The sequence below is a fragment of the Amblyomma maculatum genome, unplaced genomic scaffold (assembly GCF_055883805.1).
Source record: "Amblyomma maculatum isolate TAMU_Amacu unplaced genomic scaffold, ASM5588380v1 scaffold_13, whole genome shotgun sequence".
NCBI classification, from domain to species: domain Eukaryota; kingdom Metazoa; phylum Arthropoda; class Arachnida; order Ixodida; family Ixodidae; genus Amblyomma; species Amblyomma maculatum.
Window position 1 is genome coordinate 10,531,827 of NW_028146738.1, and position 144,179 is coordinate 10,676,005.

The 144,179-nt window shown below is 46.5% G+C and overlaps 1 pseudogene; it reads left to right on the forward strand.

The window, feature by feature from the left end:
* The first annotated feature begins 21,198 nt into the window (after positions 1-21,198).
* LOC146172190 (uncharacterized) lies at positions 21,199-92,562 on the forward strand (annotated as a pseudogene).
* Positions 92,563-144,179: the final 51,617 nt, after the last annotated feature.

Below are 144,179 nucleotides of genomic sequence, written 5' to 3' on the forward strand. Positions count from 1 at the left end.
TGCACTGTGGTTCATAAAAATTGTATGGACATAAAATTATGGCAGATTAAACATCTGCAAAAGCATACAAAAACAATAACGTCCACAGGAGTTAGCAACTGAAATTGGATAAAAAATGACTAAATTCCTTTATCAAAGATATGTAACATTTTAAAAAACATGCTTAAAATGACAGATTAAAAACAACAATCACGTGCTGTTCTACAGTCAAGTAAAAGTTCTAACATATTAAATAAAGGGCAGGTGGCTCTTGTATCATGCTCAAGTTATTAGCCCCGAAAATGTGCAGAAGCATATCCTTCATAAGACAGAATTTTTTTCTCATGAAATATCTTCCTAGTTGTACTTAGCGGCCTACAGAGAACAAGATATATATCATATAACCAGAAAAATTTCAAACTCAGAAGCTGGTGCAAAAAAAAAAAAATTAGGAACTCTCTTGCCACTCATCCTAAACTAGCAGTGCCATGCTTCCTAACTTCAAACCAAACCAGTCCAAAAATATTGAATGAGATATCATGTTACGTATATGTTATGGTCCAAATCATTTAGGCACACTAAATTAGACATCCGTATAATAAAGGCACACACATTCAGGGCGTGTGCCTTGTCGCAACTGGTATTTATTGTGTAGAGTGCACACTAGGGGAGCCTAAGAAAATATGACAACTCCACTTCCACTTCAATTGTTAAAACACTTTGCTGGTGCAAGGATCAGCAGGGCAAGATGAAACTAAGGTTGACGAACCATGCAGGACAACAGAAAGCACGGTCTTATGGTTTACTTTCCTGTCTACATTTTACCAATTTTCTTAGCTCCTTTTTATTTGTTTAACCCTCTAACTGGGTTGGTGGTACTTTGTCGAAAGATAGACACTAGCTAGATGGGTCAAGCAGCGCGTGAATAAGACACAATAAGTTATCTGTACTACAAGCTTCTCGGTCACAGACTGCCTGCGGGAGTGAAAATTCTCGAGGACCTCCTAGAGATCGCGTTTATGGTATCCAACAGTGTAGACACAGATTTAAAGACATGCCAGAGAGGCGACACCGCACGCAGGCTTTACGAAGGCATCACTTATCATGCTCGCACTCGCCAGAAAATCAAATGCGTACATGCACAACGCAGACAGTTGGCGTAGCGACAAAACACGTAAATGAAAGACACCTGCATGCTGAAATTGACACCGAGCAATGCAAGCGGCACCACCAATCACGAAAGAATTGTTGCACACGTTCTGCGAAATGTGCTGTTATTTAAACACACTATCGTGCACAATGCAAATCCAAAAAAACAATTATTAATAATCGTGATTACACTTCTCGCCAAAAATAGCTTCATATTATCCTCAAAAATAAAAAAAAATACTGTTGACGTAAATAAAGAAAATGTTTTACAGCTGATCGCTATCAAACATTAGCAACAAGCGCGATGACTGGAGAATTTCACGATCAGCGTGCCGGCTTACCATTCACGCTGAATAATGGTGAAATTGTAGAAGTCCTTACGTGTAGCAATATGTGAACACGCTGCACTGCCAGTCTGCTTCCGTCTATCAGAAGCATCGGCGACAAACAAGTCGCTTTGCTCCACAGTAGATTATGCAAACACGTTCGTCGGTTGGTCACGATTTCTTGAGGACCATTAGAGAAGATGGCGCCTCTGCTTCGGTCTGATATTCCCTGGTGCACCTGAGGCATGTCAGAACGAAGCGTGAACCATCAAAAACGTTATCAATTTTCACAACACACGACAAATTTCATCACAAACAAGGAACAGCAATACATTTTCAAGGGACGAGTATACCATGCGAATCTCAGTTTGCCGCCATCGTGCCTAGTGTGGCCAGAATCCGCAGCCCCTCCAGCACCAAGGCGGTTTTTCGGCACGACTAAATACAAAAAGCAAGCCATCATTTCAGCACTACTTGCGATAAGTTTTTAATGTTAAATCTTGTGGCTATATAAAATGATGGTGAATATCTGCTTAAATTGCAACACCTGTAATGAATACGAAACCAAATTTTTTTCGCCAGTTTCCAGTAAAACATTTCTGCTTTCACATTTGTCAGGTGAACATATTGGACATTTTCTTTTATTCTTGCAGTAAAACACCCCATTTTAATGCAAAAATTGTTTCCAGTTTAAAGCTCTGAAAGAGTTATTGTCTGGTTGGTGGTTGAAAATTTGCAGTTCCTGAGTTGCAAACTGTTCACACAGCTTAACATAACAAGGTTGATAGATTTACATACTTTGTAAGTTTTATTTTTTTTTTGTTTATATTAGAGCCTGCCTTATATTCTGACACAATACAAAGCACTGCCTGATAGTCACTGTTGTTCTAGTTTTGTTGTCAGACATCCATATTCCCGTTCTAGAATTAAATTTCTGCTTTCATTGTTGCCAGATGATCATATTGGACAGTTTATTTTATTTTTGCAGTAAAACATCCCTTTTTAATGCGAAAAACGTTTCCAGTTTAAAGCTCTGAATGAGTTATTGTCAGGTTGGTGGATGAAAATTTGCAGTTACATTGTTGCCAACTGTTCACACAGCTTAGCATAACAAGGTTGATAGATTTACATAATTTGCATACTCTAAATTTTTTGTTTGATCTTTATTTTATATTAGATCCTGCCTTATATTCTGATACAATAAAAAGCACAGCCTGATTTAGTCACTGTTGTTCTAGTTATGTTGCCAGACATTTATATTTCCGTTCTAGATTTGAATTTCTGCTTTATAGTTGCCAGATGATCATATTGGATATTTTATTTTTGCTGTAAAACGACCCTTTCATAGCAAAAAAATGTTTCCAGTTTAAAGCTCTGAATGAGTTATTATTTGTTTGGTATTTGAAAATTTGCTGTTCCATTGTTGCCGATGTTCATGCAGCTTAACATAAACGCAGTGGCTAGTTTCACGCACGGAGAAAGTAACGTCATAGCCGGATGTGACGTCATAAACAAGAAGTGACGTTTACATTAGAAAGACATTGTTGGTTTAATGGCGGTTTGCTGAAAATTTTTGTGCTCTGTCACTCTGTCTGTGCTCCGTTGTGCTGTGCTGCTTGGTTGGGCGCGTGCTGATGAGACCGTCGATCCGATCGTGTTGCATCTTCTCTGTCTAGGCGTGTTGGCGTCTTTTGAGCACATTTTATGGTTTTTAGCATTGTTTATAGTCACTGCAGCACTTTATTTCAATCCCACATGGTGGGTTTATGATAGTGCTCTTCGTATTTATGTTGCCGTGGTGGGGCGCATGTCATCTGTGTTTGTTGTAAGTGTAGTGAACTATAGTAATGAGCATTGTGAAATATGTACTTCTGTAGGGAACGACTCTTTGGATTTGTTTTGTTACGCTCCCTAGTCATGATCCCGGCCCTCGTTCGCGGGCCCACGCCTTTGCGGCCTCGCTGGGCTTTTGTTGCGGCAGTTCCTGCGACCGGTTTCGGTGGGGTGCGCACGAGGCCAGCAAAAAGCTGCTCTTTGACGCCACGCATGAGGTAGCGCAGCTTTTTGTCCTCGGACATCGTAGGATCCGCGCGCTTGAAGAGGGGCGTCATGTCTCCGATATCCGCCGCGACGGTTTCGTTAGACATTTGTGCCCGAGACTGGAGAGCGCGTTCGGCTCGTTCGCGGCGATCTGAGCTATCGTAAGTTGCCGCAAGATGATACTTGAACTCACTCCAAGACAGCTGCTCTTCACGGTTCTTGAGTCACGTCCGAGCGCCATCCTCAAGGCTGAAGTAGACATTTCGAAGCCGGGTGGCGTCATCCCAGAGGTTGAATGTAGCTACCCTTTCGTAGTGCTTCAACCAGTCGTCGATGTCTTCGTTGGTGTCCCCGTGAAAGGTCTTGGGGACGCGGGGGTTCTGAAACGTCACGTAGGTGGGGGTCAAGCCAGGCATTTCGACAACGTCGTGGGTGCCGGTAGTCAAGCCTGATGGGAAAAACTCAGGTAGTAGGCCTCGTTGCCTGCGGCTGGTGCGGTGAACAGGCGTTTCTTCGAATATATGACTAGCCCTCCTGCTTAGCGAAGGGTATACGGGACATCAGACCTCTACTCCACCAGATTTGTCACGGTGTTGCCGACGCGACCTAGCTTAATAGAGGCGGTGCAGGTGGAATGACACGGTCCAAGTTTTTTGTACGTCCTGCCAGTGTGGAACCCATTCACTTCATCGTTTTTTTGCTCGGAGCACCCCCCGGCAATATGCGCTTGATTCCTAAAACCTGGCTGTATGGGCTGCCCTTCTTGCAGTATTTTGCATGGCTACTTTCAAAATGTAAGTACTGGTGTCTGTCCGTTAGCTTCCTAAACACTGATGTTATAAGTTGGTTATACGACACATGAAGTGTGACAGCCAGGAAACTAATTACCGAGTTGGAGTAAGTATTAAAGAAAGAAATACTGGTGTGAACATTGTAAAATTAGTGATTAACTTCATTAGCTCTTATTCACCATGACACCATATAAGAAAGATGTCGTCTCTAAATCTCCTATAGAAAAGAGGCTTGAGGAGGCAACTTTTAAGGAATTCAGTTTCCAGGATGCCAATAAATATATTGGCTTAATTAGGACAAATCTTAGTGCCCATTGACGTTCCATTTATTTCTACATAATGGTGGCCGTCGAATTCGAAGTTATTTATTTATAACGCTGAGCGCAGTAGTCTTTCAGGGGTCATCCCTATTGAAAAAACCTACATATTTAGGACCTATTCATATCGGGTTATTGGAGATGGGAGTTGTGGGAGTTGTGGGACGGTAGGAGTAGTAGGAGTCGCAGGTTATGTGCGTTGTAGAATGTGGTAGCGCCCTTCGTTGTGGGGAAAATACTGTTTCAGGTTAAAAGATATTCAGGTAAATAAAAAACTAGTAAATAAAAAAATTAAAAAAAACTTGCTGCGCCAAGAATCGAACCATGATCTCACGGATTACACCGCATACCAGCCTATAGCACGCTAGTACTACACCACAGCGACTTTTTTTTCTTTATTGCTAAATACACATGACAAAATATACAGTACAAAATATTTACAAGGTTGGCAGGCCGCTTGCTGGCCGCGAAAAGTGCAGTCGTTTCTTTCTGGAAAGATTTCTAAACATCACCTCAATTTGAGCATCACATTCTATATCTTTCAAAACATCATGTATTTTCACAATGCGCTCGGCAAAATATCCATACACGGATCTGGCAGGAGTGTCACCGTGCCGGTAATCCAGAGCACTGAGTCTCACAGAATGCAGGCCCATCAGGAATACGGTATCGTATGGTATTCTATCATCTTGAACTGGCAAAAACCTGATACCATGCGGTGTAAGAGGAAGATCTTTCTGAATGGTATGCTGCAACACATCTCAAAAGAAGATAGCGTGCTACACTCAAAGAACATATGTTCGATTGTTTCTGGTTTGTTACACAAAAAACAGTTTCTCTCCCATGGTACATATATATCTTTTTTATGTAACCAAGGTTTAACTTGTAGTGTTGTAGTGTGTAAATGGGAAAAGAAGGTGTTGGTTGCGGACATGACCCACATCTTTCTCACCCTCTTCAACACATCTTGTCCAGCTGTCGCTATGAAAATTTGTCGGTACAAGGGAACTGGAAACATCATGTCAATCAGATTTTTCGTAAGTTGTTTTCTTTTTACTGTGTGCAAATACTCTCTGGTAAAACGCATGGCAAGAAAGCGATAAGACGCCACCACCTCTCGGAGATAGCGCGACACACCATAACGGCCCCCTTCGCTTGATGAAACTATTAAATCCGGTAAGGCGTTGGACAGCATGTACTGAACATAAGTATGGAGGCAAGGATGTCGTATTCTGCGCAGAAACATGAAGCGCAGAGCAATCTGCCTTAGATATAAATGACAAAGGCTAAGGCCCCCGTCAGCTAATCTTCGAAAGAGGCTCGTTCGGGACATTCTCTCTCAATCGGGCTCCCAGATGAATGTTGCAAAAATGTGATGGAATTTCTGGAAATTTCCCCGCGAACAATACAAGCATAGCAAAATATACATAATTTTTGCAACAAGAAAAACATTGCACACCGCCACCCGCGCGAATACGGACAAGCTGCGGCCACCACATCGAGTCGTCAGCTCTTTCATCTCAACTGCCTTTCTGCTCCAGGTCGAGTCACTTTCCCGGTAGCATTCAAGCGGCACCCCGAGGTAGGTGCTCAGTGTAGTAGACCATTGAACTTTCTCAAAGACAGCTGGTGTCTTGTCCCATGAACCATGCCACAATCCAACACAGTTAAATTCAGCGTGCTGCCGCTTTTGGCACAATAGCCCTGCGTTATTTTCCGTATAGCACTGTTACTGTCTCTGTACTGTGCAAAAGAAGCAACCTCGTCCGCGTAGGCCAGTGCTCGGACTTCGCATGCCTGTAAACTGATGCCTCTGACCTCTTCACTGCAAATCTTTACGTCAAAAAGAGCGCAAAAAGTAACGGTGACAGTGGGCAACCTTGGCGAACCGAAGAGAGTACATGTACACCCTATTCCCGCATGTACACCCGCATGTACACCCTATTCCCTTCCATAATAGCATAACCCTACACGTTCCTCTAAACACATTTCCTCCTTATCACTTGTTGCTTGAATTTGTCCTCAAACATTTTTTTGTTTGTATTTTTTTAATATTATTATTTTTCATTTTTTTCTCATGTCAGTTGCGGTTCCCTGTGCGCTTATTAACCTGTGACTTTGTATTTCCTCCTTTGCAGAAAGTTTTAAGAATTGTCCCCCTTAGATATATGCCTTATCAGGGCCCTTCCCAAACCCTCCCTTTGTAAGGTGTATCTGCACCAAACCCGCCTAAGTGGTGACTAATCATCTAACCGGTACTGTGATTTCCTTTTTTTTTCCCCTGGTACTGCCGCTTTTACTTCTTTTGTAGGCCACAGGATCTCTGGTTCCAGGTTGAGATACATACTTAAGATTATTATTATTTTTCACTATGCGGTTATTATCCTGTCACTATGTACTCCCCCCTACCCCCTCCTTTTAAGAATTGTCCCCCTATATTTAGGCCTTATCAGGGCCCTTTGCATAGCCTCCCTTTGTAAGGTGTATCTGCACCAAACCTGCTTTAGTGGTGACTAATCACCTAACCGGCATTGTAGTTTTTCCTGGTACTGCCGCTTTTACTTTTTTTTGCAGGCTACAGAATCCCTGGTTCCATGGCTAATAAGTACACACTGAAGATTTTCTTTTTTGTTTTTTACCACTTCATGACCCACTTTCTTCTCACCCATCCTCTCCTCCCCACTCTTTCACACCCACTTTCCCCTCCCCAGCTTTTCTTCTTCGGAAGCAAAAGCGCATTTAAACCCCTGCCAGTGATGATCGCTATGCCCAGACGAAGACAAGTCCACTTGTCGAAACGTTGGCTCATCTGCGAACTGAGGCGTACCCCATTTACCCTTGTTCAGTTCTTTTTCATACCGTGCAAAAAATCTTCCTTTCGTTCTACCTGGAAGCTCGAGCACGTCGTGCATGAGCTGTGCCGTAAACGCGGTGTCTCGATCAGTTATGACTAGGGACGGTGCGCCATGACGCAACACGATTTGCTGCATAAAGAATTGAGCAATCTCAATTGATGTGCCCCGCTGCGCTGCCTTGGTTTCCGCATAACGTGTGAAATGGTCGCGACTATAATCCATTCGTTACCCATCGATGACAGCGGAAATGGGCCCAGTAGGTCGATGCCGACTTGGTCAAACGGCGTCCGAGGTGGAATAATAAGTTAGTGCAAACCCGCAGGCTTGAGAGAGGCACCTTTTGACGTTAACACTCGCGGCAGCCTATGACGTAGCGATGGACGGTGTCAGAAAGTTTAGGCCAATAATAGGCTTGACGAACTCGAGCGAGTGTGCGTGCAAAGCCCAAGTGGCTGGAGGTGGGCTCATCGTGGCAAGCAAAAAGGATATTGTCGCGAAGGTCGGCCGGCACGACAAGGAGGTGCGCTCGATCAACAGTGCAGGAGTTTTTCCTGAATAAAACACCATTCCGAAGACAGAATGGAGACAGATGCTTTCCAAACTGGCGGGGGACGGGAGCAGTGCGATCCTCCAGGTGGTCAATGACAGGTCGAAGGTCAGGGTCAGCTCGCTGTCGGTTCATTATGTCTAAGGCATTCACTAGTCCAAGAAAACCTCTGTCATCCGTGACATTATCGACAAATCCGACGGGTGCCCGCGAGAGCGCGTCAGCATCTTCGTGCTTCTACCAGATTTGTACACAATGGTGTAATCAAATTCTTGAAGGCGAAGGCTCCATCGTGGTAAGCGCCCCGATGGGTCATGGAGATTGGCCAGCCAGCACAAAGAATAGTGGTCAGTAACGACTTTAAACGCGCGGCCATAGAGGTAAGGCCTAAATTTCATAGTTGCCAACACAACCGCGAGGCATTCCTTTTCCGTAGTGGAATAATTTGTTTCAGCGCGGGAGAGCGTGCGGCTGGCATACGCAATGACCCTGTCCACGCCAGCTTGGTGTTGAACGAGTACAGCGCCAAGGCCGATGTTGCTGGCGTCGGTGTGGACTTCGGTGGCAGCGTCTTCATCAAAGTGCATATAAACAGGGGTAGTTTGCAGTCGTCTGCGCAGCTCCGCTAAAGCCTCCTGTTGCTCGACGGCCCACACGAAGTTTGTATCATCCCGCGTGAGGCGGGTGAGGGGTGCGGCTATCTTGGAAAAGTCGGCAATGAAGCGGGGGTATTAGGCACACAAAGCCAGGAAACGTTTTAAACTCCTCTTCGTGGTAGGAACGGGAAATTTGGCGACAACGGCAGTTTTGTTGGGGTCTGGCCTAACGCCTGCGGCACTCACAAGATGACCGAGAAACTTCAACTCTTTGTAGCCAAAGTGGCACTTCTCGGGCTTGAGCGTCAAGTCAGCTGACCGAAGGGCATCTAATACTGCGCGAAGGCGTTCGAGGTGTTCTCCAAGGGTTTCAGAGAACACGACAAAGTCGTCAAGATAAACTAAACAGATTTGCCATTTGAGGCCAGCGAGAACGGTGTCCATCATGCGCAGAAAAGTAGCCGGAGCTGAACATAGGCCGAAAGGCAGCACTTTAAACTCATACAGTCCATCTGGGGCGACAAAAGCTGTTTTTTCGCGGTCCCGCTCATCGACCTCAATCTGCCAGTACCCGCTCTTCAAGTCAATGTTGGAGAAGTACTGGGCGCGACGAACCTTGTCGAGCGAATCGTCGATACGGGGTAGCGGGTAGACGTCTTTTTTAGTGATGTCGTTCAACTTTCGATAATCAGCTCAGGAGCGAAGGGTGCCATCCTTTTTCTTCACCAGCTCAACAGGGGACGACCACGGACTGTTGAAGGGTTGGATGACACCATCACAAAGCATCTCCTGAACCTGCGTCTGAATCGCTTCACGTTCCGTCATTGAGATGCGGAACGGCTGCTGGCGTATAGGGCGGGCATCGTCGGGAGTAATTATACGGTGCTTCACAAGAGGCGTTTGTCGAATTTTCGATGACATCCCGAAACAAGCACTGTATTTTAGAAGGAGAGAACGCAGGTCGTGCTGCTGTGGTTCCGAGAGATCTGTACTAATATCCAGAGGATCAAGGGATGGGCGCACATTTTCAACTTCTCCGAACGTAAAACATTCAGAAACGTCCACTAAGGCGTCGGCGAATGCGATTGCGGTAGCGCGGAAAAGATGGTGGGGTTCGTTTGTGAAGTTAGTCACCAGGAGCTCAGATCGGCCGTTATGGATGAGACTCCGCGCCGAGGTGATGCCGTGGGTGAGCAAAAGAAACTGGTCGCCCTCAGCGACCGCCGTTCCGTCACGTAGTTCATCGCAGTTAACAGTCGCAAAAACACTGGAACGTGGCGGAATAGAAACACTCTCGGCAGAAATTCGAAGAGGGGCGCGGTTTTGGTGGTCTGCGGTGTCAGTATCATCAGCTTTCTCGGTCGAAAAGGTCACGGTACGCTTCCGGAGATCGATAAGGGCCCCATACTCCCGGAGAAAATCGACACCAAGGATGCAGTCGCGGGAGCAGTCAGGTATCACAAGGCAGCTGACAACAAACGTGGAGTTGCGAATTTGGACTCTCGCCGTGCACTGACCGCTCGGAGTTACGACATGCCCGCCAGCGATTCAAATCTGCGTGCCAGACCGTGGCGTCATCACTTTTTTAGAAGCGCCGCTAGCTTCCCACTTAAAATCGAAAAATAAGCACCAGTGTCTACCAATGCACAATTCTTATAGCCGTCGAGGACCGCGGATATATCCAGCGAGAGTCACGTGTACGAACTGTTGTCGGGGCCGTGAAGTCGCGGTGGCTCACAGGTCGCGTTGTCGGGGGTCTTTGTCGCGTCAATTTGAAGCGGCCTCTTTAGTTTTCCTGGCTCAGACTAGGCGACTGTCGCTGCGCCATCTAGGAAGAGCTGGGCTGCGAGGGTGGTCGGCGTGGAGACGGAGATCGTGACTGTCGTCTAAAAGTTGGCGCCGTGAGCTGCTGGGCTACGTAGTCCTCAATATCTCGGGGTCGTCGGCCTAAAGGAGGGCTACGCATGTCGATGGGGAAACCTTTCAGTCCCAGTTGTCGATATGGGCACTGTCGATACAGGTGTCAGGTGCTCCGCAGCGGAAGCACAGGCGCTGCCGGTTTGCGGCACGCCACAGGTCTGCCTTTCACTGGGGTGGTCGGCGGTTGTCGATGTACGGCTCGCAGTTTGCTGAATACAGCGAGCCTTGGTCGGGTGGCTGTAATTGTATGGAATCCGATGGGGGACGTCGCAAGATGTTGGCCGACAGGACTCTGTGGAAAAGGATGGCGGGTTAGCAGATGATACCGAAGGCCGAAATGCTTGCTGGAGCTCTTCTCGGACAATACTAGCGAGAGAGCCGACCGTCGGCTGGGGAGCACCGAAAAGCGTCTGGAGCTCTTCACGCAAAATGGAGCGGATGATGTCGCGAAGAAGATCCGGACTAGCCCCGAAGGCCGAATGCGGCTCCGTGAGCGAAGCGGCGAGTACCGGCCTGTCGTAAGTCGTAGACCGCTGCTGGAGCATTATTTCCATCGTGATTGCCTCCGAAAGAAACTCGGCAACTGTGCTCGGCGGATTCCGCACGAGCCCAGTGAACAGTTGTTCCTTAACGCCGTGCATGACCTTTTTCTTTTCGGGCATGGCCGGGTCAGATCGTCGGAACAGCCTAGTCATGTCCTCCATATACATGGTTATGGTCTCGTTCGGCATCTGTATGCGAGAGCGTAAAGCCCTTTCCGCTCGTTCTCGGCGATCCGGGCTGCTGTAGGTGTCCAGGATGCAGCGGCAGAACTCTCGCCACGGTGTTAGGGCGCCTTCGCGATTCTCGTACCAAGTACGAGCGCCATCTTCCAGGCTAAAGAAGACGTTCCTGAGCTTCGCGGCATCGTCCCACTGATTAAATGCGACGACCCGTTCAAACTGGGCGAGCCAGTCTTCGACGTCTTCCGTCTGACAGCCGTGGAAAGCCTTAGGCAGTCGTGGGTTCTGTAAAGCGTAATACGTTGGAGTTTGCATGACAGGTCGAGGGGCGGCTGCGGTGGTGAATTCCAACGGCCCGTGCTCAGGTGGTAGGCCTAGGTTCCTCCGTCTAGCGCGGTGAACAGGAGTGTCGATTGGCACAGGACCTGAATCCTGGGTATCCGGAGGAGTGCGGGACATATAGTGGGATCGACACCCAGCACCTCCACCAAAATATGTCACGGACAACAGGGCTAGACGTGACTAAAACGACGGGACGAAGCTGTACCAGCAGGCAAAGTTCGGCGCACAACACGCGAGTCAACTTCAGTGTCCTCTTCCAGGCGCAGCAAGAACATGGGGACACCAGGTGGCAATAGCAACCTTGAGGGATTCGCTGTCACATAGCTCTAACACGCTTCTAGCGACGTGAATATTCGTGTATGTTGTTCTGTGCTTTATCCCGATCGTCTGGTGAGGCCCGATTAAATCCTTAATTACTGATTGGAGCCTTCTCGCGAACACCTTCATGAAAACCTTGTAGTCGACATTTGTCAATGTGATGGGCCTATATCCCGTAACAGTGCGAAGTGTAACTTCTTACTTTTAGGTAATAAAACGGTGTGGGCATCGGTGAATGAGGGCGGCAATGTCTTGCGTTCGAAGGACTCTGCGAATACCATTTGTAAGGCAGCAGCCATGTCTGTTTTGAACTCCTTATAGAAAGCAGCACTCAGACCGTCCGCACCCGGTAACTTCCTGGGTTGAGATCATCAATGGCTTGTTCAACCTCCCCTATGATGATGTCTCTCTCAAGAGCTGTCGTAGCGCCCGGATCAAGTTTAGGCATGACCGACAAAAAATCTTCCTGAATCCCGAGTTTATCGGGAATTCGGTGTCCAAAAAGCTGTGTATAGTGTTCTTCGAAAGCGCGCTTGATGCCAGATTGATCGTATGAAGTTACTCCATTGCAGTCTATCTTCAAGATATCTTTACTTCGGGCATACGCCTTCTCGTCCGATAGGGCGCGTTTATTCGGGGCCTCACCGGCCAGCAAACTCTCACCCCGTGCTCGGATCATGGCTCCCCTGTACTTATCATCGTCGAGTTTCTCCGGTTTAAGTTCAATTTCTTTCATTTCTTGAACAAACCCATCAGGTATAGCGGTCTCTAATTGAACTAGTGATTGAACTTCATAAGTCTTCATTCTTCCTTCCGGGATATAACCTTCAGTTCACAACCTCTTTCTATGGCTCACATTTTCACTTTTTGTTTAAAGGTTTCCCGCCTTTCAGTTATCTTTTTCTCGGGACTCAAAAGAGCTTTAATTTCTATCTCCGTTCCTGTCATAAATGCATCATCTTTTAAAATCTTCTCATTAAATTTCCTCATGACCCATCTACTTTTCTCCTTTTCTTTTTGCCGATCGAGAACATTACTAAACTGTGATCAGTAAATGACACAGCTTCCACCTTGTAGTATTCGCTGTCAGATGCTAGTTGCGCCGAGATGCACGCTCGGTCCAATCTGTCATGGCTTGAGCCTTGAAAATGCATAAAATGTTTTACGCTTTCTCTCTTTTGCCAAATGTGCGACATCGATCAAATTAACATCATTTACTAGGTCTGTTAAGTACGCTGCACTTGCGTCTTTGTGGAAATTAGTCGGCGTTCTGTCCTCAGCTTCACAGACGCAGTTGAAGTCTCCCATAATTAGGAGAAGCCTGTCGCATTTAAACCAAGACGCGACAACCTAAAAAAACTGGAGCCCCTATCTGGGTTTTGTCGGAGCATACATGAATAAAGCGCGAAATTTGAGACCATTATACTTAAAATCACATATCACATATCTCCTGCTGAGGGAACTGATAACATTTTCTACAACAAAGCCTAGCGATTTTTCAAGAACAAAACACAGCCTCCGGAGAACCCAACTGCGTGGCTGACACACACATCGTACATTCCACAAAACGGTTCTACTATGCTGTCGGTGTTGCCCTCGTTTTGCACTTTCGTCTCCTGAACTGCAAGAATATCTAAGTCGTTTTCGATCATCAGCCTCTTGAGCTGGTAGTCTCCTCTTTCCCCCAACCCCTTCGCGTTGAGCTTGGCTAAGCGTAGGGGAGCGAGTTCAGGAACCATTGTGAAAGCAAGGACTCACCCCAGCCAAGGCGATTACTCGCCTTCTCCTCCCCAAACCGGTCCCGCGGAAGGGCCGTTGACGCTCCTCGGCAGTGAAGACGTACGGTTGGAAAGGCTATACTTTCCTTTCTTCCGCTTGTATGTAGACTTTCCACTCGTTTTCGAGCTGGCGAAGCCGTTGTTCCTCCACCACCTCCTCTCCTTTGTCGCGACGTCTCTTGGCCGATGCCGCCTCGACGTCCATGGCGGCGGCTTCCTCGCTTTCGTGGCGGTCGCGGTTTTGTTCTGAGCTGCGCCATTTTCGTTAGACGTGCGGTTCAAGTCTTCCGTTGTCGTCTTCTCCTCCGCTGTGTTGGCTGAAACTTCAGTGGCCTCTTGATCAGCGGCAGTCGCTTGGTCACTATGAGGCACTGGTAATTCTGTCACAGTATCAGCGTTGGGCACGACAAGCTCACCGGTACTCGCTAGGTTGAGGTGCGAGGAAGCTGCCTTTTCCACTTCTTCCTCGTCCACTAGCTGGCTCGTTTCCTCACCTTGCTTCGTTGCCGCAGCCACGACAGCGTACATGCGGACGCAATCAGTGCGCTCGTTCCCGAAGGCTCGACACTTGCTGCAGCACGGCATTTGACAGTCCCTGCGGATATGCCCTTTTAGCTTGCACCGCAGACAAGTCGGCGCGCGTCCGGGCACAAGGGCGGTGCCATCAATAAACTCGAAAAGGTCCGGCAGGTTATCCGGCGTGACTCCTCCCTTCAGGACGATTCGGGCAACGCGAGTCGTCGACTCCGCCAACTCAAATCATCTCGCGTTCCATTCCTCGTGACGAATGCCCACCACTTCACCAAACTCGCTCAAAACTTTGCGAAGGGCTTCGTCCTGCACGTAGAAGGGAATCCAGTGGATCTTCTCGGTCATTTCCATACGCACCGGATCAATTACAGCACAGTAGCGTCCCTTCACCTGCACACCAACGACTCGGACCAGCTTCTCCTTGTCTTCATGGGTGCGCTGCTTCAACAGCCACACCTGTCCCATCTGGTACGGGCCGATTCCTGCCACAGCCTTCAAAACTCCAATTTCATCAAGCGATGCTCGAAAATCTTCGATCCTGTATGGCCTACCTTCCACACCGCAGTGCAGGAAAACACATTCCTGCAGTCCTTCATGCGACGGCAGCGAAGGTAGCACAAACCGGTATCCCACGGGGGGGGACATTCACACGCGCACCACGGCTTTCGCCGCTGAAAGAAGAACCTCGCTCGGAGCGATCCATCTCGCGTCAGCTCCCGACAAAAACCAGAAAGGGACTGACTACACCACGGCGACAGATGGCTAGTGCGCTTATATTCGTCGTTTTCTATTGCTACTTTGCTGTTTCGCACTTCGCATCTTTTTCTCAAGTGCGGTCGTCCTTCGACGATTGCCCTGTAAACACGCTGAACCTTTTTCTTTTCTATCAGCACAGGTAGGCAAAATCATTTATCATTCAAATGTATCAATTTGTTTTGCACGTACACCTAAGAATATGCGAATATGTTACGTACGCTATTTTTTTTCGCCATGTTAGATCGCATTTTCTTTTTGCTACAGAGATATCTCGTACGGAGCCGCTTGTCATATATCACCTTTTAACTTCACATGCTGTCAGCGAAGAAGCGGCGGCAGTATTTCAACTCCCATCACTCTTTTTGCATATGCAATCCCTTAAATAAACATCGGTGTTGGTATGCAGCTATCAATGAATGGCTCGGTGGGTGGCAATGTGTGTTTTGAGTTATGCTCGAGCATACTTATATTCATGTGGAAAGGCGAATTTATTCCCTGCACTTCCGTATAGCAGACTCGTCATCAGTTACAGATATGACCGTGCGCCATAAGGTCGCAAGACGTGCAGCGATTGTTGATTGTAATTACCGCATGCGCTCACAGGAGCGCATGCAGAGATCGAAATGCAAAATAATCTTTCATGTTCATTTCATTCAAATTTGAAAAAGGCTTTCTTGTTTTAAATTCTTGATGCAATTTAGCTGGGACACCGCATGCGTATATTCAACATTGAGTTTTCAACCTTGCATAAACAAATCCTGATTATGGAGCCCATCCAACTCCTGTATCATGCTACACAGGACCTATTCACAACTCCCATAACTCCTAATATATATCCCGCATGTGATATACAGGAATTAAATAAGTCTGAAAAGGAAAACAGGACAAATGTGCATATCCTGAGAGTCCTCCTACTAGTCCTTAATGCTTCTTTATGCCCTATTTCGGCTCCTGAATAGTCCCGTATTATTTCACACAGGACCTAATAAAACCGGATATGGCTATTTTCAATTGGATTTCTGAACTTTAGATCTCTGTAAGCACTTTAGGCTGCCCTAATCCTATCCGAGTGGGATATGTTAGTATATAAAAACACAACATCGAGGGTACCAAGGATGCTATTTTCTGGAATGAATAGTTCAACTATGTCTAAAAGGAACTCAGTTGTGTCCTTGACAAACAAAGGCAAAGTGGATGGAATATTGCAGATTAAGCTGTCGGTAAAACTGGAGATTTTTTTTGGGGGGTGGTTCCTATTCCCGAAATGATAGGTCGACCGGAGTTATTCTCTTTGTGTATCTTAGGCAGAAGGTAGAACCTATCGGGGAAAGGTGATAACGGAAATAAAGACTTCGCGATTTGATCAGTTATTTTGTTCTCTTTCAAGAGGTCTTCTAATGTTGTTTGCACTGTCGTTGAAATTCAGAGTTGAGTTGGAAGCTACAGGCTTGTAGAAAGAATTGTTATTTAACTGTCGTTGCGACTCATTCTTGTAGTCACAAGCATTCATGACAATATTTGCTCCTCCTTTGCCCTCTGGCTTTCAATATCAGATGGCGTTCCAAGCAATTTTAAATCCAATTCTTTTCTGCTTGAGAGGTTTTTCCTATATTGTGACTGCCTTCTATATTCTGAAAGAATGCTATTTTGCAGAGCCCTAATGTAGAGATCTAGATATTTATCATGCTGTGGAAAAGTCCAATGGATTGCTGACGGAAGAGCTTTAGATGTGGAGCCAACTTCCCTGCTTTCCGATTGGTTGTCATAGTATTCGCGCAGCCTTAGGCAATGGGCAAAATTGTCTATGTCCATAAAGAGCTGAAATTCGTTTATGTTCCCACTGGCAGTGCAGAAGCTCAGACCTTTCGAAAAAAATATCACACTCTTCCTTAGAAAGATTCAGGTCTGAAAGATTCACTATTGTTGTTCCCGCAGGCGTTTTCATATTTTAAGAAATGTTACGACACTCAGCGATTTTCTTGGGGGATCTTTTGTTACTGAACCGTGGCTGCAGAGGTTAATGCCATCTCGGCTGAGAGGTTTCTATTATTTTTTTGGCGAATAATAAGCTACTTTTTTCTGCTTCAAAGAATTTTAAAGACCGCTTCTCGTGGTCTCTGATCAAGTTTGAGTCCAGCACCTCCTTCTCTTTTGCATGAAAACTCTGGAGACGAGCTACATCATTCTCAATTACTAATTATAAAAACTCCATCGACGCGTCTCTCAAGATATCTTTCCATCGTTTCATGTGGTCAGGTGAGTGGTCTGACAGTTAATTTCAGTCGTTCAGTCATGTCCAACTCTTTGTGACCCTATGGACCATGTCACGCCACGCTTTCCGGTCTCTCACTATCTTCTTAACATCACATAACTTCATCTGCAGTGCCTCGAGGATGCCATCTAGCCATCGCGTTCGCTGCCTACCCCTTCTCCGGCGACCCTCAACCTTTCCCAACATCAAATTTTTCTCCAGCGACTCCTCTGTTCTCATCAGATGACCAAAGTAGCTGAGCTTTAACATTAGAATTTGACCCTCCAATGAGCAGGCAGGGTTTATGGTCGACAATATCGACTGATTTGATCTTCTGGCAGTCCAAGGAACTCTCAAGAGTCTTCGCCAGCACCACAATTCAAACGCGTCCATTCCTCGGCGGTCAGCCTTTTTCACAGTCCAACTCTGACACTGCTAGTTTAACCAAAGTAGATAAAACCTTCGGTGGCCCATTCTGGCACTTATAAGAAGTTAAATTGTTTACATGAAGTTTGTATGTGAATCGTTTATAACAATTTTGCGAACTTTCAGAAACGTTCTCAGCCAATCAAAACTGAAAGGTTCACCTGGTTCACACGAGGCGTAGTCCATCCACAGGTCCTGGCTGCGGGCTACATCTCGGAGGACGATCTGGTGGAGATGGCTTGCAATTAGCACGATGCCTTCAAAACTCGGGTGGAGGCCACCGGCATCCAATACCCGGTAAGCTGGAATATACTCAAGCTCTTGGTCGAAATAAATGACGCCTCTCGTGCAGCAGCAGTACTGCCGCAGGGAACTGTTGAACATCCAGGCCTCTCAGTTGCACTGCTCGACGAGTCTATGATTGCGACCACCAGTGCGCTGGTTCGGAGCCCGGGGAAGGAGTAAAGTCGCGTAGATTTTGTGTACTGTTGGGCGCTTCTGTCGGATAATCTCAATCAGCTGGCAGTACTTCTCGAACATGATCCTTGCTCAGTTTTTTGGAATGTCGTTGGTGCGGACATGCAGGATTACTGTTCTGGTGGTACGAGCGACAAAGTCCAGTAGATGGGTGGCGTCTTCCACAGTTGATCCGATTTGGGAAATGAAACCGGGGGTCCCACTTCGCCCATGATGGAAGTTTCTGCAGATGCTTACATTGAGAGCCGCCGATCACGAACGTAGTAGTAACTGTGCTTGGAAATTTCCACGTGATGTTTTCAAGGCGTCGCGCTAATTGCAAGCCATCTCCACCGGATCGTCCTCCGAGACTCAGCCCGCAGCCAGGATCTGTGGATGGACCACGCCTCGTTGGAAGGGACCAGCAATGTAGTGCCTAGGATTCCGACCTCGGACATTCCAGCTCCACCATCAGCAGGACGACGCTACCGTTTTCGTCGCATGACTGCTTCGGATTCAGCCCGCCAAAGTACTTCGGACTGACGCCACAGTGTGCCAGGTGATCCTTCCAATTTTGATTTGCTGGTGACATTTCTGAAAGTTCGCAAAATTGTTTATAAAAGAATCAGTTATGAACATCATGTAAACACTATAACTTCTTATAACTGCCAGTAACTGCCAAAAGTAACCATGCAGCCCCGACGGCTGGTCGAGCAGGCGCAGAGCCGAGCCGTGGGGCATTGGTCGCGGTCGCTGGCCACAACCCTGCGGCAAAATGCATAGGCTAGCTGACGTAAGCTTGCTCCCTTCATCTCCTTCGTGGAATGATAAATGTTAGCCCGCAATTTCGTGCGGTATCTGATTTGGCGCCTTCGGAGTGCTGAGCTTCTTAGGAACGGCGCCCCGCATAGCATAACTCCTCAACACTCCTCTGGCTGGCGCTGCGAAGCTGCGGTCTTCATTAGAATACCTTGTGCGTTCAATATCAGCACTGTCGTGATCGGACAAGCTACGGAGACCGCCTCGCCGTATCTTAAGAACGGTGACAACGAATCGAGCTTGTTCGCAGGTGCCTCGGACCACCCAAGCAAGGGTTGAGGATAGTCCGGTTGTAAACGCCTAGCATCTGCGACGGTGAAGCGCCCATGGATGCACCACACACGGGCCAGCCGAGGGAAGTAGTTCGTCACCAGGTGGTAATTGCCATGTTTGGTCGCGTCAACATGTTGGCGACCGGAAAAAAGAGAGGAAACGACCAATTTCCACTTCCTTCAGGTGTGGAGCTCAGCTATGGCGAGCGGGCGTGCATTCTTCCCTTTCGTCCTTTGCTGGGCCAAAGGAACAGTTTTGTTCTAGGTTGCCTCTTTGAATGCCCTCCGTACACGACGAGACAGATGAGCCAGGTGTAAGCACGCTCGGCAATCATTGGCTGACGGCTGACGCCATCTATGCCGTCTGGACGACCACGTATTCTCCCTCAAGCCAGGACCGGTCGAAGGATCGTGTCAACGAGTGCGAGCAAAATGTTGGTGCGAGCGTGTGAAAGTGCGGGAGAGTGAGGTGACGGAAGGCGCTCCCTTGTACTCTGGTCCGCCCCTCATTAGGGAGCATAGGGAATGAATCCTATATAAACTTTTCGGCAAGTGTGTCTCGGGGTTTGTAAAGGAGACTGCTCCTTTAGTCAGCCTCCGACGAACTAAACGCTACCATCTTAATACTGTATATAGTTTTGCATCTCGTTTCAAGTGCGTTTCCAGCCGCTTCGCCCTTGCTCCTGCTCCAACAAATCAACCGGGCCTACAACACGCAGCCTGGGTCACGACCGCATGCGGTCCTTAGATTGAGCAAATAGTTGCTTTGTCGCTCTTTCAAACTATTGAGAAACTGCAATAAACGGATCTCCAAACGTCGATGCGCTTCATCGTGCGGTTTCAATACTTTCTTGCCCAAGACCGGCCTTGTTGTGGCACTCCGTAATAGTGTGGGGAGAAAAAATGAGGCAAGCTTTCCAGATATTCCACGTTGCCTGTTGATGAGCCGTAAGGTCGCAATGCATTTTGTGTTAGTAATCATGTGTTGACCTGTATCACGTATTTAAAAAATGCGTGAAACAGTGCCCCAACCAAGCCTCTAACTTACACCACTGAATTTCACAATACATGCGGCCGTTTCATTATGGAAACATGCTCCGAAACTAATTGCAATATGTTATCGCAATGAAAAGAAAAGCGCACAATGACTACGAACTAGGTTTGTGTAACTCGTTATTGCTGAGCCACTTGACTGATGGTGCCGTATCCGTTGATAGAGTGGTAACATCTGTAACTCGTTTAAAATAACGCTGGACGCAATCTTCATGTGCCGCACAAGATCACGTTCGGAACCTGAGATTTCTCACCCTTGCTGAAGTCCCTGGCTGCAACATGATCGAGTCCAGCAGGAGGTTCAATGCAACTAGAAAAACAATTTCTTCGCACAATCGTGGGGATCATATATGTTAGGGAACATTTACATCATGCATTCGCTATCTTGCCTAACATTTTTGAGGCAGGTACATTTCTTACTCAACTTTCCCGAATTCTGTTTGAGATGAAATCAACATATCACTCACCCACGGGCGTTAGCAAGCGGCTGAAAATGCGGCATTGGCGGATTCGATTCATTGCTTATGGATATCGATGGACGCACTTGAAACCGTGAGAAATATTGCCGTTTTTCTTTCCTCCGGCTCAGTGAACTGCCAGAACCGAGACTAGAAATTGTAAAAAGAACCACATCGAAATTTCGAGAACCATGCCCAATTTTACATTGCTAACACTCGAAATAGAAGAGCAGCATGTATTTTTCAACTCTTTGCATATTGACACAAGCTGTAGTCGACGACGAAGCAGAGACAATCAGTGGCTAGTTGGCGTAGACGATGAAGTGGTTGCTGGTTGGCGTAGACGACGAAGTTGGTTGCCTGGAACCGCGCTCAGACCGCTGCTCGGACCGCTCTCGGATTCGACAGTCTTCTAGGCTGAGGGCATTGCCTGGACGTTAGCGCAATACCCGTTACAGTCTGGTGGATGTGATGGGTGCGCTTTCCCACGTTTACACACTTCACGACGGATCTGACTCCGGTCCACCAGCGACTCAGTCGCCGCCTCCGCGGACAGTCGCCTGAGGTTGGGCCCCTTTCCACCCCTACGAGGATCACACAGCCGCAACTCTCGAGCCACCTCGACATGGCCACTGACCCCAGGCTCTCAGATCCGATCCTTTGCCACCTGCAGCGAACACCACCATCTTTTCACGGCGACGTCTTCGAAGACGCTGAGGATTGGCTGGCGATCTTCGAGCGAGTGGCTCGGTACAAAGGTTGGAGTGACGAGCGAAATCTCAATAATGTTCACTTCGCCCTAGAAGAGTCTGCGCGTACGCGGTTCGAAAACCACGAGGGCGCCCTTACCACCTGGCAAGCATTTTGCCGTGAACTTCTAACCACCTTCCCCAACGCCGACCGCCGCGAGAAAGCTTAAGCTGCACTTCAGTCCAGAAGCCAGCGGCCAAATGAAAGTGTGCGCATGTTCTGTGAAGACATGACCCGTCTTTTCCAGCGCGCAGACCCCAATATGAAAGAGGAGAAGAAGCTTCGCCACCTCATGCGTGGAGTTAAGCAGGAGCTGTTTGCGGGCCTCGTTCGCAGTCCACCGCGTACCGTGGCGGAATTCCTTGCGGAGGCAATGACCATGGAAACGACGCTCCAACAACGGGCCCGGCAGTACAACCGAGATGTCAGCAGCCTGGCCCTAGATGTTTTTTCGTCGTGCCATGGAGGCGGTGCGGACGCCTTACGTGACCTCATTCGGTCGGTTATTCGAGTGGAACTCCAACGTTTCCGTCTGCCTCAGAGTGCGCCAGTGACATCACGGACCGAAGTCGTCAGAGATGAAGTACGCCAGGCTTCTCGTGAATTCCCGGTCACCAACGTACTGCAGCGCGTCGATGAAATGCCCACGCACACATCCGTTGCTCGTCAGGCAGCTGCCTATGATCTTGTCGCTACCATGCCTCCACGGGTCGACGACAAACGAACGTACGCGTTCGTTGCACGTCAAGCAGCTGCCTGTGGTCCTATTGACCCGACACCGGTGGTGAGCCACATCAGTCCGTATGACGCATCGGCTCAAGCTGTGGTGCCTGTTCCACGCCCTCGCAAGTCGGACGTGTGGCGTACGCGGGACCGCAGGCCAATCTGCTACCACTGCGGGGAGGCCGGTCACCTTTACCGTGCATGCCCGTATCGCCGAGTGGGACTTCGCGGCTTCTTACCCGATGCGCCCTGCCCACGGAACAGTGAACGGCCGCTTGAAATTGAAGCTCATCTGTCGGCCCGTCAGCGGCCTGGGAGATACAGCCGCTATGACTCAGGATCGTCATCTCCGCTGCGGTACCATTCCCCAAGCCCTCGCAGAGACGCCAACAATACTGAGCGGCGTTCTCGCAGTGCACACCGGGAAAACTAATTCCAGCGGTCTCCGGAGGCAGGGCCGCTGCTGTCGGAAAAATTGAAGATCCTCCGCCACCGATACACCGATACGCTGATGTCTCACAGGGGCAGGGTAGCGACAGCATCCGACACGCTACTTTTGATTTGTGCGTGACACTTGACGGAACTGACCCGATCGCTTTACTTGACATCGGTGCAGACTATTCAGTGATGAGCCACGCCCTCGCCCAGGAATTGAGCAAAGTTGTGACGCCATGGTTGGGCCCTAGCATTCGCACGGCTGGAGGTCACCTCATTAGCCCAGCCGGAAGGTGCACAGCCCGAATTGGCATCCGCGGTTTCGTCTACGTCGGGGAATTCGTTGTCTTGCGCGAATGTTCAAGAGATTTGATTCTGGGGCTCGACATTCTGCAGGCAAACGGTGCTGTGATCGACCTACACGAGGCACGAGTCACATTCTCGACTAAACGGGCAGTGGCACGCTTCGACAGCCGCGATACCTGTAGCTATGCTCTGCGTATTGTGGAGGATGATGTCACGGTGCCACCACGGTGCAGTGTCGTAATGCGCGTGGAGAATGACCTATTTCATGACTTTGAGGGCATGGCGGAGGGTCATATCCCGCTGCTGCTTGAGAGGGGTCTCATAGTTGCCCGAGGTCTCGTCCACCTACGGGATGGCTGCACTACCGTTCTGCTCACCAACTTTTCGAACGAATTTCAGCACCTCGTCAAAGGCACGGTGATCTCCTTCCTCCAAGACGTCGCGAACTGTCCACATTTGTGCACCGTGGAAGAAGCCCTTCAAGACGACACTGGTCCTCGCCTCGTTCTGCCACCTTTAGAAATAAACACCGAGTTATCGCCGGCTCAGAAGGATCTGCTTTCGGCTGTCTTGGCAGATTTTGCAGACTGCTTCGCAACGTCTTCCAAAGTAGGCCGAACTCCGGTCGCCAAGCACAGTATAATAACAGACAAGACCATGCGCCCCGTATGCCAATGCCCATACCGGGTTTCTACAACGGAACGAGCAGCGATTCAGAGACAGGTCACCGAAATGCTTTCCGACGATGTCATTCAGCCGTCTACAAGCCCGTGGGCTTCGCCGGTTGTTCTCGTCAGAAAGAAGGACAACACTCTGCGGTTCTGTGTCGATTACAGAAAGCTTAATCTCGTCACTAAAAAGGACCTTTACCCACTTCCCCGCAGAGACGATGCACTCGATCGACTGCGAGATGCCCGATACTTCTCGTCGCTAGACCTAAAAAGTGGGTACTGGTAAATAGAAGTGGATGAGAGAGACCGGGAGAAGACGGCTTTCGTGACACCCGATGGCTTGTATGAGTTTAATGTGCTACCGTTCGGCCTATGTTCGGCACCGGCCACGTTCCAACGCATGATGGACACCGTTCTGTCCGGTTTGAAGTGGCAGTCGTGTTTGGTTTACCTGGACTATGTCGTCATAGTTTGACCACCTTCGACCAACACCTAGAAAGGTTAGGCCTTGTGTTAAAAGCTCTCCGAGACGCCAACCTGACAATCAAACCGGAGAAATGTCACTTCGGCTTTGAGGAACTTCACTTCCTTGGTCACGTGATCAGCGGAAAAGGTGTTCGCCCGGACCCTGAAAGACAGCTGCCGTTTCTGGTTTTCCGCACCCTACTGACAAGAAAGCTGTTCGACGGTTCTTAGATTGGTGCTCCTATTACAGACGCTTTGTAAGACACTTTTCGCACATCGCGGAACCGCTAACCACACTGACTCGAGATGACAAGCCGTTCCTGTGGGGAAGTGAACAAGAGGCCGCTTTCCTTGAGCTTCGCAGCCGCCTACAGAATCCCCCAAAAACTAGGCCATTTTGACGAAAACGCCGCAACTGACGTTGACACTGATGCCAGCAAAGTTGGGGTTGGTGCAGTACTAATTCAATGGCAAGACGGTGCAGAACGGGTCATCGCTTACGCGAGCCGAACACTTACTCGCTCCGAAACCAACTATTCAACAACTGAGAAAGAATGTCTGGCGGTAATATGGGCCCTCACCAAGTTCCGACCATACCTCTACGGCCGACCTTTCCGCGTTATAAGCGACCACCATTCATTATGCTGGCTCGCGAGCCTCAGAGACCCCTTAGGAGATGGAGCCTTAGATTACAAGAGTATGACGTAACAGTCGTATACAATTCAGGACGGAAGCATCAGGATGCTGACTGTCTGTCGCGCTCACCCATCGCCATATGTCCAGAAGAAACGGCCGATGATTTTCCATTTCTGGGGGCTGTTAGTACAACCCAAATGGCGCAGCTGCAGAGAATGGACCCAGAGTTAGCGTCACTCGTCGACTATCTGCAGGGCGTCGATGCCCGTATTCCCCGCGTTTTTCATCGTGGGCTTCAAACATTCACTCTGCGTGGTAACGTGCTCTACAAGCGAAATTTTGCTAACAGTGAAGAGACGTTTCTCCTTGTGCCCTCCGAGTTGCGCCGAGATATATTGAGTGCCTGTCATGATGAACCCACCGCCGGCCGCCTGGGGGTGAGCCGTACACTTGCACGAATCCGTCAAAAGTATTATTGGCTCAGGTTACTCCCATCTGTGCGTGACTATGTACGCTCATGTTGTGACTGCCAACGTCGGAAGTCTCCGCCATTGAAACCCGCTGGATTTCTTCAGCCTATTGCTCCGCCGAAGACCCCTTTCCATCAAATGGTCCTTTTCCGAAGTCCTCGGTCCTTTTCAGAAGTCCTCGTCTGGCAACCGTTGGGTAGTCGTCGCGACAGACTACCTAACACGGTACGCAGAGACCGCGTCCCTTGTTAAAGGTACTGCAGCCGAAGTTGCTCAGTTTTTCGTTCATAGCATAGTCCTACGTCATGGCGCCCCGCCGTGGTAATCACTGACCGTGGAACAGCTTTTACGGCTCGCCTAATCCGGTTGGTCATGACTCTGACTCACACTAGCCATCGACATGCGACGGCGTATCACCCTCAGACCAATGGGCTGGTGGAGCGCCTCAATCGCACCCTCACCGACATGATTTCTATGTATGTGGACGCAGAACATCGCACCTGGGATGCGATTTTGCCCTATATAACTTTCGCGTACAATACCGCCACTCAAGAGACGACGCCACTGACCCCGTTCCAACTTGTCTTCGGTCGCCAAGTGAGCACTCCGTTGGATGCCATGATGCCAGTTGGTCCTTCTTGCGGCTCTGACGCCGAACTTGACACCGACATCTTTGTTCAGAGTGCTGAGGAAGCGCGGCAACTAGCACGCCTCAGAATCCACCGACATCAGGCGAATGACGCTGCTCGGTATAACCTCAGCCAATTGTCATTTACGAGCCGGGCGACTTCGTCTGGGTGTGGACACCTATTCGTCATCGCGGCCTATCTGAAAAGTTACTACGCCGATACTTCGGCCCTCACGAGATTGTTCGCCGTATCAGTGACGTCACCTACGCCGTTGTTCCCGCAGCTTCAGCTCCATCCCGAAGGCCACAGCGTCCTGAAGTCGTGCACGTGGTTCGGCTGAAGCCGTATCATGATCGTGCATCACTGAACTTTTCGTCAACGCCGCTGGGTCCTTGTGACACTTTTATCCACCCTTTGGCTAACTTCGTCCTAGTAGCACCGCGTCGCATCGAGTCGATGCTACAGAGGAGGGGGGCAGTGATACAAGCTATAGTCGACGACGAAGCAGAGACAATCAGTGGCTATAGTTGGCGTAGACGATGAAGTGGTTGCTGGTTGGCGTAGACGACGAAGTTGGTTGCTGGAACCGCGCTCAGACCGCTGCTCGGACCGCTCTCGGACTTCGACAGTCTTCTAGGCTCAGGGCATTGCCTGGACGTTGGCGCAATACCCGTTACAATATACAAGAGCTGCGTACTGATAATAAACGCACAAGGTATTCTAAAGAAAAGAGTACATGCTTCACGGCACCAGTTGATGGCGCCTCCTCAAGTTTAATCGTTTAATCTCCAGCGAATAATGCTGTATTAAGTTGAAAATACTGCTTATATATCATGAGTGGCGTCATCAGCAGATGTCAGCAGTGTGGGTCGGTAGAGAGTATCACCACATGGTAGTGACGAAACCGACACCAGAACGAACAGATCAGCTTCTCTGGGCCACGCACGAGAGCACACTAATCGCCGCAAGTAATCACGCCTAGTTTGAAATTGCATCAAATCCTCGCGCTCTGTTTTCAGTCTGGCCCGGTATATAACCTATGTAAATATGCCACACACATGTGGGCGAGTACGGCCGAAATCCGCGAGCGCCGATGCATCTAGTATCGCAAAAGCAGCAGCAATTGTGCATTTTGCACTGCTGTCAATATTTCTTTTTTTTTAAACTGGCCTGCCACTCTACTATTAATGATACCATCCAAAAGTTACCATAAAATCTGATGGAACTGATGGATCGCAATAATAGAACATTACAATTGAATCACCCCGGGGCATCTGTTCCAGTGTTTGTTAATCACCGCTTTATCCTCGATTCACAGTGTGGAAATGCCGGGAACATATAAAACATAACACCAAGGATCTTTACAGAATCAAATTATTTATTTGCTCAGAATGTGAAGTGGCTCAGAGATACAATTTTCCTTCGGTAAGTGCAGCACAATGTTTGTTTTATTTGAATTGATCCAAAGATAATTTGCTTCAACCTATGCCGTAATGTCGGCAAACACTTTATTTGCACAGCGTTCAGTGTCACTTGCGCAAGTACCTGAAACGAAAACATGTAACATCAGCATAGGATACAAAATCTTCGTTGTGTATGCAGTGGATTATGTCATGCATATAAATGGTAATTAGCAGCGGTCCTAGAATGCTTCCTTGTGGTAACCCCGGCGTTAATAATAGCGTAGATCATTTGACATTGTTAAGTTTCGTATACTGTGTTCGAGATGGGAAATATGAATTGTCTAAGGCTTGCGCTTTTCCGCGGAAAACATATTTGTAAAGCTTGAAAAGAAGAATGTGATTGGCAGACTCGAGTGCCTTTGAAATGTCTATGTATATACCTATTACCAATGTCGTTTTGATAAAAGATTCCATGATCATTTCTTTTTGGGGTAGAAGAGCTGTTATAGTGGACCGAAGTCGACTGAAACCGTGCTGAAAGTGGTGCGGCAATTTATTTTGTTGTAGGTGCGATGTCATCCTTGTGTCTATTAGTATCTCAATGCATTTGAAAACATGGACAAAATTGAAATAGGGTGATAATTATGAAGGTTTTTTCTTTCGCCTTGTTTAAATATAGGTAGCATCCTAGCTTCTAGCAATTTGTTAGGAAAGGCACCTGTGGAGAGCATTAGATTGTAGACATGTGTTAATACAGGGCAATGAGGTCAAGAACATACTTCACAGGGGCCCCTTGACTTCCACTGAATCTTTCAATTTGCCATATTTAATGAAGAAAAAGACTTCAATATATTTAAACTGGTATTTGATATATATGCATCAGCATTAGGTGGCATGTTGCTAGCGGGCTGAAGACTTCCACTACCCTGCTGTATAAAAAGTTCATTAAATGCGTCCACCAATGCAGTTCCCGAAAGTTTCTCCTGCGTGCTCGATAACACTAGGGAAAGCTTTTTGCACATTAGGATACAGAGGAGTGTTCAGTTTCGTCCAGATTATATTGGATCAGCAGTTATTGTCGCTGCGGAACGCATTTATATAGTACATGACTTTGGATTTCTTTTAACATTGCTGTTATTTTATTGAGCAACGATTTAATCTCGGTGAACATTAACGGATCCTCAGTTTTATGAAATTTTCAAATAAATAATTTTTTTTGTGTGATCATTTATAATCGCCGGTATACCACCCACAATTTACGTACCCAGCATGGATTTTTCATTTTCTTGATGGAAAATTCTGAAACTGAATTCCTGAATTCTCGAGGTAATGATGATATACCGCCTCAGGTCGTTTGTTCTTCCTGAAAAAAAATCAAAAGAGAAAATTTGCATTTCCTAGTGCTTAACGAATGCTACCACTAACAATGCTAGCAACTAGCTTATCATCCTGCATTTTGTTGGAGCCTGCATTGTGCCAGTCGTGCAAAACAGGCGTAGCAGCCGCCCTTCATAAAAATAGAAACGAATAATACGTGCTATGTTCCTTGCAAAAAGTACATGGCGGATAACGGTTTTCTTCAGAGAGTAGCATCTTGTCCGCAATGTAACACTTTGCGAGGCAAAATGCACTTACTGGAAGTAACCCTGAATTTGCATATGCAACACGTACCCGTGAAACGCACGAGCGCACACAGATGAAAAAGCGAAGTCGCATGGCCATGCGTCGAGTGAAAATATTGGGCAGCGAACGATTTATACCTAAATTCCACGCAAAACGAAGTCAAGAAATGCAAAGTAGGGTTGCTACGTACCACGAATTTCCTCTATACTCGCTTTTTTCAGTAGAACTAACCATTTCTGCATTTTTTTTTCAATATTACAGCAGCATAAAGAGTAAAATACTTATTAATTACAGAAGGCATATTTTATACCCTAGAAAGTAATTGCAGACGGCATATTATATACCCTAGAAAGTCCGCCAAGCATTTGAAAACAAGCCGACAACACGGCCGTTCCTGCTAGGGTGGTCAAACCGATCCACGTTACAAGAGTGACGATGGCGCCTCCTCAAGTTTAATCTCCAGCGAATAATGCTGTATTAAAGCGAAAATACTGTTTGTATCATGAGTGGCGTCATCAGCAGATGTCAGCCGTGTGTGTCGGTAGAGTGTATCACCACATGGTAGTGACGAAACTAACACCAGAACGAGCAGATCAGCTTCCCTGGGCCACGCACGAGAGCACACTACTACCGCTGCAAGTAATCACGCCTAGTTTGAAACTGCATCAAATCCTCGCGCTCTGTCTTCAGTCTGGCCCGCTATATAACCTAGGTAGATATGCCACACACATACGCCATGTTGGCGAGTGCGGCTGAAATCCGCGAGCGCCGATGCACCTAGTATCGCAATTAATACCGTTTCTTGGGCTAGTTGGTTCATATTTGTACTATGAAAAACTGCGCCGAAATAAACACTCCACAATCGGCGCAGTTTTTCATAGTACAAATATGAACCAACTAGCCCAAGAAACGGTAATAATGCAGTATCTTTCCTCTACAGTGGGCCCTTTCTGTTGTGTTCCATTGTGGTGTGTTTATTTTGGCGTAGTTTTTCATAGTACTAGTATCGCAAAAGCAGCAGCAACGCTAACTCTTTTGCATATCTCCAATACAGATTTTGCACTGCTATCAATATTTCTTTTTTTTTTTAACTGGCCTGCCACTCTACGATAATGATACCATCCAAAAGGTACCATAAAATCTGATGGAACTGATGGATGCAATAATAGAAAATTACAATTGAATCACCCCGGGGCATCTGTTACAGTTTTTGTTTCTCACCGTTTTATTCTCGATTCACAGAGTGGAAATGTGGGGAACATATAAATGGCGCTCGTTGCGCCGTTTCTGTTTCTCTGACGGGCTCCGTAAAGAAGATATGGCGGTTTCTTGGTTACTCATTTTCAAGTGGAATCATATAGCGTTTAGAGAACTGCTGAAATTCCACTTGGTAGGGAAGGACAGGAGTGCGATCGCCGAAGGCGCGCCTTAATATTGTCATCGGGCGCGGAAACAGGGAGGCGAAAATAAATTGTACCTGAGATAGCGATGACCTTTTTCATTTAAATCGCACAAACTTTCTGCTCTGGTCGCTTTAAGGTAAGTGAAAATGTCTCAAAACGCCCACTGACACATCTAGAGCAGTTTAGTTGGGAAGCAACTCTCAACTCCGCCTGTCCAAATATCATAAATTTCTTGGTGGAAGCAAAATGGGCGTTTTCCACACTTGCTCCAAGAGCATTTGTTTTAATTTTGAGCTGATAGAAAACATCATTTAATTCCTGGTCTTACGTAGCTTGTTTTAGTAGGTACAGACATCCTAGACTAACGTGCTGCACCGGGAAGAGAAAATCTCTGTTAATTTCCGCCGGATTAATGGCCAATACAATGGTAACGTCCATCATTGATTCCGTGCTTCTCTTGTAGATTAATGACTACCCCTCGTCCTCGATAGAGAAAAGTGCGAAATCAAACGCCTTCCTTTATTTGAATTGTCAAAAAACGCCACGCACATGACAAAGAAGCTCACAACACAACACGTACATCAACAAACGTAACTCTGGACACGTGACTCCGGCAGGCATGACTGCTTCCCGATCTATCTGCACGGGCTTCAGAGACTAGATGAACGGTTTGCGAAACAGATAGATAGAGAGTTGCATCTTCAGATAATCTCCATCGGTTTTCTAAATAGGGGAGCCGATTCTGGCCGTTGTCGAAAGGGCGCAACGGCGACCAGCGGCAAGCATCCAGCGGCCTTCTCGCTCTGTCTGTGCCTCCATTAGCTCTGGTCAGGCCTCTGTCCTACTACCGTTAACAAACATGTTCATGCAGTCAAGCGCTCTTTAAATGTAGCTACTGGCGTGGGCTTGAGTTGGGCATGGGCTTGAGTTGAAAATCTGTAAGTCATTGCCTGCGGCACCGAGGTCGCTCCTGCATTTGGCCGCACACACAGTCCGCTTTCTCCTGCTCTGTCTCGTCGGCGTCCTGGTTTTTAGCTGAGTTCACTCGCGTCGTCGAACGAAGGCGCCTTCCACCAGCTCTGAACGCGAAAATGACATCACCACAATTATTGCTTTAGCGCGTGTGGTATGCTCCCTCCTGGGTAACATCATTTCACACCTTAGCAGACATGCAAATTCGAGTGCGAATTTGCCCTGTCTCAAATAGGAACTTCTTTCTTGCCTGCAGGCACAGGAAACGATTATATTGGGGAAAACAGACAGCCTCGGTGTAATATTTTAAAACAGAATTAGCAACTGAAAGGAAAAAACTACCCGATACCCAGGTAGCACAAAGTGGGCTATGAAGGGTGGGCCCCGGTGGGCCCGATGTAGGCAATGCAGGACAGCCCCGGTGGGCTCAATGCGGGTGCTGCAAGAGGGGCCGACGTAGGCCCGAAGAGGGCTGTCGACAAAGCCCCAATTGGCCCCACTAGGGGCCGATGCAGGCAGCCCTAGCGGGGCTGCCCACATTTTTCCGGCATTGTTAAAAGGGCACATCCCGCCAACTCCCCGCGATGGTCCTACTTTGGACCGATTTGGGCAGCCGCTTTGGAGGAACATTTTTTTTTTATTTCAGTTAGCCCCTCAGAAAATGACATAGGACCAATGCGGGTTCTATAGCGCTAGCCGCACTTGGGCTTGCCCACATTATTCTCATAGGGGTCCGACGTAGGAAATTGATGGAAAGCCCTAGTCCAAGTTTTCCCAATCAATATTTGTGCACATAATTGAGTAATTACTTTATACATGTCTGCACTTTCTAAACAGCCACAATATTAAATTTTACAATAATTCTTAACATTCATCTAGCCGAAATGACTTCATGTACATCTTGTTCAGGCTATGGAGATGTGTGTTCTGAACAGTAATATTGTACTGCGAGTTGCAGGCTGTCCAAAGCAACCACATAAGAGGCAGCAGTTAGCAATCAGTTTGTTTTAGTATATGTAGCGCAATTTGCACGAGCGCGAGAACTAAAGCCATGTAAATTTCTAATCAACTAAACGTGGCCACAACTGTTATACAAATCATCTATAACAGTAATTTAGGGCAACATCTAATGCAAATAAAAGTTGAAAACAATGATTACGCAATTGCACGCACGCCTTCTAGCCCCATTACGGCCGATGTGGGACCTACAGCGGTTTTGTGTGGGCAGCCCCAATTGGGCTGGGTGTTGGTTTTGAACCTAAAGCCCACTTGCTATTGCACGTGCCTTCAAATTCCCCACAAGGGACCAATTTTGGTATCATGCGGGCCCTCCCGCCTTCCAGCCCCATTACGGCCCATGTGGGATATAAAGCAGTTTTATGTGGGCAGCCCCAATTGGGCTGGACGTTGTTTTTGAACCTAGAGCCCACCTGCTGTTGCACGGGCCTTCAAAGCCCCCACAAAGGACCCATTTTGGCACCATGCGGGCACGCCCGCCTTCCAGCCCCATTACAGCCTATGTGGGACCTAAAGCGGTTTAGCTAAGGCTGCCTCATTTGGGCTTCACGAGGGCTTGCCCAAATTGAGCCCTTATTCATATTTCACCTGCCCTCAAGTAACCTACAAGGGGCCGATTTGGGCAGCATGTGGGTATGTCCGTTTTCTTGCCCCGCTACGGCCGATGTTGGTCCCACAAAGATTTAATGGGGGCGGCCTCACTTCGGATCTATGAGGGCTTTCCCACAAAAAGCCCACATTTAGGTTGGATTGCCCTCAAATATCCGGCAAGGGACCCTTGTGGTCTGGATGCAGGAATGTGCTCTGCATTAGCCCAAGAAACGCCGCTATGGGACCCATGCAGGCGGAGCAGGGGCAAGCCCAAATGGGGCTTGCCCACATTTGCCCCATCAGGGACCGATGCAGGTTTTATGATGGTTGCCCCAGCCCCACTTGCCTACATCGGACCCACTGGGGCCCCACATTCAGTGCTACCTGGGTACCTCCAGGACGCATACGCAACAACCCTCAGCAACAATGGCATAAGGGTTAAGAGACACCTGTACCTCAACAAAACTTGCTCGAAATTCAAAACATTGTGAACACCATTCTACTAAGATATCATAGTTGAAGCTGGTTGTAGCACAGTCGTAGCGGCTCCGTGATACCTTCGTTATAGCGGTACCCATATTGGTGTGCTGTCAAACAAGACACTTCGTAGAGAGGACTACATAGCAGACGTTGAGTGTGCCGGCAACGGCGGGAGATTTCAATACGCAAACAAAATGCCCACCACGCGGCCAACTATATATTCGATCTTATATTTTCCTTGCAACAGTGCCGAAGCCAGCAGCCTTCTAAACTAATCACGAGAGTGCGTCAAGCTTGCTCCTCCGGACCACGTCGTCTTCGCTTAACGCGTGCTGACATGGTTGCAAGGCAGTATAAATAGACGCTGTCTACCAACCAAACCTTCACCAAAATAATCTTCACCAGAAGTTAAAAGATGCGGGAATATAAAGCTCATAGATGTTACTGTATAATTACGAAACGAACTCCGGATGGCCAGTGAATATGCCCAAAAACCCGGGAACAAAGATAAGCTGGCTCAGTAGCGAAAGGGTCTGCTTCCGCCATGTTAGCGCCGCCATGTTAGCAACGAGATTACCAGGAGTCACGAATGCTAAACTCGGCAAATATCGTACATAATGATGATTTAAGTTAAGGTTCGAGTTAAGAAAGTGCTTCGAAAATGCACGTAAGCATGCTATCCCACACACACACTCACACACACACACACACACACACACACACACACACACACACACACACACACACACACACACACACACACACACACACACACACACACACACACACACGGACCTTCGAGTAAGGTTTCGTATCGGATAGGCAGGCGCATCTTCAGAATGCCTTGATCCGTTTTCTAAGCACTGGAACCGAAGCCGACAGCTGTAAATAGGCAGTGCGGCGATGATTTGCGGCCAGCAGCTGCTCTTGTTGGCTTAGCCAGACAGCATACAAGCGTATGAGTCACAATTCACAATGTTTTCAAAACACGTGTTCGCAATACCGAAAGTTCTAACAACGGCCAGCGCACGTGAACGGATTACGTTTTCGCTTTCCACTGCTTGCACTCATGAAGCCAGCAGGATCGATAGATACTCTTAGGCGCCCAAGGTGCACTGTGCAAGCTGCACCATAACTCCTAAAAGAAAACTAAAGTGTTCTTGGAACCAGAAAAGGAGAGTGCCTTTACAGGACGCCGTGTCAGTGGGGGTTTTTGTGAAAAGGAGAATGCAATTTCCCTCGTGGAATGACACCGATAAATAAATCAGCGTCACCAATTAGCATCGCCATCGCGAAACAACCAGTAAGATTCATTGCAGGTTTTCTCTATTAACTCGTACCAAAATTAGACTTCTTAAAGTCGACGTCATCAATACATACGGCATACTAGGGAGTTTTCATGGGGAGTAAAAATTATTTCCTGATATTCATTATTGCTTTAAAATCTCCGTCTTTATACCCGCGTTCGACCGCGCTTTGAAATTCTAGCTTTTCGATGCAGTTTGTTTAGTGGAATCATTGAAATTCTTTTTTTACCTCTCCAAGAATTTCAACTGTCTAGGGCCGAGTGCCCCGCAGTGGAGCTGCGGTATGTGGGGGCTCGACTGCGGTTCACAAGGATGTGGGAACAAGTCCCTGCCACGGCGTATGCTTTTCGATGAAGGCGAAACCCAAGGCGTCCGTGTGCTGTGCGATGGCAGTGCAACGTAAAGAAACCCGCGAGACCGAAAATTCCGCAGGCCTCCTCTGCGGCGTCTCTCAGAGCCCGGCTCGCTTCGGGACTTTAAAACCCAATAACTAAAGCAAACCAGCGCCGAGCGTTGCAGCCCGTGCTGATCGCGACGGCTTCGTGTTCGCGCTGTTTAAATTATTATCGAAACTGCTGCAACTTTTTTGTTTTTGTTCCTGGCGGTCTTCAATAGACGCGTTACAGCATAAAACACAGGAATGTTGCTCGTAGGCCAACTAAATAAAAGCACCGAATAAACTAGTCGCCTGACACGGCCAGGAAAAAAATCTTCGCTGGACTAAAGAAAGAAGGTCTATTTCCGCAGACAGAAGCTGCATACACTAAGTGCCACGTTGTATAATATTACAGGTCTTGTAAACAGTGCAGTGTAAAGCGTCGAACAGATGTCACCTTCTTGGTTTTGTGTAAACGTTACTGTATTGATAATGATTCTGTAAACTAGTACATCTATCTTGGAAAAGAAATTGTTAGACAACGGCGAAATATTGAGAAAATCTGGTGTTAATTTTCATAGTCGCAGGGTAATTATACAGTTTCTCGCTTTATCGCATCGGATAGGTATCCCCAATAATCTGTGGCGAGCGTGTTTGACAATAAGAATGGCGTTAATAGGAAAAGCCTATGTATATGAGTGTCGCAAAGGGAGATCTGCAGGCATATTGACTTTTACAGTGGGATTTAGGACCTTCGAATGTACTTCCCTTCGTGATCAAGTTACCTTTTAAAAACACTATTGACCTGAATATCGGGTAAGAACGGAAAACATGACTGGGTGAAGACCTTTGTGCACCGGAGCCCACAAAGACTTTCGAGCACGAAAATCACAATAACCTCGAAATGCGACGAAGTCTAAGCATACGACCATGAACTGAAGGGTGCCATTGACATTACGCTGTAGTAAAGACGCGAAGTACCACCCAATATCCAGATCCAGTTCTCCGACGTGAAGTCCCATCTTTTTAGAAATTTAGTGTCCCGGAAGCTTTTGTGGCCCCTGTACTTAAATGAAGCAATTCGACGAGGTACGACACACCTAAAACGTTTAGGCTCGCACATAAAATTTTGATAGTCTTATTCGTTTCAAACATTTCAATCCGGACCAAGGCTTTTAGGGATGCTGAACTTGACCATCCGTAGCTCTTCACAAAGCACTGCCATCGAAGAGTACATGGGCGCCTTGATTTTCTTCATCCTCGATAAGCGGCCGAAATGGTCTCGCAACCTGAAATTCAGCAAGCGAGCGTCCTAACGAATAATCCACCGAGGTGGGTCTGGTGTTTTAATGCGCGGACATTAGAAGCCGCAGTGAGCCCCAAGCTGTGTATGCGCGGTCACCGCCAGATGCACCACTCAGAGAGTGGAGGACATCTGGCTTGGAAAGTAATCACTTGGGTGAAATAGAATAATTATAGACGCAACTATGCTTAGCATGGTTTTTGATCATCCGCTGCGTAACAGCAAGGAAGAATTACGTTATCTCCTCAGTCGACCACACCTGCTACTCAGTCGACCCCACCTGCTTGAACTGCTACTCACTTGCGTTGTGCATTGAGCCTACGCACTTCCGTTCGTGCGCAGTGGATCCACCCCGGCGACACTTTTGCATTGCTCTCTTAAGGTGTGTTAAGCGGTACCTAAATATTATCCTGCTCTGCAACTAAATCATTCAGTGACCAAATCCACAATCCTAGCTTCGAGCCGAAAGGGACTTAAATGCCTCGGGCTGGCGCACGTACTTCGTATTTCGCCAATTTAGGCAAATCACCTGCAATCTTTTGACATCCAGTCGTGCGGGAATATGGAGTGCATTAAAAACTGCCTTTCTTGGTCAATCCCATTTCACTGCATGCCACATTCCTGCAGTTTATTTTCATGGTTTACTTGCAGATGTGAATATCAGGGCATTTTACAGATAAAAATGAATATGGGTGCCACAGAAAACCAAACTTGTGCAAAAAGATATTGGGCCTACAAAAACCTTAACCAATCTCATGCACGGTCGTGGAGATGTAGAGTAAAAACAGGCTGTGCTTACCTGGCAGGTCCACTTCTCCCGCGCCTGTTATTCTCTGGCGGTACGCCGCCGTCAATTTCGTTCTCATCGGACCTGGCGCTGGACTCAGGCTTTTCAGTCGCCCCACCACCATCCGAGCTGCACGGTATTGCATTCGTAATGTTTCGACAACTGAAGTTTTATCTTCGAAAAATGGTCCGTGCACAGGTTTGCAGCGATGACTCTACGAGCCCGTTGCACACGCTTGATAATTGATGGAAATGATACCTTATAGTATATCCTAGGAGGAAAAGTAGCAGATTTCCGGAAATAAAGCGTAAAAGACTTCACCAATTGTTTTTAGATATGAATGAGTTGAAAGGACTTGAGACTTTAACGAAGCGCACCGCAGAGTTCTCGACACTGGAATACTCCCAGTCGAAAAAACTACAGAAAATTTTCGTATGTTACGATAGAATTTCTCTGCGGTTTTTGACAGAAAACCTGTTGTGATCAGAGAACATGCTGTAGTAACTTAAGATATTTCTGTAGTTACAATAGAAAAGTGCTACAGAACTATAAACAAAAAATATACTATAGAAAAACTACAGAACTATAGAAAAGTACTACAGAAAAATCTTATGGTTACGACAGAACTACAGGATAGTCTGTCGTATTTTTGACACAGATGTGCAGCTTTTTTATTTGACTCTTCGATATTTTATGTATCCGTTGATAGAGTGGCCACAAGATGTTCGCACGTAAGGGTCAACATTTTCAGCTTTGTTTGGTAAGATCTAATAATGCCGCCTTCGAAATAAAATTATTTCTCGATCCTCGTCCCCAATTTCTGCTTGTGCTCCTAGCAGTCCAACTATATTAAAAAAGAACACTCAAGTACAGATCATAACACACCTGTCACATTGTACTCCCGGCGTAATTCAAGTGTAAAGCATGCGTCCAGCGAGCAGCAATTTTGAAGAATATAGTTAACCCTCAAGGGAAGTGAAATGATGCAACAGACAGTTTTGATTTCAGGTATGTATGTACAGAATTCACCACGCAGACATGAGATGTCTACGCAGCCTACACGGAAGTAGTTCGAAACCATTACACTGAAGGTGGGACTTCAAAAGCAGTATCCACATGCGGCCGATGCCAGCTCAAAGCAGGCGTCAGATATTCCTGGTATTTGCTCGCTCGCCCTCTCGCACCGAATGAGAAGGGGAGAGCGTACATAACATTCAAACTCTGCAGAAATAGGAGTAGAGCAGCTATATAGACTAACGAGAATAAAGGAGTACGAAACAGCGGCGCGGTGACCGCATATTCTCAACCGGTCGCTACTCTCCGGCGAGTGTATCATGAGCATTCAGGCTCCAAATATCTCACGCGTGAGTCCAGGTATTCTCGCGTCAGGCGGAGCGCGCATGCGAAAACCGTCTTTGAATGAAACGTGCAGCGACGTCAGTGCGATAGAGCATGGCGCTGTTTGTTTAGACTCAGGGCTTGCAGGAATGCTACGCACGCCATGCGTGGTGTCTAGCGTCAAAAGCGCACAGCTTTTCCAGGCTCTACAGCGGTAGCTCTGTAGGAAAGGCAAGCGACATGCGCTGGTTACCGTGTCATGGCATGCATTGTAGACCTATTAGGTAGGTTTAATCATTCTCTTAACAATATTGATGTAGTGCAAAGAAGCGCACTCTACAGGCCACGTTAATGTATTGCTGCGAAGCTAAAAAATTATGTGACAAAGCCTGCTTTAGAGGTGTGTCATTCTCAAACATTGTGCAAGGATGCTACTGGCTCCTTGCTGCTTACGAAAACCAAATAAAACGAACTAATTGGAATGGCCCCTCTCAATATACAACAAAAAGTAAGACACAAAAACACTATGCTGGCTAAATAATTTGGCCCATTTCACGCTGCTTGAGGCCTCCTTAACCCGCACTCTTTCCCCATAACACGCAGAACTAGTTTCTTTAAATTACGCATTTTCTTCTTGCTTGGTGTTGGTTTTATGTGGTTGTTTTTCACTTCAGCAATTCATATTCTGAACTGGGTGGATAAACTCGCTCGCTGTGCTCCCTCTGTGCAAAAAAAGCGGCTACGATACCACATTATGACCATAAGCAGCATGCACTGCTTTGGCACTGCAAAACCTGCGCTGCGTGGAACCTACAGACTCCTTTCCTGACAAGTTCAGGTATAGTGCTAGCGCACAAGGAGGACACACACTGCGGGTAGGCGGACAGGACAGGCGCAGTGTGTGTCCTCCTTGTACGCTAGCACCATGCTTGAATTCGTTCACCAACTAGCCCAGTTAAGAGCATTGACACTCATTATCTCCTGACAAGATTGGTTGGTGTAAATGCGCATTTAGGTAGTGCAGTGTTCTGCCTTCAATGCAATTTAAATTTGGTTAGAATTTGATCGAAGGGAACAGGTTGCTACTCTTGTTTTTCTGATCAGAAAATTTATTCTTGTCAGCCGCGGTCTCTCGGGATTGGTTTCTCCTCGAAGGCGGAGTCATGACGTCCTCAGAGACGCCACGGACCTGACTGCTGGAGCGCGCGACAGTGCTTAGAGGAGACGGCGCCTTTCATCTGTACTTTTCTTTTACTGGGGGAAAAGAGGAGAATGTCGAGGTGGCTATCGGCGAGATGAGGGGCATACACTCGACAGCAGATGGCTGTGGTTTTGAGGATGAATGATTGTCGCGCTTGCTTCTTCGCACTTTCAGGCACCAGTACTCGGTGAAGGCTTTGTGCCGCGGGTTTGGAGCTTCGTTTTGCGGTAGAGGGGTATGACAGTTGTTCGTGCATTAGCTTTTGTGCATAGATTTACTTGGATTATTAATGTGAAAACATTACTTCGCTATGTTCACTGATTTCTATCCGCAGACAACATCAGCAAAATAATGTCCACAGCAGTTATGAGTAAATGAGAAGTAGTAGCGGTAATGAGTAGCGTCAAAAGATAGGTTACGTAATGTTCTGACCAAAAAATAATTAGGCCAATGAGTTATTTGGTAAATAATTGCAGGCAAAAATGTAAAAGCTAATGGTAACAGCTGTGAGTAATTGACAAGCGATAGAAGGTAATGAGCTCCGTCAATCAATACAGGGTGACGTAATGTTGTGTCTGAAAGAGTAATTAGGCTTATAACGTAATTAGGTAGTCAATTAAAGGCAAAAGACGCAAAATCGTGTCTGCAGTAGTTGTAGTAATAGAGAAGGGGCAGAGAATAATGAGTGGAGTCAATCAATAGAGGGGGACGTCATGTTGTTGCCGAAAACATAATTTGGCCAATAGATTAATTAGGCAATTCATCAACACAAAAAATGTAAAAGTTGTCTGTATGCAGTTGTGTATTTGAGGATTAGTTGAGGTTAATGAGTGGTGTCAATCGATTAAAGGTAGTGTACTGTTGTTTCCGAAAATTAATTTCGCCAATAAGTTAATTAGGTAATCAATTAAAGGCTAACACGCAAAATTGTGTCTGCAGCAGTTGTAATTGAGAAGTGGTAGAGGCTAATGAGTGGTGTCAATCGATAGAAGGTGATGTAATGCTGTGTCCGAAAAATAATTAGGCCAATAATTTAAATAGGTAAATAATAAGAGGCAAAATGTAAAAATGAAGGCGAAAATGGTCTCATTAGCCCCTGGCTAATGAGACCATTTTCACCTTCATATAATTATATGAATTACGTTTCGTTTTGTAATATAATTACAAAACGAAACTGCACGAAGCCTCTAAGAAGAAATCGGGGGAAACAACTGGTAACTCTTATGCGTGACGAGCTATCGATTTTTCTTTTTTCAGCCTAATTCAGTTACGCGGTATCGCGCCGCTGGCTGCCACAGATTGGCGCGAGGCGTTTTGGGAGGGGCGTGAGCCAGAATCCTGGGGTCGTCAGTGAGTGAATGGTCGCAGATATTGCAAGTTTTGCAACCTGTTTTCTTGCAACCTGTGTTTTGCATTGAAAGGAACTAACAACTGTTTGCGTTATAATTATTGCTTGTTTATACAGCATATTAAGATGCATGACTTTAGCGTAGCGCCTGTTACTAAGAGTCCGTAAACTGTCTGCATTTTAAATCAACACTCCATCACGCCTGTGGAAATTTAATTTGATGTTCATTAGTCGAGAGAGCGCGGTCATATATCCTTGGACTGTGAAAGTACTTAGGTAATGACCACCAACGGCTTTGTCCTGAATTCCTGATCAAAGGGCGGACCTCGGCCGAAAAGTCTAGTAAAGTGTATCGTTTTACCACCGCGAATCATCTCGTTTACATATACTGAAAAACATTGAGAAAATTAAAACATATTTACAAATTTATATCGACTTTTCGGTCTTAGCACGACCTTTCTCAAGAATGGTCTACAGTGCGGTCAGGCACCTTCTTAAAGGTATTACAATGATAGCGACAGAAGGCAGAGAAAGAGAAAATGTAGGGGGAAATCGGCAAGAGGGCCGGAAAAAAAATCCTAGGGGCATTTGGCTGCCACGCGAATAAAAAAAGCGCGGGGGGGGGGGGTGCAAACACAATAAAGAAGTTGATGCGCGCGCAATAAAGGGGAAACAAGAAATCAATAACCAGGGTGGGTGGTAAACAATTCAAAAGGGAGACGGGGCACCTCGATGGGTGTACACATTTGCTTTAAGTGCAGGTGTTTGCGGCGCCTTTGGGCTGGTGGGGTGCAGCAACAAGACACAGGTGCACCATAAGACATCCAGAAAGTAAACCAGAGGAGAACAAGGAGAAAAAAATGAAAGAAAGAAAGGATGCTAAAGCGGTAGGGATAAATGAAAATATCACTGTAAATGCTGTCTATACAACTTTCTTGTAGAAAACACGCCATATGGCATTGATATTGATGCGCGCGCAAAAAATAAAGGGGAAGCGAGCAGTCAACAACCAGTGTGGGTGGCAAAAGACTCAAGAGGGAGACGGGGCGTCCCAATGGTTGTACACATTTGCCTTGAGTGCAGGTAGTTGCGGCGCCTTTGGGCTGGTGGGGTCAGCAACAAGACACAGGTGTACCATAAGGCAGATAAAGCATGTGAAAGGTACCCAGTAGTACGCAGGAGAAGAAGGAGAAAAAAAAAAGAAAGAAAAAGCCAGGGCTGTAGGGATAGACGAACATATCACTGTGTGGCTATCTATACAACATTCCTAATGAAAACACGGCATGAGTGATTGTTTGAAGGTGTCTGAAAAAGTACAGTGAAAGCACCGCATTTACTTAAATAGGAATTTCACTCAGTGGCACAGCACCCAAGATCTAAACAAGTTGCCACTATACAAAGATACATATGCACTTCAGAATAATGGTATTGTTCAGCGTCATTGAATAAATACATAAGAAAGAGCAGCTGCAATAACTGTGTATAAACATGAGGACCATAAGTACATAAAAAACAACCAGAAGCAATGATCACATCGGCTGGAAATAACGTGCAAATGAAGGAGAGCTTGCCAGCCCTTTCATTAATGCCAGCATTTAGCGTATTGATTTTAAAAATAAGGTACGACTCGCTAGCTTCCTTGTCATAATGTGTTTGGAAGCCCGACTGTAATAGTGTCACCCTGAACGAGTCGAACGACTGTCCTTTTGTGCTTACATGTCTGGAGATATGAAGACTTGGCAGAGATCGTATATGTGCCCGGTGGTTGTTTATTCTTAATCGAAAGGCGTTTCTGTTTGCCCAATATGTAGCTCATGCCGCACGCCGCACTCAAGAAGATAGACCACATTACTTGTGGCTGTATTATTCGTTTTACAAACCTTACAGCGAGGTCTTTTGTACGATGTACACCCTGAGGCTTTGTCATTTTTATTTCGTTGAGGCCAGTATATATTTGGTGTTTTTCGCCCTTTTGTGCACGACACGGGGTGGTTCAGGAAGTAGGCTCCTCATTTTTGCGCTTTGGAAAATGATGTTATGGTTCTTTTTTAGAATAGCATTGACGTTTAGGGCTGATGCTGGGTAAGTTAAGATTAGGTTAGTTTAGAAACCAGATTGCGCAGGCTTCTTACGATTTAGGATGGTACGGCGATCTTTCGTTGCAGTATTTTTGACGACATAATCAATAATGGGCTGCGGGTAGCGCTGCCGGGCAAAATCTGTGTGTAGCGTCTTAAAGTTGGAAATGAAGTCCTCCTCAGGAGAGTATATTGTCACGGTGTTTGCGATGGGGTCTAGCCTAATAGAGACGGTACCGGTGGTGTAAGGAAGATGATACAGCGCCGAAGCTAATGACGATGAAGATGCCAATCAGCTGGCGCGCGCACTGAGAGCTCGGACCATCTTGTTCGGACGATATTGTGCCTTGCTTTACGATCGCTTTGTGTCACCGGTCGCTGTCTCCAGTCCTCCGAATAACTCCCAATAAACCCCTCGTCATTTAACGTGGAACTCCGCAGCCGTAGGATACCTATGGCGACAAAGGATGTAGGCCAACAGCCAGTGGCAGCCCCTTCGGAGTCCATCTCATGTTCCGGTACCATTCGGCAGCGAGACCAGGACGTTGGAGATTGGTTGGCCTCGTACGAGCGGGTGAGTCGTCATAACAACTGGGATGACCGCATGAAGCTGAACAACGTCATCTTCTACTTGAGTGACGTTGCTAACTTCTGGTATAAAAATTATGAGGCAGACATGCCAACTTGGGCCAACTTCAAGGCAAAGTTCACGGACGTTTTCGGTCGACCCACAGCGCGGAAACTACGCGCTGAAGAAGCCTTGCGGGTACGAGTTCAGCATGAAGGGGAAACATTCATGAGCTACATTGAAGACGTCATGGATTTATGTAAGCGGGTCGACCCGTCTATGGATGAGGCTACCAAGATAAAATACATAATGAAGGGCATTGATGTAGATGCATTTCACATGTTGTGGGCAAAGAGCCCAACCACAGTGGCCTCAGTATACAACCTTTGCCAGAGTTTCAATGAAATGCTCAAGCAACACCTCCGCACTCGTCGCTCTCCCGCACCTGCTGCATCCATCTCTGGCCTGGCTGTGAGCAGTGACCTTTTGGCTCACATCAAAGATTTTGTTCGAGATGAGGTCTCCCGACAGCTTGCGCTTTTGTCTGGTCCACGCCCGTCGTCTACAGCCCAGCTACTTACCCCTGCGTTCCGACACACAATCATGTAGGAGGTTACCGATGCACTCCCCAGTTTTGGCCAGCCAGCACTTGCCACACCACATGTCGACCCTGTTCCACTGCAGCCCACACCTCTTGCTGCACCATGAAGTTACAACTCCCCTGTGGTCGTGCCGCCTCTACCTGTACCAGTACAAATGCCTCCCACATATGCAGAAGTGACCGCCCGCCTTCCGCCGCCACAGTCTTTTGCGTACGTGCCGACTAGGCGCCACCGACTGTCGCTCCTCGGTATCTATCAACGACGCCTCCCTACAGTCCTTGGCGCACGAATGACAACCGGCCTATCTGCTATGCCTGCGGTATTCCAGGCCACGTCACCCGCCTGTGCCGTCGTACTGTGTGTTCTGCCCCTGCACTGACTATGGCTGACAGCAGTTATCAGTACGACACTTTGCGCCCACCTTCGGGGACATCTCCACGCAGCCGCACAACTCATCGGGCCGCCAGCACATTCCACTGCACCGCTCGCCATCCCCTCGCCGTCGGTCCTTGTCGCCAATGCGGCGTCGCAGCGTGACACAAGACTCGGAAAACTAGCAGCCGCAGTTCCTGGGGCACGAACTGCGCACATTTCGCCTACCACAAGTCCTCTTCTGTCTCCGCCGAACGTCCTCGAAGTTTTTGCCGACGGTATTCGTGCCCTTGCACTCGGTGATACCGGGGCCACTCTGTCAGTCATTAGCGAACCTTTTTGCCGCTCGCTTCATAAAGTCACCACCCCGCCTTCTGGGCTTTCTTTTCGCACCGCCAGTACCGATTCCGTTCGTCTGTCTGCTGCTTGCACAGCGCGTGTAGTTGTCGTGGACGTCTTATACGTCGTCGAGTTTTTAGTGCTTGCGTCATGCTCGCATGACTTAATTCGTGGCTGGGGTTTCCTTTCCCGCCACAATGCTGTTATGACTGCGGCCGCGCCCATGTCGCCTTCTCTCCGCTCTGTGATGCGGTTCTTGACCATTCGCCATCTTTTTCTTGTGCCAAACTTGTCGCCGACGACACCGACATTCCGCCCAACTGTGCTGTGATTGTCCCCGTGTGTGTACCGTTTTCTTTCGATGCAACTGTTCTTGCGCCTACTCCCATGTTCGCCTCTCGCCGTGCCTCCTTCTTTCCTTTGCTATCATTGATATTAACTGCGGTGCCGCTGACTTAGTTGTTGCGAAAACCTCCACCGCTGTGGTCCCGCTACTTCATGGAGAATGCCTTGGTCATATTATAGTTGCTGACCTCATCTCGCCGTTTGAGATTGATAGGTATCTACCACAGAGTGCCCACGTAGCCTCCGTAACGCCGATTAGTGAGTCTTCCGATATACCAAGTTGGGTCCTTTTTCAATCGTCTGTGGCCAGTGACCTCGATCCGACTCACCGTGAACAACTGCTTGCTCTGCTCAACCAGTTCCGTTCTTCGTTTGATGCTCAGACGACTTCCTTGGGCCGTGCGACTGAGGTTGTTCACCACATCGACACCGGCAGTCATGCCCCTCTTCGCCAACGCCCTTACCGTGTTTCGCCTACGGAGCGCCGTGTTATTGCTGACCAAGTAGACGACATGCTACAACGTGGTGTAATTCAGCCTTCATCTAGTCCGTGGTCGTCTCCTGTGGTACTTGTGAAAAAGAAGGATGGCTCCATAAGATTTTGCGTTAACTACCGCCGTCTTAACAAAATTACTCCTAAAGACGTATACCCACTACCCCGCATTGACAACGCCATCGATTGTTTACAAGGAGCCGAGTTCTTTTCGTCCCTGGACCTGCGTTCTGGCTATTGGTAAGTCCCTATGGCTGAGTCTGACCGACCCAAGACAGCCTTTGTTACCCCTGATGGGCTACATGAGTTCATTGTGATGCCGTTTGGTCTTTGCAATGCTCCTGCTAAGTTTGAGCGAATGATGGACAACATATTACGTGGCCTCAAGTGGAACATTTGTCTTTGTTATTTGAATGACATCGTCGTTTTCTCTCCCGATTTTCCGACGCACCTCGTGCGCTTGCACCAAATCCTGAGCTGTCTCACTGGCGCCGGTCTCCAACTTAACCTGAAGAAATGTCGTGTTGGCGCCCGCAAGCTGACAATACTGGGTCATGTGTCCGAAGATGGCGTCCTGCCCGATCCGGACAAACTACGTTTGGTCACTGAATTCCCGAAACCGACGTTTGTTAAAGGCCTGCGCAGCCTCGTCGGCCTATGCTCATATTTTCGCGTTTTGTCCGCAATTTCACTACCATCATTGCACCGCTTACAAAATTGCTGAATGGTCCTGCCGACTTGTCTACATGGACCCCACTCTGCGACGATGCTTTTACTACGCTCCGACGTCTACTAACTTCACCGCCCATTCTCCGCCATTACGACCGATCCGCTCTTACTTAGGTGCACATTGACGCCAGCGGCATCGGCCTCGGTGCTGTCCTCGCTCAACGCAAGCAAGGCTTTTCCGAATATGTGGTTGCTTACGCTAGCCGAGCGCTAACGAAGGCTGAATCTAACTACACTGTCACCGAAAATGACTGTCTTGCAATTGTGTGGGCCTTACCAAAGTTTCGCCCTTACTTATATGGTCGCCGCTTCAACGCCATCACCGACCACCATGCCCTCTGCTGGTTAGCTTCTCTGAAACACTCTTCTGGGCGCCTCGGCCGCTGGGCTCTTCGCCTTCAACACTGGCTTTGGAGGGATATATCGATCGGAACGCAAACACTCCGATGCTGACGCCTTGTCACGCTCGCCGCTGTCTTCTCCTGCGCCCTCGCACTTGATATCCGAACCCTCCGTTGGAACCCTCACATCCGACGACCTGCCTTTTGAACAACGCCGGGATCCTTGAATCTCTTCGCTTCTAGACGTCGTCACCCCATCCTCAACGTCTTCATTCCCGCGAGCCCTTCGTCGCCAAGCTTCCCATTTTACGATCCGGGGTGGTCTGCTGTGTCGCAAAAGCTATCGCCCGGGTGGTCGCAAATGGCTCTTGGTCATTCCCCGCCATCTTCGCACAGAAATGTGTGCCCATCACCATGCCGACCCGCAAAGCGCACATGCTGGCCTGTTGAAGACATACGAGTGTCTTCGCCAGCGCTACTACTGGCGGGGGATGTAAAACTTTGTCCGCCGCTATATTCGGTCCTGTACTGCTTGTCAGCAGCGGAAGTCATCTCTGCGCCCCTCCGCCGGCCCATTACAGCCATTGCCTTGTCCAGCGCGACCCTTTGATCGTGTCGGCATCGACCTCTTGGCCCCCTTCCATCTTCGACGTCAGGCAACTGCTGGATAATAGTCGCCATGGATCACCTTACTCGCTACGCGGAGGCGCAGCCCTGCCTACGGCTAGTGCTCGTGACGTCGCCTCCTTCATCCTGCGTCACTTCGTTCTACGTCACGGGGCTCCTTGTGAACTTTTCAGTGACCGTGGCCGCGTCTTCCTATCTCAAGTGGTCAGCGAGCTGTTTGAAGCTTGCCAAAAAATACATCGAACCACCACAGCTTACCATCCTCAAACCAACGGCCTCGCAGAAAGGTTTAACCGAACGCTTGGTGACAGGCTCGCCATGTATGTTATTCTGACGCGTCTAATTGGGAACAGGTGCTTCCGTACATTACCTATGCCTATAACACAGCATCTAAGGCAACGACTGGATTTTCCCCATTCTTCCTCCTATACGGTCGTGAGCCTTTCTGTCTACTGGACACCGTACTTCATTATCACCCCTATAGTTCAGAGTGCGCTTCTCTTTCTGCTGTTGCCCGTAATTCTGAGCTGTGCCGTCAGCTGGCGCGCTCATTCACGTCGGACATTCAAGATCTTCGCCGACACGGAAAGCCCGCTGCTGACTTTCCTACCAACACCCTCGTTTGGCTGTGTATTCGGTTTGATTCAAAATTCTCTGCAAAGTATAATGGCCCTTATCGTGTATTAGAGCTTACATCACCAGTTAACTACGTCGTTCAACAGTATCTCTTGCTGGGCTAGTTGGTGTGACATTGCGTTAATCCAAAGGAAATGCAGCGCTAAGTTTTAGACGAACCACACAGAAAGACGGACGGGACAGCGCCTGTCCCGTCCGTCTTTCTGTGTGGTTCGTCTAAAACTTAGCGCTGTATTTCCTTTGGATTAACTACGTCGTGGAGCCGGCAACGCCTTCTTCAGACCAAGGTCGCCGCGGGCGAGAAGTTGTTCACGTCAGTCGACATAAGCCATTCTACGACCCCCTCGTCATACCCTCGCCCTAAGTAGCCAGGATGGCTTCCTCTTTCCGCCGGGGCAATTGTAAGGAAGATGATACAGCGCCGAAGCTAATGACGATGAAGACGCCGATCAGCTGGTGCGCGCACTGAGAGCTCGGACCGTCTTGTTCGGATGATATTGTTACGGACGACAAGGAAGAAGAAGCGGGCAGTGGCGCGGGCAGGAGCGCTCGCGCTAGGCCCGCGAACATTCATTAAACGTCATCTACCATCGTCATCGATCATGTTCTGTCTCCTGTATTCATCGGCATGCCGCTTCAGAACATTTGGTTGGAGGTGCCGGGTACGGCATCCCCATCCTCGCCTTGGAGCATCGACGCCATCTTCAAGCCGGGACCATTACCGAGGGCCCAGGGACATCGCCGAGCAGCTTCGCCCCAGCCCTTCAAGCCCAGACCTGAACAATTACCACCGCCCAGCCCCCAGCCCGGACCTGAAGACAAAGACAACGGACATACCAATCAGAACCGAGATGAAGGACCCGAAAGACCCGAATGACCCGACGGAACCGATGGACACGAACACGCAACCCCCGCCCAAGCTGCCCGACGTGACCTCGAGCCATCGGTCCCATGGACTCTGGTGACGGATGGTTGACAGCTCCAAGAGAGGCGGATCACCCACCCATAAGACATCGTACCGGCAAGCCGTTCTATTCTTCCGTCTTCCTCTTCTTCTTCAAGCATCCAGACACGCCCATCATCATGCCATAAAATTATTAACATCGCTAAACTTCCTCGTCCACGATCGGGACGATCGCTCGGTGGCACCGGGTCATGTTACGGACGACAAATAAGAAGAAGCGGGCAGTGGCGCGGGCAGGAGCTCTCGCGCTAGGCCCGCGAACATTCATTAAACGTCATCTACCATCGTCATCGGTCATGTTCTGTCTCCTGTCTTCATCGGCTTGCCGCTTCGTAACAATATTGTGCCTCGCTGTACGATCGCCTTGTGTCACCGGTCGCCGTCTCCAGTCCTCCGAATAACTCCCAATAAACCCCTCTTCAGTGGAATTATACGGTCCGAGTTTTTGGTACGTCCTGCGAGTGCGGAACCGATTCACTTCATCGTCTTTGGGCTTCGAGTGCCCCCCTGCATTCCTCCCGTCTTAAGCATAACGCACGCAGTCAGACTTGCACACAAGTGGAAAAAAGCAAACAAAAAGAAAGGTTGCAGATGGTGTGTGTAAGTTACCATGCAAAATAGGGCTTCATCCGCAAGACATGAACTATCTCTGGACGAGGTAGCCGACGGCCTCTGTGCTCTGGTTCATCCGGGAGCACATCGTAGTTGACGCTGGTGAGGCGCCGCAATAATTAATATAGTCTGAAGTAGCGGCAAATTAGCTTTTCTTATAGACCGTGGCGTCCAACAGGAGTCCACACCCACACCTGGTCCCCGGTATTGTAGGAAGCTGGCCTGTGGCGGAGGTTGTACTAGCGTGAATCCTTGTCCTTTGCTGGGTGATGGGGATGCGTGCTAGTTGGCGTGCTTCCTCAGCATCTTGGGCAAACTGCTCAGCGTCAGAACAAAGTTCGCTATTTGTTTCGCAAGGGAGCATTTTGTCGAGCATCATTCGACCCTCCCTGCCGTAAACGAGGCGAAACGGAGTGAAACGTGTCGTCTCTTGGACCGCCGTATTGTACGCGGATGTCACATGTTGGATCGCATCCCAAGTCTTGTGCTGGGCGTCGCCATACATCGACAGCATGTCCGCGATTGTCGTATTAAGCCTTTCCGTCAGCCCGTTGGTCTGCGGATGGTAAGCAGTAGCTTTTCGACGCGCCGTACCGTTGAGATGAAAATTTTCGGTGATCATATGCGAAGTAAAGGCAGTCCCTCTATCAGTAATAATATAGGTAGAAGCATCGTGCCGCAGTATGACCTGGTGTACAAAGAAATGACCAACTTCATATGCTGCACCACTAGGTAATGCATCGGTCTCGGCATAGCGAGTCAGATTGTCTGTGGCGATGAATCTTCAATGGTTGCCACCGGAAAACTGAGGTCAAGGACCCAGAAGGTCCATGCCGACTTAATCAAATGGTGCGCGTGGTGGTATGATGGGCATGAGGATGCCTAGCTCAATTGCGCCTAGTTCACCAACTAGCTCAACTTTCCGTATTACTATGGGCATGAGGACGCCTGCAGGCTTTAATTGCGGGCCTTCCGACGCTGACATTGCCGACAGCTCTTGACATGGCGCTTAACAACAGTGGCAAGGTTGGGTCAATGGAATGTCTGTTGTATTCTAGGAAGTGTGCGAGAATTGCCCAAGTGGCCAGAAGTTAGTTCATCGTGGCACGAGGAAAGCATTTCCCCTCGCAGAGCTGTGGGCACCACGATGTAGGTTCTCGATTCAGATCTGGAGTTGCGCTTATAGAGCACACCACCTCTCAGGCAGAAAGTTGAGAGGATCCGAGAAAAGCACTTAGAACATGGCGACCGTCTAGTATTTCGGGTATGTCCAACGAAAGCTGCTCGCGAATGTGAGGCTTCTGAGTCTCTCAGTGCTCTGCGTCGGTGTACGCAGTTTGATTTACCTCCAAATCGTTGTCGTTGCAGGGGCGTTGTTTCGGTGTCTGTTCCACCGGCAGTTCTTTGCCGTTGCGGGTGCGTTGTTGCGTCATCTGTCCCACCACCAATTCCTCGTCGTTGCTGGTACGTGGTTGTGTCGCTTGTTCCACCGGCAATTCGTTGTCGTCGGGGGCCATGTTGCGTCGTCCGTTCCACCGGCAATTCGTCGTGGTGGCAGGTGCGTCATGGGGTCGTCGAGATGGTTTTATCATCGATAACCGCGGAAGTTTCCAATGTCGATGCGTAGTCTTTCCGGGTTCGCGTCCAGCGAGCCTACCCCGTAAGATCGCTGGTTTCAATTTTCCCGCCGGGGACTGGGCGATCGGCCCTGCGCTACCAATAAAGAACTGGCAGCAGATGGCGAAGGGCGAGTCCTGGGTGGTGATGATCTAGATTGCCGCAGACTAGACGGAACAACCCGGCGCTTGTCATTCACAAATTCTTCAAAGCCTTGAGGCCGTTCGCCGTAGCGATGCCGCTAAGATTCAGCGGAAAACCCTTCGAAACCCAGTCGGCGGTAGGGACAACGCCAATAGATATGGCTCGGTTCGCCGCAGTGGAAGCATAACGGCCGTCAGTCGGGGGTATGCCACTTGTCTGCTTTCCGTGTAGACGGTCGGGAATCTGACGTACTGGATCACGGGGGTTGCTGTTTTCGGCATAGCTACGTTCGCAGGAATCAGGGACGGTGACGAGGGCGGAGTATTGCAGTGCTTCGGCGTATGTGGGGCGGTGAAACTCAGGTGGCATAAGAGGAGGAGTAGGGCGAGGTTCACTGGTTAGAAACGGAGGTCACAGCGCTTGCTGCACCTCGTCAAGGACAACGCTCGCAATGGAAGTAGGCGGTGGTTGAGGTGTGCCATGCAGCAGTCGCAGTTCGTCGCGTACAATCAAACGTACGATCTTCTGTGGCGCCGATGTGTCCATGCCATGCGATGGGAACTCGGCAGAGACGGAGGCGGCGTGGACAGTACGATCCTGTGCCGAAGCTCCCTGCTGAAGCACGCTCTCTATAGTAGAAGCTTCCGCAAGGCATTCCGCGATCGTTTTCGGCCGGGTTCGCACGAGGCCTGCAAAAAGCTGCTCTTTGACGCCACGCAGGAGGTAACGCAGCTCTTTGTTCTCGGACATCCTAGGATCCGCGCGCTTGAAGAGGCGCGTTATGTCTTCGATATCCGCCGCGACGATTTCGTTAGACATTGGGACCCGACATTGGAGAGCATGTTTGGCCCATTCGCGGTCACTGAGATACCGTAAGTTGCCTCAAGATGACGCTTGAACTAACTCCAAAAAGACAGCTGCTCTTCATTGTTCTCGAACCATGTTCGAGCGCCATCCTCAAGGCGGAAGTAGGCATTTCGAAGCCGGGCGGCGTCATCCTAGAGGTTGAACATAGCTACCCTTTTGTAGTGCTTCAACCAGTAGTCGATGTTTTCGTTGGTGTCCCCGTGAAAGGTCTTTGGGACGCGGGGATTCTGAAACGTCACGTAGGTGGGGGTCGAGCCAGGCATTGCGACGACGTCGTGGGTGCCGGTAGTCAAGCCTGATGGGGAAAACTCAGGTAGTAGGCCTCGTTGCTTGCGGTGAACAGGCGTTTCTTCGAATATATGACTAGCACTCCTGCTTAGCGTAGGGGTACGAGACATCAGACCTCACCTCCACCAGATTTGTCATGGTGTTGCCGACGGGGGCTAGCTTAATAGAGACGGTGCAGGTGGAATTACACGGTCCGAGATTTTGGTAAGTGTTGCGAGTGCGGAGCCCATTCACTTCATCTGTGTTTTGCTCCGAGCGCCCCCTGGCAATATGCGCTTGAATCTTAGAGCCTGGTTGTATGGGTTGTCCTCCGTGCAGTGCTTTACGTGACCACTTTTAAAGTGTAAGTACTGGTGTCTGTCCATTAGCTTCCTAAACACTGATGTCATAAGTTTGTTATGCGACACATGAAGCGTGACATCCAGGAAACTAATTAGTGAGGTGGAGTAAGTAGTAGTAGGGAATGAAATCCTGCTGTGAACATTGTAAAATTAGTGATGAACTTCAGTAGTTCTTATTCACCATTACACCATATAAGAAAAATGTCTCTAAATCTCCTATAGAAAAGAGGCATTAGGAGGCAACTTTCAAGGAATTCAGTTTATAGAATGCCAATAAATATATTGGATTACTTAGGATAAACCTTAGTGCCCATTGACGTTCCATTTATTTGTACACAATGGTGGCCGTCGAATGCAAAGTAATTCATTTCTAACACTCAGCGCAGTAGTCTGTCAGGGCTCATGTCATCGATTAATTTCTCAACTTTAGAATCACAGTAACCAGTTATGGGTGCCCTGATCCTGTCTGAGAAGGATATGTTAGTGTATAAGGACACAACGTCGAGGGTAACAAGGACGCTATTTTCTGGAATGATTAGATCCACTATGTGTGAAAGGAACTGAGTTGTGTCCTTGACAAACGAAGGGAAAGTGGGTGGAATATTGCAGATTAAGCAGTCGATAAAACAGGAGATTTTTTCTGTGGTGGTTTCTATCCCCGAAATGATAGGTCGACCGGGGTTATTCTCTTCATGTATCTTAGGCAGAAGGTAGAACATATCGGGGACAGGTGATAACGGAAATAGAGACTTCGCGAATTTATGTTATTTTCTTCTGCTTCAAGAAGTCTTCTAGAGTCGTTCGCACTATGTCTTTGAAATTCAGAGTTGAGTCTGAAGCTACAGGTTTCTAGAAAGAATTGTGATTTAGCTGTCGTTACGACTCATTCTTGTAGTCACGAGCATTCATGACAATAATTGCTCCTCCTTTGTCCGCTGGCTTTATAACGATATCAGACCGCGTTCCAAGCTATTTCAAAGCCAACTCTTCTTTGCTTGAGAGGTTTTTCCTATATTGTGACTGCCTTCTATATTCTGAAAGAATTTTGTTTTGCCGAACCCTAATGTAGAGATCTAGATATTTATCACACTGTGGAGAAGTCCAGTGGATTGCTGACGGAAGAGGTTTAGATGAGGAGCCAGTTTCCCTGCTTGGCGATTGGTTGTCATAGTATTCGCGCAGCCTTAGGCGACGGGCAAAATTATCTATGTCCATAAAGAGCTGAAATTCGTTTCTGTTCCCACTGGCAGTGCAGAACCTCGGACCTTTCGATATAATATCACACTCGTCCTTAGAAAGATTCACGTCTGAAGGATTCACTACGGTTGTTTTCATATATTTTGAAATGTTACGACACTGGGCGATTTTCTTGGGGGATCTTTTGTTACCGAACCGTTGCTGGAGAGGTTAATTCCATCTCGGCTGAGATTCTTCTGTTTTTTGGCGAATTATAAGCTACTTATTTCTGCAGCAAAGACTTTTAGAGCGCTTCTCGTCTCTAATCAAGTTTGGGTCCAACACCTCCTACTCTTTTGCTTGAAAACTCTGGAGACGAGCTACATCGTGCTCAATTACGACTTGTAAAAGCTCCATCGACGCATCTCTCAAGATATCTTTCCATCGTCTCATGTGGCCAGGTTAGAGGACTGACACTACTGGTTTAACCAATAAAGATAAAGCCTTCGGGGGCCCATTCTGGCACTTATAGGAAGTTAACGTGTTTACATGATGTTGCATCTGATTCTTTTATTAACAATTTTGCGAACTTTCAGAAACATTCTCGGCAAATCAAAACTGGAAAGTTCACCTGGTTCACACGAGGCGTGGTCCATCCGCATGTCCTGGCTGCGGGCTGGGTCTAGAAGGACGATCTGATGGAGATGGCTTGCAATTAGCGAGACGCCTTGAAAACCCGGGCGGAGGCCTTCGGCAGCGAGTACCTGGTCAGCTGGAATATGCTCAAGCTCATGGTCGAGATAAATGACGCCTCTTGTGCGGCGGCAGTAGTGTCGCAGGAAACTGTTGACTCTGCAGGCCTCTTGGTTGCACCGGTCGACGAGTCGATGATTGCGACCCCCAGTGCGCTGGTTCGGAGCCCGGGGGAGGAGTAGCGTCGCGTAGATTTTGCGTACTGTTGGGCGCTTCTGTCGGATAATACCAATCAGCTGGCGGTACTACTCGTACGTGATCCTTGCTGAGGTTTTTGGAATGTTTTTGGGGTTGACATGCAGGATTACTGTTCTGGCGGTAAGAAGGAGAAAGTCCAGTAGATGGGTGGCGTTTTCCACGTTGATCAGATTCGGGAAATGAAACAGGGGTCCCACTTCGCCCAGGATGGAAGTTATTGTGCAGATGCTTACATTGAGAGCCGCCGATCAGAGCCACCGGAATGAATCCTATATAAACTTTTCGACAAGTGTGTCTCGGGGTTTGTAAAGGAGACTGCTCCTTTAGTCAGCCTCCGACGAACTAAACGCTACCATCTTAATACTGTATATAGTTTTGCATCTCGTTTCAAGTCCGTTTCCAGCCGCTTCGCCCTTGCTCCTGCTCCAACAAATCAACCGGGCCTACAACACGCAGCCTGGGTCGCGACCGCATGCGGTCCTTATAGATTGAGCAAATAGTTGCTTTGTCGCTCTTTCAAACTATCGAGAAACTGCAATAAACGGATCTCCAAACGTCGATGCACTCCTTCGTGCGGTTTTAATACTTCATTGCCCAAGACCGGCTTTGTTGTGGCACTCCGTAATGGTGAGGGGAGAAAAAATGAGGCAAGCTTTCCAGCTATTTTACGTTCCCTGTTGATGCGTCGAAAATTCGCTTAGCATTTTGAGTTAGTAACCATGTGTTGACCTGCATCACGCATTTACAAAATACCCCGTCGGGGTGGCGCAGTGGTTACGGCGCTCGACTACTGTTCCCAAGGGCGCGGGATCGAATCCCGGCCTCGGCGGCCGCTTTTCGATGGAGGCGAAAAGCAAGGCGCTCGTGTGCTGTGCGATGTCAGCGCACGTTAAAGAACCCCATTTGGTCGAAATTTCCGGAGTCCTCCACTACGGCGTCTCTCATAGCCTGAGTCGCTTTGGGACGTTAAACCCCACAAAACCAAACCAAACCAAACCATTTACAAAATGCCTGAAACAGTGTCCGAACCACGCCTCATACTTACACTACTGAATTTCACAATACATGCGGCCGTTTCATTATGGAAACATGTTGTAAAACTAATTGCAATGTTATCGCAATGAAAACAAAAGCGCACAAGGACTACGAACTAGGTTTGTGTTACTCGTTATTACCTAGCCACTTGACTGATGGTGCCGTATCCGTTGATAGAGTGGTAACATCTGTAATTCGTTTAAAATAATGCTGGACGCAATCTTCATGTGCCGGACAAGATCACATTCGGAACCTTAGATTTCTCACCCTTGCTGAAGTCCCCGGCTGCAACATGATCGAGTCCGGCGGGAGGTTCAGTGCAGCTAGAAAAACAATTTCTTCGTACATTCGTGGGGATCATATATGTTAGCGAACATTTACATCACGCATTCGCTATCTTGCCGAACATTTTTGAGGCAGGTATATTTCTTACTCACCTTTCCCGAATTCGGTTTGAGTTGCAATCATCAACACATTACTCACTTACGGGCGTTAGCAAGCGGCTGAAAAATATAGTAGTAATTGGTTCACAGAAAGGAAAATGCACACTATCGGTCACACTTGCTCTGTGGACACCTGAGCCGCGCAGTAAGGGAAGGGAGGAAGGTGGGAGTGAAAGTGGAAAGAGATAAAGGGTAGCCGTAGTAGAGGGCTACAGAGTAATTTCGATCACCTGGGGGTCTTTAACGTGCGTTGATATCGCACAGCACACGCATGCCACTTCGTGGTCGGGTTCGAACCCGGGAACTCCGGCACAGTAGTCGGGTTTCCTACCGCTGCACCACCCCGGTGGGGCGCTAAAAATGAGGCATTGGCGGATTCGACTCATTGCTTATGGATATCAATCGACGCACTTAAAACCGCAAGAAATATTGTCGTTTTTCTCTCCTCCAGCTCAATGAAGTGCTAGAACCGAGACTACCCAGGTAGCACAAAGTGGGCTATGAAGGGCGGGCTCCGGTGGGCCCCATGTAGGCAATGCAGGACAGCCCCGGTGGGTTCACTGTGGGTGCTGCAAGAGGGGCCGACGTAAGCCCGAAGCGGGCTGTCGACAAAGCCCCAATGGGCCCCACTAGGGGCCGATGCAGGCAGCCCTTGCGGGGCTGCCCACATTTTTCCGGCATTGTTAAAAGGGCACAGCATGCCAACTCCCCGCGATGGTCCTACTTTGGACCGATTTGGGCAGCCGCTTTCGAGGAACATTTTTTTTTTTAATTTCAGTTAGCCCCTCAGATAATGACATAGGACCAATGCGGGTTCTATAGCGCTAGCCGCACTTTGGCTTGCCCACATTATTCTCATAGGGGTCCGACGCAGGAAATTGAGGGAAAGCCCTAGTCCAAGTTTTCCCAATCAATATTTATGCACATAATTAAGTAATTATTTTATACATGTCTGCACTTTCTAAACTGCCACAATATTAAATTTTACAATAATTCATAACATTCATCTAGCCGAAATGACTTCATGTACATCTTGTTCAGGCTATGGAGATGTGTGTTCTGAACAGCAATATTGTGCTAGGAGTTGCAGGCTGTCCAAAGCAACCACATAAGAGGCAACAGTTAGCAATCAGTTTGTTTTAGTATTTGTAGCGCAATTTGCATGAGCGCGAGAACTAAAGCCATGTAAATTTCTAATCGACTAAACATGGCAACAACTGTTATACAAATCATCTGTAATAGTAATTTAGGGCAACATCTAATGCAAATAAAGGTTGGAAACAATGATTACGCAATCGCACGCACGCCTTCTAGCCCCATTACGGCCCATGTGGGATATAAAGCAGTTTTATGTGGCAGCCCCAATTGGGATCGACGTTGTTTTTGAACCTAGAGCCCACCTGCTGTTGCACGGGCCTTCAAAGTCCCCACAAAGAACCGATTTTGGTACCATGCGGGCACGCCCTCCTTAAAGGCAGCCTCATTTGGGCTTCACGCGGGCTTGCCCAAATTGAGCCCTTATTCATATTTCACCTGCTCTCAAGTAACCTACAAGGGGCCAATTGGGGCAGCATGCGGGTATGTCCGTTTTCTTGCCTCACTACGGCCGATGTTGGTCCCACAAAGATTTAATGGGGGCGGCCTCATTTCGGATCTATGAGGGCTTTCCCATAAAAAGCCCACATTTAGGTTGGATTGCCCTCAAATATCCGGCAAGAGACCCTTGTGGTCTGGATGCAGGAATGTGTTCTGCATTAGCCCAAGAAACGCCGCTATGGGACCAATGCAGGAGGAGCAGTAGCAAGCCCAAATGGGGCTCGCTCACTTTAGCCCCATCGGGGACCGATGCAGGTTTTATGATGGTTGCCCCAGCCCCACTTGCCTACATCGGACCTACTGGGGCCCCACATTCAGTGCTACCTGGGTAGGAATTGCAAAAAGAACCACGTCGATGTTTCTAGAACTATGCCCAATTTTACTTTGCTAACACTCGAAATAGTAGAGCAGCATCTATTTTCTAACTCTTTGCATATACAAGAGCTGCGTACCGATGATAAACGCACATGGTATTTAAAAATGAGCGCATGCTTCACGGCACCAGTAAACAGTGATCGTAGAGGGAGTTTTGTGGCGAGCAGCGCCCGGTAGCACAGCGTTCCGAACGCATGGAATCAAAGCCCACATGTTATTCACTTAAATTTTATCATCGCAAGAAAGAATATGAGGGAGAAAACAACTGGCTGGGGCTTAGCTTTGGTTAAGCCTGGTAGGTTACGAAAGCTAGCAGCAGCGAGGCGACGCGTCTTCTCTTGCGAAGGGATAGCAATTGACTTGGCAGACGGTGAACGCGAGTATATAGCCCCGGCTCCGCCACCTACCTCTGTATTGTGATGTCAAATCGAGCGCAGCGCCTCCAACAGAAGGGACGCAATGCGCCGCACCTTCATGCGTGGCTACCGGCTGCCGCTAAGCGACGACTAGACTTGCGAGCCCGTCTCTCGCTCCTGGTATGACGTTAGAGGTCTAAAATCCCATGATAATATGACAGTAGTGGCTTTCTGTGAACTTTGCCGCCACCCCGCGCTCCCTCGCAGATCTTCCTCTCTCAACTCTCCCATCGGCGCTCTTCTCAACGGTGATTGGCTCCGCGGGCCGTCGCCTGGAAAGCGCGCAAAAAGTTCGCTCCTTTCGTGTTTTCATTTTTAGCCGGCGCCATCTTTTAGGCAGCCGCCGTTGCTAGAAGCGAGCTCCCTATCATTCCGTGCTTGCACAGCGCGCTATTCGCGCTGCTTTAGTGCGGTGCTATGCCGAGTTGCTGCGTGTTTCATTTCACAAGCTGTCGTGAAAAAGGGCTCATTCTTTTCGCGATTCCGAGCGGAAAGGACACCATTCGAATAAAAAAGTGGTTCAACAACATCGGCCGCAAGGACTTCACCCCAACGAAGACTAGTCACCTCTGCTGCTTCAGCGACATACTGTGCATTTGGTCCAAGCGACATGAAACTGCTTTCAAGCGCATCACAAAGCTGACAATCTCACTTAATTCACTGATCATTTTGCGCCGTTATGCGCGTTATTGGTTTGACTTCATGGTTCCACTCAACGTGCTATATAATAGCGACTGCTGATGCATGCAATATGCATACAGTAGCCGCTTTAATTTCTGAACTAAAAGTCTCGCTTTTCAACGCTAACGCGTGCAATGAGATTGTTCATTCATTAATAGGCTTATGTCGCAGGAGCGTGTACAGGACTCTTCCGCAGAACTTGTCCACAGAGTGTATATATATCCGCACATCAAAATTTTCTCTCTTTAGACCCTCGAAATTACACCTTGTCCTAATCTGGCGAGCATTGGTGTCCAACCTAACTTGAATATGGCGAATTTACTGGTTACGTCCATATTTCGGTGGGCCTCCCTCAGAATGTAGCCCCAGGAACCTCCTAAATTTGACCTCATCCGAAGGTGGCAAAATTGGTGACCCCGAACCTATATGGACCATTGTCAAAATTTAGCTCTGTGAACCCCCGAAGTTTTACCTCGTCCGAATTAGACCAAATTGGCTTCGAACCAAATTTGCGTATGGTGAATTGAGTGGTGACCTTCAAACCTAGGTGGCCTATTCCCAACATGTAGCTCTCTAGACCCCCGAAATTTGACCTCGTCCGAATTTGACCAAAATTGGTGTCCGACCTATCTGAGTATGGGCAATTCAGTGGTAATCTCCAAATTTAGGAGGGCCACCCCCAAAATTTGGCCCTCTAAATCTCCAAAATTTGACCTGGTCCGAGTATGACCAGAAATCGGTGTCTATAACCAAATTTGAGTATGGCCAACTCAGTCTTGATGTCCAAAGTTAGGTGGGCCTCCTTAATTATGTGCCTACTTAACGGTCGTCATGTCCATTTTCGTAACGTAGAGTAGCCGTCTGCCGTGGACCCGAGAGGTCTAGTGTGTACAAAGAAAACAATGCTGTTTGGTCTTGAGTTAATACAGGAGTATTTGTACGTGCGCACACTGTCGCAGTTATCGACATAAGGCCTGTACTTCTTCCACATTTTGCCACCAGAAGAGGTGAAAGTGTTCTGGGTCACATTTCTTTAGTCTAGTCAAAGCAAAAGAAAAATAAATATTGGTTCTACTAAAATTATGTTTGACACCAATGTGAATGAACTTCCGAAAAGGTCAAGTATCGGTGGTCGACAGGGCCAAATTTTGGGGTACGGACGACACTTCCCTCGGACGACGGGAAATCGGTGCCCTGATCTTGGCTCTCGGTTTCGGTTCTACGTCACTTCAAGGCCGCCGACAGCAGGAGCTAGATCCGTTTCATGCTTAACAGAAAAACGTTGATGTTCGATCGTTTTCAAGCAGCCGCGAAAATTCTTAACTACGAAAACAATTAAGTAGCTACATGTGCACTGCCCGGTACCAAAGTCAGTCTAAACCTTATTGAAAACTTTTAGGCTGACCATCAAAGCAAATGCTCCAGCCTGTTGCTAGCAACCATCGCATTTCTGAAACTCCGCTCGTTAACAACTGCATAAACTTTACTTCCGTTAAAATTAGTTTGAGGTTAATCTACATTTAAATGAGCATCGGTATGCTGAGAATATTCAGGAAAGTTGAAATATATAGCAAATATTATGCTTAATATATTATGCTGTGTTGAGACACATGGTATTTAAAAGTCAAAAGGAATGTGAGGTGTATGTAGCAAGCGGTTTTTGTTTATGCCACAAACGCTCGTAATTTCCACTTCATTGCGCGTGCGAGGCGCTAATTTATGTGGCTCGCGGTACATTCAAACGAGTCGTATGTCTTACTCGTGTCTTTGTTCGATAACCGAGCGTGGAAAAAGCGCAAACTTAAGAGTGTGCGCGCGTGCTAGCCACTTTTCCGGATGGCGAAGGAGCGCTGCCCCAAAAAGCGTGCCGTGTGCAGCGCGCGCAGCCGGCGGGCGAGGATATTCGAGGAGGAAAGTGCCGGAGTGGAGGAGAGTGTCGCTACTTTTAAATTATCTAGGGGCTTTATAGAGGTCTAGGAGCGCGGCGCGCCGTGGCTACCGGCCGCCGCTACGCGACGACTAGACTTGGTAGCCCCTTCTCTCACCCTGGTATGATGTCAGAGGTCATTATAAATGTCAAACGTGGCTATCGGCCGCCTCTACGCGAAAGGACGCTCATGAGCGCAGTATTGCTTTCGCAATAAAATTACGCCAGTCACTGTAAACATGCCGCCAGTGTCCAGCGGCCACCGACGGCTACCACCGCGCCTGTTCCGCCAGCAAGCTGGGCTGTTCGGTTACTTTTGGCAAAGACGGTACCGTTGCTATCACAATTGCCTCCGTGGAGCATGTCCAATCTGTCTTTCATTAGTCGCACCCTTTATGTTTGCCTCGTTGCTTCAGTCATACTCCATAGGATCAAGACAACCTTGGACCAATAAACCAAAGAATTAAGGTTTTCGGAAATACTACTCTGCTATCGATTATATCCATAGCATCAACCAGGTGCTGGGAAAGGGCTGGGAATATAAACAGCCCCTACACATAACACTCAGTGACTACGAGAAAGCAGTTGACTCGACCGAAACCTCAGCAGTCATGAAGGCATTGTGAGGTCAGGATGTAAGTGAGCCATGCGGGAATGTACTACAATATATCTATAGTGACTACACAGCAACCATAATTCTGCTTAAAGAAAGTGGAAAAATTCTAAAAAGAAAGGTGTTAGGCAAGAGGCAAGGTTTTTCCACTGCTATTTAAACATGCTTAGGCATAGATTTGGAGTAGTTAGGCGATTTGGAGTAGTTAGGCATCAAGGTCGATGGAAATTGTCATCTGCGACACGCTGATGACATTGCCTTGAAAGTAACTCTGGCGACCATTACAATGAATAATAATTAATTAATGATCTAAACAGGAGAGCAGGAAGTTACGTCTAAAAATAATATGCAGAAGAATAAGGTAATGTTGAAGAGCCTGGGAAAGGAACAGCTGTTTAAAATAGGTTAACGAAGCGCTGGAACTGGTAGGCGAAGCTGTCTTAATGATAGGTATTAGCCTCCGATTCGGACCAAGAAAAGGAAATAACCATGCGAATAATATTGGAATGAAGCGTATTTGGCAAGTGCTCGCTGATTATGACTAGCAGCCTACCTGTATCGCCCAAGAAGAAAGTATGTAGCAGTTTATTGCCTGTGCTCACCTATGGAACCTAAACATGGAGCGTAACGAAAAGGGTACTGCTAACGCGGAGGTCAACGAAGAGAGCTATGGAACGAAAAATGGTAGATGAAACGTTAAGAGATAGAATGCAGCAGAGTGGGTCAGACAAATCACTCAAGCTACTGGCATTCTAGTCGAAATCAAGTAGAGAAACTTGGCATGGGCAGGACATAGAGCGAAAAGTGGATAACCGATGGTATCTAAAAGAAACCAATGGACTCCAAGAAAGGAAAGCGTAGCAGAGTGTGTGAGAACGTTAGGCGCGCGGATGAGATTAAGAAGTTCGCAGCGGTCAAGTGGATGTAGCTTGCACAGGACCGGGTAGTTGGAAGAAAAGGAGAGAGGCCTTCTCCCTGCAGGGGGTATTGCGATTATTTGAGGCAGCGTCACTGCATTAAATCGGCTGATATTGACAGCAAAACCACTCGATTCGTAATGAGTTCAGTAAAGTCATTCGAATTCACACCACTCGGCATATTATACATGAATAGAAAATTTTCCTGTGTGAAGAATTCCTGTTGAGTATTAGCCTAATATTATTTCTGAGAATTAGCTCCTAAGGGGTCATGTCTTGCGTACCCATACTTGGTTCGTAGTCAGTTTGTGACAAATGCGTCGGGTAGTGACCTCCCTGTGCTTTATTTAATTCAATTCTTTATTTCTTTTTTCAGAAGAGGGGACAGGACCAAAAGACGTGACAACGAATTGACGCGGGTCCTGCCCACTTACATATTGGCAGACATGCAGATACAGCTGTGGTCGATAAGTTTCACAGGTGAAAAATGTACAAAAAACGGACATACTGAAAAATGTACCCGAAATGGACATGAAACAGTAGTCATCAAAAATAAATTTTGCGGGAAAGACTGAAAATATACTACAGACTTCACAGAGCTAAAGGCGAAAAAAAAAACGAACTTAATCTTATATTTTGGATTGCAAAAAGCGTTGAACGACTCTTGCTCCAACCAATTTAACAAACAGGGGAGCGCGTATGATCACGATTCCTTGCTAATTCGTTCGTGACGTGGGCACATTCCACCTTTCACGCTTACGAGTGTGGCGACAATATTTGTTCTTTTCGAGCTTCGCGATTTCTGCTATAAAGGTATAGCTGGTGTTAACAGAAGACTTGAAACATACCAGCAACCTGCATTAATGCATTCTGAAAATCGGAGCAATCTCATACCGCAAGAAGAAATCGTGGGAAGGGTAATGGTAATGAACATTCGCTATATATCGCAATGCAGATAAAACATATTTGTAACACTGCCATTGCCCCCCAAGAAGAGATCATGGGAAGGGCAGTAGTGATGAACATTGGCTATATATCGCCAGGCAGAGGTTACAATACTGAAATAGAGACCACACTAAGGATTTCTACAGCATGAGTTTGTTTTTCAGGAAGTGTGCGTTTTAATCGGCATAAGATTCCTAATGCAGAGGCTACTTTCGTGCAAAGATGTTCTAGGTGAGCATTCCTTCCTAAGTGCATATAAAACATATCACCAAGGATCTTTACAGAATCAACCTATCGAAAATCCTACCGTAGATTATCATAAGACCACCATCGTTTTGTGGTGGGTTTATAATATTTAGAGTGAAAAAATGGCGGCCATTATCATTTTTGATGTCCATGATGGGCATGCTTTATGGTGGTCAATCTAGACCATGATACTGCACACATCATGACCAGCAAGAAATAAACATGGCCCCCATTTTCAACTCTAACCACCATAAACCCGAGTGATTTCATGGCGTCATGCTAGCGATGGTAGCAAAAGGTGTACATGGTGCGTGATTTTGCTTCAGTGGTGGATACGGTGGTTATGGTTCCCTACGGCGGGGTCATCGTGTAGCAGTCTTGGTGTCAAGGTGGTCAAAGTGGGCGGTAATGAAGTGTAACGAAGTGTTTGCAAGTTGGACTTTCATGACGGCACAACGGCTCCGCCGCATTTAAGAAAGGGATCAGGCAATTCCGATGGCTTAAGTTAACTGAATTTAATAAAGTTGAGCACAACCAATAATTAAAGCGAATCCAGCAGTACCAATTAAACAAATAATTCAAATTAACAACACATCAGTCCGCAAACGCGACATCTGAGCAGGGGTCCCGAGCAGCAGCTCGGCTGGTCGTCGTCCTCCTGCACCGGCCGCCAAAACCCCTCTGTCCAACGTTGTTCAGGATTCTCTAGGCAGTGTTTGTTACCAGGCGGAAATGCGCTTATCGGAGCCAATGAGACGACTTTCTTTACAGCTGAGGAACCAATAGGACGCCCGTGCTCACGAGATTGTTTCCTGGCGAGCACCGCGTGAATTTTTAGAAGACGCAGCGCATCTCCGCCTGGCACCCAAACACACAAAAGGTAAACCAAAAACACGTGGGCAGCAAGGACGCAGACGGCACAAAACACAATGCTCCGTCCGTGCTCGCAGCCGTCGTCCCCAAGCCCTCAGGCATTAACCGGTTGGGACGCGAGCTTTCAACAGCTCGCCTCCTTCACAGCCGTTAACCATTTTCCGAACGGCGTAGATTGCGAATACCCCCCCAAGAAGAGGGAGGAAGCACAGCCACGCCGTGCAGGCAAGAAAAAAAAAGGACCGCTCCCCGGCTGTGCACGGGTCCGGAAAACGGCGCGCGACATAGGCATAGCTCGCTATGCGACACCTCCCCCCTATGAAAAAGAGTGTCCCACTCAGTCACAATCATGCCCATACAAATCAACCGCAAGGAAATGCTATGAATAACTATGTACAAGGTTCAAAAATGAAATTACGTCTACTGGATAGGACCACACAACAAACCAAAATTGAATAAAATATACGCACTGTCGAAAAAACGAGAAAATATAAATGTCAGGTGAAACAGATTACAACCAGGAAGGTAGAGAAGAACACTTACACGCAATAAAACATTGGCATATGAGTCAAAATGTTACAGGGCACACTCAAAATTTCCACTTGCACGTATTCACACAAAACACAAAACATTCGGGAGCATATACAAAGAAAAGTCACGGCGGATTAATTAACACTTCCGTCCGCGCTGTAATACATCTCGGTCTCACTGTCATAATCGGTCCTTACTCCTTTGGGGTTGGTGCGAGTTCCCGTGGGTCTACACTGAAATGTCGATTCGGAGTATGAATATGTCTCAGTCGCACTTCCAGCAGAGGTACCGCGATCACTGTTTTTCACGGTCGAGGCCGCTCGTTTTGGCCTTGCGGAGACACGAACACAGCGCTCAAACGCATGCCCACCATCATCACGATCACCGTTTGCTGACTCGTCGTCGGCGTCCTCATCAGAAGCAAGCAGTGGGTGGTATGGTTTCAGACGTTCAGCGTTGACGACATCCCGCTTTCGGCCGGTGCGATCGACGACCTCCAAGTTATTTTCTGATACCTTCCGGAGCAGACGGAACGGCCCGTGGAGCAGTTTGGTGGTCTTTCCTTTCGATCGAGAAGGCGTCCCCAGGTACAAAAGGTCTCCCGGATAGAAAATAGCATCCCGTCGTTTGGAGTCGTATGCCCTTTTGTTCTTTTCTTGCCGGTCTTTCTCACGCTGAGCTACGACTTGGCGCGCCTGGCGAAGCCGGTGCACCACCTTGTGAGCATCCACTTCGTCACAGTCATCTTGCGCGATACCGTGGGCCACCTCAACATGAAGTGTTGGCTCGTGTCCGTGAAGAAGAAAAAACGGTGAAAAACCTGTCGTTTCGTGTTGCGACGAATTATAGGCGAAAAGAACATAAGGCAGCAATTCGTCCCAGTCCCGATGATGCGAGGAGACATACATGCTGAGCATGTCGGCAAGCGTGCGGTTGAAACGTTCGCACAAGCCATTGGTTTGCGGGTGGTACGCTGTTGTTTTCAGGCGGTCTGTACCCATGGCTTTAAATATTTCCTCAATCAAGGAAGCAACAAAATGTTGTCCGCGGTCCGTAATGATGCGGCCTGGTGCCCCGTGGCGTAGGACGATCTCTCGCACAAAGCCCTGCGCGGCCTCAGCAGCTGTAGCCGCCGGGCATGCTACTGCTTCGACCCACTTCGTGTGGTAATCAGTCATCACGAGGATGTAGCGGTTTCCGGATTGACTCTTCGTAAATGGTCCCAAAAAGTCCATTCCAACCTGTTTAAAAGGCATTCCCACCGGTGGAAGAGGCTGGAGAAACCCGATTGGTTTGCCAGGTGGGTATTTGCGCGTCTGGCAGTCAGGGCAAGACAGCACGTAGTTTGACACCTGCGCGAACATCTTAGGCCAGAAGTAACGCCTACGTATCTTCTCCCATGTGCGCTTGACCCCGAGGTGTCCCGCCGTGAGATCATCGTGGCAGCCCCTTAGCACCTCTGACCGCAAACATTTTGGTACAACCAGTGCGTTGTAGTCTGACTCGAAACCTTTCGCTCGCCCGTGCAACACACCGTGTATGATTCGAAAACACCGTGCCGTTCTTTTCAGTGTTCTGGCAACGGGTGATTCCGGGTTCTCCAGGTGTCCTATCACTTCCCTCATCCAAGGGTCTTCCCTCTGCTTCATGCCTACATCCACGCCACCTAGCACAAGCAGCGGTGCAAAGTTATCTTCACTAACCTGTGCCGGCTCGCGTGGCAGGCGAGAAAGGGTGTCTGCATCTGCGTTCTTCAAACCTGGGCGGTGTTTGAGAGTCAGGTCAAACTCTTGCAACAGCAGGGACCATCTCATGAGGCATCCATTCGGATTCTTGACATTCATCAGCAATGCGAGGCTGGCTTGATCTATGATCACGGTGAAGTTACTGCCGAATATATAAGGTCGAAACTGCCTACAGGCGCAAACGACAGCCAGACATTCCTTTTCTGTGGTGCTGTAATTAGCTTCCGCTTTGTTGAGATGACGGCTGGCGTAGGCGATGACATGCTCCCGACCCTCGTCTTTTTGAACCAGCACAGCACCAAGACCGTAGTCACAGGCATCCGTATGGATTTAGATGGGCTTGCCTGGCTCGAATTGACGCAGAACTGGCGCTGTAGTCAGCTTCTCTTTGAGCGCTTGCATTGCCGCCTCGCATGCCGTGTCCCACTCAAATGAAACATTCTTTCTTGTCAAATTAGTCAAAGGTCGGGAGATTAGGGAGAAATCCTTGATGAAACGCCGATAATAATTGCAGATTCCCAGGAAACTCTGAACTCCTTTCTTGTTTTTTGGCGCTGGGAGCTTTTCGATCGCGGCTATTTTGTCCGGATCTGGTCTGATGTTCTCTCCAGTCAGCACGTGCCCGAGATACCTGATTTCTTGTTGTGCGAAGCTGCATTTTTCCGGCTTCAGACGCAAGTGGCTTCGTCAAGAGCGCTTGACACCTTTTCCAAGTCCTCTAGGTGAGTTTTCATGGTCTTCGAGAAAATGACGATGTCATCCAAATAGGCCAAACACACTCTCCAGAGAAGACCACTCAAAACTTTGTTGATCATCCTCTGGAATGTCGCGGGGGCATTGCACAGACTGAAAGGAACGACATTGAACTCGTACATACCGGAGCCGCATGCGAATGCTGTCTTCGACTTGTCCTCTTCGCGGATTCCTACCTGCCAATAGCCTGAAGTGAGGTCGAGCATCGTGAAATATCGAGAACCCTGCAGCAGATCCAGCATGTCATCGATTCGCGGTAATGGGTGCACGTCTTTCTCGGTAGCCGCGTTCACCCTTCGGAAATCAACGCAGAAACGTCAACCTCCCTGCGGCTTTTTCACGAGAACGACGGGCGATGACCAGGGGCTGTGCGACTCTCTGATCACTCCGTCACGAAGCATTTCTTCCACTTCCGCTTTAATGACTTCCCTCTCGAAAGGTGAGTGGCGGTACGGATGTTGACAAAGGGTGCTGAGCTGCCCGTGTTTATAGTATGCTCCGTTACGTGAGTGCGCTGAATCGGATTGTGCTCGCCGGTAAACAGGTGACGAAACTTATGAATGACGGAAAAGAGCTCATCCCTCTCAGATGGCGTCAGGTGTGGCCCAGTTTGGACGTCAAAGTCCTCTGTCGCAGTGGGGTCGTGTGGCACGGCGAGTCCGAGTTGCGCCTCATGAAGTGATGTGGCCCAGCCGATCTTCGTGTCGCGATGTACCACTATCGGCAGCAAGGTAGGGTTTGCAACACGGACGATTCCGATCCCACCAACCACGTTCACGACGGTCCGCGCCACCTGCAGTCCACTTCTAAGGGTTGACTTTGGCTCGACAAGCTGAATTCCGTCTCTCGGTATGTGTACCCTTAAAATGGCTTCCGTACGAGGCTCGATGGAAACTTGGTCTTTACTTCGTGCAGTGACCACAATTGACTGCGATTGCACGCTAGCATCGATGTGCAGCTGGTACACTTCACTCCCTATTTTTACTTGTTTACGGAGGAAGTCAATCAGCAGGTTTGCCTGCCGGCAAAATGGGAGCCCCCCTATCAACTCATAAGGGCAGTCCTTGAGGACGATGAATTTTACACTGAATATGGTTGATCCGAATTGAAGCACTACTTCTGTTTCTCCTGCAGGTGCTAATAAGCCTCCGCTGATTCCTTTGATAAAAGCAGTGCCCTCAGTTAGTTCGACTTTTGAAGCAATTTTAGCCGCGAAGCTGGACGAAATGATGTTTACGGAGGCGCTAGTGTCGATGAGAAGGGTGGTCTTCAAGTTATTTGCCTCGACTTGGACCGTGAGCAGTTGGTCTTCGGTCATCACGCTCACAGATCGGCCAGGCTGACCACCTAAGCCCGGCCGTTCCCGTTTCCCGGATTGGAAGCCTGCTCGTCGCGCGCATTTCTCTGTTCGCGGTCCTCGTCTCTCCATCGCTGGCGACAATTTCGAGCTATGTGACCGCTTCGGTTACAGTAGTGGCATCGCGGCCGTCCGTCGTCGTCACGCGAGGTTCTCTGGGGCCATGGCGCGCGCCTAAGAAAAATTTCTTCTTCCATTGCCTTTAAACATCCGGATAATGATTCTAGAGAGGCGGCGATCGCCTTGAAATCTTGCTCACCTGCGAGCCTTTGTTGTTGACCATGGGAGGCAGCAGTGTAGGTGGGAAGTAGATGGGGCTGCCCAGATCCCAGCACAGTCAACGGACGAGGCTCGTTGTTAGCGCTGCCAGCTGTTGGCAAGATGTTCGAACTGCAAACACAGGGTCCCGTTGCCAGGTAGGTGGTGTTTGCTGCGGTGGCCGGCAGCACCCGGGAAGTGAAACCCATCAGCGCGGCCTGACTGAGGCGTTGCAGTGTCTGCAGGAAGTCGGCGCAGCTGGACGGATCGGATATTATCATCTTCTCCATTGTCGCCGGTTGCAAGCCCCGCAGCAGATGACGCAATTTGTCTTCTTCCGGCATTTTGCGGTCGAACCTGAAGCACAGGTGCAGCACATCATAAAAATATTGCTCCGGAGACTCCGACGGCAGGTGTATTCGATTCTGCAGCCGAAGGTGAGCGATTTCCTTCGCGTGGCGGCTGCTGAAGCAGGTTTTGAGCTTCGCCGCCCAGTCACTCCACGAAATCGGCGCACCGGTAAGCAGCTGTGTGGTGTGCCACTTCTTCGCATCGCCATCAAGGGCAAGGTACAAAAATTTCATTTTGTGTCGTCGTCCCAAGCGTCAAACGATGATACGTGCTCGTAGCAGGTCAGCCATTCCGCCACGGACTCCTCAGGGGTTCCCTTAAAAAACAGGAGGGTGGATGGACATCCTCGGTTGAGAGCTCGTCATCGTAGCGGAGTCAGCTGTCGCCTGCATGTCCGGATCACTCCTGAGATGGGGGCGCATCTCCGGTAGAGCGGGGTCGTCGTTACCACGCACCTTCTTCCACTTGTAACAAAGTGTTTGCAAGTTGGACTTTCGTGACGGCACAACGGCTCCGCCACATTGAAGAAAGGGATCAGGCAATTCCGATGGCTTAAGTTAACTGAATTTAATAAAGTTGAGCACAACCAATAATTAAAGCGAATCCAGCAGTACCAATTAAACAAATAATTCAAATTAACAACACATCAGTCCGCAAACGCGACATCTGAGCAGGGGTCCCGAGCAGCAGCTCGGCTGGTCGTCGTCCTCCTGCACTGGCCGCCATAACTCCTCTGTCTAACGTTGTTCAGGATTCTCCAGGCAGTGTTTGTTACCAGGCGGAAATGCGCTTATCGGAGCCAATGAGACGACTTTCTTTACAGCTGAGGAACCAATAGGACGCCCGTGCTCACGAGATTGTTTCCTGGCGAGCACCGCGTGAATTTCTAGAAGACGTGGCGCATCTCCGCCTGGCACCCAAACACACAAAAGGTAAACCAAAAACTCATGGGCAGCAAGGACGCAGACGGCACAAAACACAAAGCTCCGTCCGTGCCCTCAGCCGGCGCCCCCAAGCCCTCAGGCGTTAATCGGTTGGGACGCGAGCTTTCAACAGCTCGCCTCCTCCACAGCCGTTAACCATTTTCCGAACGGCGTAGATAGCGAATACCCCCCAAGAAGAGGGAGGAAGCACAGCACGCCGTGCAGGCAAGAAAAAAAAAAGGACCGCTCCCCGGCTGTGCACGGGTCCGGAAAACGGCGCGCGACATAGGCATAGCTCGCCATGCGACAGAAGAATGGCGGCCATCTTGGCTGGCTCATCTCATGAATAGCGCACCATATGGCGGTGTGGTAAAACGAAGTATATATATGTCCGACGTATCGAGTCGACTCTTGAGCATTGAAGTGCACGTGGTAAATGTCCTAAAGCCACGTACGTTCGACAAATATACAAGTTATGCTGCTCGTCTTATTCCCCGCAAGCGAGCGTGCAGGCTATATTCGAAAGTACATTGTATGCTACATCGGAAGTTGCGATAGCGACGAGGAATTCACTGGTTTTTCACGCCTCCTCTGCCTTCCCACAAACTAAGCAGGTTGGTGTCTCCCTTACGGAAATGCCATATCTGGACTTATAAAAAATTCAGATCAGGTATGTCAGGAATTACCCAGATATGGTATATTAGGACAGATCTAGGCCAGATAAGGCATATCTGCCCAATTCCTGATTTCGAGTACCAGATAATGCATATCTGGTTGTATATGCCTGATCTGCCCAATTCCTGAGTTCGAGTACCAGATAAGGCATATCTGGTCAGATATGCCTTATCTACCCAATTCCTGATTTAATGATCTAGCCCGCATGGCATGTAGGTTTTGAACTATAGATCATATATCTGCATATAAACATAACACTTTATTACAACACACACAATTACAACACACACAAGACAATTTCAGTATTCCAGCTAAATGCAAACTCAATCAAGTTTGCCAAGGGAAATCTGAATTTCCCCTTTTATTTCAAACCTTACAGGAAAACAGCTTTGAAACCACAGGCTTTCTTTTTTCCCTGCGTATATGGAATCGCTCAAAGACGAGCCTGAATTACGTGGGTATACCGAGTGTCAAAGACATGCTCAACCATTAGTAAATATTGAGATTCTAATCATTTACGCGCGATACTATAACCAACTAATGAGATATCTGAGCGGAATAATGTCTACACGAGAAGATAAAGTGAAAGACATTAACCTATTAAATTAGATATTACATTTCTATTCTACTCTTTTATACACAGAGCTTTAACCAGTAAATGCTTTTAGTTTGAGCTGGTTTACTTGCGAAGCTAAATAAAATAAACGGCTATTATTCGAACTAGACTATTGAAATGGAATTCAAAGGTTTGTCGATACCCGGAAAAGGTACCGCTAAATCAAAGGGCGATAAAACACACACTTCTGGAACTGCTGATAATACCTAAACCTTAGCAATGTACATATAGGCTGTCAGGAAGTACTGGTGTTACCTTAAGCAGAGACTGCACTGAAAAATGAGCGAACGCGCCAAACTTGTGGTTGCTTTTGAAATTAAGAGAGAAAACAAAGAAAAAAGCATGTCCGATGGCATTTGTCATGACAGCGACAGCTCTGCACCTAAACCAAATCAAGCTTGAAGCTACTTAGGTAGTGCAAATAATAATAATAATAATAATAATAATAATAATAATAATAAACAAAGGACCCTATCCACCCACTGAAATTTGTTAAAATTGCTGGAGCAAAAGACACATTAGCAACGGAATGTACAGAAAAATATCACATACTGGAAATTATCATCCAATGTACTGATTGGAAAATTAATTTTCCATCAAAATAATAAAGTGAACAATATCCTGAGGCTGGCAAGTGCTAGTTCCCGACAAGAAGTCTCACGCTCATGGTTTTGGTGATCGGGTGTGAAGATGAGGCGGCACGATGAGGGTGCGATCCGACACAATGGTGAAGATTTGGCCGGGGCCACCCAGGGCAGAAGCCCCGAAAAGCGCAATCGACCATCAGGTTCGCTGCCAAGGCTGGGGAGGCAGCTTCCACCCGCAGTGGGACACAGTAATTTCTTCAATGCCGACGGTCAGACTGAAGCGCTTGTAGGTTTGCTGTCGCATTTTTGTTACATGCACACAGCTAATAGCGAACAGGCGCTGGCACACACACACACACCAGCATACACAACATGCAGCACGCCCGCCAGCCGCACCGAACTTCGATGTCTGCCACCGAAAAGGAACGAGACGCCAAGCGCTTAGGCGCACGGAGTTGAAAGGGGGAGGGGAAAGAAGCAAACACACACAAAACGGAGAGCTCGCGGCCTACGGGGTATAGAACGTGGCAGCGAGGCGGAGAGATGAAATGCGAGCCCGCGACGCAAGGGCCACCGCTGTCTGAGAGGGAAGAGGGGAACGCGGGAGAGGAGGAGTCACTGCCTAGACAGTGCGGCCCTCGACACAGCAACCGGCAGCTGTCGTCTCTGAGGGTGAGTCACCGTCTAGACAGAGCGGAAGGGGCCGTATACTGAACTGCCGACATTTTCTTGATATTTTTTGAATCACTAAACTTAACCGACCATGCTTTTGCGCACCTGACTGCCGGCGCACTTTAAATGAAAATGCGAGTTAGTAGCCGGAAAGAGGAGCATGTCGCCATAACCCAGTGCCCTCCTGGATTAAGGAACACATGGTATAATAATTATAGTGCATCAAAATCTGCAGAATATTTGGAATATTAGGAGTCGTAGCTATTTTCTAAATTGAATACAATTAACACTAAGCATGCAGGCCATGCTCAGTGTAGAAAAATTGAAGCTAGACCACATGATGCCGTTTTTGGATATTTGCAGAAGGAATATACAGTCACTATGGCGCCTACATAATTAAGGCCCCGGTGAGGTTATATAAAGTCCTGTTGACGCCAGGCATATGGCCCTGGTCTGTCTATATAAGGTCATGAAGATGCCATATATGCTCTTTAGCAGGCCAAATAAGGTCGCGAGGATACCATATATGCCCCTGATCAAGCCATATAAGGTCCCGTTACCCATTCAGATATGGATTACATGTTGCATGATATGGCCAAATCTGAGCCATTTAAGGACAACATTTTGCACATATATGACCTTATGTGGCCCAGATAAGGTCTTATTTGCTGCCTTATATATTTGTATCTGGCAGCATATGCTCCAGATATGGAATTTCCGTAAGGGCTGCATTGGTCGGTTGTGCGTGGCGGGTATGCACCCACGCAAACGACAGCGGCAGTGCCTACGATTCGCACATCGCCGTGTACAGCGTGCTTGTATAATCGCGCGCCGCCCCCATTCAACGACCGTTCATTCGCGAGGACTGGCCTAGAAAGACGTTTTTATCTTCAAAGAGAACAAATCACTTCATTTATAAACTGTTATACGTCATAGGTAAGTCAACAGGTATGCCGCCGCCACCGCGATGTCTATGTATGCTGACCAGAGCTGGTGAGCGAAGCTACACGGCCGCGGAAAGTCAGAAACATGAAATATCCGTTTCAGGTAAGCTTCGCTTGTAAACTGGGGAAAACATGGCGAAGCCCCAGCACACAGCTTTGTTTTCTCGCAAAATCTCTTATATAGAGTTTAATACAGCTCGGTTGAGGTGAAAGTAAGCTGAAGAGCCTTCGCTCACGCAGCCGTTGCAGCAGGTTTCATGTGTACGCGTTGCACAAATTCCACGCAATTTCGCATCTCGCAAGCTACGCCACAGCACCGCGATGTAGTGGTGCTTATGCGCATTTGGCACAAATCAAGGGGTCTGCGCTCGATTGTGCTAGGAAATAATAGCAGTTCCGTGACGAGAAAACTGGGGCATCGAGGTCGAAAGAAAAATGAAAGCCCAGCTACTCAGCTTGCGCCTTGCTCATGTATATAGACATGATATTCGCTTCCAGGGCGAACAGTAGTCAGCCTCTGCTATGAAAATGAACGCTATGCAAATTTTGTCAGAGGTACCTATTATGACTGGAAAATCAATTTTCTAGCACATGTGCAGTAGCAGTTGTATGTAATTAGTTTATTATATATCCAAAAGGAAGGAAAAGGTGTTTGTCAGCCCCGGTATCTGCTATCTGATATCTGAAGCACCTGAATTGGGACGGCAGAAATAAATGGGTAGTGAGGAAGCAGAAGACGAAATCAAAGAGGTGAGCAATATGGCGAAAATAGAAAAAATATATACATTATGGCACAATGTGCAGTATCGCGGGCCTTAGCAATAGCTCCAAGTGCAGAGGATCAAAGGTATGTGCAGTAGTGGCGTTTCCACATCGTGAAACAAGCTCTATGCTTGAGCTAGCTGCATATAAGTGGAAGTGGTACATAATATAGAATTAGGAAAAACAACACTGCATGTACTGCCGTTCTCTTTCTCCTTGTGAATGTTATGCTGACCCTCATCAGAAGTCTCAAAAACAGTACAATTCATACAGAGGCTCTCTGAGAGTGCGCTTAATTTGAGCACTACATTCCAGCAAAACCCTGTAACACCTTCTATAGGGACATTTTAAATGATGCAACAGCCACATAAAATCTTTTGTAGCCATACGATTCATTTTGGGATTAGCTGCAACGAGATTGCTGATGCATGTGCCATATGAGCTGATAAAAGAAAAAGTAAGGAAATACGCCTGTCCCAAGAAACTGCGTAACGCCCAGTGTAATATCCCAAAGGTAAAAAATGATTTATCATATGGAATATGAAAGCAAAAAAATCCACAAAGCCATATGCTGAGTATGTAAACAGTAACATTATTTTTCAAAGCAGCTTTATGCTGTCGTCAAACAAGGCAATGACACTGTAGCATGTAGTTCTACTTACCCGCTTTAAAAGAGGTATGTATACGAGTATAGTTAATAAAAAAAATATGTTTCAGGTTTTCAGAAAGGAAAGAAATATCATCATCATCATCAATCTGAGTATACCCACTGCAGGGCGAAAGACTCTTCCATATTTCTCCAATTAACCCAGTTCTGTGCTAGCTGCATCCACTTGACCCCTGCGAACTTCTTAACCTCATCCGCCCACCTAACTTTCTGCCTCCCCCTGCTATGCTTTCCTTCCCTTGGAATCCAGTTTGTTACCCTATGCGACCATTGGTTATCCTCTCTTTCCATTACATGTCCTGCCCATGCCCATTTCTTCTTCTTAATTTCCACTAGAATGTCAGTAACTTGAGTTATTTCTCTGACCCACTCTGTAGGCTTTCTATTTCTTAATGTTACCCCTACCATTTTTCGTTGCATAGCCCTCTGAGTGGTCCTCAACTTAAGTAGAACCCTGTTGGTTAGCCTCCATATTTCAGCCCCATAGGTGAATACAGGTTAGAGAAACTAGAGGGTATGAAATGGGATGTCATAGGGCTTAGTGAGGCTGGTTGTTGTCAGAAACAAGTATTTCTCAAAGAATGCTAGGCCGCTGAATATATGTAAGCCAGAATCACTTCTGAAAGGTTGTTTTCTTGTAGAGTTGGGAACGAATATTAGAGGTTGAAATATGGTTTATTCAGTAAGCATTATGGCAGGCAGTATAAAATGCTGAACGCTATTTTCATGTTCACAAGGTCTATATGAAGACATTGAGAAAAACAAGTGTGTTTTCAATCTTATACTATTCAGACTATAATAAATGCTGATGCTCATGGTGAGAAGCTTACCACAGCAATTTATCCTTGGGGCACACTGTATAGTTTTCGCCGGTTTATATTTATACAAGTTGTTCAATAATTTTGAAAAGTGAGAGATGCACACATCTAATTTTGTTTTGTCTGCAATTTAACACTAGACAGATACAAAACAAATAGAAAGTACTGTTTCTAAGCTATCCCAAAACCGTCTGATTAAGTATGACTGGTGTAAAGTGGATGCATCATGGCCACTACACTAATGAAAGTCATGCCAAAGAAATTCTTGAAGGTACTGAAGAACTCATCCCATACAAAATTTTATTGCTGGAACATCTTTGCTTACTCATATATAAGTGTCCTAAGCAATGTTATCAGAACAAGTATGATTAGCGACCATGTCACAGTTTCCTGAACATCAAAATTAAACGAAGTTATAAGGAGGAGGTGGAAAAACACAGGGAGTTGCTTCAGTCTATGAGTGGGGTCTTCATTTCAGAGCTCCACTGACATGACCTAATGAAATGATGTCAATTTAAGAATATAGCAGAACTCATATCTGTTCCTTCAGTGATGTTTTACGACTACTGTCAGCTCTCTAAGAATTATTGAAAGAATAAAATGTCCACAAGAAAAGGCTAACCATGAAGGCAAAATGCAACTTGGAAAGGAGGAACCTGAAATACTTTGACACTTGTATAACTGTCATATACATCGATGTCATATTTGCTATGCATTATGCTAACAATCAGCCAGATGTGTTCTGGCTGTTTGATCAGTGGTTTCATCATGGCTGCAGCTGATGCATTAAAATATTGATTCAACAAATCTGTAATGCATTACCAAAGCCCTCTAAACTGCATTGAACCCAAGTGCTTTTTGCAAAAGATGACAATTAGCAGATCAACATCAGGTCAATAAATATATTAAAAAATGCGATAATTCTAAGTATAATGAAATAACTATGTACCATCATAAGAAGCAGAGTTCAAAAACAGGACACAGAAAAGAACACAAAAACAAAGTGAGCACAGCCAAGCTCAAAAATTGTGCTATGGCACGTTTTTTTTTTGCTTCACAAGATGATGGCCAACTATCGAGAAAATACCATATCAAGAAGAATTCCATCACAAATAACTAATAGTGGTTTATAACGTGTGGTGAATTAGGTAACATTTCCTGCATTTCACTGTACCAAGATAAGGCACAGGACAAAAGGCAGATGCATGCGGTTGTACTCGACGTTTGTTGAAAGCATTAAAGCACCCATATAGCCCTCCGCCACCGACTCGTTCTCATCTATAATCTAAACAGAATAAGAGTGAGAATTCAGCCATATGCTGAATTAAAATATGTCCTTAAAAGCTAATCAAACAATCCCGCTGAATAACCTGAATTGCAATCAATAGTGCCTTTGTCGAAAAGACAACAAACAATGCAGTCAAGTTATTTTCTGAATACAGAGAGAGCTAAGTGTAGCAAAGAGGAACTCTCATTTCTGTTCAAAACTCTTCACTCATGCCTCCACTTTTGCAAACATTGTGAAATCGGTAAGCCTGGGTAACTACAAGTGGTTAATACTATTATCAGCTGTCAGTTGTTTGGCATAACTTAGTTTTCCGATGATACTCTCACGATGCACTGCAGTTTTTATTTTTGTCTTTCCTAAAGCTGCCAGCAAGCAGGCAGTGGATTGCCAGAATTATCAAGTATGATTGCAACCATGCAAACCAGCTTTCACAATGTTTCAGATTTTAGTAAGCGCTTAAGGCAAAATTTGCAACTTGGATCCACACATAAGTGTGGCCTAAACGGTCAGCAGTTTTCATCTTCTTTGCCCACCATGCACACTTGCTGCTGTTGCCCTGGGCACAGAGTTGAATACACGAACATTACAAACCAATGAAGCTAAAAAGGAATCGTTTTGATGCTGAACTCTCTTTTTTCGCCTTCGATTAACCACTTCCGTGAAGTAATTCTACTTCAATAAGAAATGCACCTATAAATAATTACGTACACTGCCTCCCGGCAGTGTACGTAATTTCAAATGTACCAATGGGTTTTTCCTCTTTTTTTTTAAACAGTAGGTGCGATCTTGGCCGCTCCAAGCCCAAATGCCGAACACAGCTTCATGCACTTTCTTCCAGACGAGACAGCCACTCGAGGAAAGCTCCAAAATGGCTGTTTCCGCTTCACTGTGCCCTCCTCACATACAACTGCTGCGTGCCAATCTACAAACACAGGGGTTTCTCGCTTCGTTTTACGGATGAGTGACGCAGTTGGACCATGGTACACGACACGCACACAGCACGTAGAAACACGGCTTATTTATTTACAAACACGGGGGTTTCTCGCGTCGTCTTATTAATGAATGGCACGCTTGTGGCCGATCGTACGAAACGTGCGCTTGCATGCAGAAACATGGATTATCTACAAACACAGATGCTTCTCGCGTGGCATGCTTGAGGCCGATCGTACACGACCATATCCTCATTTGACACGACATGCACACGCGCACGTACACAGCTTGTCACACGCCATGAAGCTTCTTGGTGTTCCGACGGCAAGGCGGGTTGCTTCAGTTGTCACTTGCGATGTTGCACTCAGAGTATCACAAACGCCTACACATTTTATAAGGGTGCGATCAAAAAGCAGCTGACCGGGGATTGCCAAACCCACCGTAGCAAGATTATCCCTCTCAAAGCGCGCCGTCTGTAGCTTGCAGTTTAGTTCGTGATTTTACTGCTGTTGTTTAGCGCGGCATACCATATATTAAAATAAAAGAAAGAGTGAGAAATAGTAATTGCTTCTAATTTTGAACCCATTAGCTTTTAAATTGTTAAAATATGGAGTAGTGTTAAAAAGGCATAATATTATAAATAGTAGGCCTCTGGAGAAGTTAATAAAATAAATATGAGTGAGTGAGAGACACTTAACGGCCACTTGGCGAACCGGTCACGTAACATGTGGTGGAAAAATGGGCTTGCGACGTAGGTGGGCGCAACAGCCGCGGTAGCCGCGATTCTCTTTGTGTGTGCAGCTTTGCCGTTTGCAAATACACTGCTCGTAAGCTTGTATGCTTGTATGATATACTTGTATGGTTGAATCTGAAGATGGCCACTTTTCCCGGGCGCACGTCCAGCGTTTTCGGAGCAAAGTAACGACGTAAGGACGAGCGCGGTGCTGTCATCATTAGCAAACCTGGTGAGTATCTTGCCCATTGGTTTGATTTTCCGCCCGCATTCCATTCTTGCTGGGCTATAGGTTACTGGACGCCAAAGTGAAAAAGCGAATCTGAAAGAGGGCATTGTACAAATGTGCAAATTACCGACTTTGGATAGCGCGTCGTGGAGTGAAATGCACGTGCAGTTTCTTGAGCGACCGTTGTGGGCTGCATTGAATAAGCAGGGATTGATTTTGACAGCGTATGAAGAACAAAAACGAAGAGGGCCTCAGCTAGTTTACAGCGCGTATCTATTTATGCAGGAACATGAGTTGTTGCTTCGCGCTTTTTGCGAGACCTCCAGTGAGCGATTCTGAACACCGTGTTGACGATAGCCACATATAAACCCCAAACGTGTACACCTCGGCGGCTTGTGAGGGCTCGTACTGAGAAGCAGCGTGTTAAATTCGACTCGGGCGCAAACGCGAGGGTTCCTCGCGTCGTCTTATTAATGAATGGCACGCTTGTGGCCGATAGTACGAAACGTGCGCTCGCACGCTGAAACATGGATTATCTACAAACACAGATGCTTCTCGCGTGGCATACTTGAGGCCGATCGTACACGACCGTAGCCTCTATGACACGACATGCACACGCGCACGCACACAGCTTGTCACACGCCATGAAGCTTCTTGGTGTTCCGACGGCAAGGCGGGTTGCTTCAGTTGTCACTCGCGACGTTGCACTCAGAGTATCACAAACGTTTACACATATTATACGGGTGCGATCAAAAAGCAGCTGATCGGGGATTGCCAATTTTTGTCAGGAGGTGAACTCATTTTCTTTATTTTGAAAGAATGGTGAGTCAGCTACCCCCCGCGATGGTTTTATTGAAGCAGTAGGTTTTCAATACAACTGCAGCTGGCACCAGCTGGCACTTGGTAACCGCGGTTACCAGAACGTTGTTTTATTTACTGCTAACATATTTCAGAATGCGTATGTTTATAATTGGGAAAATTATAACAATAATCGTAGTCATTTGATTCATAGTATGCACCTTAGCATTGGCACGTGGCTGTGTACTATAAACTGGCGGGTGCACTCTCGGGAAAAGTAATGATTTGTTGCTACACTACGTATATATTTATTTGCAAACACTGAAACATGGAATTCTGGGCTATGGGCAGGTTTACACGAGGCATTATACACAGAAAATAACGGTAGGTGAGAAAAAGGGTTATGACAAAGGCCTGAACCAAATAGCACAAAATTTAATTATGCGTTCACCTTTGGAGAATAATTTATTTTAAGACTGCCAATCTAACATTAGTGTAGTGTGCTGGTTCCAGTTAAAAAACTGAGATTTTGCTAATCTCAAGAAAGTGGTGTTTAGAGCGTAGAAAACTACTCAAGCAACTGTGGTAAGGTCTCGACAAATGCCTGGCACATACAGGGTGGCTGCACAGTTTGAAAGAGCACTGAACAAGGGTAGAAGGGGAGCCTCAGATCTTAGCCCAAGCCAACGTTTCGACAAGTAGATTTATCTTCGTCTAGCTGCCCAAATGAAGACAAGTCCTCTTTATAGAACTGTGGCTCGACTTGCAAACTGAGGCTTCCTCTCAACCTTCGTTCGGTGCACTGGCACATATAGGGATACAAAAGGAAAAATTCACAGTTCAAAGAGTTTAATGCGGGAAAACAACTTTAAGGCCATGCGGCACATTAGTAGTACGCCACGCAGCAGCCTGAAAATGACTTGTAATAACCTCTGTGTGAATGTGAAATTTGAATTTCCTTGTAGTTAGCCAGTACTAATGCTTTTAACTATATTGCTTAAGGTTAATTTTTTTATCGAGCCAGCACGTTGTCTCTCTGCCATACTGATATTGCCGCAGGACTAGACAAACTTTATTGCCATATGAAATATACTTTTAGGTGCAGCTATTGCCTTGTTTAGTTTTATTTCATCTGACATAAAGACAAAAAATGCACCAATTTTACCATACATCTTCATGCAGGTGTTAATACTTGGCTTCTGATGGAGTCCGTCTCCCAAGCTTCATAGCTGGATCCTTGTGTAACAAAGACTGAGGCATGGTTCATGCTGGAAGCTGCACTTTTCAGCCGTTCAAGGTCTGCACTGCATGGATGCTACTTTCATTTCTTGGCACATCGCTACTCCAGTCTGCAACATGGTACAGTGCCAGCTGACCTGACATTGCCGTTTTGCGGGGCCATTGTTATTTGTACAGGTGTGTTATTGTGAGCCTGAATTGCATCATGTATATTTACTGGATTAATATAGACATACTCATGTTACTTTTGTTAGGGCCATCAGCATGCTTAACCCGAATGCTCAACAGCGTGCCTTAAATTGACGCAGGCGTTGCAAAGTGTTGGCCACTGGAGCTGAGACAAGGCCACAGCATATTTGTGGTGGCTGACGACAGCTGGAGTGCAGTTTGATACAACTTGTTTTCGGCTTTCTGAGGGAGTGCACTCTTGACAAGGCTGTAACGCTGCAACTGCATTTTGCTCGTGTCTGCAGCCGAACATGTTACAGTTTGCTTATCTAGTCAACCTTACATGCTGTGTGTGACTGCTCGTGCTCCCTTTTTTTTTTTCCTGCTTGAAACAAAGTTTAGGAAAGGAGGAGCGAATGTGGGTTCATGATGTTTATAAAGTTGAATGACAAATATATATGCTGGCTACAGTTCAGCTTTTTGAGGCCAAACTTCTTTATTCTCAAGTTCATAAATTCATGAGCTTTCATTCTAAACCTGAAATGTGCACGAGCAGTCACACATCATGTCAAATTGCTAAGCAAACTTCGTGTTTTCTGTGTGAGCATGTTTGACCATAGACACAAGCAAAACATGATGACCAAGGCTCATCTCGAAGGTGCTTACTTTAAAGCTGAAAGACATGTCAAATCACAATTGAGCCATTGTGAGCCACTGCACATACTATGGAACTTCTCAGCTCCAGTGACCAATGCTGGCATCAGTGCAGGCCACCCCCCTGCCGAGTGTTGGAGTTAAGCATGCTGACGGTAGTACATTTTTGGAGGACGCATTCAAGGTAATTCAAGATCCATACTTGAAGCAGGCAAGGAAGGGGTAGGCCTGCCTTATGCTCAATTCTAGTTTGTGCACAAGTAAGGGATAGCTTCCTGTTTTATTTTGTTGTTGCGTCATATTAGTATAAAAAATAAGTTTAGCATAAACAGTGAAAGCACCGGTACCTAGGAGGATACGGACGCACAGTGTGTTAATGCAGCAGACACGGTGCATCAATCTGTGATCGCTTCATGGGAATAACTGGGCGTATCCTGAACTCGAGCACTTCTTTAGACTTATTTTCTTACCGCATACTGGGCATTGGGAAATCAGAACCTTGAAACTATTATCTTGTCAGAGGTTTCAGGATCACTAAATTTTGTTGTGGTGGAAGTGATTTTTATCTACCCTTAGTAGTGAGATTGCAAGGCCCTCGTGCAAAAATATTTTTTTGAAGAAGAGAAATTGTTCTTTCTGCTTTTAACTCTTTTAAGTAAAGAAAGACCATTCTCCTGGAAACCACTTGCAAAACACCATCTCTCCTAATTTACATGTGACCGCCTGCTTTGTTGGACAGATGCTGATGACATTCTCATGAAAAAAAAAAACATATGACCAAGCAATCCTACAAGCATAATTCTCAAATCTACAACAGCATTGTTATTGCTTGGTGCATCTATCAACACTTGTTTGGGTATCGTAGGCATTGCATTTCATACTAAAATGAATATTTAAGTGGTATAGTTTGATAATTACTGTTCAGTTTCATCTTTTTTTGCATGTTTTGTCGCTTTCATCTTTTTGCACAGTTGAATGTGTACTAATGTAATGACTGCCTAATCAAAATGGCTACTGGCACACTGTTATGTCCCTAACTCTGCTTCCTCATGTAAGCGCTGCTTTCTAGGTGTAACATGTGGCAACCCCCTCACTGTGGCAACCACCCTCGAGATCAGAAGTTAATTTCTCCAGTCTTTTGCGCCGTTCACCAGCAGCGAAACTCTCCGTGGCTTCCATGTCAAGCGCGTCTAAGTTCACTGGCATTCTATAATTTGTTTACAGGAAAGGAAAGGCGTAGCATCTGTCACTCGAGGAAGCCAAGAAGCGCACTCGTTCCCGCTTGGTACTCAAAGCTGACGGCAGATGCGGGACGTCACATCCTTGATGTCACTCTAATTGAGTGACTTAACTATTTTAGTCTTTGGTACTTTCAAGTTGCGCGCCAATTGCAGTATCTGTCGCTCGCGAAATCCCACCATCATTCTCACGGTAGACAAGCGGAATTATGAAGACAGTTTCACGACCCAGGGCATGGTATAGCGATAAAGCGCTCGGCTGGGGATCCAAGGGATGGAAGTTCTATTCTCGGATAGAGGTTAATTTTTTTTATGAGGAGGAGTCACAACCTCTTAAGCGTTGCTAGGCGATGCCGGCAGAACTTGGCGAGGGGGCTGCGCAGCTGGGCTTGGCTGTGACGTCACTCGGTCACTGCATACGGCATGCGCAAAGCTCGGCCCCGACCCTCACAGTGAAGCTTTTAGCTTCAAAAATTTCTTCTCATGTAAGAGCCCTTTGAATTTGACTAACGCAAAACTAGACCTTCGTAAACAATATACAAACCACCTTATTTTTTTCTTGTGCTCGAACCTTTTTATAACAATTATATACAAGCTGCACCTTTTGTCATGAATTAGGACATTGTCAGTACAATTTTTTTTCTTTAATTTGTTAGCTTGAGAGGCATCATTTCTGGCCTTTTAAAAATTGCATTCGAAATTAAAAAAAAAAAATATGTATGAACATTTCGAGCTTTTAGTTGGTTTGCTAAACATTGCACTTCATTTGAGCTCAGCAACAGTCAAGAAAAAATTCTGATATTGCAATAAATTGCAGTGCACTGCATATTTGGATGAAAATTTAATTCTGCAGCTTGTTGCAGAAATGCAAGGTTCAATTCAGTTGGTATCAATGCCTGAACATTTGACGGTATGAATAAATTGCAGTGCACTGCGTGTTCAAATGAAAATTAAATTGTGCAGCTTGTTGCAGAAATGCAAAGTTCAATTCAGTTGGTATCAATGCCTGAACATTTGACGGTATGGAAGGAGAGCAATTTAAGCATTATCAAAGCAGTGTTACAGCGAAATGACAGCATGGGGCAAAAATTACTGGTATTGCAAAGCTCAGCTTCAAAATTACTTTCTTTTATATAAAGAAAAGATTTCAAAGATTTCTTAGCAAAACAGTAAATAACAGGCTATCAACTGAATTGCGTTTCACATTTTTGCAACGAGCATCTTAGTGTGTAATTTTCATCTGAATACACAGTACACTACAGAATTTTGCAACGTCTGATATTTTTCATGTAAGTTATTTATTGAAACTGAGGGGAAATATTCTCTTCCCGAATAGTAGATATCAAAGGTGAAACTATAGCCTAACAGAAAAACACACTCATATGGAAGGCAACAAGACACAAGGTTGACCAACAACTCATCCTTATTCCAGGGCGCAGACGAATATAAAGGTGGAAGGAAGACGGAATGTGGGGCATTACTAACACAAAAAAATGATGCGCGTGAGATTAAAAACTAAAACCAAAGCGAGGAAACGCGGCTGAAACACCAGCGCCGCGATAACAACAAAAGGGGGGCGGTGGGTGGAACGGTGGTGGCTGGAGACACAAACGAGAGCCAGCTTAGTCAAGCACTAGGGTGCTAAAAACTTGTACAACTGTCCGAGGTATTTCTTCTTTTCGGCGAGTGCCTCAAGACAGTGCAGATGAATATCCCCGTAGTCATTAATTGGCACTGCTTCCAGCGCTGCCTGCATTAACTGCACATTCTTGTTAGTCAAAAAGGTAGACTTGTGCAGCATCGGGACACATTCGGTGGGCTCCAATGCTTGCAGTGTTGAGACAAATGACCCCCCTCCCGAGAAGCATTGTTGGAATACCTTGCGTGCTTCTTTGCTCGTTCATTATAGCACCTACCAATCTGTTACGCACACTTTACCCCACTAGATGGGAAACCTGAAGCCAACACCGCTTCACAACCATGCATATCGCACCTGGGCACCTTTTCAATATTATTAACCTTTGAGCACATTAAAACGCTTAGGGGGGGGGGGGGCATACATCTTAGCACTGCAAGCATTGCAAGCCCACAGGATCTGCCCACTGGTGCATGAGCTGACCTGCTTGGCTAGGAAGAGCACCCAGGTACCTCGAAACGGGCTGGAAGCAGTGGCAATGAATGACTATTAGCATGGCCTCTTGGCACCTACTGAAAAAGAGCAGAAATGCCTTGGACAGTCCTACAAGTTTTTAGTGCCCTAGTGTTTGACTAAGTTGGTTGTCTTTTTTGTGCTTCCAGCCGCCCCTACCTCTCCCCCCACCCCCTCTTTTTTGTTGTCTCGTCGCTTGAGTTAAGCCACATTTCTTCGTGCATTGGTTTTAGCTTTAATCTCTTCCAGGTTGGCCTTTTACACCACCCATGTTCATACATTTTCTTTATATTCTGCTCTTATCCGGCGGCATTGACTTCATTTACTTCATTGTGACAACTGAGTGCATTTTTTCGTGTTAACGCCCTTCACTTCTTTACCCTCTTCCTTTTGCTTTTATATTCTTCTGCATCCTTGAACAAAGATTAGTTGTTAGTCAGCCTCATGTACTTTCGTATTCCTTGTGTCTTTTTCTGTTAGGCTATAGCTTCAACTTTGACATGAAACAACTAGCTCAGATCTAGATCATCCTGGAGTAGTAAATGTTCTGGCTAAAGATTTCATAATACTGAGATATTTTGAGCTGAGTTTCTAAAAGCTTAAAAATGACACCTTGAACTGAAAAAAAGAACTAAATCGATAGTGAATGATTTTGTAGTGACAAGTTCTTCATGCATAATATAGAAGAACAGTTCATACACATTTTTTCAGAAATTTTAAGGGTTTTTATTATTTTTATGGACACTTAACTTTCTGACAACTTTCTTCTGTTTGACAGCGAAGGCTACACAAGAAACGGAATGAGTCCGGCCTTTGTCTCCATGCCACTGACAGTGGATTGTTTAGGGGAAGTGTGATGAGGGGAGGTTGAAAGGATGGTGCAGGTTTTTTTTTTTGTCCCGACAGTATGGGGGCGAAAGCCTATCTCTTTCCCTTTCTTGTGTAGAATTTACTGCATAGCCACTGAGTTTTCCATGAATACAGTCATGCAGCAGTCAGAAAAATTCAAAAGGCTGTCACATGATGGGATCTTTAACCCCTAGATAGGAAAATGGCTTTTGACTGTAGTCAATGCTGCAAATTATAACAAATAGGGTCAAGCACCCTGATGCATTCAACATGGAATGGCCATAAAAAAGGATGTGTTACTATTGTGGTTACTGCACTGTTATGTCAAAATAATCTCGGGTTCTTCCTGTATGCATTGTAAGTGCACATTATTAGCCATGCCTATAGAAGAGCTGCTACATTACGAACCCACTGTGCATGGCATTTTCAAGCTATTAGGTTTTCTGTATCATTCTTGCAATGTGCCTCAAAGCAACCTTTATAACTGCAGGTGTAGTTATGGCTGGGCTGCTTGTGCCACTGAACACCGATTCGGTCCTGGAAATTGCCGGAATCCCTTGGATGCGTGAAAGAGCTGCTGTCCAGAGCCTAACTGCCGAAACCTCTTGCTGCATTGCAGGCTCAACTACCATGGAGCACGCCATGCCACTTTAGTCGACATATTCAAAAGTAAGTGAACTTTCCCGGTAGAAATTCTATTACACTGAATATATTTGCAGTATTTTAGGATATGTACTTAGTACTTAGATCATCTTAGCATGAGCCACTTTGGTGCTTTAAACCCCATGAACCAAGCAAGGCTGAAATTGAGAAAGAAGATGGCTTCAAAGTATGAAAGCACTGAAGAAGGGTAGAGGAGAAGCCTCAGTTCGCAAGCTGAGCCAGTGTTGTGACAAGGGGACTTGTCCTTGTCTGGGTAACACCATCATAACTAACAGGGTTTAAATGCACTTTTGCCTCAGAAGAACGAAAGCTAGGGAGGGAGACGAAAGAAGCAGGGCAAGGAGTGAAAGAATGCTTCCTCGGGGTATGAATTTATGAGCCTGGAACCGATGAACCCTGTAACCTGAAAAAGAAAATAAAAAGTGGCAGTAGCAGAAAAAGGTTTATTTCAAGGTAGATAATGACTCAGCATTTAAAGCAGGTTTGAGGCTAACACTTGTTTCTTGAAAGGGAATAAACGTACTCCAAAGTGACCTGATAAGCAATACAGCCACAGGGGAACAATTACCAATAGCTTTTTAGATGGTGAAGAGAAGGACAAAAAAAAATATCGGAGTAATGCTAACCTGCCAAGGTGAAGGAAAGAAGCCAACAGTCGGCGAGGCCAAGGAAAGCATTGGGGATTAAGTTTTACGTCTTTTTTTAATTTTTACATGAAAAATCACAGAAATGAGTAATGTAATCTGCTCAGGGAAAGATAATTAAACACAAAGTAGAAGAAAAAACAATGTGCCGATGGTGGGGACCGAACCCACGACCACCGAATATCGCGTCCGGTGCTCTTCCAACTAAGCTACATCGGCCGCTGTCCCCCCTGATACTTTCTCGGGTATTGATGTTGTCTGTATACGAACCTTGAGAGTGTTCACCAGCGCCACCCTCAACCATAGCGGCGGACGTGGAACGTCCTGTGTTACCGCCAGCGTCACATAGAACGTGATCAAGAGCGAGGGCGGAAGCTGTGCTAGAATCCTCTTAGGCTACCTATGGCTTCAAGACTGCCAGAACAGAAACATGCACAGAACACTCTCGGAAACATCTACAGAACACTCTCAAGGTTCGTATACAGACAACATTAATACCCGAGAAAGTAGCATGGGGGACAGCGGCCGATGTAGCACAGTTAGAAGAGCACCGGACGCGATATTCAGAGGTCGTGGGTTCGGTCCCCACCATCGGCACGTTGTTTTTTCTTCTCTTCTGTGTTTAATTATCTTTCCTCTAAGCAGATTACATCACTCATTTCTTTGATTATCCAAGTAAAAATTAAAAAAAGACGTAAAACATAATTCCCTAATGCTTTCCTTGGCCTTGCCGACTGTTGGCTTTTTTCCTTCATCTATTATAACGAGCACCCTCATTTCCCCTTCATTTATCTAACCTGCCAAGGGTGACATTACCTGAAGAAGAGGATTCAAGGGGAACCAAGTAATCAGTGATGAGTAGGAAACATATACAGAAAAACACTGGCAACTTGCTTTGCCGGGAGAAGGGGGTACATGTGCTGTAAAAGGGGTAAAAGGACTGTGTAATTAACTCTTTATGGGGTCGTTTTTCGTGCTAGATATAGAGTAATCCCTCGTTATAACGAAATCAGCGGGATAGCGGAAAATTTGTTATAAGCGGTAATTCGATATAAGCGACCACTTGATAAAAGCTAGAGCAGTCGGGATTTAATTACACCAGAACTGCAAGGAAGTCAAAATACAATATTAGACCAAAAAAGCACACGCGAGGCAAGGCTAACGAAGCACTACGAATAACACGCAATCACATGGCCTGCAGCACGGATCCAAATGCATGAGCCGTCGATGCCAAATTGAAAGAAGTGGGTGAAACAGAAGGCAGAAGCTTCGAAATATAGTCATGTCTTCAGGCCATCTCGCTATCCTCGTCAGGGCACGCTGGTGGTGACATATGGTTGCAATGACGGGCTTCACGTGTGCAGACGGAATAAAAGCGACCGGAGTTTCAAGAAGCATGAAGCGCAGGAATGCTTCGAGAGCACAGGAGGAAGGAGGAGCAGCGACGTCACTCAATATCGGCAGTGTGGAAGCGAGGGCTAGCGTTTCTTTTTTTAGGACTGCTGCACCTGAGGCTCAAAGGAAGCACTTCAGGTGAGGCTCAAAGGAAGTACCTTTGCAAGACAAACTGAACCACCTTTGCAGGCTGCGATGTTCGAAACTGGGTTTGGGTCCACTACAGAGGAGGGGCGCGCAGCGGGGTTTACGGAGTTGCTCCCAAACGAACACCCCTAGAAAAGCCGAGCGCCAGCCCGGGGGACGCTTGTACCCATTTTTACCGGTGGGTGTCCGGCGGTGGGTTTCGAACTAACCACCTCCCGCAGGTAGGGGGCAGGTGAAGAGGAAAGAGAGGCGGGGGAGTAGAGGCTGCGCATATGCCTATATTAGGGAGAGAAGGCGAAGCCGCTTCAGGAGGTAGGGCAAAGTTGGGTGAGGGCAGCAGAGCTGTGGGGGGGGGGGGGGTGCTGGAGGGTTGGAGGCTGGGTAGCGCCGCAAATTCCGTTGACTCGCTACCGGCGATGCTAGTATTCATGTTTTCGGAATGCTATCCGTCAATTTGTGCCTTCAAAATAGCAACAAAACTAAGGACGGACACTTTCTTTTGTGCTACCGCCAGAAGTGCTCTTTAAAGCAGTAAAACATTGCTCACCGAACGCACCCCATGGTATGCTACAGCAAACGTCTGCCCGCAGTTTTCTGGCCACTTCAGCATCCAAGAGGCCATGGTTTTCTGGCATCGCAAAGAATCAGAAAAACATCATTTTTGTGTAGATTTTATCATGGGGGACACCAGCGATACGTGGCGAGAAGCCGCGCAACAGCGTCACATGATGGGCTGAGGGCCGCCAAGGCATTGCCCCTCGTTGCTGTCGCTCAAGTTCTGGGTTTTTAGAAAACTGCGCGTATCGCTCGAAAGCAGCTCGCGAGGCAGCCATTCGCAAGAGGCAGGGGTACTCAACTGACTTTTTTGCATTGTTTTTATAGTGCGGTTTGAGCGAAGGACCTGCAGACGCTCACTCCGTCTGATGCGAGCATATGAGTGCATTGAGACAACTCAGTAAAAGCTTGGTAGGGTAGTAAAGGAAACAAAAAGCTAGTGCGGCTAGATATTGTTAATTTTCGAAAGGACCAAGAGAAAGTCACTGCTTGCAATGGAAGTCGGCATCGCAGTCTAGTAGCGCACCACTGCCCGGTGACCTTCCTTTTTTTTAAACACAATACGTTACAAACACTGTCATCAGTGTTTTATCGTATGAGCTGTTTAGTGTTAGAGACGGGATATAGTGCAGCTGTACTCCCCCTGACCGAACGATGAGGCGGTAGTAACAGAACAACGCTGAAAACGCGCCTCTCAGTCGCCGAGTCCCGTCGTTCCGTGCGGTGTGCGCCACCAGCAACGACAGGCATTGGCATCGCCATTGCATGACAAATCTGCAGGATTGTTGCCTCATGCTGTTGCTCCTGTATGCGCTAAAGCATCGCTGCCGCTCGGCGATGCCTCCGCTCGCCACTTCGCTGTAAGCGGGTCAAGCTCTTCGTGCATTTCGTGCATTTCACCAAAGTGTTGTCTCTCATTCCTTCCGCGCATGGCTTGAAAAATGTCACGCATCAAATTGCCGAGAGTGGTGCGACTGTCTTTGGAGAAGGACCAGTGAAATCGGAGTTCGATATACGACGCAGCTTCCCTATACTTTTGCATGGGGTTTTCAAGGGGATATTCCGCGAGTTTGATGGAACCATAATTCGAATTATCCTGGTTCAGCTCTAGTCATTATCTGCGAGTACTTGCAAAATATACCCTATCCCATCATATTTTTCGTTATTTGCCTTTCGTTGTCTAGATCTGTTGTTACTACCTGTCCTAAGTGTACATATATTCTTGCTACTTTTAGTACTTCGCTACCTATTGGTAAACTGCTATTCCTTCCCGAGACAGTTAAACATTATTTCTATCTCCTGCGCGTTGATCTTTAGGCCTACCTTTCTGCTTCTCCTGCCTAGGTCATCAATAATTTTTTGCAGTGGGTTAAAATGTTAAGCGAGGTTAAAAGTAGAGTGCAGTTTCTCAAAGCGAAATAAACTCCACAGGATTACAGCAATTGAGAGCTTGTTCGAGAGGTAGAAAGGGAAAGAGTGTTTACAGTTTACCAGATTCGTTGATGCCGGCATCTTTGAAACTCGAAACTTGGGCTGCACTTCTGGCTGGGCTGCTGGGCATCTATGCAAAGCATCTGCCGAGTGAGCTGCGCAGTGCTGCGAGGAGCCAAATTCTTTCAGCAGCATGCACACCGGTGCAAGCACGTTGCCTCTCCCCCATGTCCTCTGCAGGCCATGGTGTCACTTATCAAGTGCATGCCTTTTAGAGGCTAAGTTATAGCCTTGACTCAAATTTGTGTCACCTGCTATCGAAACGTCTCCCCCCCATCTCAAGGGGTCCAATGGCTGAAAACCACTGTTCTAACATGCACAGTGATACAGGGCTGTGTCAAAATGGAACTGCCATGTTGCATTTTGCCATTTTTGTGTACTACCACTTCCATAGCCATATGCAAGATCTATTTGTGTATGGCATGGACTGATGAAGAAGAATTGAGAAGATACATGTGTTTTCTTTTTTTCAGACTGTCTGATGCAGTACATAGCAAAACATCCGAAAACAGATGTGCCTGATGAACTACAGATTCAGTCATGCCACCAACATCTGCAGCGCTTCTTCATTGAGGCCAGCCAGCAAGGACATCGCAGGAAGATCTCACTTGCCGATGATTCCAATAAAGCTGGAATCTGAGCTCCACTTTCTATATGCTGCTTATTCAGTGCATGCTTCAGTAGGTGTGCCATTTCTGCTGCTACTTGGATGCACAGAAGCTGCAAGCTTGCATGCTGAGTATATCACTTATCAGGTGAGCAAATACAGTATCAGCTTCTTAGAGGGAAAATAGGGGCACTACCAGCATTCTGTATTGTCTTCACCAATGAACTGTAACTATATGTGGTACACAAGATGACACACCGTTCAGTATGCTGTACCACGGCCTGTCTCGAGGGAAACCGCCCTTCTTTTTTTTTTTTATTTAAGAACATACTGCCAGCTTGAGTGTCAGGCTTTAGGCAGGAGCAGGCACACAATGCTTTGCAAAACATACAATTTACACAATGCATACATAGCGTCAATACACGGAGCCGTAACTACTCATCATAAATACAAGTCAACGTTAGACCAGCAAGCGACGCCACGATGTGAAAACATTACAACAAATGTGTCAATATATTGAGGACAGCGCGTGACAGAATGAAGATACACTTGTGCATTGGACAACATCAGCAGGTAAGGTATTCCACTGGCGAGTCGTTCTAGGAAAGAATGATTCTTTAAAAATGTTGGTTTTAGAGGAGTATTCTTTAACTTTTTTTCTCTTCTCTTACGGCCTCACCAATGCAGTCTGTTTTGACCTCCCGCCCCACTGCTGTGCCTCTGCTACCGCCATTCACGCGCAAAGAAAACGCCATTCCCAGGAGGTATTCGAAAACTTGTACAATAGACTCGTGATAAACAGAACTCCTTGAAACATTTCCTCAGTGAGTTCCCTTCTTTAATGCTTTAGAAGTTTCTTGGGTGCTTTATAAGCAACTGAACTCGTTTGTCAGCCACTGCAATTGAGTATCACCAGCTGCATCATTTATTAGCCTCTTTTTTACCACTTACAGCACAAGTGGTGCCATGAATATCAAACCATTCCTTTATTGTTTTTATAAGCATATGTAAAATTTCTTTAAAACAGCATTTATTTGCAAAATAAAATGTTTCAATACAACACATTTGCTTATAAATTATAATAACATTAAAAACTCTACCTTAGAGTCTACTTTGACTGTTATACTAATACTTTATATCGTGCAAGCATTATTCAACTCACATTACATTTTTATGAAATTATTTTAATCATCGGTGCTATATATGAATGGTTTCGCATCTAGTGCTGAAAGACGGTTTTGCTTTTGCAGACGAGTTGCTGTAATGTTAGCCTTGAAGAAGTTTCAATGTGATCACTGCTGATTATTTTTTTTGCATTTTTGTGCAGGCTTGGAAAAAAGTCGGATTGAAATGGGCAAAAGTAGCTACCATGCTGCAATGTATGCCATATATGCTTCCGAGCGTTCGCTGAGCGACAATTTTTTTATATAAAGACTGTTCACGTGTATAGTACGCTGACGACATGCCGCTGCAGCATCTACTTTCCGCGTTCTTTCATTTTGGGACTGCACTCACCACGAAACTCGCGAGCGACAACGCGGAACCAGGCAGAAGCCACCCGGCGCTGCTGAAGTAGAAGCGGAGCGAACAGTGAGCAGGTCGCGTGCCTTGCGGCGGCGGAGAGCGTAACTCGAGAAGAAACGTTCCCATTGCTCCCACGGCTATTGAGAAGGCCGGAAGAAAGAGCGCACGTACACTCTCCCTCGAGACCGGCCGTGGCTGTATATACCTACATTGCTACTATCCACAATGCACACCATGACGACCATGTACATCATAACAACCATGCTCACCATAAGGACCATGCTCACCATAACGACCATGCACACCATAATGACCATGCCCACCATATTGACCATGCACACCATAACGACCATGCCCGCCATAATGACCATGGACACCATAATGACCATGCCCACCATAACGACCATATGCCCACTACTATAATCCACCATGATCATGGTTCCATCATAACCACCATGAGAAAAACTTCCAACAGGGTTATGGCTCTGAATATTAAGTGGCTCAGAGATGCGATTTTCCTTTGGCAAGTGCAACACAATTTTTGTTTTCTTTGAATTGATCCAAAGATGATTTGCTTCAACCCATGCCTGAATGTAAGCCAACACTTTATTCACACAGCGTTCAATGTCACTAGCGCAAGTACCTGTAATAAAAATATATATCATCTGCATAGGATACAAATTCTTTGTTGTGTGTACAGTGCATTATGTCATGCATATAAATAGTAATTAGCAGCGGTCCTAGAATGCTCCCTTGTGGTAACCCTGGCGTTAATAAGTAGCCTAGATGCTTTGACATTGTTAAGTTTTGTATTGTGTGTTCGATACTGGAAATATGATTTGACTAAGGCTTGCGCTTTCCCACGGAAGCCGTATTTGTAAAGCTTGGAAAGAAGCATGTTGTGATCGGCAGAGTCGAATGTCATTGAAAAGTCTATGTATATAGCTATTACCAATGTCATTTTGTTAAAAGATTAAATGATCATTTGTTTTTGAATAGAAGAGCTGTTTCAGTGGACCAATGTCGACTGAAACCATGCTGTAAGTGGTGCGGCAATTTATTTTGTTGTAGGTACGATGTCATCCTTGTGTGTATTAGTTTCTCAATGCATTTGAAAACACAGGCAAAATTGAAATATGGTGATAATTATAAAGGTTTTTTCTTTCGCCTTGTTTAAATATAGGCAGCACCCTAGCTTCTAGCATTTTGTTTGGAAATACACTTGTGAAAAGTATTAGATTGTAGACATGTGTTAATACAGGGCAATGAGGTAAAGAACATACTTCACAGGGTCTCCTTGAATTCCATTGAATCTTTCGATTTGCCATTTTTAATAAAGAAAAAGACTTCAATATATTTAAACTGGTATTTGATATATATGCCTCAGCATTAGGCGCCATGTTGCTAGCGGGCTGAAGACTTCCACTACCCTGCTGTATAAAAAGTTCATTAAATGCGTCCACCAATGCAGTTCCCGAAAGTTTCTCCTGAGTGCTCGATAACACTAGGTAAAGTGTTTTGCACATTAGGATGCAGAAGAGTATTCAATTTCTTCCAGATTATATTGGATCAGTAGTTATTGTCGCGGCGGAACGCATTCATATAGTACATGACTGGATTTCTTTTAACATTGCTGTTAATTTATTGAGCAATGATTTAATCTCGGTGAACATTAACGGATCCTTCGTTTTATGAAATTTTCAAATAAATCATTTTTTGTGTGTGATCATTTATAATCGCCCGTATGCCACCCACGATTTACGTACCCAGCATGGATTTTTCATTTTCTTGATGGAAAATTCTGAAACTGAATTCCTGATTTCTCAAGGTAGTGATGATATACCGCCCCAGGTCGTTTGTTCTGCCTTAATCAAAATCAAAAGAGAAAATTTGCATTTCCTAGAGCTTAAGAAATGCTACCACTAACAATGCTAGCAACTAGCTTATCATCCTACATTTTGTTGGAGCCTGAGTGCACCAGTCGTGCAAAACAGGCGTAGCAGCCGCGCTTCAAAAAAATAGAAAAGAATGATACGTGCAATGTTCCTTGCAAAACGTACATGGCGGATAACAGTTTTCTTCAGAGAGTAGCATCTTGTCAGCAATGTAACACTGCGAGGCAAAATGCACTTACTGGAAGTAACCCTGAATTAGCATAAGTGACACGTACCCGTGAAACGCAGGCGCACACACAGGTGAAAAGGCGAAGTCGCATGGCCATGCTTCGAGCAGAAATATTGGGCAGCAAGCGAAATATACTTAAATTCCACGCAAAACGAAGTCAAGAAATGCAAAGTACGGTTGCTACACACAACGATTTTCTTTTATCCTCGCTTCTTTTCAGTAGAATTGACCATTTCTGCGTTTTTTTCAATATAACAGCATTATAAACAGTAAAATACTTATTAATTACAGAAGGCATATTTTATACCCTAGAAAGCCCGCCAAGCATTTGAAAACCAACCGACAACACGGCCGTTCCTGCTAGGGTGGTCAACCAACAATCCACAGTACAAGAGGGATGATGGCGCCTCCTCAAGTTTAATGTCCCGCGAATATTTATTTATTTATATGTACATACTGCAGCCTCGATGAGGCTATGGCAGGAGTGGGCAAACAAAGCAAACTGTACCAAGGAAATACAAACATATATATATATAGCATAAGTAAATAGACGTACTTGGTTGCTAGAGGTTACATAAAAGTGAAAAATTGCTTCATACTGTTTCCAAGTTTATTTGTAGTCGACGTTTCGGCAGGAGCCCTGCCTTTCTCAAGACTGATGGTACATGATTCTTGTTTGTCTTCTTATAGAGTTGGCCAGAGGTGATACAAACAATATGGGCACACACAGGTGAGTCAGCTGGACACGCACAACACACACATGCACACACAGGTGCGGAGAGCAGGCTAGGCCCAATGGGCCATCAACCCAAGGCACCGGCCGCCGCGAGTCATCTGTATAAAATACAAGACACAATACAGGCAACCGCGGAACAACCTTGGAAAAAAAAAAAAGGAAGACGAAAACAGGTGGGGGAATGCGTTTGCTGCAGGTGGTGAGAAAATTATTTTTCTTGTTCTCACTAAAAGATGGGAGCGCCCAGCGTGATGAGAAAACCAGGTGGACACTGCTGGTTAGAAGAACCTGACAGCGGCGAGTAAAGTTCGAGCAACTTGCGACGGGAGATGAACCTCAAAAAAAAAAAAAAGTAGATATGTGGGACAGTAGAATGGTGAAATACTTTGAGGTTTTCGCTAACAGATGTGAGGGCTAAGCAAAAGAAGAAAACAGGTGGGGGAAGGTGTTTGCTGCAGGTGGTGAGAAAATTATTTTTCTTGTTCTCACTGGGAGCGCCCAGTGTGGTGAAAAAACCAGGTGGACACTGCTGGTTAGAATAACCTGACAGCGGCGAGTAAAGTTCGAGCAACTTGCGACGGGAGATGAACCTCAAAAAAAAAAAAAGAAGTAAGTAGATATGTGGGACAGTAGAATGGTGAAATACTTTGAGGTTTTCGCTAACAGATGTGAGGGCTAAGCAAAAGAAGAAAACAGGTGGGGGAACGTGTTTGCTGCAGGTGGTGAGAAAATTATTTTTCTTGTTCTCACTGGGAGCGCCCAGCGTGATGAAAAAACCAGGTGGACACTGCTGGTTAGAATAACCTGACAGCGGCGAGTAAAGTTCGAGCAACTTGCGACGGGAGATGAACCTCAAAGAAAGAATAATAAAAAAAAAGAAGTGAGTAAATATGTGGGACAGTAGAATGGTGAAATACTTTGAGGTTTTCGCTAACAGATTCGAGGGCCATCATCTGGGCCATCATCACTGGGCGCTCCCAGTGAGAAGAAGAAAAATAATTTTCTCACCACCTGCAGCAAACACGTTCCCCCACCTGTTTTCTTCTTTTGCTTAGCCCTCACATCTGTTAGCGAAAACCTCAAAGTATTTCACCATTCTACAGTCCCACATATCTACTTACTTCTTTTTTTTTTGAGGTTCATCTCCCGTCGCAAGTTGCTCGAACTTTACTCGCCGCTGTCAGGTTATTCTAACCAGCAGTGTCCACCTGGTTTTTTCATCACACTGGGCGCTCCCAGTGAGAACAAGAAAAATAATTTTCTCACCACCTGCAGCAAACACGTTCCCCCACCTGTTTTCTTCTTTTGCTTAGCCCTCACATCTGTTAGCGAAAACCTCAAAGTATTTCACCATTCTACTGTCCCACATATCTACTTACTTCTTTATTTATTTATTTATTTTTTTTTGAGGTTCATCTCCCGTCGCAAGTTGCTCGAACTTTACTCGCCGCTGTCAGGTTCTTCTAACCAGCAGTGTCCACCTGGTTTTCTCATCACGCTGGGCGCTCCCATCTTTTAGTGAGAACAAGAAAAATAATTTTCTCACCACCTGCAGCAAACGCATTCCCCCACCTGTTTTCGTCTTCCTTTTTTTTTTTCCAAGGTTGTTCCGCGGTTGCCTGTATTGTGTCTTGTATTGTATACAGATGACTCGCGGCGGCCGGTGCCTTGGGTTGATGGCCCATTGGGCCTAGCCTGCTCTCCGCACCTGTGTGTGTATGTGTGTGTTGTGCGTGTCCAGCTGACTCACCTGTGTGTGCCCATATTGTTTGTATCACCTCTGGCCAACTCTATAAGAAGACAAACAAGAATCATGTACCATCAGTCTTGAGAAAGGCAGGGCTCCTGCCGAAACGTCGACTACAAATAAACTTGGAAACAGTATGAAGCAATTTTTCACTTTTATATATATATATATATATATATATATATATATATATATATATATATATATATATATATATATATATATATATATATATATATTTATATATATATACACATACATATATACACACACATATACACATATATAAAAAGGCATTAGGAAGCAATGGCTGTCAAGAATTCTTCAATTGGTAGCGAGCGGACGTGTCCAGGCAGCGAATTCCAGAGTTCAATGGTCAGAGGAAAGAAGCTATGTTTGAATGTCTCAGTGCGGGAAAAGAAAGGGATGAGATTTAGGCTATAGGAACTTCTAGTTATGGAAGGCTTGCTAATGTTCAAGTAATTATTTAGTGATGGAAGGCGCTGAGAGTGAACCAGTATGTGCAAAAACTTCAAACATTCTATTTGACGGCGAGATGATAGGGCTGTGAGAACTAAATCTGTATTATGGGAAGAAGGGGAAAAATCGTGGCCGTTGTTGTGAAAGATGAAGCGTACTGATTTCTTTTGAACTGATTCTAATTTTTTGATATCGGATTTCTTATAAGGGTTCCATACGATACAGGCATAATCAAGAATGGGGCGGATAAGTGTTTTATATGTGAGCAGTTTGGTATCCTTTGGGGCTTAAGGCGAAAATACTGCTTGTATCATCAGTGGCATCATCAGCAGATGTCAGCAGTGTGTGTCGGTAGAGTGTATCACCACATATTAGTATCGAAGCTGACACCAGAACGAACAGATAAGCTTCCCTGGGCCACACACGAGAGCACACTAACCGCCGCAAGTAATCACGCCTAGTTTGAAACTGCATCAAATCCTCGCGCTCTGTTTTCAGTCTGGCCCGCTATATAACCTCGGTAAGTATGCCACACACATACGCCATGTTGGCGAGTGCGGCCGAAATCTGCGAGCGCCGATGCACCTAGTATCGCAAAAGCAGCAGCAACGCTAAGGCTTTCGCATATCTCCAATACAAATTCTGCACTGCTGTCAATATTTCTTTTTTTTAAACTGACCTGCCACTCTACTATTATTTTTTATTTATTCGATACTGTTAATCCCATCAGGGATCGTAACAGGAAGGGCACAAAAATACAGAGGTACAAAATATAGTAATGGCAATTAATCAAGTACATGAAAGAATATGATACCAAATTATGCATAACAACATAACAAATGATACCATCCAAAAGTTACCATAAAATCTGATGGAACCGGTGGATGGCAATAATAGAAAATTACAACTGAATCACCCTGGGGCATCTGTTCCAGTTTTCGTTTCTCAGCGCTTTATCCTTGATTCTCAGAGTGGAAATGTGGGGAACATATAATGGCTCTCGTTGCGGCGTTTGTTTTTCTGACAGGCTCCGTAAAGAAAATATGGCGGTCTTGGTTACTCATTTTCAAGTGGAATTATATAGCATTTAGAGAACTGCCGAAATTCAACTTGGCAGGGAAGGACAGGAGTGCGATCGCCGAAGGCGCGCCTTAATATCGTCATCGGGCGCGGAAACAGAGGCGAGATAAATTGCACCTGAGATAGCTATAACGTTTTTTCATTTAAATTGCACAAACGTTCTCCTCTGATCGCTTTAGGGTAAGTGAAAATGTCTCAAAACATTCACTGACACATCTAGAGTAGTTTATTTGGGAAGCTACTCTCAACTCCGCCTGGACAAATATAAAAAATTTCGTGGTGGAAACAACAATGGGCGTTTTCCACACTTGCTCCAAGAGCATGTGTTTTAATTTTGAGCTGATAGAAAACATCCTTCAATTCCTGGTCTTAAGTAGCTTGTTTTAGTAAGTACAGACATCCAGATTCACATTCTGCACCGGGAAGAGAAAATCTCTGGTATGTTCCGGCGCTATAAAGGCCAATAGAATGGTAATCGCCGTGATGATTCCGTGCTTCCCTTGTAGATTAATGACTACCCCTCGTCATCGATAGAGAACAGTGTGAAATCAATTGCCTCCCTTTATTTCAGTTGTCAAAACAACACCACGCACGTGACAAAGGAGCTCACATCACAACACGTACATCAACAAACATGACTCAGGACACGTGACTCCGGCACGCGTGACTGCTTCCTGATCTATCTGCGCGGGCTTCAGAGACTAGATGAACGGTTTGCGAAACAGATAGACTAGAGAGTTGCATCTTCAGATAATCTTCATCAGTTTTCTAAATAGGTGTGCCGATTCCGGCCTTTGTCGAAAAGGCGCGCCACGGCGATCAGCGGCAAGCACCCAGCGGGCTTCTCTTCTCTTCTCGCTCTGTCTGTGCCTCCCCGACTGAAAAAACTGTATGTGAGCTGTACAAGAAAGTGTGAGAATGAATGAGAATGTATAAGAATATGTGAGTTCTTGGGAGATTAAACGTGGATTTATGAGAGCACGTAGAGCCACCGTGCAGGAATGCATAAGACTGTACAAGTTCTTGTGAGATTTAATGTGCCCATGAGCGAGCTCACAGAAGCACGCACAGGCACTGTGCAAAATTGAATGAGAATGAGCTGGTCACGTATTTGTGCGAGCTTGTAGAAGCACATGGAGCCAGTGCGTGAACAGATGCTCTGTGAGAACATGCAAACTATGTCGCCATGTACATGCTTGCATGCTAAAAAATAGTCATTGAGACAGTGTAGGTCATTCCAATATGAAAGAGGTCAAAGTTAGAGCTTTCATCTAATGATTACTTCATGATTATTTGCGACAGGTACACTTTTTCATATTTCACAATTGTGGTCTTGGCTTGCAGCATATTTTCAACAGTAGTAGAAAAGTGCTTGCTTCCTTTCATTATGCAGAAATCTTTATTTAACACCATGCACGCTGAGCAACTACTCGACATATCGAGCTCGCTGTAAAACAATGTCAAAAGCGAGCTACTTCAACCAGATCTAATAGCATCATTTGCTTCTCTTTCAACCATTCATTTCCGAAAGTTGGACGCAGCCACAGATGCATGACAAAGGCTGTGTGCACAACGTTGATGTGTTGCCTGCCAAGTAGATGACAGTCAAACTGGCGATCAAAATCACCCTTACATTGTGTTTTGCATATGAATGAAGGCAATGCACTATAACTGCACACTATAACTACCATCAGGCGTTACAAATTTTTATGAAGAACTGGCTTGGAGTTTCATCTGTGGAAGGAAAAGTAAATGTGATAGCAGGAATATGAAAGCCAACTCCAGTACTGAACTTCACGACCTCATATTCATTTGTAAAGACCACAGAAAGACAATTCTCAAATGACTGAACAGCACTAACAGATGGGATGGGATAGAAGATGAAAACAATTCTGCTTCTTTATCTCCCTTACTATCTTAGAGCACTGTTCACTCAATTGACTCATTATAACCAACCAGCCTGACTCTTTTTCAGCACAAGCATAGGCTGAGCAAAACAGCTGAACAGCCTTTTCAGTTTTGACTTGCACATCTACATCTATATACACCATTTTTAAGTTTCCTGAGACTATAACAAACATTTGCTGAACTGCACTACTCTGAATTGAAGCTTTCTGCTGCGTAATGACACTTGCAAATGTTGTCCGTCTCATTGTCAAAAAAAAAACAGAAAAAAAAGGATTGAATCGGTGATCTTAGACTACCGTAATGAAGAGATACACAAATCCAAGTACTTTATGAGAGGTGATACCAACAGTATGTGTTGCATCTTGAAGCTATGCATACTATACACATATATGCTGAATCATCATATTGCAAGGAAATGTCTTTTAGATGGCATATTTTTCAGTGTCACTGTAGGCTCTGTCAAGCGAGATGCATTGAGGAAAGCTGGACGTGCAACTCCATGAATATATGTTGTGCAGTTTCCACCAGCAGTGCATAATTATTATGCTGCATGGAAAGAACAGCTTGGTTGCTTTAGCTTCTTTACTGTATGCTGTAGGCCACAGAGATAAGTTAAAATATTTGTATGGTCAATTTCTTAATTGAAGTAAAGAGCGTGCAAACACCCCACACTGCCTTCACTTGAAGCTTGACCGGTAAGCTATTTTTGCATATCGCATATTTTTCCTGACTGAGAGTTCAGGCTTTCACCCAACTGTCCTTGCTTTTGCTATAAGCTACAGGCATTAAAAAATTTCGCCACCATTCAATAGTTAAACACTGAAGTAGTGAGGCACATATCACACAAAAAATGATCGCTCTCAGGTGACCAGTTTGAGCTGACAGCAATAGATGTTGCGCCCATAAAGGAACAGTGGGCGAGCCAAATTGGACTCGCCCACAGTTCTTTATGGGCGAGCACAATTCAACATCTCCTGTTTCCAAACAAATCAGTTGATCTGTAAAAGGCCATAAGTCTTCCAATATTAACAAACTATTGCCACTGTAGCTGTTTATGAACAGGAGTTTTCGCAAGGAACTTGGCAATGAATGTCGGCCAAAGCTCCGATTCGCCGAACCACAGATCGCGGTCAACCTGACGTCCATGACAAGCACGCAGTTAGTTTGTCCAGCATCGCGAGAAAAGAAGAGAAACTCAGGGTGGTCTTTCGCTAGCACTGCTACATTTCTGAATGTACAAACTACAGGCGCGCATACACAACAAACATGCAGCGTTAGCACGTAGACGCCCGACATCGTGCTTGCCACTGTTCGGCCAGCAGCAAAGCCACTAAGTCAGCGACTTCCGAAACCGAAACAAGTCGAGACCAGACGAAGCAGCCGAAGCGGATCGAAGTGCTAGCCATAGCGATTATGAGTTGGTGGCGTCGCGCCTTTTTTCTTATGTGCTGCTGGGGGCCTTGCTGCTGACGGCTTCATTCTTTCGAGATATACGAGGCACAGAGCGCAACAAAATAGCTCGTGGGATGTGCAGAAGCGTGGTCAGATTGTGTGTATACCTTTCCAAAAAGTGTGCTCGAGTGCCCGACAGGTAGTGCGTTTCCTTTATGCGCTTTCACTGCAAACACTACGCTGACGGCGGGACTATTGGAGGGCGGCCACCACGCGGCATACATTTGACATATCGGAGGTAAGTTAATTTCCATCTTTCCTGTACATTCTCCTAAAAACTGCGCAGAACTGACGATGCATGCCAACACTGCGCTAGTTCGTAAACATCAAGACGCACATGTCATTATAACATACGGTTGTTTGCTTTTCACCAGGGAAGGGTGAATGTATTTGCAGTGTCTTGGAAAAGAGACAGTGCCAGGGGCTGCACGGTCAGAGTAGAACATGCCGTATAAATCATCACTCGTAAGACCATTGCGGGGTGCACGATGCTGGCGCCTACTGCAATTCAGCCTTCAGCAAGAATTTAGAACAGGCCAGTTCCAAGTGCCTCGACCAGGGCCTTTTTTTGCGCTGCAGTTGAAGATCCGGCGCTTGTGCAGTTGCAACTACACGGATTCAATAAGCAGTAAAACCTACCGGCGTTACAACAGGGTTAGTTCATTATTCTTATGTTCCATAAATATTGCGGATTATGAGATGGAGCCGGCGAACAGGCGACGGTGGTATGATTCAGCAGCAACCGTACTTAAACTCCATTGTCGAGCCTTGGGTAGTAGAAGGGAAAAAAAAGTTTAGAGCTATTTTGAATTTTTTCACCTGTAATGGCTTGATATTTTTTTTGTCATACTTTGCCGTGACTGAAGTAATCCCCAAAAACTACTAAGCGCATATAAATGACAGACACCAAACTCAGACCTTCAGTCCAGAAATGTCAGCAAGGTGTAAAGGTAATTATGCATTCCACAGTACCAACAGTATTGATTTTTTGTCTAATTATTTACAAATGAAGCAAAAAAAATCTTATTTAGGGCTGAGATGCCCCATTGGCATCTTCTCTGATATGAAATGTGATCCAAAATGTGTACAATTTTTCCGTACTCAGTATACCACTGATTCATCACAGATGTGGGAATATGAAATTCATGCAGGTATCAAAATCAAGAGTGCATGCAGAATTCCAAGCAAAACAAGCCTTTGCTTCTTTAAGTATCATTCATTTGTGGTGTTTTTGTTTAAATTCATTCATGTTTTGTAGAAGCAACTGTAGATGTTGACATGGAATTAGTGTTGTGTCTGGATCTAAATTAGGAATGGCTACACATTTATGAACTGCTTGGTTGCCACATGCACTTTCAGACATTGTTTGAACAGTCACATTACATTCTGCCTTTGGCTTCTTTTTACTTTTTTGAATGGAAGTGTTTCCACTTTAGAGTGCGTAGCCTTTCACAATTCATAATTGATCGGGCGAGCATGTTTTCGCATGATAAAAAAGTTCGAGAGCATTGGCCCTTCATGATACACAAGGGGCAGACTGCTTATTGCACTGGTACCACAATCTTCCTAGATTCCTAGATATCACTCATATTTCTATACAGAATACATATTTTCAGAAATACCAAAAATACATATTTCTGATTCTGCACATTCTTCAGTTGACATAATGGGAGCTAGGGACGAACTTTTGCCTTTCTTGGTGCACTGCTCCTATTCCGTTTAAAGAGCCGCCACATTTTGTGTAACCCGAGCTGGGGTGCAAACACTGCATATTCACAGGGTGGTGAGGGAGCAAACTTGGTGGCACTGTGAAGGCCATGAACAATATGCTGATGATAGGCTGCCTTTAAACTGTCTGGCTTGCATTTCTCGGTGTGCTTTTTATGTGTGAGGGTTCCATAGGCGGCCACATATATTGCTTTGAGTTGATGTTGAGGTGACTGGCATGATTAAAAAGTCAATGTGATGATCGAAGTCTTCAGAACATTCAGAAAATGCTGCGACTGTACTCCTGGCTTAAGTCGCAGACATTGTTGGTTCTACCTTTGAGAGGAAATCTAATAGATGAAGCTACAGGCAGAGTGCTTGCTTTGTATTCCAACCTAACCACCCAAAAGTCGCTGTTTACTGGAAACAGATTGTTCAAGCTTCCAGCCTTCCGCTTGTTTCGTCGTGCATTGCAGTGAAGCGCATTTACGCCTTGGCACATGGCAGGCTCAGGGGCTCGTTCATCGCCACTGTACTATGTGAGACCTCCAATTTACTCGAAATGCCTTTTGCCATTGCCGTGAAATTGTGTTTAAAAGAAGGTTCAATGACAGAAAAACTGTTTGCTCTGTTAGTAGGTAAAGAAGAGTTAGCATAACTTTTCTTACGAGTTACATTACCTGGCACCTCTAGATGCGTGTAGGGCCTGCTATGGGCACTGAATTCTTGGTGTGAGATCAGAGATTCCTGCAGAATCGCAGAATTTTATAATGCTACTTAAATTATGAGCAGATCGAGGGGATAGATGACAAGACTTTGCTAATGGTCAATTCTAATCACAGGATTTGGTGACTTGCAGAACATTTTCTGCTCTTTTTGGAGCAACTGTATTCCAAATGTAGATCCGGAACACAGGTCCCATCTTGCCAATGCAGGTGGGGAGCGATTGCTGAGCCAAGATCGGTCCATAGAGCAGTGGATTGCTCTGGCGAAATCAACAGAACCGGCTAAAAGTTTGCTTGAGTATTTGTTCAGCTACACCTTCCATTTCCAGTAGCATGCTCTGCTGTGCTGACTGTGCCCTCTGTGCTCCATAATAGATGATCATTACTTGCCGCTGCTATGAATGCAAATTGCTGTCATGAACTAGTGCTTACTCTTGAGGACAGCAAGCCTAAGAGCAGCAGTATTACGCAATATTATTTTTTAAAGACCTCCTCAGCTCGGAGTGTGGCTAGAAGACTGTGCGGAAACCATCATTATGTGCCATTCATGAACTTAAAGTCATTCCTGAACTCTAAAACAATGAAAATGGTGAACTGCGACTTCCTTTTATTTGAGAATAGTGCCAAGAAATTTTGCCCTGCTTTCGCGCACTCGGCTTATACGAAAGAATGGCATAAACTGTTGATGTCAATACCATTCCAAGAAGCAGCGAGAGAAATGCAGACCGATTACAGGTTTAAAAACAGCTGGCACATGTAGACAAAGCACGGGCTAGCACACAGAATAACAGGCAATTCTGTCAGCCCATGGGCACCACTTACTTGCGCTGGCATGAGTTCCAAACTCAGAGTCGGGACGCAGTCTGTACTGGATTCAGGTGCTCTTTTGCGGAGTAGGCAGACCACTTCACTTCTGGGATTGTAATTCACTGTATGTGCAGAGGAAAAGCAGGTGAATGTGTCTCTGCTGGCATATGTCGCATTGCCTGCTGTCATCCCTTTTACTTTCAATATGTGCTAGTGACAGGAATGCTCATAGCACAAGTAGGAGTGGAGACACTGATCTGCGCCATTATGGAAATGCCGAGATGTTAGCATGAGCAAACATCTCTTCGCATCACCGTGAAGGTTACTAAGGCTCAGTTCCATGTACGAGCAAGGTAGTACAATGCGGGCATATGCCAGACAGCTCTTTAGCTATTGGCCTACAGCAACTGCTGCCATACCTGTAATGAGAACTCTTGACTACAAAGGCAACATTTTACAAAGAGCACAGCAAATGATAAGAATGACTTTTTTTTTTTTCATTTAACAAAGCTGGTGGTCACAGGGAAGAACTCATGCCACGACTGTTGATATGCCTCTACTGCCCCATTTGTAAAGCAAGCAAATTGAAATTCTCGAATGAGCATGGTTACAGTCGTGAGCAGCTCTGTTAGATGTGTGTCCATAAGGGTGGCACATTGTTGCATTGTTCAAAAGAATTTTAAACAATAGGTGGTTTGGAACCTAAAGGGGAAAGAACAGAGAAGCTGGCTGTAGAGGCAGAAATACTGCAAATGATGAGTGGTGGACAGGTGCCAAGCTGTCATGATCTGCACCTGGACTTTCCAAGGAGCCTCGTTCTACTCATTAGCTGCAGCTTAGCCATACCCAGCTTATATAAGCTTGGCTTGTACAAAACATGCTTGCAAATGTTACCCTCTTCAAGGCTGTCTACACCCTACTGTGGTGGCTTCACTGTTTAGGGCATTTGACTAGTGAGCTGGGTGACGCGGGCTCGGTCCGAGCCGGGGTGGTTACATTTCGGTGGTAGCAAAACGAGGCTCCTTGGAAAGTCCAGGTGCAGATCACGACATCTTGGCACCTGTCCACCACTCATCATTTGCAGTATTTCTGCCTCTACAGCCAGCTTCTCTGTTCTTTTCCCTTTAAGTTCCAAACCACCATGTGCAGTACAGTGTCAGTGCACATAAAAGAAGTGTAGATAGTCAAAATTATCCAGAGCTACCTACTATTGCTTACCCTCATTGTCTAAGTTTCTTTGGCATGTTGAACCCTATCATTAAATCAAGGCTGCCTACTGTTAGCGTTAGTAGATGACCTTCGTAATACCACAAAGTCTGCCCCTCACCACTCTCCGAAATTTCATTGTTGGCAACTCAACTCAGGTTACTTGCAGTTTGATGACCCCTTTTTCTGAAAAACTAGCAGTTGACGAAATTATTCCCATGCAGTGAACTCTGAGAAAAGGGCTGATTTGGTCATAAACGTTTTTTATGACAATTTGGTCAGTCATATGACTCTTGAAAAGTCATCTACTGAAATGTTGATGTGACAAGCTAGGTAGCTTTATAGATGGCTTGGATAAGATATCAGAAGTGCTATGATGGTGAACTATGCTTAGTGTCTGCAATACCTTCATGATGATTGTGACGAACGCAGATTAGAAAGATTTTTGCTCCACTTTTATTTCACCAGTGGGTGCCTGGTGAGTTGTCAGTGCAAGCTATTGATAGTTTCACTTGCTTCATGCAGTTTACATAGCTGTGAAATTCTCATAATAGCAGAAGTATTATATTTATGGTTCACTAACTACTGTTTTTTTAAATATAAAATAAGTAAATATGCCGTCAGCAACCATGGTGTGCAGCATGCTATTCACTTGGACGCCATAGATATTTTAATCATGCCATATTCCTGTGTTCCTTTCAGTTTTCAATTCTACAAGTCTTGATCACGGTAGTACATCACTATACTCGGGGATATCTGTGGCTATGAAGCTGAAGTTAGGCAGGAAAGAGGAAGCAACATACCTCTTTCCCCTTGCCATGTAGAGTGGGTTACTTCAGCCCTAGTGACCTTGCATTAACTCTCCAACTTCCTCCCTTCACTTCAACCCTGTACACTCCTAGCCCAAATAGTGAGCAAACCACTCTCCACTGCAAAGGGACAGAAACTTTTCTTCATTCCTTTAGTACCTAAACTCGGCTGCATAGCCCCAAAACATTGTCCCCATGTACAACAAGATTCAATGCCACATTTCTTCTCAGTGTCAGAGCACCCTCTGCTTGCTCTGTACCACCCTTGCAGCAGCCCAGTGTTTTGTTTACCACAGAAAATCATGTCTGTGCAAGCTGTGTTGGCATGGAGAGCTTCATTTCTGAGCCAACTTTCATGCTTTATGATGATGCTCTCATTGATTGACCTTAAGTTTCATAAAATGTGGTCATGTGTGTTGATTAGTGTCACATGAAGTAAAATTTCACTGACTAATATACAATCATAAGGATGGCAACTTGGGTGAGTTGGTAAGGTGTCATCTTGAAAGTAGCAGCACGAAAAAACAAGGACGTGAAAAGAAGCAAGCAGATGCTAACTCGCAACTAAAGTTTATTGACGCAAACAAGAAAAATATAATGCCAAGCAACACTGCAAACCGTTCAATCACCAATAAGCAGATAGCAAAACATGAATCACTAAAACTTCCGAACGGTTCCATTTTAGTAGATATAGGTAGAGGTCAACTTCGCTGTGCATTGTAAAGAATGCACTGGTTGCTTTCAGTTTCTTTCTGCTGCGCACATTCTGACTGTCATTCATTGCAAATCAGCTGGGAAATCATTGAAGCTAGGCACATTTTACAACTAGGTAAAGAATGTGTTAGTGAGCCATCCATCATGTTACCATGCAATGAGTTGGGCTATCTAGATAGGGAACTGTTCTTAAATTTTAGTGATTCATGTCTTGCTTTTTGCTTATCAGTGATTGAGTGGTTTGCGTTGTTGCTCGACTTCTTTAATATTTCATGTGTGCTTCAATAAACATTAGTTGTAAGTTAGTGCCCATATTGTCTCCTTTCATACCCTTGTTTTTCTTGCTGCTTCTTTCAAGATAAAACACAATCTTTGCTACTTCGGTCATAAAATAAATTTTAATGAAGTTCCACATCTCTTAGAAAAGTAGTATTGTAGTTGCAGGCAGTATTAGGCCCTGCAGTACCAATTAAGGTGCTCGCTCGATGTAAAGCATAAAGAAAGGAAGGGCTTGTCTGATCTCGAACCTAGTGGGAACTGGTGGATTATGGATAGGCTGTTAAAATGAACTTGCACTTAAAGTCAAGTAAATGCTTTTTGATTTGTAACTAGGGGCACTGTGATGCTTGACTTGCTCTTTTGCCAGGCTGGCAATGAGATGGAGTGAAGGGAGCTGTTTTATTTCACTGTTGGTATGTGTCGGGTGATGTCAACATTGTTTCTTCTCTGGCATTGTAGGCAATCGCCCTTCAACTAATTGAATCCCAAAGCGAAATTTTGAGTTAACAAATAATAATTTAAGATTATTTAGCATGCAGAGGCAAATTTCGTGCAGTGACCTGCACCAGCATGTCGTGCATCATTTCAAGAAAAAAAAACAGCATTGTGGTGTTCCTACTCTGTGCCTTTATTTCTTGCTTACAAAGCCTCTGCACGTACGTGTTGCACTATATTACGTTTTCACTAATTTGTTGGGTCATGGTGCTTTTTACCTTATAGCAAGCTCCATGTGTCTTCATAAGCAATGGCTCCTTCAAGCTCTATACCCTTTGCCGAAATTGCGCTGTGCTGTGGTGGGCAAGAAGCAGGACATTGGGTGTAAGCACTGAAGACATATTTCAGCATGTGTAGGTTTTTATTTGCCTAACCCACTACTGCATTTGTGACCCCTCATGTGTATTTGACATTTAAGTTTCTTCAGTGTTTTCTTTGCTTGCTGCCATTGCTTACTGGATATGAAATTTGGCTGTTGAGTTTGAGAATGCGGAGTGGAATGGTGCCTGTAGCCTGTTCATAGAGGCAAAATGCAAATTTGCCCACATTTGGTGCCAGTGCATAGCTTGAAGAACGTTTGTGGATGAGGGCTCTGCAAATTAAACCAGAGCCCTCCTTCATGATGTCTCTCATAGCTCGTGTTCAGCTTTAGGGTAATAAAAGGACATTGAGGACAAGCTGAAGCTGGCTTACTGCGAGCTTACTTTAAGATAGGAAAAGCCAGAAGTTTTTACAGATATCATTACCAGCTGATTTCATAAGTTCTACATGAAGCATCCAATACTATGGGGCACAGGCCCCAGAGGCTGGGCTGGTAAGCCGTTCCCTTCAATAGGATGATCATGGAGTGTGGTTTACACAGGCCTTTGATATCATTGAATACCCTTGGTTTCCAGGAACTATTTCAAGGAGCTTTGGAACTGAAATTATTTGCTTCCTAATATTCTCAAAAAAGTTGCATGGTTTTTCTCTAAAAGCAAGCCTACATGAAAATAAAAGTACCCTCAGAGGGAACAATCGAAGAGAGCATGAGCGTATATAATATAAACCCGAAGTGACAGCCTGGCATGCGTCCAGACCAGGGTTACAGGTGGCCCACTTTTTCGCAGTTGCCACCTCTCTTGTCGCTATTTAATTTTTCTTTTTTTCATCATGTCTGTCTTTGTTTTCCTAAATTTCACACAACATTTATGCAAAACTGCTGTGAATAAATGTTTCTGAAATTGGAACTCCTTGAAGACCTTTCTGGAGGGTTATTTTTCGGGTCTTCCTGTCTTCAACTAGACCTGCTGATGGCTGCTGCTTTCTTATAAATCAGCTCCGACAAATTTCCTCTCTAAAAGGCCCCCCTGCACTTTCTGGAGGGTTATTTTTCTTGTCTTCCTGTCTTCAACTAGACCTGTTGATGGCTGCTTTCTTACAAATCAGCTCCGACAAATTTCCTCTCTAAAAGGCCCCCCTGCACTTTTTTGGTAGCTAAACTGAGTGCGAATGCATTTTGTGTGTACTGTGAAAAGAGTATAGAGGGGAGTGTTATTCATAATACTATGCCATATGTAATCATGGACTATGAGTGAAGTATGGGGTTTTTCTGGCAGAATATTTCTGCAATGCTTCTCTGCTCAGGGCAAACCCCTTCACTATGGCGGCCAAACCTCTTTTGGGGGCAGAAATAGGCGGCTGCCAGGAGACATTTCTAGGGACAATGACCACATTCATTACCTGCTCCACACAGTAATAAAATTCATAACCCCCCCCCCATTTCCGCCCCTCCTGGTTTTCAATAGGGAAAGCATGCTCCTCGTCAGATTCGTGCATAGCATGAGGTTTAATACATAAATATTCAGCATTGCACCCAACTTCGGCCCCGAAGGGAATTGGGAGGATATTTTTGCATGTCTTCAGTGCACAATCACGTGATACATCAGTGACATAGCCTATATGTTACGTACACAGATCTTGTGGAGTTTGTATTCTTTTTTTGCATTAAGAGAGAACCGCTGCTCAGTCAAAAGGCATGGTGCAGGGGAATGTAGAGTGAGCGCCGATTCTGTGTGTTTGCAATCTTTAGCTTAGCTTTCATTCTTTTTCTTCAGGTGGTTTAGCGGGGTTGCTGGTATTTGAGCAATGCAAGGACACGGAGTCAAGTGTCTGCTTCTTCACAGTGCTCTGCAGGGATTGTGCATTTGTTTTCCTCATTGTAATGAAAACATGCAAGGCTAGTGCATGAGTTACTTGCACACACGCACGCCACACATATGCTGTTCTGCAGTGGCAGAAAAGAAATAACTGTCAAGACTGAGAGCATCTTCTAAGGGCACATAAACATTGGTGTTTGAAATTAAGCTGTAAATACATAAAATATGTGGCTTAGCTTATGAACCAACAATTTTCCGGCACTATCGTTTCACACAACGGGTTTAACTCAAGGTACAAAGGTGGCCGATCGATCCCTGTGCTCTAACGCGCTGCGCACAGAAGCAATCAAATCTTGAGCACTCCCTATACTGCTGCTCAGGCCAAAGCAACCCAAACCTTGTTGAAACAAAATGACGTAACTATGTCACTCCTGCATGTCCTGCATGTTTTTTTAATTCTACTGGGAGGGGGTGAGAAAAGGGCTGCCTGATCTGCGCGGGAAGGACGCAAGGGTGCTGGGATGTTGGCCGTCCTTTAAAACGAGTGGCGGTTGGGAAGGGGGAGTGGAGGTAATGGGAGGGGAGTCTAGCTGTCCTGCGAGCTAAGCGCACAGCAGCATGCATGCTTTCTTTTTTTATTTAGCAGTGCGGAAAGGATGAAAGAATCGAAGGGGAGGGGAGGGGCAGGCTGGCCAACGTATGCGGCGGTTTCAAGTGAGTGATGGCTTGGAGCTGTCTCAGCAAAGCACAGAGCAGTATGCCTGCTTGCTTTTTTTCACTTAGCAATGCTGAAAGGATGAAAGAATCGGGGAGGCAGGCTGTCCAACTGGCACAGTTTCAAGTGAGTGATGGCTTGTAGCTGCCTCGGCAAAGCACAGAGCGGTATGCACGCTGTTTTTCTTGTTTTACTTAGCAGTGCGGAAAAAATGAAGGAATCGGGGGGGGGGGGTAGGCTGGCCAACACAGGCAGCAGGGTTTCAAGTGAGTGATGGCATGAAGCTGCCTCAGCAAAGCACAGAACAGTATGCAAGCTCGCGTTTTTTTACTTAGCAGTGCGGAAAGGATGAAAGAATCGGGGGGGTGGGGGGGGGTGGCAGGCTGGCCAATGCAGGCAGCACGGTTTCAAGTGAGTGATGGCTTGGAGCTGCCTCGGCAAAGCACAGAGCAGTATGCACGCTTGCTTTTTTGTAGCACTGAAGGTTTGACTGCTTCTGTGTCCGCACATGGGCCGGTTTTGTACCTTGAGTTGAGACCCTCGTGTGATACAAGCCTGAGTCGCTTTGGGGCATTTCATTAAACCCCATAAAGCAAACCTTATCTGAAACATCTTGTATAATTCCATTGCTTAATCCAAACGTCAAAGTTTACGTGCCCTTTAGAAGATGCTCTGTCTTGACAGAATTACTTTTTTTGCCCCACTACAAAACTGCATGTGTATGGGCGCGTATGGGCGTGTGTGTGCGCAAATAGCTCACACTCTAGTACTCAATATATATGCAGCCCCGCACACGGCAAGTACTCTTGCACATTTTTTTAGACTGCAGAAAGCAAACGCACCATCCCTGCGGCATGCTGCGAAAAAGCAGACTCACGACTCCAGAATCCCCGCATCGCACTGCATACCAGCCGCCCCACCAAACTATCGGAAGAAACAGAACGAAAACAAACAATTGCGAACGCACAGAATTGGTGCGCACTACATTCCCGCGCATCACATCTTTTGAGTGAGCAGCATGCCTCTATAAAAAAAATCTAGGAGATATGTGTGACATACAGGTTACGTCACCCATGTGTCACGTGACTCTGCACCCAGCACGTGCAAAAATATTCTCCCACAAGGATTTTGCTATATATGATAGGTGACGCATTGCATTTTGCAAAGGGTCCAGTAGGTCATTGTGTTCCTACTTTCACCCTGGCTCATCCAAGGGGTGAGAGGCACTTGGCCCTTCTCGAATGGGCCATGTGCAGCCGACAGCTTGTGAGATTGAGTATAGTGAATGGAAATCTTCACTTCATAAGAATACATTCACTTCAACTCTATGCAGCCCTGAATGCCTGCTTTTCATTTATTGGCAGTTATGTGACCTTGAAGGCTCATAGACTGGCACTCAACTTGTAAACACTTGACATCTTATCATTTGCTCTCTCTGTGGGCTTTGTTCTGCAGGTTTACAAGCTTTTTACTAAAGTGGATACAGTGAGTATGCACAGATCTGTTCTCTGAAGCATTGGCTGAGTGACAGCCCAGGTCAACCCTGGTTAACTTAGAACTTCTGGCACATTATGTTTTCTCGGTATGGCTTTGGCATCCCTCCTGACATCCCAGCTTCTGACACCAAGTATGCATAATCATGGTCTATTAATAACTCCAGTGCGTAATTGATCATCACATACTTCTGTGGTGCTGCACATTTTAAGTTGTCACTGTATATGAGCAATGTTTCAGAACCTACTTAGTGCTGAGCTACGGTACACATTTGAGGACTAATAGCAAGTTTGCTCTGCTTGGTGGCTTCCACAGACAAATACACACTTGTGGGGAAGGCATGTTGCGTACATACCTGCAGCCAACCCTTCCGATTTTCTAGAAGACTTCAGATTTTTGACCAAACTTTCTGATTGCACGATCACTGCCCTAAATCTTCCGATAAAAGGCTTCTGCCTGCAAAGAATGGCTTTTGTGGAACCGGCACTGAGGAATCAGCAGCCGCATTATAATTTCGAGCATCTCCATTAGAGGCCACATTAGCACCATCGGCATCATTGGCTAAGCGGGAAATCAATCAAAGAAGACTTCAGCCGAGCAAGAGCTGGTGTCGCTGGCTGCGAAAACAGTTGGTGTACTGCGTTTCTTGTAGGCAGCGGTGCTCAGCTAATGCAGCCACAGTAGATATAGATGCTTTGTTGGCTTCGCTTTCGATCTCAGCTAAGGGCAGCCACTCAGTGTACTTAAGGTTAAAGGCTTTGCCCAAATGTCATGTTATCTGATCCTTCTTATTGAGCTCAGCCGCATGCCTTATGTTACCAAGCTGCTATATGCTCAACAATGCCGTGATTGCTCTTCTTTCATAATCAACACAGCCAACAACGGTCACGGACTAAATTACGCGTAAAAGGGATAGTTATGGTTTTGCATTAAAAACTTAAACAGCGCTCCGATGGTGCTGAGAGAAAACTGTGGTGGTGGGCATGCAGATCAGTTTTGCGTTGGCTATAGAGACGTGAGAACGCTCGGTGGCGGCCTGCAGATATCTCGACGGATGCACACCTTTAGACATGCATTGCATGCTTGCTGCTGCATGTGTTTATGCTTAGGTTGTTTAGATTAGGACACATCAGACACTGCCTGAAAGTAGCAGTAGCAGCCCCCCTTCCCCTTTTGTACACAAACGCAGCCTCCCCAACATTTTTGGTCTTAGCAAGTACGTATAAAGGAAGCTGGGGACACTAGTAGTGCGATTGAGCTTTGTGAACAATGTCAACATCTGTGCTACAGGCATCAATGGCTTGCTTGTCACATCAGGGTACTAAGTTCGTCTTCGGACACACGGTGCTGTCAAAGCGATTGGTTCAATTGTTCTGTGGAGAGATATTTACGGTAGGCAGAAGGCATGGCTTTTCAAGTGCAATGACCATTGTGGCTCCCAGCTTTGTTTGAAAACTGAAATCAGCGAGTTGAATTTGTTGGTTTGGGTGTATATATAGCGAAGAAGCACGCATATTTTCTTCCCTCGTCCCTGAGCCCTGCAAGGTCTAATAGCAAGTATAGCAGCAACTTCAAACCAAACATTAATAAACAAATTTGGTAACTAAATTTCACAGCATTTCTCAATGCATATGTCACGCTCGACATGAACAGTATCACTGCGGCAGTGACATTTTGCCTGCCATTAAGCGGTTTCAGCTGTTTTTCACAGCTGCCTTTTCATGAAGCCTGGGAAACATGTTCTGTTCGCCTGTGAATATCGAGTTTGATTCTGAATGTTCAGAGGACATGAGTGTTTTGCATGTGGAGTAGTTAATTCAAGTTTTATCCTTGTGGCCGAATTCAAAAACATGTCTCCACTCGATGCTACTTCAGCTCCATAATGTGAAAAAAACAGTATTTTCTCTACTTAAGGTTCAGTTCAGATTCTTGAATGCTTTTCAGCATTTCCTCCGACATACCCTTTAGAAATATTTCTCCACTCCAGGCAGCACAAGTAGCATACGGGGACAAGACTAATGGCGAATTCGAGTGGGAGAGCAGGCGCCCTCGAGAGCACTTCGAAAGTGCTCTCAGACAAGCGGGTGCCCTCCAGTGGTTGAGCAGGAGTAGAATCACTGGCTTCCAATGGTAGAGGAGGAGGTCTTTTCCTTTGCTGAGAGCACCTGAATGCACTCCCGGCTGCTCCCTCGTCTAAATCGAGTGTAGAGAAAGTCACATGACATAAAGCGTTATATCCGCGCCATCTTTTTTTCTCGAGTCGGTGGCGCTCTAAATGGCGGTTGCAAAGTATTGCTCAGGTTTGAGAGTCACTGCTGGCAAGGAGGCAGATCGCCGCGCTGTGCATTCTACACGGAGCAAGCAAGCATTCTACACGGAGTGTTCGCTTCTTGGGTGGCAACTGCTACTACAGCGGGCAGGGGGAGAATGCTGGGGAGAGAAGTGCAGTCACAATGGTCGTGGGTCGGGGGGACAATTACACCCTCGCTGGCATGCTCCTGTACGGAATGCGCTTGTCTCAGGAAGTCATTGCCTGCGGCGCAGCTGTCGGCCACGCCTTTGGCCGCGACCACAGTCGTCTTTCTCCCGCTCTGTGCAGTCGTCCTCCTGGTTCTTAGCTGAGTTCGCTCTCGTTGCCGATTGAAGTCGCCTTCCCCCAGCTCTAAACGAGAAAATGACACCACCACAATTATTGCTTTGGCGCTTGTGGTATGCTCCCTCGTGAGTAACATCATTTCACACCTTAGCAGACATGCAAAATCGAGTGCGAATTTGCCCAGTCTCAAATAGGAACTTCTTTCTTGCCTACAGGTACAAGAAACAATTATATTTGGGAAAACAGATAACCTCAGTGTAATAATTTAAAACAGAATTAGCAACTGAAAGGAAATAACTACCCGATATCTGTAGGACCTATACGCAACAACCCTGAGCAACAATGACATAAGGGTTAAGAGACACCTGTACCTCAACAAAACTTGCTCGAAATTCAAAACATTGTGAACACCATTCTACTAAGATATAGTTGAAGCTGGTTGTAGCACAGTCGTAGCGGCTCCGTGATACCTTCATTATAGCGGTACCCATATTGGTGTGCTGTCGAACAAGACACTTCGTAGAGAGGACTACATAGCAGACATTGAGTGTGCCGGCAACGGCGGGAGATTTCAACACCCAAACGAAATGCCCACCACGCGGCCAACTGTATATTCCATCTTATACTTTCCTTGCAACAGTGCCGAAGCCAGCAGCCTTAATAAACTAATCACGAGAGTGCGTCAAGCTTGCTCCTCCGGACCACGTCGTCTTCGCTTAACGCGTGCTGACATGGTTGCAAGACAGTATAAATTGATGCTGTCTACCAACCAAACCTTGAAAGAAGATTGGGAATTTTCGGAATAGTGTTTTTGGTGACGGTAGACTGATATCGATATGCTTAGATTTAGTTATTGGTATGCAAAAGAATCCGTGGTGGCCATTTCATGAAATTTCAAGTGAAATCATGGAAAAAGCAAGAGAGTTCCAGAAACCCATTTACTTCTGCTTTATTGATTATGCGAAAGCGTTTGACTGCGTAGATCACAGCAGATTGTGGCAAGCTCTCCAAGAGATGGGAGTTCCAATTCACCTCATCTGTCTCCTCAGGAACCTTTATGAAGGGCAAGAGGCCACAGTCAGAACTGGGCATGGTCTTACTGATTGGTTTCCGATTGAGAAAGGGGTGAGGCAAGGCTGCATACTGTCGCCCTGCCTATTTAACCTATATGCAGAGTGCATCATGAGGAAGGCCGGCCTGGACGAGTCTTCAGCTGGAGTGAAGATTGCTGGAAAATGTATCAACAACCTTAGATATGCGGATGATACCACTTTAATGGCAGAAAGTGAAGTGGAACTCAAGAGACTTCTGATGCGCGTACAAGAAGAGAGTGAGAAGTTTGGGCTTAAACTGAACATTAAAAAGACGAAGATCATGGCGTCTTGCCCTATCAAGTCCTGGAGCATCAATGGACAAGAAGTGGAAGCTGTGACAGATTTTCTGTTCTTGGGCGCCAAGATTACCTCGGAAGGAGACTGCAGCCATGAAATTAGGAGATGCCTGCTTCTGGGAAAGAGAACAATGGTTAGCCTTGACCGCCTAGTAAAGAGCAGAGACATTAGTCTGCCAACCAAGATCCGTATAACCCGTGCTATGGTCTTTCCAGTTGTGATGTATGGATGCGAGAGTTGGACTGTGAAAAAGGCTGACCGCCGAAGAATTGACGCGTTTGAATTGTGGTGCTGGCGAAGACTCTTAAGAGTTCCTTGGACTGCCAGAAGATCAAATCAGTCGACATTGTCGACCATAAACCCTGACTGCTCATTGGAGGGTCAAATTCTAAAGTTAAAGCTCAGCTACTTTGGTCATCTGATGAGAAGAGAGGAGTCGCTGGAGAAAGATTTGATGTTGGGAAAGGTTGAGGGTCGCCGGAGAAGGGGTAGGCAGCGAACGCGATGGTTAGATGGCATTCTCGAGGCATTGCAGATGAAGCTATGTGATGTTAAGAAGATAGTGAGAGACCGGAAAGCGTGGCGTGACATGGTCCATAGGGTCACGAAGAGTCGGACACGACTGAACGCCTGAACTGAACTGAACCAACCAAACCTTGAAAGAAGATTGGGAATTTTCGGAATAGTGTTTTTGGTGACGGTAGACTGATATCGATATGCTTAGATTTAGTTATTGGTATGCAAAAGAATCCGTGGTGGCCATTTCATGAAATTTCAAGTGAAGTCATCTGAAGTATTCGACTGAAAATATTTTTTGCCGAGGAACCAGCTTTCTATTTCGTCCTGGAAAAGGCATAATCTTCACCAGAAGTTAAAAGATGCGGGAATATAAAGCTCATAGATGTTACTGTATAATTGCGAAACGAACTCCGGATGGCCAGTGAATATGCCCAAAAACCCGGGAACAAAGACAAGCTGGCTCAGTAGCGAAAGGGTCTGCTTCAAGCGCGCCGCCATGTTAGCAACGAGATTACCAGGAGTCACGAATGCTAAACTCGGCAAATATCGTACATAATGATGGTTTAGATTAAGGTTCGAGTTAAGAGAGTGCTTCGAAAATGCACGTAAGCATGCTATCCCAAAGCACATACGGCCATTTCATATACTGGCACAGCATTCCGCAGCATCGCAGGATCACATCGGCAGTCATCGCCGCTTTGGTAGCGCGACAAGGAATACGGAATTAGAGTATAGAGTGAATGAAACAACTCAATGTTTCAGCCTTATCGCCGCATGGCCTGACTTCCATAGTCGGATAGTCGGCGTGGCGTCACACACACACACACACACACACACACACACACACACACACACACACACACACACACACACACACACACACACACACACACACACACACACACACACACACACACACACACACACACACACACACACACACACACACACACACACACACACACACACACACACACACACACACACACACACACACACACACACACACACACACACACACACACACACACACACATACACACACACACACACACACACACACACACACACACACACACACGCGCGGACCTTCGAGAAAGGTTTCGTATCGGATAGGCAGGCGCATCTTCAGAATGCCTTGATCCGTTTTCTAAGCACTGGAACCGAAGCCGACAGCTGTAAATAGGCAGTGCGGCGATGATTTGCAGCTAGCAGCTGCTTTTGTTGGCTTAGCCAGAAAGCATACAAGCGTATGAGTCAAAATTCACAATGTTTTCAAAACACGTGTTCGCAATACCGAAAGTTCTAACAACGGCCAGCGCACGTGAACGGATTACGTTTTCGCTTTCCACTGCTTGCACTCATGAAGCCAGCAGGATCGATAGATACTCTTAGGCGCCCAAGGTGCACTGTGCAAGGTGCACCATAACTCCTAAAAAAAACTAAAGTGTACTTGGAACCAGAAAAGGAGAGTGCCTTTACGGGACGCCGTGTCAGTGGGGGTTTTTGTGAAAAGGAGAATGCAATTTCCCTCGTGGAATGACACCGATAAATAAATCAGATTCAGAAATTAGCATCGCCATCACGAAACAACCAGTGAGATTCATTACAGCTTTTCTCTATTAGCCCGTACCAAAATTAGACTTTTCAAAGTCGACGTAATCAATACTTTGGGCATTCTAGGGAGTTTTCATGGGGAGTAAAAATTCCTTAGCCCTGTGTGCTAAGCCATATCCTAGAATGCGCACTTCTATTTCTCAAAGGCCATTAAAATCTCCAGTTTTGCACTGCTCTGTTCACTCTAGTTATTGTAGCTTTCCATGAAGCAGTGCTCAAATGTCTTTGATTTATAGGATATGGTTCAAAGACCCTTGAAATATCTGTTCGACTAAGGTATTATATTTTGTGATGAACTGATGCTGAACAGCCTCTATTCTTGTGTCAGTTCCTCAGATTTCTGTAGTTCAGAATCGAAGGTTTTTGAATTGTTATCAACTAATAATAGAGCACCTACTTACCCATTTCTCAGAATCTTTTGTAAAGACATGAGCTGAATTTTTTTTTGCATTTTGCAGACTTCGCACAGTGAAAACCTGTATCCAAGCTGGAATTCAACAGGCCGAGAGCAGCTGAAGAAGTAAACCTGTATCCAAGATCGAACCTGGTGAACCGAAAGCAGGTGTTTTGTGGCCACGGTGTATCAACCAATAAAGCCAATCCAGGTGACCACATGTATCTTTTGGAAGCTTGCATTCTTTGCACTTGAGACTCATCTCATGGAGAGCACCATTTCTGCAAAGTGTCATAACTGTAGCAGACACTGACTGAGGCCTTGCACAAGGCCTAAAGCTGGCATATTAGTATTATGCGCAACACAAACATGAGGTGTGATGTAGCAGCCTTGCGCCCATGCAGATTATCACCATAGCATGGTAGCATTCCCATGCCGAATGTCTCTCGTCTGAGATCAGACTAATATTATTATTGCTTTAAAATCTCCTTCTTTATACCCTTGTTCGATCGCACTTTGAAATTCTAGCTATCATTGAAATTCTGTTTTCACCACTCCAAGAATTTCAACTGGCTCGGGCCGCTTGCCTCGCCGTAGAGCTGCGGTATGTGGGGGCTCGACTGCTGTTCGCATGGATTTTGGAACGAGTCACTTCCACGGCGTGTGCTTTTCGAAGGAGGCGAAACGCAAGGCGTCCGTGTGCTGTGCGATGGCAGTGCAACTTAAAAAAACCCGCGTGACCGAAAATTCCGCAGGCATCTTTGCGGCATCTCTCAGAGCCTGGCTCGCTTTCGGACTTTAAAACCCAATAACTAAAGCAAACCCGCGCCGAGCTTTGCAGCACGTGCTGATCTGAGCGGCTTGAAACTGCTGCAACCTTGTTTTGTTTTTGTTCCTGGTGGTCTTCAATAGACGCGTTACAGCTTAAACACAGGAATATTGCTCGTAGGCCAACAAAATAAAAGCACCGAATAAACTTGTCACTTGACATGGCCAGGAAAAAAATCTCCACTGTGATGTAACCTTCTTGGTTTTGTGTAAACGTTACTTTTGTAAGAGAAGGTTTAATCTATACGTCGAGGACGGCGTCGAGGTCGGCAAGGAAGCGCACGATGATCAAACCAGCACGATGATCTGCGCGATAACAATTCCACAGACTGCTTCCTCTTCATCAGCGTTCAGCCAAAAGGGCTCATCTTCTTCACAATGCCCCCCAGAGAAAAAGGAGCCATCCTGGCGACTTAAGGGGACGAAGGTGCAATTGGATCGTAGAACGGCTTAAACCGCTGGACATGTACAGTCTCGCGGCCACGGCGTCGCAAATCAGAAGATGGCGTAAGCGGCTCAACAATATAGTTCACTGGTGAAGTGCGCTCGACGACACGGTAGGGCCCGTGATACTTTGAGATGAGCTTTGCGCAGAGACCGGGGCTACCGGATGACACCCATAGCCACACAAGTGAGCCGGGCTCAAAGTGTGGTGCATTCTCCTGATCAGTGTCATGGCGATATTTTTGGTGCCACTGAGAGTCGGTCGTAAACGTGCGGACAATCTGGCGGCATTCTTCGGCATACTTGGCAGCTTCTGTGACTGTAGTGTATTCTGATGGATCAGGGTTGTAGGGGAGGACAGTATCAAGGAGAGCAGATAGATGCCGACCGTAAAGCAAAATGAACGGAGAGAAACCCGTGCTAGATTGCGTAGCAGTATTGTACGCATAGGTGATATAAGGAAGGACAATGTCCCAGTTCGTGCGGTTGGATACGACGTACTTCGCGAGAATGTCGCCGAAAGTGCGATTAAATCGTTCAACAAGGCCGTTCGTTTGCGGGTGGTAAGCGGTGCAAGTCCGGTGAATGATTTTGCACTGATCGAGCAGGGCTTCAACGACTTCGGATAAGAAAACACGGCCTTTGTCGCTGAGCAATTAACGAGGAGCACCATGACGGAGAATGAAGTTCTTCAACAAGAAACCGGCCACATCTCGGGCTGTTGCAGCTGGGAGCGCGGCGATTTCGGCATATCGCGTCAGGTGGTCGACGGCCACAATGACCCAGCGATTGCCATCGAGTGTGTACGGAAGAGGGCCATATAGGCCAATTCCAATGCGGTCGATGGGTCTAAGCGGGCATGTGAGAGGCTGTAACTCACCAGCCGAACGGGGAGAGGCAGGTTTGCGGCGTTGGTACGTCAGGCACGATCGAACGTACCCGAGAACCGAGTTGTACATACCGCGCCAATAGTAACGAAGACGGATTCGTGTGTACGTCTTGAAAACACCCGAGTGTTCGCACTGTGGATCGGCATGAAAGGCTGTACATATTTGAGTCTGTAAATGGCGCGGAATCACGAGGAGCCATTTCCGTCCACTTGAGCTGTAGTTGCGCCTGTAAAGGAGGTTATCCCGAATCTCATAGTGGGAAGCTTGGCGGCGAAGGGCGCGTGAAGGGGTAATCGCTGATTGGTTTGAAAGGTAGTCAATAAGAGAGGCGATCCATGGATCCTTCCGTTGTTCGGCAGGCATGTCATTGACGTCGATCGAAGATGCCACGGAGTCTAAGACGGAGAGGCTGGCAAGGTCGGCTGGAAGCGGTGAGCGAGATAAAGCGTCGGCGTCTTTATGTTTGCGACCAGATCGGTAAATGCAGCCACAGCTCGAAATTTGGCGGGATCAGGACGGATACCATCTTTGGACACAACGTGGCCCAAAATGGTCAGCTCACGATCAGCGAAACGACACTTCAAGTTGAGCTGCAGAGCAGCTTTCGCAAGACATGTCAAGACCTGATTCAGTCGAGAGAGATGGGTCGAAAAGTCCGGCGAGAACACCATGATGTCGTCAAGGTACTAGAGGCACGTCTTGTATTTTAGGCCAAGCAGAATTGTATCCATCATACGCTCGAATGTAGCAGGAGCATTGCACAGACCGAACGGCATGACGGTAAATTCAAAGAGACCATCGGGGGTGACAAACGCGGTTTTAGGGCGATCTTCCGCAGCCATGGGCACCTGCCAGTAACCGGATCGTAAATCAAGGGAAGAAAAAATTTCAGCACCTTGTAAGCAGTCCAATGCAACATCTATACGCGGAAGAGGGCAGACGTCTTTCCTCGTGATTTTGTTTAGGCGACGGTAGTCAACGCAGAAGCGAATAGAACCGTCTTTCTTCCGCACTAGGACAACAGGGGAGGATCAGGGACTATTAGAAGGCTCAATCACTCCATTCTGTAACATTGTTTGAACTTGACCTTCAATAACTCGGCGCTCAGTGGCCGACACTCGATAGGGGCGCTGACGCAGAGGAGCCTGGGAACCAGTGTCAATGTGGTGGGCAACAGTTGATGTGCGGCTCAAAGCAGGCTGGTGAGAGTCGAATGAAGAACGGAACTGATGAAGCAGCGCGAGAAATTCAGAGCATTGAAGTTCAGGAAGACTGGCATCGATGGAGCGGAGGAAAACGTCGGCAGAAGACTGGTCCAGCGCAAGAACAGGTGGTGTAAGTGCAGCCAAGTCAGCGGGTTGTGAAGCGGGTGTTACGTCGCCAGGGAGAATAGAATCAATGAGCTGGATGATGCCGAGGCATTCACCGCGACGCAGGGATACGGGAAATGAGAACGCATTACAAATCCAGAGCGCGGTGAGGCCAGCTGACACAGAAAGTAAGGCGTACGGCAGGAGAAGATTTTTGCGGCTTATAAAGATAGGCGATGGGATGAAAAGTGCATCAGTACGGCGGGAAAAAGCACAAGCGGAGGGCACAAGAACGAACGAGCACGCAGGGAGATCAGTATCTTCGGCAACGAGGAATTTGGGAAAAGGAACGTCCGGTGACGGTTCGTCTAGCGCAAAAAACTCCAGCTCGGCACGTGCACAGTTGATCACCGCATTATGACGCGACAGAAAATCCCAACCCAAGATAAGATCATGAGAGCAGGAAGGCAAAACTACGAACTCTATTGCGTACAAAACTTCTTAAATGATTACTCGAGCGGTGCACACCGCTATAGGCTCTACAGGCTGGGAACTTGCCGTGCATAGCGAGAATCCTGAAATAGGTGTCGTCACTTTGCGCAAGGAACGGCAAAGACCTGCAGCCATGGCAGAAACAGCAGCGCCGGTGTCGACCAGAGCCAGTACTATAACCCCCTCAACATATACTTCAAGCAGATTTGCAGGAGATACGTGAGGCCTTTTACAGTTCGCTCGTTGCGCAGTTCTCGCCTCAGGAACTGCGGCATTCAGTTTTCCTCTTGCGCAAGATTGGGACGCCGGCGCAGAGGAGATAGGGAGCGGCGACGCGGCGAGGTTGAGCGGCGAGTAGAAAAGGTAGTACGGTCATTCGCAACGGAACCTGCAGATGAATCGGTGGCTGCGTACTGATCCCGGGTTGGCTGCCAGGAAGGTGATGTTCGGCGCGATAGAAACTCATCGGGAGTGTGATTTCTGCACTACCGGGATATGTGGCCAGCACATCCACAAGAATTACAAATGGGACGGTTATCACTTGTTCGCTATGGATTGCGGCACTGATGTCGAGGCGGGACGAAAGGCTGTGGCGCCTGAAGATATTCCTGTACAGGCGCTGGAGGTGTAGCGTACACCACAGGGTAGCCAGGTGGCCGTGGTCGGGCAGCGACCGCAGCGTACGTCAGCGGTGCGGCAGGAGCGGGGGCGCATGTCATTGGTGAAGCGACAGGTGGAGCGACGTCGGCGTATGCGAGGGTCTCAATGGCTTGTGCGGGCTGAGGAATGGGCGCTGGCGGATGGACAGGGGGAAGGGCATCCGCCACGCAGTCGGCGATGGCCTGTCGAAGGGGCGCCAAATTGCGGGAAAGCTCGCAGTTTGTTGGCAATAGTGATATTTGGCGAGCAACTTCATCTCGGATGAAATCTTTGAGATGCTGCAGCAGCGATGAGGTCTCAGATGTAGCGGAGAGGCCAGAAAGTGATTCCACAGGTGCGGAAGGCTGTCGAGGGAGGCGTCGCTGCTTGCGCAACTCATCGTAGCTTTGACAAAGGTTGACAACTTGTGCAACAGTTGTCAAATCCCGGGATGTCAACATGAGGAAGGTGTCATATTCGATGCCCTTCAGGATGTGCTTGATTTTTTGTGCCTCGGGCATCTCGGCGTTTACGCCACTGCATAGGTGGAGCACATCTTCAATGTAGCTGGTAAACGTCTCGCCGAGCCACTGCGTTCGATCGTGCAAGCATTGCTCAGCGCAGAGCTTGCGTACAGTAGGACGACCAAACACGGTGGTAAGGTTCGCCTTAAATGAGTCCCACTTCGTGATTTCGGCTTAGTGGTTACGATACCTGATTGGTTTCCGATTGAGAAAGGGGTGAGACAAGGCTGCATACTGTCGCCCTGCCTATTTAACCTATATGCAGAGTGCATCATGAGGAACGCCGGTCTGGACGAGTCTTCAGCTGGAGTGAAGATTGCTGGAAAACGTATCAACAACCTTAGATATGCGGATGATACCACTTTAATGGCAGAAAGTGAAGTGGAACTCAAGAGACTTCTGATGCGCGTACAAGAAGAGAGTGAGAAGTTTGGGCTTAAACTGAACATTAAAAAGACGAAGATCATGGCGTCTTGCCCTATCAAGTCCTGGAGCATCAATGGACAAGAAGTGGAAGCTGTGACAGATTTTCTGTTCTTGGGCGCCAAGATTACCTCGGAAGGAGACTGCAGCCATGAAATTAGGAGACGCCTGCTTCTGGGAAAGAGAGCAATGGTTAGCCTTGACCGCCTAGTAAAGAGCAGAGACATTAGTCTACCGACCAAGATCCGTATAACCCGTGCTATGGTCTTTCCAGTTGTGATGTATGGATGCGAGAGTTGGACTGTGAAAAAGGCTGACCGCCGAAGAATTGACGCGTTTGAATTGTGGTGCTGGCGAAGACTCTTAAGAGTTCCTTGGACTGCCAGAAGATCAAATCAGTCGATATTGTCGACCATAAACCATGACTGCTCATTGGAGGGTCAAATTCTAAAGTTAAAGCTCAGCTACTTTGGTCATCTGATGAGAAGAGAGGAGTCACTGGAGAAAGATTTGATGTTGGGAAAGGTTGAGGGTCGCCGGAGAAGGGGTAGGCAGCGAACGCGATGGTTAGATGGCATTCTCGAGGCATTGCAGATGAAGCTATGTGATGTTAAGAAGATAGTGAGAGACCGGAAAGCGTGGCGTGACATGGTCCATAGGGTCACGAAGAGTCGGACACGACTGAACGCCTGAACTGAACTGGTTACGATACCACAGGTTGGCGACTCCGGTCAAATAAAAGATAACGTTTGTTAACTTTGTTGCATCGTCCCACTTATTGTACGAACTCACTCGCTCGTATGACGCAAGCGAGTCGTCACAGTCGGTGTCGTCTGTCCCACTGAAGAGCGCAGGGTCTCGCTGGCGCAAGGAGCCAGAGCAGACGACCGGCGGGGTCATCGGGGCAGTTGGTGGGTGTTCCTCTTCGGCCATGTGAATTACCGGTAGCGTACGGGTGCGAAGCTCCAGCGTGAGGCAAAGGTATCAGGCCGCACCTCCACCAAGTGTAAGAGAAGGTTTATTCTCTACGTCGAGGACGGCGTCGAGGTCGGCAAGGAAGCGCACGATGATCAAACCGGCACGATGATCTGCGCGATCACAATTCCACAAACTGCTTCCTCTTCATCAGCATTCAGCCAAAAGGGCTCATCTTCTTCTTCACAATGTATTGATTGCTAATGATTCTGTAAACTACTTCATCTGTCTTGGACAAGGAATTATTAGACAACGGTGAAATATTGAAAGAACTGGAGTTAATGTTCATATGCGCAGGGTAATTATAAATACAGTTTCTCGCTTTATCGCATCGGATAGGTATCCCCAAAAATCTGCGTCGAGCGTGTTTGACAATAAGAATGGCGTTAGTAGGAAACGCCTATGTATATGAGTCTTGCAAAAGGAAACCTGCAGGCATATTGACTTTTACAGTGGGATTTATGACATGCGAATGTAGTTCTCTTTGTGATCACGTTACCGTTTAAAAGCACACTTGACCTGAATATCTGTGTAAGAAGGAAAACATGGCTGGATTAAGACCTTTGTGTACAGGAGCTCACAAAGGCTTTCGAGAACGAAAATAACGATAATCTCGAAATGCGACGAAGTCTAAGCATACGGCCATGAACTGAAGGGTGCCATTTACATTACGCTGTAGTAAAGACGCGAAGTACCACCCAATATCCAGATCCAGTTCTCCTACGTGAAGTTCCATCTTTTTAGAAATTTAGTGTCCCGGAAGCTTTTGTGGCCCCTGTACTTAAATGAAGCAATTCGACGAGGTACGACACACCGAAAACGTTTAGGATTGCACATAAAATTTTGATAGTCTTATTCGTTTCAAACATTTCAATCCGGACCAAGGCTTTTAGGGACGCTGAACTTGACCACCCGTAGCTCTTAACAAAGCACTGCCATCGCAGTGTACACGGGCGCCTTGATTTTATTCATCCTCGAAAAGCGGCCGGAATGGTCTCGCAACCTGAAATTCAGAAAGCGAGCGTCCTAACGAATAATCCACCGAGGTGGGTCTGGGGTTTTAATGCGCGGACATTAGATGCCGCAGTGAACCCCAAGCTGTGTATGCGCGGACACCGCCAGATGCACCACCCAGAGAGTGGAGGACATCTGACTAGGAAAATAATCACTTGGATGAAATAGAATAATTATGGACGCAACTATGCTTAGCATGGTTTTTGATCCTCCGCTGCGTAATGGAACGATGCGCCTCTCCCGTCACAGCAAGGAAGCATTACGCTATCTCCTCAGACGACCACACCTACTCAGTCGACCACACCTGCTTGAACTACTAATTACTTGCGTTATGCATTGAGCCTACGCACTTCCGTTCGTGCACAGTGGATCCACACAGGCCACACTTTCGCATTGTTCTCTTAAAGTGTGTTAAGCGGTACCAATATATTATGCTGCTCTGCAACTAAATAACTCAGCGACTAAATTCACAATCTTTGCCTGAAAGCTGACCTTGAAACCTAGCTTCGAGCCGAAAAGGACTTGAATGCTTCGGGCTGGCGCTCGTACTTCGTATTTCGCCAGTTTAGGTAAATCACCTGCAATCGTTTGACATCCAATCGTGTGGGAATATGGAGTGCATTAAAAACTGCCTTTCTTAGTCAATTCCATTTCACTGCATGCCACATTCCTGCAGTTTCTTATTCATGGTTTACTTGCAGATGCAGATCCGGATCATGAAAAGGAAATAACAAGAAGAATAAGATTGGGATGGAGCGCGTTTGGCAAGCACTCGCAGATTATGACTAGCAGCTTACCGGTATCGCTCAAGAGGAAAGTATACAACAGTTGCATCTTGCCTGTACTCACCTATGGGGCTGAAACGTGGAGGCTAACCAAGAGAGTTCTACTTAAGTTGAGGACAACCCAGAGGGCTATGGAACGAAAAATGGTAGGGGTAACATTAAGAGATAGAAAGCGTGCAGAGTGGGTCAGAGAAATAACTCAAGTTAACGACATTCTAGTGGAAATTAAGAAAACGAAATGGACATGGGCAGGACATGTAGTGCGAAGAGAGGATAACCGATGGTCGCTGAGGGTAACAAACTGGATTCCAAGGGAAGGAAAGCGTAGCAGGGGGCGGCAGAAAGTTAGGTGGGCGGATGAGATTAAGAAGTTCGCAGGGGTCAAGTGGATGCAGCTAGCACAGAACCGGGTTAAGTGGAGAGATATGGGAGAGGCCTTCGCCCTGCAGTGGGTATAATCAGGCTGATGATGATGATGATGATGACTTGCAGATGTGAACATCAGGGCATTTTACAGATAAAAATGAATATGGGCGCCACAGAAAACCAGGCTTTTCGTGCAAAAAGATATCGGCCCTACAAAAACCTTAACCCATCCCATGCACGGTCGTGGAGATCGTAGAAACAGGCTGTGCTTACCTGGCAGGTCCACTTCTCCCGCGCCTGTTATTCTCGGGCGGTACGCCGCCGTCAAATTCGTTCTCATCGGATCCGGAGCCCGAGTCAGGCTTTTCTGTCCCGCCATCGCCCTCCGAGCTGCACGGTATTACATTCGTAATGTTTCGACAACTGAAGTTTTATCTTCGAAAAATTGTCCGTGCACAGCTTTGCAGCAATGACTCTACGAGCCCGTTGCACACGCTTGATAATTGATGGAAATGATACCTTATAGTATATCCTAGGAGGAAAAGTAGCAGATTTCCGGAAATAAAGCATAAAAGACTTCACCAATTGTTTTCAGATATGAATGAGTTGAAAGGACTTCGAACGAAGCACAACGCAGAGTTATCGACACTGGAATACTCCCCGTCGGAATAAAGTAAAGAAAATTTTCAGATGTTACCACAGAATTTCTGTGCGGTTTTTGACGCGAAACTTGTTGTGACAACAGAACATGTTGTAGTAACATCAGATATTTCTGTAGTTATTAAAGAAACGTGCTACAGAACTACAGACAACGCAGATATTCTGCAGAAAAACTACAGAAAAGTACTACAGAACTAAAGCAAAATCTGATGATTTCGACAGAACTACAGGACATTTTGTCGTATTTTCGACATTTTTGTAGTTATTTTTTGATTCCTCGATATTTTATGGATCCGTTGATAGAGTGGCCACGAGATGTTCGCACGTAAGGGTCAACACTTTCATCTTTCTTTAGTAAGATCTAGTGATGCCGCCTTCAAAATGAAATTATTTCTCGATAGTAGTCTCGAATTTCTACTTATGCTCCTAGCAGTCGAACTATATTAAAAAGGAGAATTCAAGTGCTGATCATGACACACCTGTCACATTGTAATGCCGGCTTAATTCATTTCAATTGTAAAGTATGCGTCCAGCGAGCACCAAATTTGAAGAACATAGTTAACCCTCAAGGGAAGTCTAATGATGCAACAGACTGTTTTGATTTCAGGTATGCATGTACAGAATTCACCACGCAGACATGAGATGTCTACGCAGCCTATACGTAAGTAGTTCAAAATTATTACAGTTAAGGTGGGACTTCAAAAGCGCTATCCACATGCCGCCGACGCCAGCCCCAAGGCAGGCGTCATATATTCCTGGTATTTGCTCACTCGCCCTAACACCCAATGAGCAGGGGAGAGCGGACATAACATTAAAGCTCTGCAGAAATAGGAGTAGAGCAGCTAAATAGACTAACGAGTATAAAAGAGTATGGAACAGTTTCGCGGTAAACCTGTCGCTACTCTCCGACGAGTGTAGCATGAGCGTTCAGGCTCCAAATATCTCGCGCGTGAGTCGAGGTATTCTCGCGTCAGACGGAGCGAACATGTGAAAACCGTCTTTGAATGACGCGTGCAACGACGTCAGCGCGGTAGAGCACGGCGCTGTTTGTTTGGACTCGGGGCTTACAGGAACGCTACGCACGCCATGGGTGGTGTCTAGCGCCAAATGCGCACAGCTTTTCGTGGCTCTACAGCGGTAGCTCTGTAGGAAAGACAAGAGACACGCGCTGGTTACCGTGTCATGGCATGCATTGCATAGCTATTAGGCAGGGGTACTCATTCTCTTAACAATAATGATCTTGTGCAAAGAAGCGAACTCAACAGGCCTCGTTAATGTATTGCTGCGAAGCTAAAAAAATTATGTGACAAAGCCTACTTTAGAGGTGTGTCATTCTCAAACATTGTGCAATGATACTACTGGCTCCTTACTGCTTACGAAAACCAAATAAAACGAACTAATTCGAATGGCCCCTCTCAATATACAACATAAAGTAAGACACAAAAACACTATGTTGGCTAAATAATTTGGCCCATTTCTCGCTGCTCGAGGCCTTCCTTAACTCGCACTCTTTCCCCATAACACCTGCAGAACTAGAGTTTCTTTAAATTACGCATTTTGTTCTTGCTTGGTGTTCGTTTTACGTGGCTGCTTTTCACTTCAGCAATTCATATTTTGAACTGTGTGAATAAACTCGCTCGCTGTGCACCCTCTGTGCTCAAAAGCGGCTACGATACCACATTATGACCATAAGCAGCATGCACTGCTTTGGCACTGCCAAAACTGTGCTGCGTGGAATCTACAGTCTGCTTTCCTGGCAAGTTCATCCATGGTGCTAGCGCACAAGGAGGACACACACTGCGAGTAGGCGAACAGGACAGACGCAGTGTGTGTCCTCCTTGTACGCTAGCACCATGCCTGATTTCGTTCACCAACTAGCCCAGTTAAGAGCATTGACACTCATTATCTCCGGACAAGATTGGTTGGTATAAATGCAAAGCAGCATTCTGAATAACCAGTACCGCGCTTGTAGCTGACACTGTTTCTTGACTAGCGTTTCTCCACGTATAGCCCACATACATGACCCAACACCACGCACAGCTCCCACGAAGTGCCGATAAGCGATCTCCGGTAGTAAAAATCATCGCAATTCGTCCGAATAGCCTATCAAGAATATGGGTGCTCAATATGCGCACTGTTTCAGTGAAGCTTCTAGGTTCGCGGCGCGGGCTGCGACTTAAACATTTTTTTAAAGGGCAACAAAAACGTAACAGTATTTTCTCATTCTCTTTCTCCACATAACAATTCTAAAAAGATGTTCATAGGCGTGAAACAAGAAAAGAAACAAAATTTCCATGTTAGTTGGTGATTTTGATCCTTTTCTCGTTGTTAAGAAAAGGTGATTACTTAGGCTCCTTAATTCAAATACCTTAAACGTCCGAGTTTTTTAGCATTCCTCTTTCGTCCGATTCCTTTTTGTGATCCACCCTCTTCTATTGAAGAAAGCGAAAAAACTACTGCCCCCCGAAAGCTCTTACATGCTGGCGCTATGCAAGTGACAAGCCAGCATTATTGTTGTCAACTTTTCAAACCAACACTTAGATTTGGAGCAGCTGTAACAATGAATCAGTTTATTTCCCCCAAAGAGGTAGACAACCTTCATGTACTTGACTGGGTCCGTATTATAGCAGATAGCTACTATCTAAGAAAACTGTATATCTCTGACACAGGAGAACACCAGTTATACAATACTCATGCGACTCTCACTACCATGTTACAATAATAGTCCATGAATTGTTTTGCTCGCATATAGAGGGAAATATTCCCATTATTGAGACTGTTCAGAAAAGTTGGAACGCAACGCTGAATCATTTGTCGGCAGTATGAAGAACGAAAGACCGGTACATTACAAATTTCAGACGGACGTGTAGGGTAACTAGAAATTTTCGACGACAGATTTGCCGTTCTCTTCAGTAGAGCGTGCTAAATATTTCACAGTCAAATCACACAAGTTTTATCTGCCACTGTCACACGTAGATCAGAACATTGGATCAGTGGGTGAATGGTCCCAGATATTGCAAGATTTGCAACCTGTATTCTACCCATCTGATATTTCTTGTGTTTTTTGCATTGAAAGGCACTAACAACTGCTTGCGTTACAAATATTGCTTGTTTAGACAACCCCTTTAGATGGATGACTTTAGCCTGTAAACTGCCTATGTTGTACATCGGCACTCCAACACGCACGCGAAGCCTTATTTTGATGTTCGTTAGTCGAGAGTGGCCGTTCATATATTCTTGGACTGTGAAAGTATAGAGGTAATGACCACCAACTGCTTTGCCCTGTATTTGCTGATCAAAGGACGGACCTCGGCCGAAACGTCTAATAAAGTGTATCGTTTTATCACCACGATTCATCTCGTTTACATATATTGAAAAATATTGAAAAACTTAAAACATATTTACAAATTTAGAAAAGTCGTAGCACGACCTTTCTCAAGAATGGTCTACAGTGCGGTCAGGCGCCTTCTTAAAGGTATTACAATGATAGCGACAGAAGGTAAAGAAAGAGAAAATGAAAAGCAAAATTGGCAAGAGGAGCGGCAAAAAAAGAAACCCTAGGGGCGTTTCGCTGCCACGCGAACACAAAAAGCGGCGGGAGGGGGGGGCAAACACAACAAAGAAGTGGATGCGGGCGCTATAAAAGGAGAAACAAGCATTCAACAACAAGGGTGGGGAGTAAACAATTCAAAAGGGAGACGGGGCATCTCGATGGGTGTTTGCTTTAAGTGCTTAAGTGCTTGCTTTAAGTGCAGGTGCATGCGGCGCCTTTGGGCTGGTGGGGTGCAGCAACAAGACACAGGTGTGCCATAAGGCATCCAGGAAGTAAACCAGAGAAGAACAAGGAGAGAAAAAAAAAGAAAGAAAGAAAGCTAAAGCGGTAGGGATAAACGAAAATATCACTGTAAATGCTGTCTATACAACTGTCTTGAAGAAAACACGCCATATGGCATTAGAGAGTTTTAGCACTGCGTACGTAAGCATACGCAGAACCCTTGCGTACGTAGGCGGCCTGCGTGCTGCTAACTGCGCATGTGTCATACGCATCACGATTCTTGCGTACTGCGTATACGTTGCTCGCGTACGCAGAAATCCCTACCTCTGCGTGCGTTCGCTGAACCGTCTGCGTGTTGCTCTCGCGTATGAGAAAGCTTCGACAGACACGTTTGGCTATATGATCGCGCATGATAAGCAGCAAACACGCAGCGCGTGTTCGTTTCTTTTCATTGCAGGATGATTTGACGTTTCGCAAGTAAAATCTAATTCATTTGTTGTTCCGCAGTAGAGGGCGTGGATTACCTTATGCGACGCACAAATTGTTTTCTATGAATGCGCTTCGCGAACGCTTGAACTTCTGGCTGGTGTATTTCGTCGTCAGGATCCCTAAAACTTGAAGCAGTAAGTACCAAGTTTCCCATGGGCTTTACAAACGCCGTATTTACAAACAAATAGAGCGCTCGCGACCCCGCCGCAGACTGGGGGTGAAATGTATAGGCTTACCACTTATGGCTTATGTGGAAGCGAAAGATTTCAAAGCCATTTTGTGTTTCACGGGGGCACCTATGATTTTGTTTTTGGTATAGAGCAACTACAAACATCCTAGAACAGACTGTGAAAATATGAAATGCCATTTCAAAGGCGAAGTATCTATATAACGCTGCGTGACTTATAGGGGTACGAGCTGGTAGGGATCTTAGAAAACATGTAAACATAACTTACCGCAGTATCTTTCTTTTTTATAACAGTACCAATGGAGGCTGCTTATCAATAAATGTTGACGAGTGTTTTGAATAAATGTGTGACAAAGTATGCCGAGTCCTTCCGCGGGTAATCTATTTATAAACGGCGCTAAAATATGTGTCGTGAAACCGTACATACCGCGCACACGCTCGCTATACGCTGGGTGCTTCTCCCAATCGCGGAAGCTTCTCGTATACAGCTGACGTATGTACTAAATTTTCTTAATACCTTTCATTCAAAGTAAGCAGCCCATAGACAAAACTACATTCAAAGGGCATTTTTAAACTTCGGAAGGGAACGGTCCATTGTAGCAGACGGCGGCGCAGCCGACGCTCTATTCGATCGCAGACGACGCCGGCGACCGCGAATGACATTCGTGTGAGCAGACGGACTGTTGGTCGTCTGCTGTTGTGCAGGGTTCGTTTTTCGTGCCGAGCGATGACTGCTTTTAGCTTAAAGGCTTGTATCAGTTGAGCGGCCGCCTTTAAGAGGGAACGTTGAAACTTTCGGAAGAGCAGACAGCTAAATTTCAGGCGTATGTAGGTTTTTACAACGCAGATTCGTGAGGCGCGTTAAATATTGTTTGGCTGCAAAAAAGCTGTAGCATATTTTGTCATACTTTTTCTTCAAAACATTTTCTAACTTTTAACCATCTGCCGTGTTCATTGGGGCTGGCCTAAACTGGAAAATTATTTTGGTAAGTTTTATTTGCCTATGGGCCATGGTGTCGACTTTTACGGCATATGTTTTGTGGCATTTTAAATATACCCCGCCTCTCTAATGAGACTTCGTATAGTTTCGCAGTGTATTCTCCGAGGTTCACAGTTATTTTGCACTGAATGATGACATCATAGACGCACTGTTACCTCGAAAAATTGCTTTGGCATGACATTGTTTCTTTCGGAAAAACGGTTTGCTTCTTCGGATTTAAAATTTGCACGGGGTTGTATTGCTAATTTTCGTTTTCTACTACGTTTGCTGGGGGTAGTGCTCCGATTCGGTTAAAGTTATTAATTATATCCTCATCCTCTGTAACAACGACGAACCAAATCAGCACCTTTGCAGCATGGGTTCCATCTCTCGCCTGTCGGGAAAACAAAGAAGCAGGAGTTCCTGCGCTGCAAAATTCAGTTTTTGAATGGCTGCGAGATGGCACTGCACAGGCCACTGCGCTTGCCGCGTTAGTTTTCAGACCCCTGCGTACGTATACGCTTCCGCCCTACTAAAAGTCTTTCTGTGGCATGTACGCGACCGTGGCGTAGCGTTCCGCAAAGTACGTGGGCTGTGCGTACGTAGCGCTCACTACGCAGTACTAAAACTCTCTATTGATTTTGATTCGCGGGGAATAAAAAGGGGAAGCGAGCAGTCAACAACCAGTGTGGGTGGCAAAAGACTCGAGAGGGAGACGGGGCGTCCCAATGGTTGTACACATTTGCCTTTTGTGCAGGTAGTTGCTGCGCCTTTAGGCTGGTGGGGTGCAGCAACAAGACACAGGTGTGCCATAAGGCAGATAATGCATGTAAATGGCACCTAGTAGTAGTACGCAGGAGAACAAGGAGCAAAAAAAAAGAAGACGAACATATCACTGTAAAGGCTGTCTATACGAATTTCTTAAAGAAAACACGGCATGAGAGATTGTTTGAAGGTGTCCGAAAAAGTACAATGAAAGCACCGCATTTACTTAAATAGGAATTTCACTCAGTGGCGCAGCACCCAAAATCAAATCAAGTTGGTACTATACAAACATACATATGCACTCAACAATAATGGTATTGTTCAGTCTGATTGAATAAATGCATAAGAAAAAGCCACCAATAAATGTGTATAAAAATTAAGACCGCAAGCACATAAAAAGCCACGAAAAGCAATGATCACATCGGTTGGAAATTACGTGCAAATGAAGGTGAGCTTTTAAGGTATTGAATTTGTAAATAAGGTAACTAAATAAGACTGACAGTTATAGCGTCACCCTGAAGCAGTCAAACGAATGCCCTTTTGTGCTTACATGTCTCGAGATAGAAAGACTTGGCAGTGATCGTATATGTGCCCGGTGGTTGTTTATTCTTAATCAGAAAGGCGTTTCTGTTTGCCCAATATGTTGCTCATGCCACACGCCGCACTCAAGACGATACACCACATTACTTTTGTCAAAGGTGAAGTCTCCTCTAATTTTGAATGAAAAAGAGGAGGCTGTTCTTTGGACCGTTGTGGCTGTATTAATCGTTTTACAAACCTTACAGCGAGGTCTGTTGCACGGTGTACACACTGAGACTTTCTCATTTTTTTTTATTTCGTTGAGGCAAGTATATATTTGATGTTTTTAGGATTTAGGATGATACGGCGATCTTGCGAAGCAGTATTTGACGGCATCATCAATAATGGGCTGCGGGTACCGCTGTTGGGCTAAATCTTTGCGTAGCATCTCAAAGTTGGAAATGAAGTACTCCTGAGGAGAGTATATTGTCATGTTGTTGGCGACGGTGGCTGGCTTAATAGAGGTGGTACCGGTGGAATTATACCATCCGAGTTTTTGGTACGTCCTGCGAGTGCGGAGCCGATTCACTTCATCGTCTTTTCGCTTTGAGTGGCCCCTGGCCTTTCTATCTCATTAAGCGTAAAACACCCAGTCAAACGTGCACACAAATGAAGAAACGCAATAAAAAAAGTTTGCAGATGGAGTTTTTCAGTCACCGCTCGAAATAGGGCTTCATCCGCAAGACATGAACTGCCTCTGGACGAGGTAGCCGACGGCCTCTGTGCTCTGGTCCATCCAGGAGCATCTCGCAGTTGACTTTGGTGAGGTGCCGCAATATTTTATATGGTCTGACGAAGCGGCAAATTAGCTTTTATGATAGGCCGCGGCGTCGAACAGGAGTCCACACCCACACCTGGTCCCCGGTGTTGTAGGAAGCGTGCCTGTGGTGGAAGTTGTACCGGCGTGAATCCTTGTCCTTTTGCTGGGTGATGTGGACGCGTGCTAGATGACGTGCTTCCTCAGCATCTTAGGCAAACTGCTCGGCGTCAGAACGAAGTTCGCTATCTGTTTCACAAGGTAGCATTGCGTCGAGCATCGTTCGAACCTCCCTACCGTAAACGAGGCGAAACGGAGTGAAACGTGTCGTCTCTTGGACCGCCGTATTGTACGCGAATGTCACATGTGGTTGGATCGCATCCCAAGTTTTGTGCTGGGCGTCGACATACATCGCCAGCACGTCCGCGATTGTCTTATTAAGCCTTTCCGTCAGCCCGTTGGTCTGCGGATAGTAAGCAGTAGCTTTTCGACGCGCCATACCGTTGAGATGAAACTTTTCGGTGATCATTTGCGAAGTAAAGCAGTCCCTCTATTAGTAATAATATAGGTAGGAGCATCGTGCCATAGTATGACGTGGTGTACAAAGAAATGGGCAACTTCAGATGCTGTACCACTAGGTCTCGGCACAGCGAGTCAGATAGTCTGTGGCGATGAATCTTCAATGGTTGCCACCGGAGAACTGAGGTCAAGGACCGAGAATGTCCATGCCGACTTAATCAAATGGTGCCCGTGGTGGTATTATGGGCATGAGGAAGCCTGCAGGCTTTAATTGCGGGCCTTCCGACGCTGACATTGCCGACAGTTCTTGACATAGCGCTTAACAACAGTGGCAAGGTTGGGTCAATGGAATGTCTGTCGTATTCTAGGAAGTGTGCGAGAACAGCCCAAGTGGCCAGAAGTTGGTTCATCTGGCACGAGGAAAGGATTTCCTCTCGCAGAGCTGTGGGCACCACGAGGTAGGTCCTCGACTCGGATCTAGAGTTTCGCTTATAGAGCACACCACCTCTCAAGCAGAGAGTTAAGAGGCTCCGAGAAAAGCACTTAGGTATGGTGGCTAGCTGACCTTCTAAATAATCGATCAGGGCTCGTAACTCTGGATCGGCGCGCTGCTGATGAGAGATATCTTACGCATCAACAGCTCCGAGAAAACTGCCAGCGCCATCCGTGTCTGGTGAAGCGAACTCAACAGGTGCATGAGAGAGCGCGTCAGCATCTTCATCCTTATGTCCGGACTTATAGACTATAGTGAGGTCGAACTCCTGTAGGCGAAGGCTCCATCGCAACAGGCAGCCGTATAGGTTACGCAGGTTGGCCAGCCAACACAAGGAAGGGTGATGAGTGACCACTTTAAAAGGGCGACGATACAGGTAGGGGCGAAATTTCGCAGCAGCCCAATTAATGGCGAGGCATTCCTTTTCAGTAGTTTAATACTTCGCCTCGGCGCGAGATTAAGTACGGCTGGCACAGGCGATGACTCATTCAACGCTCTCTTGACGTTGCACTAGAACCGCCCCAAGGTCAATGTTACGGACAGCTGTGTGTATTTCTGTCTCACGCTGCTCATCGAAATGGGCTAGAACAGGCGGCTATTGGAGACGGAGACGCAGCTCGGTAAAAGCAGCTTCTTGCTGGTGAGTCCAAACAAAAGGGGTGTCTCCCCGGGTGAGCCGAATCAGCGATTCAGCGAGGTCAGCGAAGTTATCGATAAAACTCCGGTAGTAACTGCACTAGCCAAGAAATCGGCGAACCGCTTTCTTGTCAAGTGGGATCTGAAATTCCGCTACAGCAGCAAGCTCGTCAAGATTGGGTTCACGTCGGCGGCGCTGACGACATGGCCGAGAAATTAGCCCTTGGTAGCCAAAGTTGCATTTCTGTGGCTTAAGTGTCCGGATAGCGGATCGAAGGGCTTCTAGTACCGACCGCAGGCGCTAAAGATGGTGTGCAAACGCTTCTGCGAAGACCACCACGTCATCTAGGTAGACTAGGCAGCACTGCCATTTAAGACCAGCGAGGACAGTGTCCATCATCTGCTGAAATGTGGCCGGCTGTGATTACAGGCCTAAAGGTAGACTTTAAATTCGTAAAGGCCGTCGGGTGTGCCAAAGGCCATCTTCTCACGATCTCGCTCATCTACCTCAATCTGCCAGTAGCCACTTTTTAATTCGATGGACGAAAACTACTTTGCACGCCGAAGGCGGTAGAGAGAGTCGTCGATTCGCGGCATGGGGCAAACATCCTTCTTGGTTACGGCGTTCAGTTTGCGGTAATCGACGCAAAAACGTAAATGTGCCGTCTTTTTAACTAGAACCACCGGGGAGGACCACAGGCTATTTGAAGGCTCGATAACATAGCTTCGCGCTCGGTAGAAGAGACGCGGTAGGGATGCTGGCGAATTGGGCGCACATCATCGAACGTCATGACCAGGTGCTTGGCTATGGGAATTTGATTCACTTTTGACGACGATGCAAAACACGAGTTCGAGGAACAATGAAAACAGCTGTTCACGCTGGCTTACAGAGAGCTCTGAGCTGACATCGAGATTGTCGAGGGATGTGGGCGGTGGCGTGGTTTCTGTGGACAAGCACTCGGAGACATAAGGGATGCGTTCGGCGAAAGCTACGAGAGTGCCACGAAAAAGGTGCCGATACTCGTGCGAAAAATTGACCCTTGAATTTGAACTCTGGCTGTGCACATGTCCAGAGGAGAAATCAGATGACCACCCGCAGTGCGAACGTGTGTGTCAGCCCATGGAGTCAAAACCGTCTTGAGCACAGTGGCAAACTGGCTGCTTAAAATAGAATAATCAGCGCCAGTTTCCAACAAAGCTGGAACATGGCGACCGTCCGGTATTACGGGAATGCCCAACAAAAGCTGCCCGCGAATGTCAGGCTTCTGAGTCTTTCAGCGCTCTGCGTCGGTGTACGCGGTTTGGTTTACCTGCAATTCGTTGCGTTGCAGGTTCGTTGTTTCGGCGTCCCTTCCACCGGCAATTCGACGTCGTTGCGGGTGCGTTATTGCGTCATCTGTCCCACCGGCAATTCGTTGTAGTTGCGGGTACGTGGTTGCGTCGCTTGTTCCATCGGCAATTCGTTGTAGTTGCGGGTACGTGGTTGCGTCGTCGGTTCCACTGACAATTTGTCGTGGTTGCAGGTGCGTCGTGGTGGAGTCGAGGTGGTTTTATGATCCATAACCGCAGATGTTTCCAAAGTCGATGCATAGCGAGGTCCAGCGAGCCTACCCCCGAAGCGATCGGCCCTGCTCTGCACAAGAACAACTCAGAGCAGATGGTGATAGGGCGAGCTCACGGTGACGATGATCTAGATTGCCGCAGACGAGATGGGACAACCCGCCGCTGGTCATTCACAAAATCTTCAACGGGTCGAGGCCGTTTGCCATAGCGAGGCTGCGGAGAATCAGCAGAAAACCCTTCGAGATCCAGTCGGTGGTAGGGACAGCGCCAAAAGATATGGTGCGGCTCACCGCAGTGAAAGCATACGACCGTCGGTCGGGGGTACGCCACTCGTCTGCTTTCCGTCTAGACGGTCGGGAATCTGTGACGTACTGGATCACGGGGGTTGCTGATTTCGGCACAGCTACGTTAGCAGGAATCAGGGACTGTGACGAGGGCGGAGAGTATTGCAGAACCTCAGCGTATGTGGGGCGGTGACACACAGGGGGCGTAAGAGGAGGAGCAAGGTGAGGTTCACCGCATAGAAACGGAGGCCGCAGCGCATGGCGCACCTCGTCAAGGACAACGCTCGCAATAGAGGTATGAGCTGGTTGAGGTGTGCCATACAGCAGTCGGAGTTCGCCGCGCACAATAGAACGTACGAGGTCCCGTAGCGCCGAGGGTTCCATTTCATGCGATGGGAATTCGGCAGACACGAAGGCGGCGTGGACGATACGATCCTGTGCCGAATCTCGCTGCTGAAGCACTTTCTCTATAGTGGATGTTTCCGCAAGGAATTCTGCGACTGTGTTCGGTGGGGTGGGCACGAGGCCAGCAAAAAGCGGCTCTTTGACACCACGCATGAGGTAGCGAAGCGTTTTGTCCTCGGACATCGTAGGATCGGCGCGCTTTAAGAGGCGCGTCATGTCTTCGTTATCCGCCGCGATGGTTTTGTTAGAAATTTGGACCGAGATTGGAGAGCGCGTTCGGCCCGTTCGCGGCTATCTGAGCTACCGTAAGCTGCCGCAAGATGACGCTTGAACTCACTCAGAGAAGACAGTAGCTCTTCATAGTTCTCGAACCACGTCCGAGCGCCATCCTCAAGGCTGACTTAGACATTTCGAAGCCGGGCAGCGTCATCCCAGAAGCTGAATGTAGCTACGCTTTCGTAGTGTTTCAACCAGTCGCCGACGTCTTCGTAATTGTCCCCGTGAAAGGTTTTTGGGACGCGGGGGTTCTGAAACGTCACGTAGGTGGGGGTCGCGCCAGGCATTGCGACGACGTCGTGGTTGCCGGTAGTCAAGCCTGATGGGGAAATCTAAGGTGGCAGGTCACGTTGCCTGCGGCTGTGCGGTGAACAGGCGTTTCTTCGAATATATGACTAGCACTCCTGCTTAGCATAGGGGTACCGGACATCAGACCTCACCTCCACCAGATTTGTCACGGTGTTGCTGACGGGGGCTAGCTTAATACAGGCGGGGCAGGCAGAATTACACGGTCCAAGATTTTGGTTATGTCCTGCGAGTGCGGAGCCCATTCACTTCATTGTTGTTTTTTTTCACCGAGCACCCCCTGGCAATATGCGCTTGAATCTTAGAGCCTGGCTCTATGGCCTGCCCTTTTTGCAGTGCTTTACGCGGCTACTTTCAAAATGTAAGTGTTGGTTTCTGTCCGTTACCTTCCTAAACACTGATGTTATAAGTTGGATATCCGACACATGAAGCTTTACATCCAGGAAACTAATTACCGAGACGGAGTAAGTATGAGAGAAAGAATTACTGCTGTGAACAATGTAAAATTAGTGATCAACTTCAGTACTTCTTATTCACCATGACACCATATAAGAAAAACGTCATCTATAAATCTTCTATGGAAAAAAGGCTTGAGGAGGCAACCTTCAAGGAATTCAGTTTCCAGAATGCCAATAAACATATTGGCATAATTAGGACAAACCTGAGTGGCAATTGATGCTACATTTGTTTGTACATAATGGTGACCATCGAATTCGAAGTTATTCATTTCTAACACTGAGCGCGGTAGTCTTTCAGGGGTAATGTCATGATTAATTTCTCAACTTTAAAATCTGTAAGCACTTACGGCTGCCCAAATCCCATCCGAGAGTTGTATGTTAGTATATAAAGACACAACGTCGAGGGTAACAAGGAGGCTATTTCCTGGAATGAATAGTTCAACAATGTCTTAAAGGAACTGAGTTGCGTTCTTGACAAACGAATGGAAAGTGTGTGGGATATTGCAGATTTAGCTGTCGACAAAACTTGAGATTTTTTCTGCGGTGGTTCCTATGCCCGAAATGATAGGTCAACCGGGGTTATTCACTTTATGTGCCTTAGGCTGAAGGCAGAAATTATCGGGGACAGGCGATAACGGAAATAGAGACTTCGCGATTTTATGTTATTTTCTTATCCTTCAAGAAGTCTTCTAGAGTCGTTTGCACTATGTCTTTGAAATTCAGAGTTGAGTCTGAAGCTACAGGCTTGTAGAAAGAATAGTTACTTAGGTGTCGTTGCGACTCATTCTTGTAGTCACGAGCATTCATTACAATAATTGCTCCTGCTTTGTCCGCTGGCTTTATAACGATATAAGAATGCGTTCCAAGCAATTTTAAAGCCAATTATTCTTTGCTTGAGAGGTTTTTCCTGTATTGTGACTGCCTTCTATATTCTGAAAGAATGTCGTTTTGCACAGCCCTAATGTAGAGATCTAGATATTTATCACACTGTGGAGAAGTCCAATGAATTGCTGACGAAGAGCTTTAGATGAGGAGCCAGTATCCCTGCTTGCCGATTGGTTGTCATAGTATTCGCGCAAGCTTAGGCGACGGACAAAATTATCTATCCATAAAGAGCTGAAATTCGTTTATGTTCCCACTGGCAGTGCAAAAACCCAGACCTTTGGATAAAA